The sequence below is a fragment of the Electrona antarctica genome (genome assembly GCF_951216825.1).
Source record: "Electrona antarctica genome assembly, chromosome: 1".
Taxonomy (NCBI): domain Eukaryota; kingdom Metazoa; phylum Chordata; class Actinopteri; order Myctophiformes; family Myctophidae; genus Electrona; species Electrona antarctica.
The window spans coordinates 48,372,368-48,479,867 of NC_136806.1; the positions used below are offsets into that span (position 1 = coordinate 48,372,368).

General features: G+C 42.0%; 6 protein-coding genes across 8 annotated transcripts in view; 1 reads left to right on the forward strand and 5 right to left on the reverse strand.

Moving 5' to 3' along the window:
• Nucleotides 1-20,100: 20,100 nt before the first annotated feature.
• On the reverse strand, nt 20,101-27,237 carry dok3 (docking protein 3). Its single transcript, XM_079529398.1, has 6 exons — nt 26,946-27,237; nt 25,057-25,365; nt 24,424-24,520; nt 23,093-23,280; nt 21,725-22,100; nt 20,101-21,279 (listed from the first exon to the last, which is right to left on the reverse strand). The coding sequence occupies exons 1-6, from the start codon at nt 27,000-27,002 to the stop codon at nt 20,720-20,722; spliced, it is 1,587 nt and encodes a 528-aa protein (XP_079385524.1). The 5' UTR covers nt 27,003-27,237; the 3' UTR covers nt 20,101-20,719.
• A 125-nt stretch (nt 27,238-27,362) lies between these two features.
• ddx41 (DEAD (Asp-Glu-Ala-Asp) box polypeptide 41) lies at nt 27,363-43,674 on the reverse strand. 2 transcript variants are annotated; one of them, XM_079503502.1, is made up of 17 exons: nt 43,445-43,674; nt 42,273-42,519; nt 40,643-40,717; nt 39,969-40,029; nt 39,744-39,880; nt 38,543-38,615; nt 37,759-37,912; nt 36,735-36,871; nt 35,628-35,656; nt 35,254-35,387; nt 34,799-34,930; nt 33,620-33,691; nt 31,698-31,794; nt 30,285-30,434; nt 29,903-29,974; nt 29,557-29,667; nt 27,363-27,983 (listed from the first exon to the last, which is right to left on the reverse strand). In XM_079503502.1, exons 1-17 carry the CDS (start codon nt 43,481-43,483, stop codon nt 27,847-27,849), a joined length of 1,857 nt encoding a protein of 618 aa, XP_079359628.1. In that variant the 5' UTR covers nt 43,484-43,674; the 3' UTR covers nt 27,363-27,846. The 2 variants fall into 2 exon arrangements, with proteins under 2 accessions (XP_079359628.1, XP_079359627.1); XM_079503501.1 differs by lacking the exon at nt 35,628-35,656 and having other exon boundaries at nt 35,254-35,416; nt 43,445-43,673.
• Nucleotides 43,675-44,211: 537 nt separating this feature from the next.
• Nucleotides 44,212-67,197, reverse strand: fam193b (family with sequence similarity 193 member B). Its single transcript, XM_079511729.1, has 11 exons — nt 66,710-67,197; nt 64,729-65,007; nt 62,883-63,069; nt 55,781-56,008; nt 54,578-55,010; nt 52,766-52,949; nt 49,991-50,233; nt 49,138-49,553; nt 48,062-48,738; nt 47,874-47,949; nt 44,212-46,150 (listed from the first exon to the last, which is right to left on the reverse strand). The coding sequence occupies exons 1-11, from the start codon at nt 66,941-66,943 to the stop codon at nt 46,054-46,056; spliced, it is 3,054 nt and encodes a 1,017-aa protein (XP_079367855.1). The 5' UTR covers nt 66,944-67,197; the 3' UTR covers nt 44,212-46,053.
• A 2,043-nt stretch (nt 67,198-69,240) lies between these two features.
• On the forward strand, nt 69,241-76,006 carry mxd3 (MAX dimerization protein 3). The gene is made up of 6 exons (XM_079498483.1): nt 69,241-69,421; nt 70,698-70,797; nt 70,907-70,936; nt 71,223-71,337; nt 72,411-72,576; nt 74,649-76,006. The coding sequence occupies exons 1-6, from the start codon at nt 69,355-69,357 to the stop codon at nt 74,762-74,764; spliced, it is 594 nt and encodes a 197-aa protein (XP_079354609.1). The 5' UTR covers nt 69,241-69,354; the 3' UTR covers nt 74,765-76,006.
• A 2,836-nt stretch (nt 76,007-78,842) lies between these two features.
• On the reverse strand, nt 78,843-89,354 carry prelid1a (PRELI domain containing 1a). Of its 2 annotated transcripts, XM_079502654.1 has the most exons (7): nt 89,179-89,354; nt 88,390-88,503; nt 86,070-86,193; nt 84,517-84,742; nt 82,374-82,487; nt 80,593-80,671; nt 78,843-79,394 (listed from the first exon to the last, which is right to left on the reverse strand). In XM_079502654.1, exons 3-7 carry the CDS (start codon nt 86,159-86,161, stop codon nt 79,273-79,275), a joined length of 633 nt encoding a protein of 210 aa, XP_079358780.1. In that variant the 5' UTR covers nt 86,162-86,193; nt 88,390-88,503; nt 89,179-89,354; the 3' UTR covers nt 78,843-79,272. The 2 variants fall into 2 exon arrangements, with proteins under 2 accessions (XP_079358780.1, XP_079358781.1); XM_079502655.1 differs by lacking the exon at nt 88,390-88,503.
• A 15,958-nt stretch (nt 89,355-105,312) lies between these two features.
• npy7r (neuropeptide Y receptor Y7) overlaps nt 105,313-107,500 on the reverse strand; it is a gene marked incomplete at its 3' end in the record, with an annotated part of 6,555 nt that continues 4,367 nt past the window's right edge. Inside the window, exon 2 of the mRNA XM_079500430.1 lies at nt 105,313-106,481. Within this exon, the coding sequence (XP_079356556.1) occupies nt 105,313-106,481 (1,169 nt within the window). The remainder of the gene's footprint in view (nt 106,482-107,500) is intronic.

A 107,500-nucleotide genomic window follows, 5' to 3' on the forward strand; every position in this document is an offset into this window, starting at 1 on the left:
TTTCATTGTGCATTTTTGGTCAATGAAAAACAGGAGAAATATATGGGAATGTCAATATATGGCCATATTGTGACAGTCTCATGAAAACCAGGTGTGGTTGCTGTGACGCGAGTCACACTTGCAAATGAACCAAGTTGGTACAACACATGGATCTCCATATGTGGAGCTGACTATCATCACCTGGATCTCCATATATGAAGATCACAACACTGACCTTCTCCAACCCTGGTTAGCCATACATGGTTTGACATATTAGATCTGCAAATATGGAGCCGGCCAGCAACTCTACATCTGACCTTACTGACACCAGATTAAACTCCTGCTTCTTAACTGTGCCGTATTAAGAAGCTCTGTTGCCCTTTAGCGCTTCTCAACCTCAGGGCGTCTTACTGATATTTTTATTTGTAAAAAAAAAACTCCCCTCGGCCATGGGGAGAGCAACGGACTTGAACTCATGCTTCCTTCATGCATGAGTGTCCAAATCCCTCCTTTACACCTGACAGGGGGGAGTTTCCCTGGTTGGACGTAGCGCGTGGAGGGAACACGTTATTCCAACCAGTTCCTTTCCCCTCCATCGGGTGCCCCGGCTGGCCAGGGGGAGGCCGTTTAGAGACCAGGATTACTGCATGTTTTTTGTGAGGGTACCTACCCTAGGGGACATGGGGAGAACATGAAAAACTCCACACAGAAGGGCCCTTTCGCCAACCCCGCCTCGGGTATGGGCACTGATGATGCGGAGGAGAGAGCACACACCCAGCACCCACAGCGTCCCGAGCGGGAATCGAACCCAGGACCTTCTAGCTGCGAGGCGACAGCACTACCGACTGTGCCACCGTGCCCCCTTACTGGTCTTACTGGTATTATATAAGGGGCTGCTGTGCCACCGTGCCCCCTTACTGGTCTTACTGGTATTATATAAGGGGCTGCTGTGCCACCGTGCCCCCTTACTGGTCTTACTGGTATTATATAAGAGGCTGCTGTGCCACCGTGCCCCCTTACTGGTCTTACTGGTATTATATAAGGGGCTGCTGTGCCTCGCTAGGCAAGCATGGGGGAGTATATACAGGATCAAAACAGTATGAGCAGAACATTGCAGCGACTATACTTGCCTCACAGTGACAGCAGACTTGCGCTCCTTATAAAGTTGTGTGTAACCTTTGCAGCCAGGGAACGAGGACGCACAGGATCTCTACTGATGCATACATACCCTTGCTGTCCCACTGTTCAAAGATGAGTCTAGACGCTGCTCCATTACCTCGCAGCCAGACAGTGACTCATACATTTTGACTTGCAAGTTTCTTTGCATGCGTAGACATTGTGAGGAGAATTTCCCTGCTCCTCAAAAGAGAAATGGTTGATTCATGGGTAATCTCTCAGGAACAGATACCTAGCTATGCTACTGAATCTGTCGGCAAGGGCATTCAGAATGTCACGTGCATACAGGAATGAAAACATAGGTGCCCCACCGGAAGAGTAGGGCCTAAGGCAGAGTAAATTCAGTTTGGCGCCACCCCGAGAGGCATATTCAAAAGAAAACCTTTTTTTTTTGGGTCAGGATTATACAGTTAGAGGTTAGGTTTGGGGTTGGGTCTGGGGTTATGCTTGATTTATAGTTGTGCACACAGGTATCATGCACTCTAAACAATGTCCAAGCTCACTACGTGTCACACTACAGCGCATTGTGAGCTTGTAGATCTGCTTTTGCCAATGAGTGATACCTGTGTGCATCTATGTAATTTATAAAATATAGATGTCTTTGTATGTCCACATTCGTAATCGTATACTAATTCGGTCTGTGTGCGCCTGCAGGTGTACGTGACGTGTACATGTATGAATTTAGAGTACGCTGCTGCATACAGTATAGTATATGCATGCGTATGTGTGTGCGTGTGCTTGTCGTCAGCTTATTTTCTCGTTCACGGGCGCGTGCGCATCAGTGCAGGCGTTGTCAGTCATGCTGCTGTGTTCATCCACTGTTTCTCCTCGAACCAGTGGCAGCGGGGGCGAGGAAGGGTCGATCTCAGTGCGAGGAGAGAAAAAAAATTGACGAGGAGTAAAACAGTGGGTGTTGGTGGGAAGGAAGCCTCCGCCATGCTCCCCCTTACAAAGCACCATTAGCCAAGGTCTGTGGCTGACAGATGATGGCTCCCTAATGGTGCAGAATCATGCTGTGATTTACAGTCTTCATATCTAACCAGAGAGAGATTAATTATTGCCGGCAAATTGACAGGGCCGAGGAGGTGGCGCGTCCATCCGGCTGATGGACAGCGCCATCCCTCACGCTGCTTCCTGCCAGAGGGCATCGCTCTTGACCTTGGAGCGTCCACGACAGCGGGCTCCCCTGCCCTTCGCCTGATCTTCACAGCATCAGCACTATATATATACACCATCCTCCTCCTAGTCTCGCTTCTCCTGCTCTAGTCTTACAGCACTGGTTCTCAAACATGTTCATGTCAAGAGCCCCCATGTATTTGGCCGCTTACCCCCATTTGGAAAGATATTCAGTGCCACCATGGATGGACCCTGATAAGAGAAAACTTGCCAACTTCTGTCAACGCATTTTCTAAAATAGTATTCTTTGAGACACACATACAGGTATTTCGGGGTATTGTCTGAATCCACCATTGCTTCATGGGGTGAAAACAACACGGAGTATATTGGAATTGCATTATGGAACGGACACATTTTATGGGTTTTTCTTGTCATAGAGCAACATACAGTGAAGTATCGTAGGGCAGGTGATTGCAACAACCACCGAGGCAGTGAAAATGGAAAACGGGACTGCCAAATGTTCTAAACTTTCCGCGATTCTGCCAATAATCATATTCTTTGAGACATGTCAGAGTTTTTGCGGAGTCAAACAAAGAATCACGTGCTGTTGATCCCATTCCCCTATTTACTCATTCTAGCACATGATGTACTGTATGTGTAGGCACTAGGCAGAAGAATATCTACAAGAACATCACATGATGTATGTGTAGGCACTAGGCAGAAGAATATCTACAAGAACATCACAACGTGTTGCCTCGTGAGTCGTGACACGTTGTGATTTCAATGATCGGCTACTTTTGAATAGCTGAAACGTATAGAACAGTGTTTGAGTGTTTTAAACCTGTTCCTAACCCCCTGGAATCCCCTCAAGGACCCCTGGATGTCCCCAGACCCCACTTTGAGGACCAGTGTGTCACAGCATCATCTACACTGCTCCCTCCTGCTCCCTGACTCTGCTGACATTTCTCTTCATATGAAATGTCCGTGATATATTCCTCCCACCGATGCCTGTGACCTATGACAAGGTGAACAAAGCAATCGATGGCCAATTAAAGAGACGATTCACTGTCAGGTGTCATCTACATGTTAAATCATGCCTGTGTCTTGGGCACGTTTGCTATAGATCTGTGTGTGTCTGTATTATTGAATGGAACTGAATATAATAGATGGCACAGATTAGAGTGGAGACATTGTCGTTCCAAATGTTGAAATTTGCAGAGAAAAGACGTGATGCAATCATCACAAAATGAATTGATGCCAAGTCAAAAAGTCACAAGGGAATTGGGATATGATAATGCATGCGTGCGTGCGTGCTGCAGGAGAGAGAGAGAGAGAGAGAGAGATGTTGCCCACAGCTAGGAAACACAAGTTTCAAGATTCTAGTTTGTTCTGTTCACCCTGTTTGCCCTGTGGACATCCTATACTAGCGGTGATAACTTATATGTAGTATCCTATCTATGTGAGGTTTCTTTGAAACATCTGGTGACCTCCTATTGAGAACCTACAGTATCTATTGAGTGTTCATCCTTAATCCTTTGTGTGACATTTGTGTAGGATCGAGGTAAAAAGCATGCAGAACAATAAACATGCATTCATAAAAGAAATGTTCTTGAATGCCATCTGTGTGCCATCATGAACAAATGGAGAGCCAACCGTTGTAGTGCTCGCATTGTAGGTGGTATAACAATCCATGTCAGGGCTATTGTGAAAAAAAGCTTATTCAAGGTTTCGTGTTTTATTTTCATGCGTTTGGCAGAGAAAGTTACTCAGGAGTCAGGAGTAATGACTCATTGAGCCAAAAGAAGAACATAATACGACAGGTTTTTTCTTTCTTTTTGCCTGTACCTTTAACACCTCTCATTGCAGCACATCCCCCCCCCCTACACATTCTCTCTCGTTCTCTTTCTTAGTCTCTCTCACCCTTCACCCTAACCTCCATCCATCTCCATTCACCAGCTCCCCATAGCTAAGCACCTCTCACCCCTCAACCCGTGCACTCTCCCGTGGCACCCATGCACACTTAACACCTTACAAGACAGAGGATCACCGGGAAAAGGATAAGGTACCGCTAAGAGCCGGCATGTGGCTTAATTCACTTTGTTCCTCCAGGGGCTGAGCAATATATATATCACGTCTTTGGATAAATCCTGAGATTTATGACTTCACCATCACATCACTTTTTATTTTATTTTAAGTCCAGTAGTGCGAGAAGCTTGGTCCCCCTTCCTCCTCCGTCTCGTCGGTCCTGCTGCAGGGAACTGTGGGAAAGGACCGTTTAAGCCACATAACGCACCTTTACTGATCCTTTAGCTACGCTTTGCTTTAACGCCGCTATACCCCCACCCACCCAGCCACGCATGCAGCCGCCCATTACCAAGCCCTAATCAGCGTTGGAAATCGCTTAAGGATCATAACATTGAATCAACTAGATTCCAGGTCATGTTTCCTTCCTCTCTCCCTCTCCCTCTCTCTCTCTCTCTCTCTCTCTAGTCACTTGAACCCCAATCTGAGAACCTATTGGCAAATGAAGGAAAAAATCACACTTGTGTGAAGTGAGGGTGTGAGGGGCACTCTTATCATCATCATCATCATCATACATCCCATCCGTGCTCGGCCAATCAGCTGAGCACATTCTGTGCTCACTTACACACAAACCTGTGCATATGAGCACATTTCATGCTCATACACACAAACACACAAGCTGTGCATAGGAGGGGCTAGCGCCCCTCAAAACAGGGCGCTCTTTCCGTCAACAGTCTGTCTTTTCATAATTGCAGTGCTGGAAAGTATGGCTTATTCAGAGTCTTCTGAAAAAAAGAAAGAAAAAACAACTACTCAATTAGGCTACTCATCTAAAAACAAAACAAAATAAACAGACAAACTAACAAACATATTGACGCAAGCATTATCTAAAAACAAATCAGAAGGAAAATAAAATGAAAAACAAATATGGAATAAGTGGATAAAAGCATCAGAGATTACCTACTCCCCCCCACCCCACCCCACCCCACCCCACCCCCGTCTCTCTCTCTCTCTCTCTCTCTCTCTCTCTCTGAGGTTGGTGCTTTAAAAAGGAGAGATCACGTCAATCCCAAGTGTCAGCAATTAGCAAGACAGGAGCAGAGAATTGCTCTTTTCATAATGAATGTTATTTATACATGCCCCCCTTAGGGCATACAGAGACTGGACATGCTGGTTCACCGACATCACTGCTCTGTCTGTCGCTCTGTCTGTCTGTCTGTCTGTCTCGTACGTGCGTGCAGTGCACATGTCTTTCTCTGACATCAGTATGACCCTGCACATATTCTTATTGAACGACAGACAGTAAATCTGTATTGCAGCAGGTTGTCAAACACTCGCGGCTGTCCAGTCAGACATTGCTTAGTATGTTAATAATGAGAAGTAATAGAGGTCAGCTGTGTCAGTGTCAGCAGCCCCTCCCTCCCTAATCAAACAGTCTTGTTCATGCCGAGGCCCATTATTTATTTGACATTTGAACCACGGACTTCGGATTTGATGAGATTTAGAAATATTTTGTTATCGTTGGATAAGATTTTGTCCACAATTCCATGCTGTATTTATGTGGTGCCATAAGGAGAGATAACATCATATGTAAACATTGATTGATTGAAAATAACAATTCTTCTACATTCTGTAATTTTGTAGACTTCTTATAAGTAATGGAGGTGTTTAACAATTATTTAACTCGTGAGAGTATACTAAATGGACCCGTTTCATTTTACACTCTCAAGAGTTAAAGATCTATAAAGGGTCCATTTGGTTACCAACTCTCCAACATTTACCTATGGGGACCACCTGAAACCCCCTCAATGACCACTTGAAGAGACAGGAACATAATATATAAAACGTCTGTATGCTTCTCAAAGTATTCATATGTTTCTTCTTGGGATCTTCACTGATCGTGGATAAGCATTTTAAGTCACACTGAAGGACAGGAGAAGCCGCTCACCACCACTTGTTTTGTTTTTTCAAGGTTGTACTTTATTGTTACATCGTGTGTACATACAAGTAATTTTGCTATGGATACTTCAGACAATGCAGCAGCATAGATAATACAAGAAAATGATAAAAACAAATATATATGTAAAAAGATTAAAGAAAGGAAGAGAGTGCAAAAAGAGAAAAAGGAAAGAATAACATTGATTCTAGAGCAACACAAATTTATCCTATGTGTACATATGTACATGTGCATATAATGAGCATGCAAACCACAGACAATGACGATATTCAAGGTCATGCATTTTCAAAAGGCCACTACAAGCTCATGAGAACATGTGTGAACAGCACATGCCTTCATAAAAGCTCTCTCTCTCTCCTCTCTCTGTACACAACACTCATTTCAGTCTCTAAAGGTCAAAGAGGTCACGTGGATGTACAGTCTCATAGCTTGCGTCAGACAATGGAGCGCTACTGCCCTCTGATGGCTACTAGTTTAGAAAGTAAATATCTCACACACACACACACACACACACACACACACACACACACACACACACACACACACACACACACACACACACACACACACACACACACACACACACACACACACACACACACACACACACACACACACACACACACACACACACACACACACACACACACACACACACACACACACACACACACACACACACACACGCTGTGAGTCTCCCTTGACAGGCCAGGGACCAGGTCTGAAATCTGAATACAATGTGCCACATTTTTTACACATTATGAAAGTGAATATTGTATATTTTCAGAAGATAATCATACATTGAAATCTCATAGATTGATTGTAAACGTTTTTCAAAAAATGCTGAGGTGCGAGATCACAACGTGTCCTGTCTTGATGTGTGATCTTGCAGAGCCAGTATTTTGTTTCATAATTGAAACCTATAGAATAGGCCAGGGCTTAAGTGTTTATAAAACGGTTCCTCGTTTTGTAGGGGACCCCTGAAAAGTCCCCGGGGACCCTACTTTGAGAACCAGTGCTTCACAGCCTCAGCACCGCCCACCTAACCCAAACTCGTATATCATATACCTTTCACAGCAATTAGTAGGCCTACTATTAAGGACAAGTTATTACTTAAAAAATCACACCCGTGTGAACTGAGTGGTGTATGGTCTTATATAGACTGATCAACTGTGGTCTGACGTAATGTCTGACGTAATGAAATCACACCCGTGTGAACTGGTTGACCATAGCAACCATGCTAATTTTTTGGTACGAACAGACACGTAAACTAACAAAGCTGAAATCACACCCGGGTGAACTGGGTGACCATAGCAACCATGATCATTTTTTGGTACGAACAGACACGTAAACTAACAAAGCCAGTTGTAGGAGTGGTTTACACCACTCAAAAATGACCTTACTTGCGCAAGCAGAGCGTGCAAGTACCGCATGTAGAACAGCAGTTGTATTAGACATTAGTTAGTAGCACTCGAAGTAGAGAGGATTTACAGAGGATTGAGACCAGCAGTTGTACCAAGCAGTAGACACTACCGGCACTGCACTTCAAAGTAGCTTATATAGGGACTCTATAGGGACTCAGCAGTCGTACCCAGACAGCAGAGAGCTCTAGGACTCAGAGCAGAAGTCGTACCCAGACAGCAGAGAGCTCTATGACTAAGAGCAGCAGTCGTACCCAGACAGCTGAGATCTCTATAGGGACTCAGGGCAGCAGTCGTACCCAGACAGCTGAGATCTCTATAGGGACTCAGGGCAGCAGTCGTACCCAGACAGCTGAGATCTCTATAGGGACTCAGGGCAGCAGTCGTACCCAGACAGCTGAGATCTCTATATGGACTCAGGGCAGCAGTCGTACCCAGACAGCAGAGATCTCTATAGGGACTCAGGGCAGCAGTCGTACCCAGACAGCTGAGATCTCTATAGGGACTCAGGGCAGCAGTCGTACCCAGACAGCTGAGATCTCTATAGGGACTCGGGGCAGCAGTCGTACCCAGACAGCTGAGAGCTCTATAGGGACTCAGGGCAGCAGTCGTACCCAGACAGCTGAGATCTCTATAGGGACTCAGGGCAGCAGTCATACCCAGACAGCAGAGAGCTCTATGACTAAGAGCAGCAGTCATACCCAGAAAGCAGAGAGCTCTAGGACTCAGGGCAGCAGTCGTACCCAGACAGCAGAGAGCTCTAGGTCTCAGGGCAGCAGTCGTACCCATAGTCGTACCCAGACAGACAGCAGAGCTCTAGGACTCAGAGCAGCAGTCGTACCCAGACAGCAGAGAGCTCTAGGACTCAGGGCAGCAGTCGTACCCACAGTCGTACCAGACAGACAGCAGAGAGCTCTAGGAGCAGTGACAGAGCGGTGAATGCGGTGATGCCAGTGGTGAGCGCACCTCACAAGGCCCTACTTGTGTGCAAGGCACAAGTTGGCATCTCGAGAGAGAGTGCATTTCTAGTTTTGATCTGCGATGTTTCATTCTTGCAGTGGTGGTTTTTTTTAACATTTGTTTTTGGCCTTTATTGATAGTTACAGTGAAGACAGACAGGAAAGAGGGAGAGAGAGGAGAGAGACATGCAGCAACGGTCGTCATGAACGGAACTCGAACACGCTACGTCGCTACGCACTGTCAGGCCAGAGCCTATATGTGGCATGCGCCTGGACCACTCAGCCAGCGGGCACCCCAAGTACTCAATAGTTTTACTTAAATAGAAGTATCAATAGGCCTACTGCAATAGAAATACTCTGTTTCAAGTAAAAGTAAAATTCAAAATGTACTTGAGTAAAAGAACAAACGTATTGGCATCAAAATGTAGTCCTACAAGAAGTACCAAAAGTAAAACGTACTACTCATTATGCAGAATGTCTCAATTCAAGTTTTCAAATGTATAAAGCGTTTGAAAATAGCAGATCTACAAGCTCACAATGCGTTGCTGCATCACCACGCATTGTGAGCTTGTATTGTAGTCAGATCTTCTATTTTAAAATGCCCTAAATGTATAGGGCTGAAGTAAGCAATAGGCCTATAGACTTTGTTTTGTAATAATACATCTGCAATGTTAAGTTTTCAAATAAATATAGAGTAAAAGTAGGCTATAATATTTTCCTCTGAGATGTAGTGGAGTAGGCCAACTGGAAATTGGAAAACCACTGCATTCTTGTGGCACATTTTTTATATCAGACAGACCCAGTAACCTGATGATGCTCCATCATGTGAGGGAGGTTCATCTTATCACAAGTAATAAATCCTCAAGATGGCCACCAGTGGCCAGGCAGTGAGTGCACAACACGAACCTATATCCTGTGTCTGTCTGGTGACGTGCCTCGCTGGTGGTGAAAGTTGACAGGGGTGTCATTTTTCAACGGTTGGTTCTTTTGTTGAGCCAGAGATGAGATCTGGGCTCGTCACGGCACATGGCAAGTGGGATGTAATCCCCAGTGAACTGAGCAGGCTTCATTATGTTGAGAGAGACGTCTTCACCCGCCCAACAAATAGCTGTCTGTTTGTTGACTGTTACAGCCAGGAAGGCTCTGGAGAGACGGGGGTTATCTCAGTCGATTGTCTGTCAATTTCCACGAGGGCTTTATGTGTGGGGAGTGGGACGCCTTCTCCAAATGATCCCGTGTCAGCTATTGCCAAGGTTAATTTAACGTGGTGTTGTTGTGGCGGCATCATTTGGCATTTCTGTATTCACGAATCATGCAGGACCAAGTGACACAGTATTGCATCCTTAAAACTGTTCTTTTGTCTCCATCTAGTGGTGTTCAGTGACATTTCTGCATTTGACAACTTGCTTGGTTACCCTATGATATGTAATATAAGTGGACTGTCTAAGAACTACCATGGGTTCAGGCTTTGAAATTAAGTTACACTCTCTTATTTGCATATTTAATTATTTTCAAGTAGGCCTATATCAGTTATGAGAATAACCCTCATAAAAGCTCTTAAAATGTCACAGACATACTGATAGAAATCATTCTTTACTGGTCACCATAACTCATAACTTAATGATCCACTGTTTATAGGCTGTAGAAATGTAAGCAAATACCATTTAGGCCTACAGCTTTTATTTTTTTGGGTTGACTTTAAAATAGGTCTACCAACCCATCCATTGATTGTCCTGTATATGAGATGTCTGACAAATAATACTTCAAATAATACCAAATCTCTCCAGACATTGAATAATAATGTATACGATTTATGATTCCAATGGAGGTTTTGTCCAAACCAATTTTCTTTTTATTCCCTTGTCTTTACTGGGTAGACCCGTGACTCCAAGGGGTCCATATTATAGGCCCCCTCCCTTTCCCCCTCTGCACTAAATTGCTGATCTACAAGCTCACAACACATTGTGAGCTTAAACTCACAAAAAAAGAGCAGAATTGTATAGATCTGCTAATGTTCACTCCAGAATAGGGATACTTTGGATTCATGTGGCTAAAAGATATACAGCTGGCAGTATGCAAACAACACCCAGCCATAAAACATATAGCCTACAGTACTAGAAAAAGCTACAATTGTAAATTGTAACAAAATTGTAAAAAAAATAAAAATGTGAGGTGACCTGCAATGAAGGATGACCTTTGACTTTTGTTTAGCTTGTTAGTTTGTCTGTTTTTTGCATCTTTACATGCCCGACCATTAAATAAACATTACCAGGCACCCCTCACTTCACACAATTGTTTTGTATAATGTATCTCGTTCTGGTGAGGTGAGGACCCAAAAGCAGGACAGCCAAGCAGGTGGGTGGTGTTTAATATTGTTTTAATATAGGTGAACGGAAACAGATAATACAAACATGAACTGACACCAAACAATGACTCAAGGACTGACTGCATGGGGAACAAGACTAATTATACACATGAGGACTGATTACACAATAGATACAGCTGAGAAAGACAACATAGAACCATGAAAACTAGAACCTAGAACAGAAATACAAGACCATAGTCTCTACAACAAAATACACTGTCACTGACCAATTTGACCAGTAGAAGAAAGCAAAAGCAAGCACTCGGTTGAGTATTTCCACGTCATAATGTCACAGGTGCACGGTATTCTTTTCTACAATTTTACCAGTGCAACATGGTCAAAGTGCAGGGGTCTCCAGCTAAATGAGTCAATATAACATCAGTTAACCACTTTAACTCTGTTTTATACGTGGGTTATTTAAAAAATCACACCCGTGTGAACTGAGTGGTGCAACTGAGTGGAGATTGATTCACTCTGACGTGATATCTGTGATGTCAGTGACGTCACATACTAACCATAGCAACCATGCTCGTTTTTTTGGTTTCTAACCATAGCAACCATGCTCGTTTTTTTGGTTTCTAACCATAGCAACCATGCTCGTTTTTTTGGTACGAACAAACAAACACGGGTACACGGGTACAAAGCCAGTTGTTGGAGTGGTTTGCACCACTCAACAACAAAAAAATAGCTGATCTACAAGCTCACAATGCATCATGACGTTGTAATGCGTTGTTGTGAGCTTGTAGATCTGATATTTTGGGAAAATAAAATCTTGAAAGAATATGAAAACTTTGGAATAAGTTAGATCTTTTTTTTTTTAACTCAAATATTCTATTATGGCTTCCCTGGCACAAAATCATGGGGGTTACACTTAATTGGATTAAATATTGGCTTCTGTAGCCATTCTGGATTCAGTGCAAAATGTTCTCCCACTTCTGACAGCTAGCTTCAAGGGGCCCTGGCTGAGGTTGACATCTCTGGGGGTGTTTATTCTTCTCTTGATGGCATCATGGCTCCCACCACTGCACTGCCTATCTGCCATATGGTGTGCTGCAAAGAAACTCATTTCCACACATACTCTCAGCCTGTCACGCATATAGCCATAATAACACTAATAATGACTTTATTCATTAAACACTTTTCAAAACGACGGTTTACAAATGCTGTGCTTTGCTGATAGTTGTAAACAAGCTAAAATAGCCTATACTGAAAAGCAGTGGAAGCACACAGAAAAAAAGAATAAAATATTAATGAAAACAATTTAAACTGTTAAATAACTATGCTGTAAAGTGTAAACTGTGTCTTTAGACCACCATGAGGGCATTAGGTATAACTTTCCAAGTTAAAAGCCATTACTATCTACAGCTGAGCCACCATGCACGGGCTAATTCTTATATTTGGTATTTTTTTAGTACAATTTTCTCAGCAATGTTAAGTTATAGCACAATAGAGCAAGTATGACACAGACCAGGGTATAGCACATATAGTCAGTGTTAATTTATCCATTTCTTGAGAGTGTCTATAAAAGGACACCAATTTGGTCAAATTTGCACTCTTTGCACAATTAAATTAACACTGACTGAGTATTTCACTATAGTGACCTTTTTGCTTCATAAAGGACACCCCACCCAGTGACCCCACCAGTCTCCCACAGAGCATAACAGGTCGCACACGAGTCCCCCAGACCCTCTGGGGAATTTAAAGATGACCCATGACTAGCATTGATTCCTCAGGCTCAAAGTGTGCAGGAACAAATAAAAAACCCTGGACACTGGATAGATATATGGTAATAGCTGCCTATAGCCTATATAGGCCTACTGTACTGCATGGACTAAATCATTTAAAACTACATTTTCGTTCATTTGAGTCAAGCCGAAGTACAATGGCTGACAACTGAAAAGGGCTCATTGGTTGTTTTTGCACCATTGTGAGGTAGGATATAGCTTGTTCATGCGTTTTTAAACACATTCGATCGTTTAATGCCTAAACTTTAAGAGTTAGAAAGGCTAATATTTCATGCCCCCCGAAGGGGCTATAATGCCCTTTCCACACACGAGACTCAGAGCAATGCAATAGAATAGTGGATCTCATCTCATTAGCTAGCTACGGCTCTCCATTTAAAAGTTCATCAATTAGCCTTTCCACATAGGCCCTATAACCACGACTTACTGATCCGTTATTTTAACAGGAATAACTTCCCTTGCCCAAATTAACGAGGCCACTAATTTCCCCTAATTTGAGTGTGAAACCCCAGCATTAAGCGACTCCCAGGCAGCTATAGCCCACATACAAGAATTAAGAAGCCTCCGTATAGCTTCGGGTGGGTGAGGATAATTACAGGCTGCTGGCTATAGAGTATGCAAACATCAAGGGGTTCCCTGTTCCTCCTACCGCATCAGTGTGCTGTCTATTGTGTGGAAAAAATGGAAACGGGACTATTGTTTAAAAATGAACAAGTCTTTAATTAAAACACGCACAAGGTAAGCGTTGATGAAGCAAGGAAAGCCTCGTGTAGCTCCATGTGAATGATACTTAGGCTTTTATTGAGCCCCATCGTGTCTCTCTGCAGACCATGTCTTTCTTTGTGAAATAATCAGATTGTTTAGATTAGTGAGATCACTGGGATGTATAGGCTTCATGTGTTTGAAGATCTTTTTTTAAATAATTGTTAAATAACACTATATTTCACAGTGTTTGTTCAGGGGTCTCTCCAGCACTTTTATAACATTTTAATTTTTCATCAGGAGAGAGAACTCATATAGGCCTAAAATAAACAAGTGAATAAATCAAACACAATTGGAATTGAAACAAGCTGATCTCTCTCATTGGATCATCCAGTCAGGAAATCCATCAGGTTTCCAACCTGAAAATGTATTTTCTCTATTTATTAAAGAGCTGCATGGAGAGATGGGGGGAGTGCCAAACAATATCACTTGCTTGGGCTGCAGCACCTTACAGCCCTATATAGCTCGAGGAATTAGGCTATACCCATATTTCATATTGAGAATGCAGGCTATACAGTGGCGAAACGGCCACATTTTGACATTGAACATCCAAAACGAGCCTCTTCTTCTATATATATCCATAACTTGCGACAGGACTGTCCCTTGTAGGAGGCCACCATGTGCAGCTCTGGTGGCAGGGCATTAATGATGGGGAGGACTGGGAGGGAGGGATGGATGGAGGTTGACCTTTGAAATGTTCCTCACACCTCCTTGGCCCCGCACCGCGGCACAGCCACTCCCCCGCTCACACGCCCCGCAGCAGATGGGGAGTGTGTCCCCGGCACCGGGCTGTTGCGCTGCTGCCTGGCACAGGAATGAAATATTCATGCTCCAAACTAAATGAATGGACGCCCCGCCACGAGGAGCGCGTGCCGATTTATATTCAACTAAAGACTAGGAGGCCTCATTAAACTGCTGACGGTGACGAGGGTCACGCACGGTTGGCTCTTTCCGCGCGTGTGCGTGCACGCACGCGCGCGAGAGAGAGTAGCGCTCTGCACAGTTTACACACATTGCTGCACTCCACAGTCTATACGTTTCTTAGTTTTTTAGTTATTTATATTTTGACACTTGTTTTGGCAATATAAACATATGCAGGCCTGGTTTTCTCATGCGAGAGAGAGACATGAATTAAAGCTAAACTCATACAGGGTGGTGTGTTCTAAATAGCTAGTATAGTGGCTAATGAGTGATTACTGATTATAGTTCGCGTCATCGCGTGTCACTTTATGCAGCGTGAAAGTTGAATTGTCCCAGAGAGGGACATATGGGAGACGAGGAGCTGGTGACACCACGGCCTCTGAGAGGCTGCCAAGAGAAGAGACTCAAGCTGAGACACTAAAGTTTGACTTGCTCACGGTCAAAGTAATCATTTTAACATAATAGGCCCGTAGCCTAGATTATCATCATTCAATCATTTTTTTACTGCATGGGTTTTCAATTGCAATATATTTTCAATATAGGGTAGGCCGGCCCTAATTGATATATATATATATATATATATATAGGCTAATTGAATAATTGTAATAACTGATTACCCTTATTATTTATAGGCTTACTACTATCGTTTTTGAGGGGCGCTATAGCTCCTATATATTCAGCTATTAGTGTGTAGATTTTCGTCTTACACAAACATTAAATTCCCATTGAGCAAATCAGCTATTTTCGTATACACAAAAAATAAATTTCCATTGACAATGAATGGACAATTTACGTCATATGTGTCAGTCTGAGCAAATCCACATGCACACTTGTACGATGATAAGAGCGCCCCTCACTTCACACGGGTGTTATTATTATTGAGGGCAGATGGGGCAAACTATGATGCCCAGGATTTTCAGTTTGAAGGTGCATACTTATTTGTTTTTTGGAAAATAGCAGATACAAGCTCTCACATCCTATCGCAGCATAACTGATCTGATATTTTCAAATAGCCGATGATGTTTAAAGGTTTGAAGTATAGTTAAACTGATTTTTAGGCTTTATTAATTAACTAACTTTGCCGGCGACCCCTGAGGGGTCCCCGGACCTCAGTTTGAGAACCACTGCTATAGACGTTTTCTCATGTGGAGTGGCTTGGCTTCATTGCTAAATGATTCATAGATTGCCTGCAGACAACTTATCAGTTATCCGGGTTCTCCCAGAGACAGGTGGATCCCATGCCTTGCCTCACACCTGTTGCTTTTATTATTCAGCAAATAATCCGCAAATGGTTTACTGCTTGAGAGCAAACTTGAACTTGTGTTTCCTTGCCAGGTCCAACTGCGATTAAAACCATAGTCGTTTAATTTGCTCTATATAATATAGGTCTTAGAAAATAGATGTAGCCAGAACTTTAAATTATTATATCATTTATTCAATATTAGCAGCCTATATTCCCAAGTAGCCACAGTCGTTGAAACTTTGGTCTGTGTTTTTGCTTGCATTTATTTTTTATATAAACCAACCTAAAGTCTGCTTTAGCGTATACAGAGTATAATCATCACCTGGATATAAATAGGTTACATATAATGTTCATATGTTCAGTTTGATCAAAACCTAGAGAAAACTGAACACTAATGCCTTTACCCACTGAATGTTCATTAGATTAATGTTTGACTTATGTATTAAAGTTTCGATAAACATTGATACTTTTAAAACAAAGGTGAACACCACACACATGTGTCTATGGGACGTTAGATGTGTAACAACAATATTGTGATTGAGTTACAATGAATGCACAATGGACACAAAGCTTTGTGTCCAATTGTCTCTTGATGGGATCAAAGAGAAGTCAGTGATTGGCTTCCGTGCTAACTAACAACCTGTGACGGTGCACTGAGACATGGCAGGTCCGCCCACAACACTGCATGGTGGAAAAAATACTCTGATTTTTTTTTTGCTATAAGTAAAAGTATAAAATGTAGAAAACCGAAATAGCCTCACAAGTAAAAGTCCGGTATTCAAATTGTAAAGTAGCCTATACAAACGGGCCTATAGTGTCATTTAAACTATAGGCTAGGCTGCTTAAAGGCTACCAAAAGTAAAAGCAGCATTTGAATGTGAGAATGTCACACGTTTTTCAAATGTATACAACTTTTGAAAGCAGCAGGTCTTGTGAGCTTGTACTAGCTCGGGCTGAAGAGGTTAATGTGTTTTGTAGTATAGCAATAATATAATGATAATTAGTAAAATATGTTAAATAATTGCAGGGGGGGAAACATGCAGTTAAAAGGTTAAAAAAAAAAACCTCAGAATTTTAAGTATACTTTTGAGTACTTGTACTTAGTTACTTTCCACAACTGGCCCAGAGTCCCACTATAAAGGATGGACACAGTCGCACAACAGGACAGTTGGCTAATCTTGGAGAAGGAGAAGTGCTTGAAGTGAAAAGAGGAATCAGCGAGCCTTCACTTCTCTCTGATCTCAGACTTAATTGTTTCCTTTCTTCTCTTGCTGTGGACAACTGGCTTCTAACTAACCGTGATGATGACAGCTAAAACTGAACTTTCATGCTGGCCAGATTATCCAGAGGATTTCAGGCCAAGGTTATTATAGTTTTGACATTATCATTCGTTTTTATTTTATCTTTTGATTGGACATTTGTAATAGTTTTTAAAGCGGGGTTGCTGGTTTAGTTTTTATTTTGTGTTATTCTTATAGTTTGATTAGTCAACAAGGCCAGACAGAAGGGAAAAAGCATTTTCTGTGAAGCCTATTTTTTCAGTTATTAAAGTAATATTCGTTTTCTAGTTGGTTCTAGTTATTTCGATACTTTTAGTTAACTATAATAAACTTGTTTCAGGCTTTTGGATCATCAGATCATCCCGCACCACCACGGCGACTCCAAGGCTTGGATAACCTCTCCATCGGCAGCGCGCTCCACCATCAACGCGATCCGTGCGTATTCCTCCAGGAGAGACATCACGCACGGATCCGCCGCAGACCTGCAGCAGTTTGACAAGTGCGTGACGCCTGCAGAGCGCATGCTGTCCACCATGGACATGATGGAGGAGGACGCGGGGGACCACCACCACCACCACCACGGTGCCAAGGCGCACGGCGCGCCTCCCAAGAGACACCGACGCGTCGCCGCGAACGCCCGCGAGAGACGCAGGATGCACGGCCTCAACAAAGCCTTCGACGAGCTCAGAAGCGTCATCCCGAACATGGAGAACGATAAGAAACTCTCGAAATACGACACGCTGCAAATGGCGCAGATTTACATCAACGAGCTGTCGGAGATTCTGACCGGCGTGGTGAAGCACCACCATCACCAGGAGTGTAGCAGCAGAGGCTCATCCCCTCGGTCAGGGTGCGTCTCTGTCTCCTCCTCCGCGGACAACAAGACGATGACATCCAAAATAAGTTTGAGTCAGAGCTTCTGTCCGACAGGGAGCGCAGTGGGCGCTGAAATTTCCTTCTCTGTGGTGAACTCTCCGCAGCAGCAGATCCAGAGATCGATGCTCATGGAGCGCTGCGAGTCCTCTGCCTCCCTCGGACACCTCATCATCCTGGCATCGCCCGCGGGATCCGACCTGGGATCAGTCCGTAAGAACAACACTACCTCGTTCTCGAACGGCAGCGACTCGGAGTCGTCGCATCTCAGCCTCAGCGACACGGAGGACTGTCTGAATGGAAGACAGTGACACTTGAACTATAGCCTATTTATAATTAACAGTGGTGGTGGGCGGTCAAATAGCCTACTCAACTCAACCCCAGGCCAGTAGGCTACTTGAGTCAAAGATAATTAAAACCCAGAAAAAGCACTAAGACTTGTTTACATCAGGGTCCTCCGGGTATAGGTCCTAGGCCTACTACAAGTGAAAAGTTGCTCAGCCACATTTTGCACCTGAGTTATAAGCTTATATGACTTGCTTTTAAAGTATCCAAAAGTATCCTAATTAATGACAGTGAAGTACCTCTATTGTACACCCTTCCAAAACAAATCATACAAATGTACAAATGTTCCAAAGTGTCAGTAAAAGTCATGAGTATCCAAAAATAACTCAACTAAAGTACAGATACAAGTGTGCAATGTACTGTAGCCTACTTCATTATAGGCTAACTGTCCACCACTGATAATGAATGCCTTTTCAACAACAGTGCCTGTGCTAGATGTAGACTAATCAGTAATCAGGGAAACAAACTGTAGGCATAAAGTTGACCCAGGCACTGGTTCTCAACATGGGGAACCACCAGGGGCCCAACTTGATCCTTACAGGTCTGTAACTGTGAGGACTTTGCAATGTAGATTGGGGTCCTTTTTTTGAGAGGTGATAGCCCCTCTATCGTCTGGCTTTCGGAAATGACGTTATGGCAGCCAAGTACATGGACTTTTAAAATTGTTTGTTTAGACCACTTTAAACAAATGTTTGTTTAAAGGAGTGCCACACAAGTGTGATTTTTTTTCATACATGCATGGCCTCAGCAGGGACCCCTGAAATTAAAAAGGCTTAGAACCACAACCACTGGGTATTGGACTGTCACAATATAAGTGGGACTATAGTTTTGATAGAAATGATACACAACAAAAGAAAGGAGTCATTTAAAGCCTTCATTTTCAGATGTACAGATGTCTACATCAGTGGTTCCCAAAGTGGGGTCCGGGGACTCCCAGGGGTCCTTGAGGGAGTTCCAGGGGGTCCCCAGCTAAATGATAGTTTGGAACCAACCAAAGGAGGGGGTCCTTGACAAAGTTGACATGAAAAAGTTTGGGAACCACTGGTCATCCAGACATGAACCTTCAGATCCCTCGTTGCACTTTAAACCTTTTAATTATTACATAATTAAGTCATTATTGTTAACTAGCTATGGCCCGAGGAGCGAGCGAGGAACAGTGAGTTGTGACTAAAGAAAAACAAACTATTTTGATATTTATGTATATGTTTATAATTTTATATGGACTGTTTTTGCTACAATAAAAGATACACTAGAGTGTAGACATGGTGTTAATTTCTTTGTGTGTTCAAATGAGACGCAGTATTTCAGTGGACACAGCCTTGCATGCATGTCTTGATACTTTCACACTGGCATGTACACATTTATACGCAGCAAAGTTTGGATTTGAAAACAGCATCGGAAATCGGAAAGAAAAACACATTCAAACTCCTGCTTTTCCACCTCCAAGCTTTTTAACACGTGAATTTGGTATAAATGGGGGCAGCTAATTTTCAGATTAAACTGTCATTAAACAGTTTAGATTAGAACAACAAAACCGTTATAGGTGAAGGCGCGCTCTACTCAGGGAGTCAAGTTGATAGTCTCTGTAGCTTATGGGTGCAGATTCCTGAAGATCAATGGAAAAAGGGAATATCCGCACTGCATTTTGGCACACAGGCCTTCCTCAGCGTTTCAAACTTTTGAGCGTAACACGCTCGGTTCTCTAGGTGGACTGCTGCTGATTGTGTTTTCATGAAATAAAGAAACTCAAACTTTATACAAGAGAGTGCGGATATTCCCTTTTTCGCCTCATTCAACAGTAACATCAATTTAACTTATGAATCTAACAGTTTGTATATTGATTTCCTGCTGTTTTGGATTATCACTCATACATGTCTTTTTTTAATATTAGTTTTTGGCTTTTCTGCCTTTATTGATTGTATCAAGTGAAGCTGGACAGGAAAGAGGGAGAGAAGGGGAGAGACATTCAGCAAAGGTCGTCATGAACGGGACTCAAACACACGACGCGCTGTCAGGCCAAAGCCTATATGTGGCATGCGCCTGGACCACTAGGCCAGCAGGCGCCCCGCATGTCTTCTATTAATCATCAGTTCATGATGATGTTCAAGGCTGCGTTTCAAAAGCAACATCCTCCATCTTATTTTACTATTCGGTATGGATACGGTAACTGGATATTAGTACCAAATGTATACTGCCAGCACATGTAGCTGTTTGACAAATCACAGGCATGTGACAATTTATGCTATAGAAATACAAATAACATTCAAATAAACAGCCTTCATGTTTGACAGATTTTGGTTCCTTAACATGTTTATGATTCAATTGACGGTCAGTATAGTGAAAGATCACCAGTAAGTGCTAAGATGTGTAAAAAAAATAATAATGCATTAACATCCTCAGTGTTTATTTATCTCTGAGTCTGAGAGTGACCTGTAGGTTAAATTATTTCTTACTGTGTAGTCATCATAATCATTCTTTTACATTTACACTATAACTAGTTCAAAACAATTCATTTTTTGTGAATGCGTCTTGATTAATTCCTGTGGTCCATCTCAGGTTTAATAGCGAGGCAACATTGGATGGTCACCCCCCCCAGAGGTCAGAGGGGGCTGGAGTTTTGCCAGGTCCTTAGAAATGATTTGTGACAGCTTCTGTTTAAAACTGACAGAGATCTCTCTGCAGGGGGTCACAGCAGAGGGCGCGACAGCCTCGTCTTCCTCCGTCTCCTTTGTGTGATCTTCTCCCAGCGGAGGTTGTGTCTGTTGTTGGACCGTGTGGTCCTGATCCTGGTGCTGCTGGTACCGGTTCTTTAGCAGGGCCTGGCGCTGGGGCTTGGCAGGCCCGGGACACGATGAGAGAGCCTGCTGGGGTTTGGCTTGAGACGAGACGGGAAGCTGTGAGCAGGGCTCGGGAAAAGTCACGACAGAATAGAGGAACCTCTCGGACTGGGTGGGATCCGGTTGCATGGCCTGTGGCGACCCCCTCAGGTTGTAATACTCACTGTCCTCCTCTATGCTGTCCAGGTTTAGGGAGTATATGGAATTCATGGAATCGCAGCGCTCGTCGTCGTCACCGTTGTCCGCGTCCCAGTCCTCCTGTGGGCTGCCGGTGACTGGAGCTGTCACGATCACGAGAGTTTTCTTGGTGATTAATTGACATATATGAATTACGAATAATTGTTAGCAATGATTGAATTGGATTTTTTGGCATTAAACATGAGAAATGTGACATTTCAGTTTGGCTTTTAGGCTTTGTAAATAGAAACTGTACTGGACAGACTAACAAATTAAATATACAAAGACATGACTGACGATGATCAATACCAATAATCAAAATAAATAATATACTATGGCCAGAACAGACCATTATACTTAATTTGATATATCTTCAGAAATAGCTAAATAGCCTATGTGTCACATCTTGACATGTTGTGAGCTTCTAGACAGAATATTTGTGCTATTTCTCAACATAAACTAAAACAATTCTAGCGACAATGCAAAAATAATTGTGATTATGTCAAAACATAATAGTAATAGTAATAATAATAATCGTGACCAGCCTACCGGTGGAATGAGGTGGTCTCTGCAGATTTGGGAGGGATGCTTTTCTGCGGTCCAGCGCAGAATGCGGTCCAATTTGCTCTATGGTAGAATAATGGTTTGTCACAGGCTCATCAGCCCGGGGCTTGGAGCCCGGAGGGGGGTCAGGTCGGCTGTTGTTGCTCTTGTTTGGTGGAAGGACAGTAGTGGATCTAGTATCTGGAACATTCTCATAAAACAAGCATTTATGGATGTTGTTGTTGGGGGAGCTGGCCGTCTTGTCCTTCACTAAGCAGTGCTTGGTTATAGCCTGATAGATATGCACAGCGTTGGAAGACAGGAAGGTGAACAGGCCTTCCCCTGAATCACAGCGGTGGCCTGCTTCAAAGCTGAATCCCCCCTGCAAGCAAGCACACACAATACTACATCATACAGTATACAGTGTATTGATTTTTTAACAACTCTGCTGCCATAGGCCCTCCCTCCAAAGGTTGAGAACCACTGCAGTAGACCAGGGGTTCTGCTTTGGCCATGTCTCGCTCCCCTCCCCACCCCCAATACAAATTCACCTTAATAATAGAGAAAATACATGAGAAATAAATACTGAAACCAGATAAAAATCATTAAGGGAAGTTAATGCATGCACTATGTGTACTATATGTAAACACTTAATTTCCATTTTCCACCCATTCATTTACAAATAAACCCAACATATATATATTTTTTGACCCCCCAAAATAATTTGGCAATTAATCATTTCTCTTATTTTTTAGCCTTGCGACACGTTGTAGAAACCGGTAGTATAATAGATTTTGACTTGCCCATTGTATACCTTGGACCTGGACACAAAAAGCTTGAAAACCACTACCCCAACCAACCAGTAGGAGTCCCTAGTTCAGCATCAATGAACACAATGGCCTGTCAGCTTCCCACCCACAAACACTACCAAAATGAATTGAGTTCACCGGAGTGCAGCACGCTTGGCCAAGCCGGAGAGAGGCACCCATGCTGAAAAGCATCTTGTGTACGGGTACATATAAGTAAAGCTTATTTTTGTTTGGCTGCAAATCTTGCAAACTGCTAGACTGATCAGTGCCAAATTTCTTGTGCACAAATGCCAAATTTCTGTAGGCCACATAAGTACCTGCACGCCGCTGACATAGTGTAGATATATTATCTATGCTTCAAAATCTATAAATCTTTATACACCATTAAGGCAGCCGGCGGTTCCACGTGCTGCACAAGGTTCCCTTTTTTCACTTGAGCACCTGCCCCTCAAAATGTCTGTGCACGCCACTGCCAACCCAATTGAAAATGCCACATGCGCTTTCAAGAACACTGCTTTAAATCAACATGGACACATTTTATGTGGAGGTTAAGGGCTTTGCAGACCTTTACTGGTCCAAATCTGCGCAGGAATCGGTAGGGCCAGTGGTAGAGGACGTGGCTGGTGAGCGGGTTCAGTAGCATGGCGGCTTTCTCGCCTGTGGCGAACACATACTCCCCAGATAGCTTACACCTCCTGGATGCCTCCGTGCTCTGGACCGTCACCTGGTACTGGCCTGGGGCAAGGGTCACATCTAGAGCACAGCAGAGGACAAAACGCTGCATCAGATTTACACGCAACGTTTACAGTTGGGTGCCACCGATATTGTCCCATATCATTTGACCCATTTAGGCCTGACCTCAAAATTTTAAAAAATCCTTCTAAATCCTCCAGTTTTCTGAAATATATTTTTTATATTTTCACGATTTTTCAAAAATAGCAGACCTACAAGCTCGTAGCGCACCACTCGGTGGCGCGCTATGAGCTTGTAGATCTGCTATTTTTCAATGGCTAAATTATAACATAATGTTTAAAACACCAAAAGGGGTTCCCGCCCAAAATGTGTTAACTGTCCTTTTGTGCAGATCACGCAAACCTCAGCAAAAAGAAAAGGACAATATCGATGGCCTTCAACTGTATGTATAATGATTCCGAGGCCTGAAATGAGTTGCATTGTCAACAGCTTAAGCCCGATACAATTTGTCAAATGACAGAGACGATCAAAGCTCACAAAGCTCGCTTCATGGCGTGTTTTGAGCTCGTAGATCTGCAAATGTTTTAGATTTTTTTGCAAGTGATAACAATCATGAAAATGTAATCTTGTTTTTTTAAATATAGACAAAATAGAGAGGCCAGCGTCAAAGTGGTTAAATCAGCCCCACAATAGTGAAGAAAAGAGAACTGCTAAAAGTGCATTGAATATACAGATATGATTTAAAAATGCATTGCATTAAGCTATTTTCCCACAGGAATTCAAAATGCTTGGGCTGTCTGGATTAATTTTGTGGAATTGTAATCTGTGTGCGAATATTAAAGAGAAACAAATTTTTGGATAAGCCAAAGCTTGCTGACTAATACTTTGTGGCCTTTATGTTTGAATGAATCAATGGCTCTTATAGCCACGGCCAGAAGCTGCTCACATTTTCTGCTGAAGTCACAATCGTTTGACGCTATGGCAGTTAATCCTTTTTGCCAAACATTTCCCTGCTCATTCTCCTGAAACGGGGCATTTATCTAAAGTAACTGACATTAGATTATTACATTCTTCTATGTTGTAAAATAAATTAAAAACTAAATGAAGGTAAAACAAATGAGTAGTTCATAAAACCATATTAGGACACAAATATCCTGTTGTGTACTTTCTTTGAATGTTGTTCCATCATTCAGAGCACAATACCTTCTTTCCAAGAGGAGTACAGGGCATTGTCCTCCATGGACAACCCATCTCCTCTGCCCGCCGTGCCCGGAGTCCTTTTGTCTGTTTCTCTAGGATCCTACAGCAAACACAGCACAGGGCATTGTAAACAAGACACGTCACACGCTTTATTGCAGCCTTATCGCCGGTTTATGGCATCAGAGTGGTTAGGAGCAAGCAAAATGGGGAGCTTGTGCAAGCAGAACAATTGGAGAAGTTAAAAGTAGATATGGTCCATCATAACTTCCTCATGGTGCTACCAACTTCTTGGTGTATGTTGGTTCACATACTGCCACCCACGTCCCACGTACTCGCGCACGCAGACACACATTCAAATCATGTATACTTATATAATAATCAGATTAAAATCAAGTATACATTTATTGAGGTACTCAGAGTTCTCAGGTGGCCACTCTGTCGGTTGCACACACACACACACACACACACACACACACACACACACACACACACACAGAGTAGCCTTTCAGGAGATTATTGCTCGTCCTGGTCTTCTCGTTCAAAAGCCTGACTGTCAGGGGTGTTTCACAGCATACTGACAGTGGGTTTGGGACAAAATGTCATGTACTGTGCCTTAGTCAAGCAAATGTGTAGTACCTGGAAGGCGACCTGACAGAGTGCAGAGAACCAGTCCTGGCATGTCTCTGAGGCCAGGGTGTAGGTGCGCAAGGTGGTGCTCAGGTAGAGGGCGGTGCACCCTCGCGGACACGCCTCCTCGGGGGCAGGGGTGACACTGGTGCAGTCGCAGAGACGCACCACTTTCCTCTCCGCTCGTTTCTGCTGGGCGGTCATCATCTGATGGGAGATGATGTCACTGCTGCACGTGTTGAGGTCGTACATCTCCAGGCGGCCGATGCCCATGTTGCTGGGCTGGAAGAGCACCATCCAGGTTTTCTTCCACGTTTTCTTTAGTGGACAAAGAGCAGGCACAAAGGTAAAAACATTAAGCCATTTATCTCTCATAGGTTTACATTAAACCTGCAATACCTATAACTACATGCTTAAAGTGCACATACTGTAGTAATTTATTTTGTTGGTACATATCTATATGGAAAACAGTATACAATATAAGTATACTAATACAAGTACAATATAGCACGCACATCCACTCACTTAACGCCAGGTGCCGGGCCGAGGTTAAATATAGAAAAAAGGTAAGGTCTCCGCACACTGGAATAAACTCCAAAGCTTAGACACAGCTCTAAATCAGACATATCTATGTATATATGCCCACACAATGTTCATCTGACCATTCCAGGCACAGAGGGCCAGGTCAGATTTTAGGTCTTCCTTTACCGTCTTTCATATTATCCTATTATAATTATCCTACTTATTCTGGATTTGTTCTGTACCTACGTTTCCATGTCTGTTGAGTAGGAACCGCTGGTTGACCTACCTTCAAGTGACGCTGTTGAGCTTCACTGTGCATTATAACTATAACAACACAGTACAGTGTACAGTACTACTACACAGTAGGGTACAGTACAGTAACTACCACAATAGAGGGTATTCCCATGCATAAAGTGAATTGGAAATCGAGTGGCAAAGTGAGTTTAATGTCGCTTAACATCGTCTAATGCAATCAGATAGGACTTTTCTGTTTGGATGTATGGGCTGTCAAGGCCAGAAAGTAGTGTTTTGCCACTCAGGAGGAGAACTTCTGGGTATGATGTCACGTCCATACCCTCTATACAAGTATAGTTGCACCGCTCAGTTCACACAGTCGTGATTTTATATATGACTGATCCGACTAAATATGTAGATATAGCGATCCCTGATGTCAGTAACATCATCTGATGACTTGTTGATGTACAGTACATGGGCATACTGAATGGAGATCCATTGTACATGCCAACAATGTCACTGATATTGGTGTAGGGCAGAAACGTAGCGCAAGGCTCAGGGAATCTGTAAAGCTATTTGGTTGGGTTGGCCAATCAGGGAAGGCGATAGCATATACTAACCTATCCAATATTGTATGGTTTTTGAAATCTGATCATGTACTGAAGCTAATTCTCAGGATGTTAGAATTTTTGACCAAACAATGTCAAGTAACAAAGTTGTAGTTATCCAAAGAGAATATATGTGGCTTTTAGAACAGCACTTTCATAAAGTAAAGGTGATTTAACTTTCTCTCTTTTCAATAAATCCCTAAGTAGTAGTGTCAGTATCCTATTAAAAGTCTGGATGTGGATATACTGGCCTGTCAGAGCTACAACGTTCTGTGAATAATTATTATGAATCACTACCAACATTTATAGACCTTGTCAGAGGCCTTTAAAAAGAATAAATGATATAATGTATTCCATCAATCTCATTTTTTCTTTCTTGAAGGAAAAATCTTATTAAATTCAATAAGTGTAAATCCATTAGGAATTCATACCAAAGGGCTATGCTCAGACACACAAAAAGCATGATTATTATTTTTAATATTGGACGGTAATAATCAAACCATCGTTAAAAAGTGCAGTATTTGAACAGCTCACCTTTCCAAACTTGACCCCCAGAAGGTACATCATCCCCTCCTTGAAAATTACATCCATGACGGCTGTTCGATCTCCCTTTGCGAGACGTTTCTCAGTCCACCGCAGCAGGTAGACTGTAAGAGGTTTCTCGATACACCACGCAGGGACAGTTGAATGTTCAGTAATGACGCTAGCCAGGAGATTAAATGCGTTGCTTGATCTAAAGATATCGGCCACAAAGGAAAAGCCGTTTCCTGTTCGTCATAAGACAGTCGTTTCTGAATGTCCTTCTGAAACGTACAGGGCACGATGTCAGCAACCTGACAGCTTACCACCGCAAAAGGAAGATGAAACAATTTCAGTTTTTATGACTACTTCCTCATGCGGGACACACTTCCCTTTGCGTAGCTGTGCTCGACACACTTCAGCAACACAACACCCTTTACCAAAAGGACACCGTGGGTGTCGTTTTATTTACAATCACATGTATTTTACAAAAGCAACATGTATTCAGAATAAAAGTATGGAGAAAACAACAAAATAAAATATAAAGTTCTGCAAGTTGTAATTCAGAAGAGTACAATGATCTCTGTTAAGCAATCATAAAAAAAATACACTTCCTTTGTCCGATGATACAGATGGCACTACAATTTCTTCAGAGTTTCTCGAGTATCAGACTATCGGTATGAGTATCAGTAAAACGTCATTGTAAAGAACCTCAAATGACCTCAAAGTGATAAACCCGAGTACTACTTTGTTGGAACAACGGTGTACCACCCCAAACCTAGCCTATATAAAAACTCACAACACGTCACAATGTGTTGTGACTCTGTGAGCTTGTAGATTATCAGTGAATTATCAGTGATAATTCTCATCGAGTGTCAGAGTGAATCATCCATGTTAACGAAATCCCTCAAAAGTCTTAGAAGTCCATGGAACTGTGAGCCAGATAGTCCTTGCGTCCAATGTTGGTCACCTGTTTGGTCTGCATGGCTTCCAACTTGGGACAGTCTGTGATACGATGACCCAGACCACCACAGAATGTACAGCCTCTCTCCCCTGTAAAAGCAATGACAGATGGCATGTTAAAACACTTTCCCTCCCTAACACGACTTACACGAGTTAATTGACTGTAGAACAGCTTCCCTCCCAATAACGAGTTATGTTTTCATTGTTTAATCCGCGTTTTAAATAGGTTTTAAGTCATACAGGGTTTCATCTGGGCGGGTTGCACGTGTTCTCAGAGCTTAACTTAAATCAATGTGCACAAATGGCTAGGGGGGTGTGCCTGTGACATGAATATTTATATTTTATGAACTCTAACATCTGGGTTATATTTCAACAAAAGTTCATGGGGTTATAAACATATATATAATAGTTTCTATATGTGGGAACTATCTTCAGAATGTCCCAATGACTACGCTAAGTAAAACTCCCACATAAAACCACACTTACATGTGGTAGGATGTGCACATTTGTGTCTGTTTAAAATTGGTGGTTGTGCCTTAGTGGGAGGATATACGTGTGCGCCTGTGTGTGCGCGTCTTATTGTTTCAAAACTATCAGTCCATTAAAGAAATGTTTTATTTGTGTTCTACACTTTTAGATCATGGTATTAATAAGTACATTTCCACACGTTCAATAGTGCAGCAGCTACACTCATTTGCAGGACTGCGTCTTATCTGCAGTAGTCTGACAAAGAATCCCCAGTCCCCAGCATTCTCATTTCTTTGCAACCCTGGACAAGTTATGCTGTCAGCAAAAATGGCCAATCGGCACACATTTGTCTGCATATCATTAACCATGCATGCACTTTTAAGCCCTGTCACTTTCCTGTCACCGTCACCATCTGTGTTCTGAGCATGTCACTGTCACCGTCACCATCTGTGTTCTGAGCATGTCACTGTCACCGTCACCATCTGTGTTCTGAGCATGTCACTATAGGCTAACCCCTGTCACTTTACTGTCACCGTCACCATCTGTGTTCTGAGCATGTCACTATAGGCATAAGTGTTGTGACACTTTTTCCGCCAAACGTATGTCCGGTGATGATGGGAAATCCTATGTCATAACTTTGTGATGTCAACACTTTTTGGAACAAAACACAGAAGTCATAGTGTATTTCTTTTTTTGCCCCACAATAGGCCATATACTGTACAGTATAAGCCATATATATTATTATTCATTATGGTGTTATGTGGGTGGAAATAGCAGATCTACAAGCTCAATGCGTCGTGAGCTGTATATGTGTTTGCGTAATGTGATTGAAGGGACTTTTGTTGTCACTCACTGCATCACCAGGAAAAGCTAATTCCTTGCAACACTTTTGTAGAAATAAGGCACACTGATGTTAAAGCCAGGTGTAAAAGCCAAGGGACCAACCAGTGTTTACTGAATGTGATCTAGACCAGTGTGGTCCAGGGACCCGCAGGCTTCCTTGAGAGGGTTCCAAAAGGACCCTTACAGTTCTCTAACCCGAGGAGTGTATCCGTACGGGTCCGTTTGGTACCAGTACACAGTCTCAGAGTTACGGGGGGGGTCCTTGAAATTAAGAAGTTTGAGAAGCACCGATATGGACTCAACGGCCGGGAGACATGAAAGTGAGGGAGTTTGAAGAAAGAAAGAGGCTCACCTCCAATGTCCAGCATGGTCTCGTCTCCCGTCTGCAGCACCTGGAGGACAGGGGGAACCTTCTGCTTGGCCTCGATCAGCAGCGCCTTCAGATCCATCAGCACAGACTCGTCTGGGGGTCAAACGTACAAGACGTGTTCAGAGCCCAACAACGCCAATACCAATGTGACATAGAATTTAATGATAGATCTGCAATTTTCACAACTTTTGTGCGACACTGTATGATGTAGGTAGAGCCATTAGTTCATGAAAAAAAAAAGAAGAAAAAAAGGTTGAAATATTGAGATACAAGGTTTCTGCCCGACACTAAGGATTTGTGTGTTCATTTTGTGCTTGTCATTTCTCACCGCAGCCTTTATTGATGAAGGTCGTCGCAATACCGGTCTTCCCGGAACGTCCTGTTCTTCCAATTCTATGGACTGAAAACAAACGTCCCCAAAGTGTTTTAGTTTTATCAAATTAGGGGGAAACTCAAGTTAACATACATTTTAACACATTGAGAGCCCACGCAAAACTGCCCAAAATCACTTTCACCTAGAAAATCCATAAAAAAAAAATATATATATATATATATATATTTTTTTTTTTCAAAGACATCCACAGACGTCTTGGGCTATGCACGTGCGGTAATACCCAAGACGTCCACAGACATTTGGGCACAAAATGTGTTAACATACATTTCCTGTCAACATCCAGTTCCGATCACACAGACAGACATCATTCTCTCACCGTAGTTTTCGATCTCCTCAGGCATGTCATAATTCACTACATGCTGTATGGCTGGGAAATCCAGACCCTTGGAGGCCACGTCTGTGGCGACTAGAACATCTTTATGCCCCCCTTTGAACGCTTCTATGGCTTTAGTTCTCTCCTCTTGATCTGAACACATCAATGAACATCACATTATTTCGGGTTATTTGCTGTGACAGTGTCAGATTAATGAATGCAGCTCCTTGCTTTTGAGACACAGAAATCTATGAAGCAGGACAGGGTGTGACATATGGTACATGGTTTGATGACATCTGGTGGTAATGCTTAGCAACTACAAGTAGAAATATTGGACTGTCCTAAATCTGGTGATTCTGAAGTCACCCGCATGACCCCAAATTAACATTATCAAATGGATTGTGCGTTTCCAGTTCCAGTCTCAAATTAACATTATCAAATGGATCGTGCGTTTCCAGTTTCACAGTCTCAAATTAACATTATCAAATGGATCATGCGTTTCCAGTTCCACAGTCTTAATCCCGCAATAGGGATGTCTGGGCATAGCCTTTCCCCTTGTGCCTTGAATGGTGAGAAACATTATCATCAAACTAATGGCGTCTTACTGTTGCTGGGTATAGACCATTAAATGTCTACCAACTACTCCCAGAGTTCACACTAAACATGCTCAAGCAGTGGTTACTTATTATGCCACACACAGTAATTGGAATAAACCTCCCAAGGATCTGAGCCCCGTGTCAGCTTTGAAGACTTTTAGATAAAGGCTGAAAACATTTATGTTCTCCACTGCATTAACAATTCAGCTTACACCTGTGTCGTTTTAGATGTTTTTTTTTGTTTTTAATGCCTTGTGCTAAAATGCCTTTCTGTGTTATGTAAAAGCACCTTGAATTACCTTTGGGTCTCCTTTGATTTAAATAATTAATCTTATACCCGTTATTTTTTTAAATCCACGTTATTATTTATGTCCGTATGTTTATGCTTTTAGTTTCCTTTTGTGTTTGACCACATTAACACTGTACATCCATATATTGGGAATGTCATAGGGCGAGAATTGTCAAAACCTTTAAAAAAATAGCACAAAGAAAAAGCTGATCTACAAGATCACAACACATTGTGATGCACTACGAGCATGTAGATTAGTAGCCTGGCTAATAAGCCAGACTCAAATCACACTGTCGTGTGGTATTTGAGTCTGGAGATGCTGTGTATGGATGCTTGTTAAGTCAAAGGTCTCAAGCATTGAACGTCACTGTACCAAAGCCCGCCCATATTGCAATGCATACCGTGTCCCGTACAATTGAACCTCTCCAGACCGTAATCCACCGGCAGGCAACTTTTTTTTTGCCAACGGTCTGGCTTATTAGCCAGACTAGTAGATTAGACCCTGTGGTAGAAACAGAAGCTTCTTCTTACCCTTCCCTCCGTGGATGGCCACAGCCTCAACGCCTTTGAGTAGCAGGTACTCATGGATGGCGTCCACATCTGCTTTCTTCTCAGCAAACATCAGCACCTGCCATTATGAAAGAGGAACCATCAGAGTTTCACACAGGACCTTCAACGGTGGACTTTCCATGTTTTATTTCGGTTACAGTATATGTAGGTCATTATTGCATGATCGCAATTATGTGAGGTAACCCAATTATTTTTGCATAATCGTCATCAGCGGATCGGCCATTTTCACTAGTTAAAAGTACATTTTAAATATGGCCAGTCATAGCACATTACTTATTTTGATTTAATTTATTGTTTACAAAACCTAAAAGAATAAACAATGTAATTTAGAGTTATATTCTAATGTTCATTGCCAAAACCACAATTAAATAGTAAATAATCACATAATTAATAATTTGCATGACAATTAAGATGCCATGATCGTGACAGCCCTAAGTATTGTATGTGTGACTTTCATAACATATGAGGACAGTACTGACTGGTGGTGGTGTTTTTATGTGTGACTTTCATAACATATGAGGACAGTACTGACTGGTGGTGGTGTTTTTATGTGTGACTGTCATAACATATGAGGACAGTACTGACTGGTGGTGGTGTTTTTATGTGTGACTGTCATAACATATGAGGACAGTACTGACTGGTGGTGGTGTTTTTATGTGTGACTTTCATAACATATGAGGACAGTACTGACTGGTGGTGGTGTTTTTATGTGTGACTTTCATAACATATGAGGACAGTACTGACTGGTGGTGGTGTTTTCATAACATATGAGGACAGTACTGACTGGTGGTGGTGTTTTCATAACATATGAGGACAGTACTGACTGGTGGTGGTGTTCTCATAACATATGAGGACAGTACTGACTGGTGGTGGTGTTTTCATAACATATGAGGACAGTACTGACTGGTGGTGGTGCTTTCATAACATATGAGGACAGTACTGACTGGTGGTGGTGTTTTTATGTGTGACTTTCATAACATATGAGGACAGTACTGACTGGTGGTGGTGTTTTTATGTGTGACTTTCATAACATATGAGGACAGTACTGACTGGTGGTGGTGTTTTCATAACATATGAGGACAGTACTGACTGGTGGTGGTGTTTTCATAACATATGAGGACAGTACTGACTGGTGGTGGTGTTCTCATAACATATGAGGACAGTACTGACTGGTGGTGGTGTTCTCATAACATATGAGGACAGTACTGACTGGTGGTGGTGTTTTCATAACATATGAGGACAGTACTGACTGGTGGTGGTGTTTTCATAACATATGAGGACAGTACTGACTGGTGGTGGTGCTTTCATAACATATGAGGACAGTACTGACTGGTGGTGGTGTTTTCATAACATATGAGGACAGTACTGACTGGTGGTGGTGTTTTTATGTGTGACTTTCATAACATATGAGGACAGTACTGACTGGTGGTGGTGTTTTTATGTGTGACTTTCATAACATATGAGGACAGTACTGACTGGTGGTGGTGTTTTTATGTGTGACTTTCATAACATATGAGGACAGTACTGACTGGTGGTGGTGTTTAATAACATATGAGGACAGTACTGACTGGTGGTGGTGTTTCATAACATATGAGGACAGTACTGACTGGTGGTGGTGTTTCATAACATATGAGGACAGTACTGACTGGTGGTGGTGTTTCATAACATATGAGGACAGTACTGACTGGTGGTGGTGTTTTCATAACATATGAGGACAGTACTGACTGGTGGTGGTGTTTCATAACATATGAGGACAGTACTGACTGGTGGTGGTGTTTCATAACATATGAGGACAGTACTGACTGGTGGTGGTGTTTCATAACATATGAGGACAGTACTGACTGGTGGTGGTGTTTTTCATAACATATGAGGACAGTACTGACTGGTGGTGGTGTTTTTTGGAGACACTCGAGCAGGTAGACCATCTTGGCTTCCTCTTTGACGTATTCCACTTCCTGCAAATACAAGGGATAGTTTTTAAATGTAGCCGATAAATCATTTTCCACACAAAGAAATACCCTGCTGAAAGCAATAAATGGCTTTCAGGGCCAAAATACACTTGTGATCTTGTTCTATGTCGTGAACCATTCAGACCCCATCCGATCAGATCATCTGGGACAGGTCTGCTTTATGTCCCCAGTTAGAATTAAACGTGGAGAAACAGCATTCCATTTTTATGCAGCACATTCCTGAAAACTGCACGTCTACTACAATTCGCACTTCATTTAAATCAAAGCTTAATTCCGTTTGTTGCTACCCTTTTTATCAATTATTGTCTCCACCAAGCCGAAGGCATGGGGAGAGAGTATGTTTTGCACTCCGTCCGTCCATCCGTGTGTGTGTGCGTCCGTCCGTCCATCTGTATACAGCTAATCTCCGGCACCGTTAACCCGGTCGATGACACATTTTGCACTCCCTGGATGCCAACGATGAACCTCTGCCCCAAATTTTCCAGAACGGCCTGTTATAGTGCCACCAGGATGCCGACTTTTGTGAAACACATATTTTGATATTACTCCTCCAGATTCTGTCCAAAAATCCCGCAAATCGTTATGCGGCTTTCAAAGTAAGCTATAAGCAATAAGCAGGATTGGCCCGTTTTGAACAAAAAGCCTCAAATCATGAACGCAGCGTGCAATTTACGTGAATTTTGTAAGTAAGTAAGCTATAAGCAATAAGCAGGATTGGCCCGTTTTGAACAAAAAGCCTCAAATCATGAACGCAGCGTGCAATTTACGTGAATTTTGTTTTTCACATTGGCTTATTATAGCGCCACCAGGAGACCACAACCTGACCTTCCCTGGTGGAGACCTGTGCCCAGAGGGGCATTTTTTCTAGTTGTGCACTGTAATTCAATTATCTTATCTTTTTGTTTTATTTTTAATCTATTCTTTTTTTTTTAAATCATGTTTTTTTTTTAAATGTGTCTTTAGTGTCTGAGTGCTTAATGTTTTGTGTAAAGTACTTTGAACTTGGTAGTTTAAATGTACTATATAGCTAATGTTCTTTGCAGTCTCATTTACCGCATGTCAAAACGTATTCCACTGAAAAGATGAACATACCTGGATGACATCCAAACTGGCAGCACCTGCTCTGCCAACATTGATAGTGATTGGTTTAACCAGGGCACTCTTGGCAAAGTTCTGGATCTTCTTAGGCATGGTAGCACTGAAAAGCAGCGTTTGTCTCTGACCCTAAAACAACAACAAATAGAAAGTTAAAACACCTCATGCAAGTCAATTCTCAAAGGGGACACATATTTAACGTGAATCATATTGTTCTTTTGTGATCATCTGTGAAAGTCTGACATAACATGACCCTGTGTGCTCTGTGTGCCAAGAGCTCATGCTGGAATATTACTAAAATAGTTTTGTTTGATTGAAAAAAGAAATTTCAGAGAGATAAGGTTTCTGAGATAAGGTTTCTGTCCGACGGCATCGATATTTTTATCTTTCGCGCAGGTGACCACAAAGTCTAATCTGACCTTGAAGCAGACCACCTCAAAGTCTAATCTGACCTTGAAGTAGGAGAAGATGGTCCTGATGTCCTCCTCAAAGCCCATGTCAATCATCCTGTCGGCCTCGTCCAGCGCCAGGTAGCGACAGATGTCCAGACTGATCATCTTCTTCTGCAGCAGGTCCATCAGTCTGCCTGGAGTGGCCACCATCATGTGTACGCCACTGTAGAGTGCAACAGTTAATATCAGTCTGCCTGGGGTGGCCACCATCATGTGTACGCCACTGTAGAGTGCAACAGTTAATATCAGTCTGCCTGGGGTGGCCACCATCATGTGTACGCCACTGTAGAGTGCAACAGTTAATATCAGTCTGCCTGGGGTGGCCACCATCATGTGTACGCCACTGTAGAGTGCAACAGTTAATATCAGTCTGCCTGGGGTGGCCACCATCATGTGGACGCCACTGTAGAGTGCAACAGTTAATATCAGTCTGCCTGGGGTGGCCACCATCATGTGGACGCCACTGTAGAGTGCAACAGTTAATATCAGTCTGCCTGGGGTGGCCACCATCATGTGGACGCCACTGTAGAGTGCAACAGTTAATCCAACTATTCGGAAAGGAATCGCTCGTTTTAAACCTGACGTCGAAATAAAAAAAATGTCCCATGAAAGAATATATATTCAAAGATTTGTGCCGCATTTTCACGATTTTTCAAAAATAGCTAAATAATGCTCATTTAAAACACCAAAACGGGTTCCCGTCCAGAATGGGTTAAACAATTGATTAATTTTTTTTTAACATTTACAAAATAGTGAAATTAGAGTTGGGGTTTCGTTGTGAACTTGTAGATCGGCCAATTTCACAATTTTTGCACGACTCTGTTGTGCAACCAATTATGAAATAATGCTTTTTAAGTGCTTAATCAATTAATCGAAAAGGTTAATTATAGAATAACCAATATAGTTAAGTACGTAATCACCAGTTGCAACCCTACTCTACAGTTAGACGGCAGGACACATGGACAGATCACGGCTGCAACTACACATTATGTTCTTAGCTTATTTTTTTCAATATGACTGAATCAACTAACCACATGCGTTATGTTATACTTCATCACACAACAGTTCCAGTAACATTAGAACAAACATTATCAATTGACACGAATGTGCAAGGAAACATCTGTGAAATAAACATTTGAAAACTCCATCTTAATCATGATCGTATAAGAAAGACAGAAGCCTCTGTATGGCTTGAGTGTTTTGGTTGGAGACGGTTCAGTGTGACTCCACAACACCGTCAAAAAAAGGCAAGTACCTGACTGCTAATTTTGAGCGAGAAAAAAATATTTTTTCATGCATGCAGCACGCTTCACTATAAATATTATATTTGCCACCAATGCTGCAACGTCATAACCTGACTCCGCCAGATGGGGCAGTATTGAGTTCACAGGTTGACATTGTGAAACAAAATGTGAAGCAAGCGTTTTCCATCTGGCGGAGTCAGGTTAGCAACTTCATCCAAGGGGAAACAAAGCACATACCGGTTCACCACCTCCATCTGTTCCTTGACAGACATCCCTCCGATGCAGAGGGCAGTACGGAGCTGTGGAGCTCCCTCCTCCTCCAGGAGTTTACTGTAATACTCGATGATGCCGTGGGTCTGCCTCGCCAACTCTCGCTGGACAACAGAGGGTGATGGGTGAAATCATAGACATAGAAAGGTAGACGCTCTGGGTCGTGTGTATCTTGAGAGGCAAGCTTCTGTGACGCACGGGGAAGCTTGCCAAGCTTGCGCGTGCGTCACAGAAAGGGACGTTCGGTAGGCCAATCAGAGGCAATGTAAAACATTTGTTTTCTTATGCCAATAAAGCTCCTTTGGATATAATTGATCAGTCCCGGATGCACTGATTGGCCAGTAGTAGTCACTTGAGTGGCAGTGACGCAGTGTGCCTTATGCCATACAGTGTGATACAGGTCCCTCCAATAAACTGCAGCAGCCAATGAGGCATCTAGGGTTTTATATCTATGGGTGAAATAAACATTCTTTTCTTCTAATGTTATCATGGCTGACATTCATAATGGCCCAAGCGAGCAAGCAACATGAAGGTGTTGCTTCCAAAAATATTATTTTTGGAACTCAGTGGTGGCTTGACAGGCAAGGGAAATAAATCTTGCATGGGAGATTAGACTTGCCCTCAATTCTGAAACTAACCGTCATCCTGTTATATTTACAGTTGGCTACCAGGTAAATTGGTTCAATAAATACATCAATCCCCTTTCCAATTGGTAGCTGGTGTTTTAGTTAAGACTTAAGAGCTGTTCTGCAACAAAGTGCTGTGCTTAAAGCACGTTCAGTGCTTTGTACAAAGTACAAATTGATCAATCTAATATTTAGCTTGGAGACAATCGTACAGAATGGTTTATGGATATTTCTGTTGGTATGCAAAGTTGATAAAGGAGAGCCTTGCAGACGTAATTCATTGACTTTCAGACATTAAGCATGCTTTACATACCTACAGTATATAAAGTGTGGATAAATGTAACATCAGAGTGAGTATGTCTTACTGATGGACAGATGATGAGTCCATAGGGACCTTCTTTCTTGCAGAACGGCAGCCTTTTCTCCTGCTCCAGTGAGAACATGGTGATGGGCAGAGTGAAGACCAGCGTCTTTCCTGAACCAGTGAAGGCAATGCCGATCATGTCCCGGCCCGACAGACTACATACATACACACACACACACACATCCTAGTCAATTCAGGAACTGCATGGGCGGTATGACTTGAAAGCAGTATGGCATCAATACAATGCTGCCTGATGAGGTGCATTCATTTGGCTCATTTTCAACAAAGATTTGGGATGTCCTATTGTGATATTTTAAGGCGTGGCTCTGTAGGAGGCTAGCTTTCTATGAGGTCAGTCTCTCTGTGTGTGTGTGTCTAGAACGATCAGTGACAAATTAGTCACATAACAAAATTCCACATTCGGAATGGGCTGAAACCTTGCCCAAATATGGAGTCATGCATTATAGTTAATGTCATAGATGCCTGATGTCAGAGGCTGGCCAAATGAAGTCTGAAATGCAAATCTTGCAATAAGTCATATAAGCTAATTAATTTTGAATGAATTGAAACAAAATTCAACAATATAATTTTGATGTAAAAATGGCTGTTTTGATTATGAAAACAAAACAGAGTTTGAGTCGCCCCGGGTCCTCGCCAAAGCATTACTAGTTGATGACGAGCTTCCTGCCTTCACTCAAAAAAAAAAGAAGGACGGTAGCTTATCTCTGTCTGAGGCCCAACCCAAATATTCAAAATGAGATTGCCGCAGATGTAGATATACTCACATTGTAGGAATTCCTTGAATTTGTATGGGTGTAGGGTGCACAATTCCCTTCTTTTTGAGCCCTTTCAGGACGGCTGCAAACAGAAAAATGTAATCAGTAAGAGTATAACTAATGTAGCAAGCACTATAGGCATTATAACAACCCAATTTACATGTTTTGGTCTCGGGCAGAATCAAATAATCACAATATAAAATTTCTATAAGCCAATCTACATCTACAAGCTCATAATGCGTTGCATATAAAATAAGTATGAAATAAGTCAATTAAAATCAGGAAAAGAGAACACTTATATCATATCATATGCATAATCCCAGATGATATCTCATATCAGGATAGCGATATATTGCCCAGCCCTATTTTGGCCCACTACCCAACTTGATTGTTAAACCTTAAACCATTTTGGGCGGGAACCCCTTTTGGTGTTTTAAGCATTGTTATAATTTAGCTATTGAAAAATAGCAGATCTACAAGCTCATAGCGCGCCACCGAGTGGCGCGCTACGAGCTTGTAGGTCTGCTATTTTTGAAAAATCGTGAAAATATATATTTATTTTTTTTGAAAATAATTTGGGGACCCCCTAAAATAATTTGGCGACCCCCCGAGGGGTCGCGACCCACGGGTTGAGAACCCCTGCTCTAGCACAGTGGTTCCCAAACTGTGTTGCGCGACATGAAAAGGCTAATGGTGGTGCTATGGTTTCATTTTAAATATATTAACATATCATGAAAAGGCTAATGGTGGTGATATGGTTTCATTTTAAATATATTAACATATCATGAAAAGGCTAATGGTGGTGATATGGTTTCATTTTAAATATATTAACATATCATGAAAAGGCTAATGGTGGTGCTATGGTTTCATTTTAAATATATTAACATATCATGAAAAGGCTAATGGTGGTGCTATGGTTTCATTTTAAATATATTAACATATTATGCCAATATATGGCAAGTATATGCAGAATATAGCCTATATGCCATATTCAGGTTCATATATGTGCATCGATGTGGATAAATAGGAAATATATGTCTCTATATAGCTTATACAATTTATATTTCCATGTGGGGGGGTGCGTCAGATAGTTCGGGAGGTAACAGGGGGTGCATGGCCAAAAAGGTTTGGGAACAGCACAAGCTGAATCAATACACAACCAGAGTGGGATTGTGGCGTTTCATTTGCGTGAACAGAGAGTGGTAACGACCTGGTGGGAGTTTCATCTCCCTGAAGCTCTTGATGGGTACAGGGACTCCTTCGCCGTCCACCAGGATGTGGTATTTTTTCCTGACGCGGTTGTGCCTGGCGTCGGGCATGTTCAGGATGTACCGCGGAGCCTTCCAGCTACACAGGGCAGACGGTCAGGTTAGATGACAAGTTGGTGGTGTTCTCACACTTTAATTAATAAATGTCAATTGAGCGCATAACTCACCTCGTTTGGATGGGGTCATCGTAGATGATGCCCTTGGCCATTTCCTTTACGGACATCAGAGCTGAGGGAGAAATAGTTTCCGGTAACTCATTGTGCAAGCTTTCATGTTTTAGCATGTTAAATTCATCAGTCTTCTTCTTTTCCTTTAGGTGTCGCCACAGCAAATCATCTGCCTCCATCTCACCCTGTCCTCTGTCTCCTCTTCTCTCACACCACCTAACTTCATGTCCTCTTTCACTACATCCATAAATCTTTTTTTTTGGTCTTCCGCTAGGCCTCCTGCCTGGCAGTTCCAATCTCAACATCCTTCTACCGATATACTCACTATCCCTCCTTTGTACGTGTCCAAATCATCTCAGTCTGGCCTCTCTGATGTACTTGTTCCTGATCCTATCCATCCATGCTACTCCTAGAGAGAACCTTAACATTTTAGTCTCAGCTACCTCCAGCTCTGCTTCCCTTCTTTCATTCTTGCTGAAACTTTCCTATGACATGACACCTGACACTTTTCTCCACCCATTCCAACCTGCTCAGAGTAAATAGGATTATTAATCAGCTTCATGTGATCCACAATAAAACAATAGATAAATAAAAAAATACAAACTTTGTACAGAAACCACAGTCATGCACAACAACACATGCAGTCTAGTTCATATTATCAGTCATTATTGTACCTCTGCCCTCCGCAACGCTCTCAAGGATCTTTTCTTCTTCCTTCAGCTGCTTCTCCTTGGCCGACTCCTTACGTGCTGTAAACAAACTATTATACATGAGACTGCAATTTTCCCCAAAAAAAATCTTCCAAAAAAAGTGTGGAAAGATTTAGAATATTTCTGAAACATGGTGGTTCGCAGGGAAATACATATGAACTTGGGGTCCTTGACATGAAAATGTTTGGGTCCCATAAAAAACAAATGATATTTTTGGGACTTTTTATGCCTTAATTTGATAGGACAGTAGACTGACAGGAAATGGGGAGAGAGAGAGAAGGGGGAGTGACACGCAGCAAAGGTCATCGGGACCGGGATTCGAACAAGCCACACGCTGCCGGGCTGAATTAGCAGCCTAGTTGCCCGGACGTCTACGCCAGCCATCCGGGCCCCACATTTGTTTTAATTATTATTGTTTACATTAATAATAAACATAAAAAAAAAAAAACTCAAAAAGCTATATTTATAAGAAATTAAAAATTCAATGGTTTTGTTTTCAGTAATTTCATGAAGAAATAAGGAAAAATCTAATAAATTCTGTTTTGAGCTTGTAGATCTGCTATTTTCACTAGTTTGGGTCAGGGGAAAACGTCTAATTTCTCGTTTGGGCCTTGAGCTAGGTTTGGGTAGGGTTGCCACAATTATTACATCGTCTAATCTCCTTTTTAGATAATCGCAATTATTTTGTCATAATCGTCATAATCATGTACATGTTGAAAAAATGTATACTTTTCAAAAATAGGTGTGACAAATGCACATAATGTTATTGTATTTATCTGCTTGACCTAATCATGTTCTTACGTGTGATATTTGTACATGTAGAAAACTGTGAAGGGAATTTTAAGTCGAAGGACATTTGACGAAGGACATTTGACGAAGGACATTTGACGAAGGACATTTGACTTGAGCCATCGGGAACAGGGACGTGCTGTTGCTGCCGTTGAATCACACTTGCCAGCGTGCAAGGAGACTGACAGAGACGTCACTTCTGGTGAGATCATTCCAAACGTCTTGTCCTTGTTAGATTATAATAAGGGGTACCCCGAACTTTCGCTACTCCGTTTGGAGCGGACTTTCCTCGTTCTGTGCGGATTATGAGCAACTGTAAAAGACTATAACGTGCGTGCACGGTGAGAAGAGGACCGACGCGATTGTTATTTACTACTGTGGGCGTGCGGTAGCGTGCTGCTAACACCATACGAACTGTATATAGTTTATAATTTGGTGGGACTGGGACTCATTTGGGTTGGGAGGGGGTTCGAGTTGTGATTATTGATTTCAGTTGTTTCCCAAAGTGAGCTGTGTATATTGCTTTCCATTTTGTTTGGTCAATATCCTTTTGTGGCTTCTATATGAAATACCACAGAGTTAACCCGACGGTCCCGTTGTTTTTTCCTTTAGCTAAAAATTATCCTTTTATCCCTTCGCAATAAAAGGGCAATTTATTACATTACCCTGATGAAGACCGTTATAGGTCGAAACAATGCTAAAACAATTAAATGAATTAATCACAATTATTTGTGTGCAATCGTCAACTTATTTGTGTAATCGTGACAGCCCTAGGTTTGGGAACCACTGGTATCAGACTCTATACCCTCTGCCTTCTCTTTGAGGTGCTGGTGCTGGTCCAGGAGGCTGACGTTGGAACGAGGACCCAGGCCTTCATCCTCATCCCTCTGTTCTCCTCCACTGTCCTTCTGCTCCTCCTCCACCGCTTTCCCCCGCAGACGCAACATCTTCTGATGCTGGACATGTTTTCGGATCTTGACAGGGACGTATGGAACGTAATCGTCATCCTCGGATGCTCCAGACCTCGCCCCATCCCCCGCCCGATGGGACCTCTGATGTGAATGAAGAACAAACATGATGAGTTACACAGGATGATGGGGTCACCTCTGGCCCCTGGTGAGAGTCGTCTTCTTGACGTTGACAATGTATCTTACTCAGTATTCACTATTCAGAGTGGGCACCTGGGAAGGCACTGGGCACCTCAATGTTAAATTGGCTATCTTTCCTGAATGGACGTCACTATGCAAAACAATTCAGGTCCAGGACCTGATGATGGGCTTCTGAAACAATAAGACCCGTCTGAACTGAGTGGTGCTGTACTGTGCCGTGTGTGTGTGTGTGTGTGTGAGGCTGCGCAACAGTGACAATTGGTGGTGAAAAAATGCTACTTCCGTACTCAGACGGACCCCAGCCCTTTTGATCCCAACCCTTTTTGAGTGGCTGCACCACTCAAAAAGAAAAAGTAAGTAACTAAAATATATACTAAAACATACAAAATAAAGTACAGTAAATGTAATTTACTAAAACGTAGTTACTTTGTAGATTTGGATTATTATTACAAAACATACATAAACCAATACCATTTCATAGTAGAGGTGGAAAGCCTGGTGACGCCAGGTTACAGCCTTATGTCAAATTTGACTAATATTTCAAAATATGTTTATACATTTGAGTACTTTTACTTTTGATGCCAATGCATTATTGCTTTTGTAAGTACACTTGAATTGAATTCCGGAGACCTAAATTTACAGGCAACCCAAATACAGAAAAATGTAGGGTCTAGAAAACATGGGGCCCACTTCATTTCTTCACAACTCAGCTACAATTTAGTTAATTGTACAACGTATACAATTATAATTTTAACAAGAATATAATAAGCCGTACTGGCCAAAGAGAAAATGCAATAACAACGGGTGAGGAACGTAGCTTCAATGCTAGCTAACTAACTTGGCTACAGCTTCATTCAATAAACCTTACCTTTCTGGGTCTGACTTCGTCCTCCATTATAGTTTCCATTTTCGGCGACAATGAATGAGCTGTTTGTTATATTGTTATATTTAGTCTAAATTGAGTTAAATACGCCTGTGAGTATGCACTATGCACATGTTTACTATGCACACTGAGAAGAATGCGAATGCCTGCGACAGAACGTCACGATACGGGAAGACTGCAGGGACACATTTGTTCTTCTTCTTCTAGTGGGGTTTATTGGCGGTTGGCAAACAAATCTGTGCATTACCGCCACCTACTGGTGTCTTTATTCATCCTACTGACACATTTGTTGTTGGACGCCAGTGTTGCCATGTTTTGCGAGAAAAACAAGCAACTAAGTCATCACCTCACCAGACGTGAGACATGGAAACAAGCATATTTAGCATAAGGTTAGGGTACCCCAACTTTCATCAGCTGTCACAGATTCCCTTAGGGATATTGAATTTCAATCTTTCTGAGATGTGTTTGTTACTAGACACCTTTACAAACACATTGATTGAAGAAATGTCTTGGTAAAGGAATTTATTCCCAGAATGTTTTCTGATATGACACTGACTACATTTATTTGTATGTTGGGGTCCCGGGGTGACTCTAAAATGAACATTTTGGGTCTCGGCTTAAAAGGTTCAGGAACCAATTATGCAACATTGGTCAGCCAGTTGTCGTTAAAGCCTGTTGTACAGCTATTAGAAGCCCACCATGTTTATGAATATGAAAACTAAAAGGACAATAAGGAAAGAAACACCACACTGCAATGTTCAAAAAACTGTAATGTTTTTAATCTTTCTGAATGAAAGATTTTCACAGTATCAAAAGTGAATAATAAAAAAAAACAAAAACAAGAAATAGCCAACATACACTTGGCTATTAATGGTATAGTATAAATCTACATTCCAAACATTTAAGATAATGTTCTCTAGTTGAATATAACCTGGAAAGTATCAGATGTTATATGAAAACAAAAAAGCTAAGCAGATTGTTGTTTTTTAGGAAAGAAATAACCCATCTTACTGAAAAGCCTTCTAATAAAGCCTGTTGACATTTAAACCCCAGGACCCCAATTCCCCAACAGTATCAACATCATCAGTGGTCTTTTTTTCCTGTCCAATGAAGGATAATCAAGACTCAAGTCTTCAGACACGCTGTGAAATCAAGAGGGTGCAACCAATGTCCACAGCACTGTGAAAATAATAGCAATGGATTAGAATACCACAAACACACAACCGCCCAGAAAACTCATGACAAAGGCAGACGAGGCCTCTAAAAAACTCACAGAGTATGTACAAACATTGAAATAATTAGGTGAAAACATTATGTGATAGGTCCCAACATTAAATTAAATGTTGTGCACTGGACTAGTGTACCTTTGAGCTGTGTGTGTGTGGTCATTTTTAAGTCACAATAACAGTTTAGGGGTGGGGGGGGCGATACAGTAGTCATGTAATGCAAAAACGGCCTTCTGCTGGACAGCAAAGAGCATAGAAGCGCATTTGAGAACATCGATGAGATTATAGAGAAGTTCAAGCTTGAATAGCAAGGGAAGACAGACTCTGAACTCTGAAGCTACAGATGCAGTGAGAGACTTTTGTCAAAACAGGTTGGAAGGGTAGTGTCAATTTCCCAAAAAGGTACGCATCACTTTACATATCATGCACTGGGAAATTTGAAAAACTCATCACATCTTTATGCTGTAAGCAGTGTTGAGCACAGCAGATTTAGTTTGGTCTCCCCCATCTCATTAATATTATGCGTTGGTGTATTGAGAACATTCATGTTTTAAAAGAAATAAAAAAAATAATAGTGTTTGATTTTCTTACACGATTAATTGATTACCGATTTAAAAACAAATATCTTCGCAAGCTACTCCGATTAAATCTATGTTGATCAGCCACCAAACGGGAGTTAAGAGGGAGGACAAGCATGGTGCAATTTACTATAAACTAACATCAATCCACTCCGTCAACTTCATGAGAGCGGAGCAGAATGACATAGTCCAACAAGTGGAATATGCAGGTGTTTTTCGTAAGTCAAGCTCGCAAACCGTTTTGAGCACCTCCTTCACAGGACAATCTTCAAACTGTTAAATATTCTAAACTGGATCATCATCTATATTGTCTAAATATACTGGTGTCAGGGGAAGAAAGTTAGAAAACTAAAATGCACAATGGAATGGGTGAACAATACATCAGAGCATTTTTAGAGCACCAAATTGAACCGACAGGAATTCAGAGGTTTAACAACGTTAAAATGTCTCAGATTTGTGATAAAAACATATTTATTTAATGTAAGGTAACTGTTTACATACTACATAATGAAGTACACATGGATGCAGTGGATCTAACAGATATCTTTTCTTCTCCATTTTGCACCTGTCATTTAGTGAACATTGCAACGATATCAGAGGGAGAGTTGGCCTTGTTGTGAATGATCCCTGGCTCCGTTGGCCTCAAGTCTTTCTGCATGGAAATAGGGTTGTGCACCAGGGTCCCTTGGCTTAGTGGGGAACAGAAGAACATAGGGAATGAGAGAAGGCCCCTCTATGAAGTCAGTTCATGGTGGGACGTTGTGAACTTGTAATCCGACACTCATCCAAGTTATTGAGCTGAATTTGATGGAACTTTTTTCAGGCTGAAGTTGGACCAGTTTACTGCAACCTTCTCGCGGGTTTGTTTTGCTGAGTCCAGGCAAAACCTACAGAGAAGAGAGATACGGAGACAGAAGGAAAGAAAATGGATTAGTGGTTTAAGTGAGAAAGAAGTATCAATATACTACTACTGCTAATAATAATTCGTATTATAATAATGATTAGCCGTAGTAGGATTAACCCATTTTGACCTGAGATCAGATTCTAAAAATGTCTTCCACATCCTGACAGTTTTCTGAAAAAGCTATGTTTCTATGTCAGTCGTTCTTCGATTTTTCAAAAATAGCAGACCTACAAGCTCGTAGCGCGCCACTCGGTGGCGCACTATGAGCTTGTAGATCTGCTATAATTGATAAGTAAGAGCAGTTGCTGAGTTGATGAAACAGATGCAGGCTTTCAGGGAATACGACACTTTGGAATCCATGTTAATTACTTTCAATTTAGCATCCCTATGTTGGGCAGGGGGACATGTGTATTAAAACAAAAAGGGGCAAGGACCAACACAAAGGGTAGATGTAGATCTAAAATAGGGGTAGACTTGTGGAATAGCCTGGATAATGAACTAAAGCTATGCACATCAGTTATCAAATTTAAAAATCTATTTAAAAGTAGGGTATTAAATAGATATAAAACATTATCATGAGATAATTATTAACATTATTGATTATTATCATAAGTTCTAAAAAGACTAAGTTCTAAAAAAAACCTTTCCTTTGTATTTTGTTTCTTTTCTTTGTATTAATTTTGTATTTTGTTTCTTTAAAAAAAAAAAAGGCTAGGCAAAATAAGCTTCGGCTTCAGCCTAGACCTTTTCGGTGCTACCTCTTTGTATAAAACTTAAATGCAAATGATGAAACTTAACACAAATGTAAAGCACCGAAATAAACTATTCATTCATTCATGTGATTAGACAATATGGAAATGAGCTTGTAAGCGTGTAGATCTAGCTGTTTTCACCACATGACACTGTCACACAACAAAATACTCATTGCTGCCTGATGAAGAGTTCTTACTCCAAATGTGTTGCTGAGTAGTCTAAGATTTTAAGCCAATCGATTTAAAGCCATGCATCACTTCTTGCCGCCTATGTGCTGACGGCATTCTGTAACTTTAGTTACCTTTTAAAGTAAGTAAGTAATTAATAGGCATGGGCATTTGGACTTTTTTTGGTAAAGGTTTAACCTTTTGACTGCGGGCAGTTCAAATAGGGCCTAAATATGTATTGTAACATTGAGTCTAGATCTCAATTAGGTATTGTAAAATAGTGTATGGGAAACAATAGAGGGTATGCACATGCATAACGTGCGTGGCAAAGTGAGTTTAACGTTGTTTAATGTTTAATGTAAGCAGATCAGACTTTCCTGTTTGGATGTAAAGTCAAAGTCGTACGATTTGTCACACACGTTACCGCAGTGAAATGTGTTCTCCGCATTTGACCCATCTCTTGGAGCGGTGAGCTGCAGCCGTGCCACGCTCAGGAATCATTTTATTAGTTAATCTGACCCCCAATCCAACCCTTTGATGCTGAGTGCCAAGCAGGGAGGCATTGGGTCCCATTTTTACAGTCTTTGGTATGACCCAGCCGGTGATCGAACCCTCCCAGTTTCAGGGCGGACACTCTAACCACAAGGCCACTGTCTGGTCGTATGGGTTGTCAAGGCCAGAAAGTATTTTTTTGCCACTGAGTAGGCGGTCCCGCATAACTTCCGGGTATGATGTCACACGCATACCCTCTATTCCAGATTATATTTAAGTGATTTAATTTATTACCTTTTAAAGTATTCCACCTCACGATCAATCTCGTCCATTTCTTTTGGGTCCCCTTCTTTAGGGAGAAAGACATCATCTAGGAAATAATGTTAATGAGACAATGTGAATATACATACTACAGTATAGGTATATGATATAAATAGAACAAGCATAGTGCGGCGCAAATAAACAGAATGAGTCTCACTTACCAATAGCAGTCGATTTCTCTCCCTTGTTCTTGTTCTTCTTGTTCTTTCCCTTGGATTGCTGTTGGATGTTGGCTGGAGCGTTGGGGTTGGCCTTGCCATCTGAATCCGGCTCAGATCGACCCCCCCGTGTCTCCGTGTCGCCCTTCCCCCTTTGTGCGTTGGAGAGCCCGCCGTTGGTCCCGTTGGCCGCTTGTTTGGATGACCTGCCCTCGTCCGATTTCTTGGGCCCGGTTCTCTGGATGTCCGTGGAGTGTTGTTGAGCTGCTTGCTTGTGTCCAGTCTTTGAACCGTTCGAGGCCGTTTCAGTTACCCGAGACTCGTGCGTCTTCTGAACGTCCCTCCCCGGGGCTGCTTTGGCGGGTTTGGTGGGATTCTGCTCAGGCGGCGGCGGCTGCTCCTGTCTTTGTTGCTGTTTTTTACTCTTCTTTGACTTAGCAGCGTTGGCAGGGGCAGGGGAGTTTTTGGGGTCAGGGGGGGTGTCCTCCTTCGGTCTCGCCGGTGCTTGGGCCGGGGCCGGCGGCGGGATACCTTCAGGTCCAGTTGAAGTGCATCTTTCTGGGGAACGAACCCGGATGAGCTTGGAGAGGCTGGGGGTGGTATGCAGCCTCTGGACCTCCTTAGAGCCTGCAGTGACGCCCCCTACTGTGGTGGTGGTGGTGGTGGTCGTGGTGGTAGTGCTGGAAGAGGAGATAAGAGGTGCAGGGTTCATTTAGTTTGCTACAATTAACGAAATAATGAAAACGAAAACTGGAATGGCATTTTGGTGAACTGAGGCTTTACCCCCCAAATTTAAGAAAAAAGAAATAACTGAAACTGTATTGTAAAGCTAACAAAAATCAGGAAAAAAGTCAACATTTCATAAATAAGCTTAGTATTTTGGGAGGATATGAAATCTTATATTCCAACATTTTGAGCTGTGCCAGTTTCTGAGCCGTTTAGCCCATATTACAATATAAAACTGAACTAAAACAAAGCTCACGAAAATTAAAAAAGAATAACTAGCTAAAACGTGTTTGAACAATTAAACAATTAAAAAAAGAAGAAACAAAAGAAAACATTAACGAAACTACAACAACCTTGAGGGGGAGACTCTCCCATGGGCACTCTCCCATCCATTAACCAGGTCCAGGTGGCTCTTGAAGGTGGAGAGCGGGGCCAGGTCGAGGTCTATCTGCTGCAGGTCGGAAGAACCGTTGAGGTGGGACAGAAGGTGGTTGCCCTCCAAGGTGGCCGCCTTCTTGGGGAAGTCGTTGACGTCCAGGTTGAGGTCGTACATGCTGAAGGAGGCCCGAATGGAGTCTTTGATGGTGTTCTTAATCTCTTCCAGCCGACTGGTGAGGAAGCTGTTGACCCGCTCCAGCTCCAGCTGAGGCCAGTCCAGCAGGCGGCTGGCTTCGGAGCCGTCCGGGATGGTCTCGTCGTCGACCGGCTCAGATGGGGATGGGGAGTGAGGGTCGCTGCCTGTAGCCTCTGGACACTGCTGGGCCTTTTCCTGGAAAGAACACCACGCAAATAATGACTATTAAATCATTGCTGCTGGGTGGAAACCTTGTCATGTCCAAAAGCTGTATTGTTGAAAAAACAACCTGTGTTCTAATGGAGTCACAAGCAGTTTTTGGTTAATATTTGGTTGAATATTTATAAAACCCACAACACAATTAACCACTTTCACTTAATTATATATTTTTTTCAAAAATATCACAAATAGCAGATCTACAAGCACACATTGTGTTGCATCACAAGCCCATAGTTTGGCCATTTGATACTTTCTTGTCACTGTAATGACGTAGTAGGCCAGGGCATTCATTTACGATAAAACAAAAAGGTTATGTGTATGGCGATAAGGATTCTGCCAGATACCAACACAAACCATATTATATCAGACGATCCAGAAAGACAAATCAAATTGAGTGGAAAAATCGCACATACCTTCTTTTTCTGTTTATGTCGGGCCCTTTTGGCGGCCTTGGCGCTGTTGACAGGTTTGGGTTCGGAGCTGTTGATGAAGTCCAGCAACTCGTCCACGTCACGGTTGTCGATGGCGCTGCTGCTGGCCACCGCCATGAGGTCGGGGTCTTGCCGCTGCGGCAGCTCCTCTTTACGTCTGGTCAGACGGGTGCGCAGCTTCTCTCGGATCTCGGCGTAGTTGCGGCTCGTCGGCGCCGCCGGGGGCTGAGGGGAAAGGAGAGAAAAACCTCATCCATTAGTAGGGTTGTCACGATTACAAATTTAAGTTGATGATTAGTTGTCATGATTAGTTAAACCTATGAATAAAGAATACATTTCCGTTTGCCTGGTAATCAAAAAATTGCACAGGGCAGATATGACAAACAACTGAAATATACAAAGAAATTACTGACATTCATTATTTTTATAGGTAAAAAGAAACCAGGAAAAGGATATCGCAAATAGATGCTTGTGGCACGTTGTAAGCTTGTAGATCTGCTATTTCAGCTTTTCTTTTTTTATGTATGAAACATTTTCAACATTATGACGATTATGACAAAATAATTGCGATTAGACGATTATGTAATAAATGTGACAGGCCTATCCATTCGTTAACCAGTGTTTTGGCATGTTTTAGCCCACTGACCACAAAGGGGTGCATACTTAGTTTAGACTAGTCATTGGTTAGACATGGGTTAAGGTTAGGTTTAGGTGTGCTGCCCCGTAGGAGGTTAGGTTTATGGTGAGGGTTAGCTCCTTTCGGAACCCTACGTTAAAGTTTCTGACATTTTGATGACTTTAGGTAGGGTTCCTTCTCGTCGACTTCAAGCGACGTGGTACGCAATCTGACTTACCCTCTCCGACGCGTGTGCTGCGCTGTGGGTATGACGCTGACATATTCCAAAAGAAGCATATAAGAGCTATAGGAGACAACGAACCCTCTGACCCCTCCGCGAACGGCTCAGAAGCCGTTAAGTATTTTTAATCTTTGTTAGACCGTTTTGGCAGCTCTGAAATTCTCTCTTGACTTCCTTATTGACATCCCATTGTCCCGCCTCCAGCGCCGGAACTGGCTATCTGCGCGTTCCTGCCTCTGTCGCAGGTAGCCAGCCACGGTGCTGGAGGCGGTACAATAGGATGTCAATAAGGAAGTCAAGGAAGGAAGGAAGAGAGCTGCCAACACGGTCTAACAAATATTAAAAATACTTAACGGCTTCTGAGCCGTTCGCGGAGGGGTCAGAGGGTTCGTTGTCTCCTATAGCTCTTATATGCTTCTTTTGGAATATGTCAGCGTCATACCCACAGCGCAGCACACGCGTCGGAGAGGGTAAGTCAGATTGCGTACCACGTCGCTTGAAGTCGACGAGAAGGAACCCTACCTAAAGTCATCAAAATGTCAGAAACATTAACGTAGGGTTCCGAAAGGAGCTAGGTGAGGGTTTGAGATAGGTTGTAGGTGTAGGACTAATGACTAGTCTAAACCAAAAACTGTTTAAACTAAGTACTGCACCCGTACAAGTTTACAGCTGACCAAAGCATAACAGAGTTCAAGAATAAAGATTGTATTTGTCAATACTTGTGCAGGTACAAGAAGCAAAATGACATTTTGCCAGGTAAAAGCAAAAACAGTAAAGTGCCCTCTATACTATACTTGTAAGGGGACACAGCCGAGTGTACAGTACAATACCACTGAGGTTTTTCAATTATTGATCTCTTATCTCCTCCTGGCTGCTACGTTGAGAAAGAACATTAGCAGTGGCTGCTGAGGCTAAAATAAGTTACATATTGCGGTTATCTGTAGCAAACTGCCTCTTCCACCCCCTCTGCTGGCTGTGGTGTAGTATTACTCTGCTCTTGTGCCAAACATGGCCCTTTCTCAAAGGGCTGCTTTAATTTGGGTGGCTGGCTGTTTTCAGCAGCAGGATCATCATCTTTTTTTTTCCTTTGCCTTCTCTTTATCACAAGTGCTTGAGCTGGAGGTCCTTGAACATTTAAATGGCCCTCCTGGCGTACTCTCCATAAGACCTTTGTTTGTTCTGTTCTGTTCTTTCGTCTTGCTTGCGTTTGGTTTAGTGTTAAGGATAGGAGACCACCAGTGTGGGTTATCTTCCTCTATTCACGCTGGTATTGTCCTTGGCTACTACCAAAGGGATTTCTGTCAATTATTTGGATGCGAGCCCAATGGTGGTTTAATTTAATTCGTTTTTTTCGACACTCAGTAGCTAGAGTGGCCCGTCGGGGTTAATCCCCAGCTCGTCCAGGCTGCATGTTTAAAAGTCCCTGTGCAAAACACTTTTAATCATCCAACTGCTCCCCTGTGGGTTCACCCAGCACCACACGTCTGGGTCACATGCAGGAAACATTATTTCCCCTTGGGGATCAGTAAATATATATATTTTCTTCCCTTAATCTTGTGGGGTATACAGCGCATCAGAGTGGAAGCCCATCTTTCCAAAAAGAGTTAGCATTTTGTACTAAGATATAGTACAGATATGTGAAAAGAATTAGAAGGATGAAGGATCATAAAGAGCAATTGGCCCATCATCCACAAGCTAATCCAGTTATCTCTTTGCAAATTCTATATGATTCAATCATATTTTGTTTGTGTGGCACAAGTCACAAGAGACCTAGAACAATATCCCCCTCTGTCCTTTAAAGTTGATGATGATGATAATGTATATTTATTGTATCCCATTCAATCTGGCATCACTACTTTGGTCATGCCACTATAGGCAAAATCTTTCTACTGTGAATTACCGCGTTGTGTCCAAAGAACTCGCAGTAGCAGCAGTCGCAGTATTTCCCGTCTTTCTGGTTGGTGGACGACGAGGCGCACGAGCTCCTCTCCGAACTGCTGTCCTCGTCCTCGCCCTCCTCCAGCTCCGATGGGGCGTGGCACAACGTCCCGTTTGACGGTTTGTGGCCCTTACATGCCTGGTCCCTGCAAATACCACACATTCACATTAAAAGGAGGTGTGTGTGTGTGTGTGTGTGTGTGTGTGTGTGTGTGTGTGTGTGTATATATATATACACACACCTCAGATTTGAACGCGGGTCACCCACGCAGGTGTTCTTAACCCATTTTGGGCGGGAACCCCCTTTGGTGTTTTAAGCATTATGTTATACTTTAGCTATTGAAAAACAGCAGATCTACAAGCTCATAGCGCGGCACCGAGTGCCGTGCTACAAGCTTGTAGGTCTGCTATTTTTGAAAAATCGTGAAAATGTGGCACAAATCTTTGAATATATATTCTTTCACAGCGAACATTTTTAACTCAAGTCTTTGCTTCTGGGGGGTCCCTGGAACAACATATTTTCAGATGGGGGTTGGCGGCCAATTACATGTGATTTTTGGGGTCCTTGACATGAAATATTGAGCACCACTGATACAGAAACAGGTATTTCAGAAAACTGTCAGGATTTAGAAGACATTTTTTAAATTTCGATGTCAGGCCTAAATGGGTTAAATTATGTTTTACCACTGAGGTAATAGAGCTTGAAAGTCAAAATTCACATCAAAACAAAAACAGAATCGTGTCAAAGGTTGTGTCAGGAAATACCTCAGATTTGAATCCGGGTCACCCACGCAGGTGTTTTATATTATGTTTCAGCCTGTGGCACTGTTGGTGTTGTGGAAGCCCAGGTTTACTTTGATAGCAGCTTTAAGCTCATTTGTATTGTTGAGTCTTATGTCTCACACCTTCCTCTTGACAATACAACCTAGATTCTCTGTGGGGTTCAGGTCATGACTATTGGCTGGTCAGTTAAGCAGTAAGCACAGTAATACAATGGTCAGTACACCAATTACTAGTAGTTTCGGCACTGTGGGCAGGTGCCAAGTCCTGCTGGAAAAGAAAATCAGCATCTCAAATTCTCAATAAAGCCTGTCAACATACGGAAGCACAAAGTGCTCTAAAATATCCTGATAGATGGCTGTGTTGACTCTGAACTTGATACAACACAGCGGACCAACACCAGCAGATGACATGGCACCCCAAATGATCGCCGACAGCCATCTATTGTGCTTCCGTATGTTAACAGGCCTTTTTTCCAGCAGGACAATGCGGCCACAGGCCACTACTAGTAATTGGTGTACTGACCATAGTAGTACTGTGCTTAACTGACTGGCCAACTGGCCTGACCTGAATCCCACAGATAATCTAGGTTGTATTGTCAAGAGGAAGGTGTGAGACATAAGACTCAACAATACAAATGAGGCTGCTATCAAATCAAACCTGGGCTTCCATAACACCTCAACAGTGCCACAGGCTGATCACCTCCATGCCACCCCCAGACCAAGTATTGACTGCATACATTAACATTTGTATGATATTCAAACTTTTTTTAGAAGGATCTGTACATACATCATTGCTGACAATAAAATGCTTGGACTTTTGAACGTTGTAATGTATTCAACAACAATGTAAAATTAAAAGCCAAAGTCAATGAAGAATTACGAGAATTAAGACACAGATCTAATAAATCTAATGTAAGAGTCTCTGCACAGTTCATTTTGCAGTTTCACATACAGTAGTCCAAAACATTCAATTTGCACCACAAACATCTTACCTGCAGGCTCCAGCTGGTAGATGGCCTACATTGGAAGAAGCTACCGTCCCCCCATTGTGTCCATTACAGGGGTGATTACAGCCCATGAGAGAGGCGCCTAGTTTGCTGTGCTGCGTGTTGACAGCCGGAATGTGGGAGTTCTTGCACGGGCTGGGCTTGTGGAGCGACGTGGGGCTGTCCGGACCAGAGGACGACGATGAAGCCAGTTTGGTTGCGGGGCCGTGGAGGTTTGGTGCCAGCGGGGGGAAAGGAGCGTGGGTCGCCACCACGCCAGGGCTTGTGGGCGAGGGAACGTGGCCATGCTGCTGCCCCCCCAAGCTCTGCTTGGGGGGTAAGAGCGAGGAGGAATGCTGGGACGACAGACCGGTGGGACTGTTGGGGGGTACGGATAGGTCCGAGTGTTGGTGATGGTCACTGGGGTGGAAGGCTTCACCTGGGGAAAAAGGGAGAGAACAGCATGAATTAGGGCTGACCGATATGACTTCAAAGTTCAAATCAATATCTATTGTGAAGAACAGGGATGGTGGGGGATTCTGCGTATGTTTTTGTTATATAATGTCACAGGTGACAGTGAGTCCATAATAAATGATGGCTCAATAATTGAGCTATTTAACAGTCGAAACCAATCATGTTTCATCTTAATAAAGCACTAGTGCAGAGTTATTGTAGGCTGTCAAACTGCAACGGATAGTCAAACTAATCAATGTAATTGATTTAAAAAGTCAAACTAATCAATTTAATCCATTATTTTAAAAAAACTGATTAGGGGGAGGGTGATTTCTTGCAATTTCTTTGAAAAATGGTAAAAAATAGCAGATAACGTTCACTATTTTCACGCAATTGTATTGATTTTTTGATTATATAAAATAAAACAAATGATCAATTATTTGATTAATTGAAAAGGCAATCGACAGAATAATCTTTAGGAAGCTAATGGATGGGCCGGACAGCTAGCGTAGCAGTCTGGGCACCTAGGCTTCTAATGTCGCAGGTTCCACTCCCGATCCCAACCACCTTTTGCTGCATGTCACCCCCCCCCCCCCCCCCCCCCCCCCATCTCTCTCTCCTCATTTCATGTCAGACTACTGTATCTATCAATAAAGCCAGAAAGATCCCTCAAAAATAATTAAAAATAATAATAATTAAGAAGAAGCAGCTAATCCCATAATCCCATAATAGTTGCAGCTCTGCTCCCCTCCTCACCTGGTGGGGTGGGTCGACGGCACATGGTCTTGAAGTGCTTGGGGGTGGTCTTACAAAGGTCCGCTGAGGTAGACAGGGGGTTCCCAGCGGACGAGGAGCCACTGGTAGTGTTCTGGGACGAGGGGTGACTGTAGGGACACACTTTAGTCCCAGAAGTCTTAGCAGATTTCCCAGGCGCCTCATGGGAGCCTCTTTTTTCGTGACAGGCCGATGATCCCCCCGTTAGACCTAGAGAATAATAAAAACAGTTAGGCCTGCCACAATTTTAACATGATCGTCTAATCACAATGAATTTGAGATAATCGCAATTATTTCGTCATAATCGTTTCCAAGTGGAAAAAGGTTCATACATTAAAAAAGGCTGAAATAGCGGATCTACTATGCATTGTATGCTTGTAGATCAGCTATTTCCGTATAAAATTATAATGAATGTCAGTCATTTCTTTGTATATTTGAGTTATTTGTCATATTTGCCCTGTGCATTTCTGTTTAAGGTTAACAGAAATTTATTCTTTATGTATTTAATTAAATTTATTTAATTTAATTTCTTAATGAAGGAATAAGTACCACATTTTAAAAGCCTAAATTGTGAGTGGAAGTGGAACATGTTTCTTTCATCGTCTGTCAGCATGTCACACTATGTGCGACATGCACATAGTGTCCCCGGGGGTTCCCCGGAACATCCAGACCCCCAGGAACGCACCCAGGGGGCCAGGCCGATTCCAGCGAGCCTCCCCATGTCCGAAACGGTTCAGAAATGTTACCGTGTGGGGGTCCCTCTACTGTACCCTCTACTCACTGTACTGTACTCACTGTACTGTACTGGCACACCCGAAATCATCATATTTACAGTTAATATGTGCGTGTGTGTGTTAGGTTGTGCACAGGTGGTGAAAAACAACCATGCTATTTTCGTGCTCAGACCCAGGCACCCACACACATAGCTCCGTAAGATAAGACACTTTACCATTGCTCTGGCAAGTCCTGCACAGAAACTAATAGCAGAGTCAGACCTATAGAAGTGTCACGTCCGCAACCAGTTGTGAGCTTGTAGAGTGGCTATTTTCGAGGTGTATATTAAATGTCACGTTATAATGTAGGCTAATAAAGGTTCACGTGCGCACATGGTCGGCATGTATAGGCACAGTGAATGCAGTCAAGGGTGTGCCCTTTATTACCTAAACAGGAGAGAGATGTGCCATATATGCTCACGGCGCTCTTTGCGACTGGACATGACCCACTGTATACTTTCTTCTCACCAACCACGCTATTTGATGCGATTGCATTCACACCCCTCTCTCTCCCTCCATGACCATGAAACGGAGAGCAAAATACGGCACGAGAATAGTTTCACATGGCTATGCACACACCACGCATAGACTTGTTGTTGGTGTACTGCGCAATGGCATTTGGCCTGGGTCCTTATTGGTAGGTTAATATCAGAGAAGAAATGTTTATCTGTAGCGGTCCGCAATTAAACTATTGTTCAAGCTTCGCACTTGGCACCAATACAAATGAAATCACCAGTCCGCACTGGACTAGTAGGCTGATATATTATTTATTATTGGATGCAGCAGAGCCTTTGCTCACTGGTGATGTGGTGCAGTTGATGCAACATATGATACGTTTTAAAGTTGTTAACAGTGATATAAAAACATGAACAATCGGATAGATATCCGTGTAGTTTCCATGCAGACGCAAGCTGCATTTCTCACCTAATTATAGTAAAATGTATATGCTAATGAGCGGTGACATCATCATTTCTCGTGTATAATCTGAAATGTTTCCTGAAACGAAACTGTAATGTTAGTGAAAAACAGAGACGTTTGTTCAACTAGGGCTGCATGATTATGATATGGTATTAATATAATCTGATAATTAAAAATATTATAATAAATAATGATAATATAATTATTGGTTATGGTGATTTTTGGTGGAAAGATATCTTTTTTTTAAGAATTTTGTTCCTCTTTGTTCCTCATATCAAAAATTCATTACATAATTGTGAAATATAAAAAATATTATAATTGTGCCACCTATTGTGTCATCATAATAATAACAACTAAACACTGCCTCACCATGTGTATTTGTTTTTTTCTATTCTGGGAACAATTAATAGTTTTATTGTCAAGGGTTCATAATGTAAAGTCAGAGACTTAACCTTTGAGCGATCTAAAGCCAATATTTTAAAATCAATTATATGACTCACACTATGAATGAGAGAATGAGCTGCTTCTGTATATGGTCGCTGTCGGACCTCATATCTACAAGCCTATCTAGCCAGAACTCTAAAGACCACTTTCAAAGTCAAAGTGGTCTGTGAATAAACTACATAGTTTCTAATGGAACACAGGTTCCTTTTTGCATTTCCTGAAAAGCAACAGTCTTGGACATACAAGGTTTCCACCTGGACAGTGACGATATTACATTACAGTAGTCTAACCTGCTGACGATCAAGGCGTGTAAATGTTTTTCTAAGTCTTGTTTGGACATGAATCCTCTAATTCATGCTATATTTGACGAGGATAACAGGCTGACTTTGTTGTTGACTTTGTGGCCATTCAAATTTAGATCTGTATCTCTAACAGCATAACAAGATTTCAGGCTTTGATTAGGCAGTCAACTTTCATTCTGTCCATCTTTCTTCCTTTCTTGGCATTTATCCTAGTTACAATTCCAATGGCACACTTTGCAAGCACCAATATTTCAGTCTAGTCACACAGTAATGAAAGACACCACCAATAAGATATTGTGACAATATATATTAATGGGCATCTTCTAAGTTCATGATCACACATGTGATTCAGGCTACTACTTGGCCTCACTCCCTGAACCCACCTCACCCCTGCCCACTTTGACAGGCTGGAATGGCTTAGGGTTGAAGAGTACAGCATCTTTCAATGGGTCTGGTCCACAAGATTCGATACACCACCAAGATACCCAATGTACCTGTCTAACGAAGTCCACACCCACAACACCAGAGGGAGTTCAACAAACCATGTGCAACCCAGATTTGGCACAAACAAGGGACTAAATTCATTTCGCTCCTATGCCACCAAAATGTGAAATCGCCCAACCAATGGTCATTAAGACATGCGAATCCCTTGACTCCTTCAAAACCGCTCTCAAAGGGCACCTACGGACGGCTGCAATTCGAAACTGGCCCCCGTAAAATCTGAACCCCCCACTCACCCCTTTCCCCCCTCACTCTATATGCTTTTTATCTCCTTTATGATGATTTCCTGTTTTTTGGCTATATAGAAGTGCATATTTGTATGTCTCTAAATGTTATGATGAATTGAACAAGGTGGACCCTCTTGTAAAAAAGTGTAGTGCTTTATTGGTTCGTCAACTCACAGTTAACAGTTTTTGTATTGAGTTGTGCTTGAAATGTACTGCAATTCTGCAAACTGTTAATAAATACAATCAATCAATGTATGTTGGACACATGCTGGTGTGCCAATAAAACACTAAATACAATCTTAATATGGTGAATTTATTCCAATCACTTCACAATATGAGTCTCACACACACACACACACACACACACACACACACACACACACACACACACACACACACACACACACACACACACACACACACACACACACACACACACACACACACACACACACACACACACACACACACACACACACACACACACACACACACACACACACACACACACACACACACACACACACACACACACACACACACACACACACGAGAGACGACAACTCTACCTCCCAAACCAGTGCCACTATTACTTGCCATCAAGGAATTATAGGAATATCCGAGTTAATTCGTTTTGGGAACCCAACTTTTCAATCTGGGTGAAGTGAAATTAAATAAAAAGAGTGATGCGTGTGCGCGCATCTTTCCCTGTCTGCCGACACAGCCACTTATTCTGCTTACAATCTTCAGTTGTTCTTTCTAGGTGGGTCAAGCGACAAACGAAAGCAATTAACCTGGAACACTCACTAAGCTCTGCAAAAGATAAATTGCAACTGGTGTAAATTGCAACATATTCAAAACAAGCTTCCTATTTCAATGAAAATTGCGCTCATTGTGCTTTGCCAGGAAACCCATTGGAAACAGCGCTCCCATCTACGTACGGTAATTATAAAACATCCTCCAGCCAACTCTAGGCTGCCAAGCAAAAATGTTAGCTAATTAGCGCCAGTTGTCTCTCCTTTGCCAATACAATCTCTGTCATGACTCCAGCTCTCACACCGACAGGCTTTCCTATATCAAATAGATGTAAATGTATGTTGTTGTTTTCTTTCTCCTGACATCACAATATGTGTAAAGTAAAGTTCAAGGTACTTGTGTCTTGTTCTTAGACAACTGATTTGAAGTTGTTCCAACAAGGACTTTTTCTTAATTAAGTCTTGTGAAAGGGTTTCAACTACCTTGCTGTTCCTAAGCACTCATCTCTCGGACAATATCAATATCTTTGGCAATGTTACTTACCAGCTTCTCTAGCAAGCCAAAGAAATGCCAGACTTACAACCAGTCAAATATATGATATTGTCCTTACACTATTAGTACTTTTTCTCAAAAATAGCCCATCTACAGGCTCACAGCGTGTCACTATTTTATTTCAAAAGAAGTTTAGAAATTTCCAGCCATAATGGCAGGCCCGAAATAGGGATACCAGGGTGGTTCAAAGCAATTACATGGCAATAATAATTCTGAGATGCATAAGAAAATATTATAAATTAAGTAGATGGCCTAATTTCTAAAGAAAGTTCAGTGGGTAATAGATCAAATCTATTAAGTTTTATGAAAAGTTGTGGAAGTAAGTTATATTTAAATTAGATCACAGGCGATATGTACCCTGTATAATGAATATCACTTAAAATGCCACTGATAATGTAATTTAATCATGTTTATTTTAATGAAGATTCATTGAAGAGGTGAGGCATACGATTTGCTACTCAGGATGTGGACCAAAAACTATTTGTGTGGCCAACTGTGTAGGGCCTTCCAGTAACAACTTTACATTTTATTAATAAAAACGGAAGTATCCATTTATAAATTGCAAACTTTGGCTGGCTGTTCTGCAAGTTTGAGCCCCATTTCAGAGAGCAATGTTGGCAGACAGGTTTCAGCAAAGCAGGATATTGGCCTTACCATGTGCTTTACTTTTTAACACCCAGAATGACTGCCTGCAGGCACCCCGAGTCTCTACAAGCCTGGCATGATAAGAGAGCGCACCGCCACCCTACTACTAGCCTCGATACCCAGGCTTTCATTTCGTCTGCACGAAAAATGAAAGCCTGGATTTACGCATGGGCTGCACTGGCCTAAACGTGGGAGTCAACCCTTCCGCGTAGGCGTCGGTTCAAATGATGTGACGTCAGGGCTCTGAGCGGTGTGCACCCCTCAAAATAACACCGTGAGGAAATCATTACCAGTGGAACTTCAAACGAGGCTATGCAAGGAAAATGAGGAGAATGGCTGAAGAACCCACCACACCGTCTAAGAAAAAAACCAACGTGTGCCGACTCTGTGGAAATAACTTTGACAGTCCGTTAGAATGGTATACTCCAGCAACCAGTGGTTTCTGCTTCTGGTCGACACAATAACAGTGCTGCACTGGGGGGGGAAGGAGAGACCGGGGCTGACGGACAGATCGGTGAACCAATCAGGGTGTGCGTAAATCTGAGCCGCGGCCCTCCCATCTAGGCCAGAAAGGTCTAGCGTTAGCTCAGGCTACCCTACTACAGACATGTGTAGTATTCCAAAATGCACGAAACCAGATATATGCAACATTATACAATAATTTACAACTTGCCACTTTCAACCAGTGTATCCCTATTTTGGGCATGTCATTGTAGATGAACATTTCCGAATGTTCAAAATAGCAGATATAGACACTCAACGCATTGCCACACAACACGTTGAGAGCTTATAGATCGTCTATCTTCGCTGTGTGACACCGTCGCACAATGAAGTAAAAGTAAAAAGGGGCTTAAGTAGTTAACGTCACGATTGTCATGAATTCCGAGTTTTAGTGAGCTTAATTATGATCTGAATTATGACACTGCTGTTTGTGACTAGATTATAATGTTTAGCAGAACATAAATAAGGTCTCAAGTGTCACTATTCATTTTAGGCGCATATGTACCCAGAAATCTGTAAGGTGCAACTGAAATGTTTAATTGGATGCAACGGTACAAGTATTACACACACCTAAATTATACCTCATATGTCCAAAACTGTTACTTTTCAGGATTCACAATTTTTAAAAAAATCGACAAGCTTGTAGGTCTGCTACTTTGGGTAATTTTAAGTGATGCTGTGTAGTATGATCAATTAGGGCATTCATTTATGGGGAAAAAACACAAAACATTACAATATGGAGATAAGACGTTTCTGCCCGACAGCAACGATATGCTGTTGCATATGAAAGGTAACCAATTAAAAGGTTAAGGCCGGACCATTCACACCAGGCACTACAACGATCCCTATAGATATTTCATTTTAACCGATTCAAACCAGGAAAGCATCTGTGTGTCATTTTAGATTTAATACGTTGGCTATTAAAAAATATACAAGCTCACATGTACAAGCTGCGAGCTTGTACATCAATTTTTCAAAAAAAAAAGTGTGAAAACTACCGATTTAGAAAGCATTTGTAGAATCGACCTCAGGTCTTAATGGGTTAAAAAGCGTTCCAACTGGAACAGATGGCAGTGTCCACACCACAACTGTAACCACAACTATAGTCATGGATGAAAACGTTCAGCACGATTTTATGAACGATAGAAACGTTGAGAGCAATTCAAAATCTATTAGAAGGACATCCAACCATCGGAAACATGTTTTTTATGATTTTTATGTTATGGAAGTACTTTTGGAAAATGTTGGAATTGTTTTTAATTGAAGTTTTTTCTTTTTCTTGTTTAAACTTTTTGTTTTGTCTTTTTTTAATGTTGTAGGAAACGAAACAAAAGGGTGATATTTGCTCCATAAAATGTGTCTGCTAACAATGGTCTGGAGCCCTGGAAATCAAGAAATAAACGAGGCAAACATATGAGCAAACGGTGGTGCCACTGCCATGGAACAGCGTGGCGAGTTGACGGACCTTGTTGCGAGTGTGTGGCAGCCGTGTGGTTACAGTGCACGCCTCCGTTGGTGTGGGCAGAGTTCCAGAGGCCTGACAATTTGTGGGCTGACAGGAAGGAGCTGGGATCCCAGTCTACGGAGCTCTGCTCTGGGTAACCGTTCCCACAGCTCTGGGACTTACAGGACGACGAGTGGGACAGCGGTACCTGAGGAAGGAACACAGAAGGAAACATTCGTTTAACTCAGTGGTTCTCAAAGTGGCGTCCAGGCCAGGGCCCTCACGGTTCCTTGGGTTCCTTGTACCGTTTACAAATGGATTGACCTTGACCTTTTGTATACTGAAATGTAAAGGTTTGAGAACAATAATAATTTGTTTAACCGTTACTGATATCTAGGATGGTCTACATTGACATGCCCAAGGACATTTTAACATTGACTTTGACATGACGTTATTAAAGATTTATGTAGTGTTTTAGAAAAAGAAACAGATCACAGATATATGTAGTGTATTAAGTCTAATACAGAACAAGAAACAGAACAGATCGGACACTAGGGCTGAGCAATTAACTGAAAAAAATATATCAACAAATATCAAATGCAGATCTACGAACTCAAAGCATCACATGTTGACGTGTTCTAAATCATCTTTCATTCATCGTAATCGGGGAAAAGGTTTGAAATTATTGTGATATGGATTTGAAGTCATATCACCCAGAGTTGGAAAACTGATCTAGAAGAATACTAGAAAAACACTTCGCCATCCGTGGTCCAGTAAACTTGTCTACACGACTAGAATTATTGTATGTTTATGTTTATATGTCAAGAAAACACTTGTGAATGCAGTTGTGTTTTGCATTACATAGAAATGTCATCCCGATCAAGAAAGCCAAATTCATGTCTGTTAGGCATGCTATGTCAGAGACACTTAAAGACAAAACAATACGTAGGATGTCATATTTTAAAGTAAATAATCTAACCTGAGAGAGAGAGAGATAGAGAGTCAGTGAGACGATCCAACAAAACAGCTCAGATCTATTTTCCTACAGTGGTTGTTCTTGACAAGAACAGGGCACCACCCTCAGCTGTGAATGATGATTACACTTCAGTCTATGAGATTTATTTATCATTTACCACCAAATGACAACAGCAAGTTGCATGTTGCCTAGTTTACAAAGGAGAGCTCGCAATGCGTGGGTAAATTCTTTTTTTCTTTTCAAGATTCAAGATTTTAAAATAGTTTGTTTTTCATTCCTCAACATTGCTCCAGCAATAACAAAGAAATCATGATTTAAGAAGCAACAATAGTAGAAGTGAAAGAAAATCAGCCAAGTATATACATTAGCATGGGTATTACTCCTAAACTTGTTATGCGTCTATAACTGTCTATTTAAATGTGTATACCGTATGTACATTTATGAGTGCATATTATGTTTGTGTGTGCAGGCTTAATATGCAAAGTGTCATGTGACAGTGTGCATGCATGCTGTGGTTATGCGTTTAAACTGAAGTTCTGTGTTTTGCAATTTGGCTCGGGATGTGCGTAAAATGTATCACAAATGTATTTGTCTCTCGAAGCAGAAACAACTTTCAAACGTTTTCCCCTAAACAGTCAAAGTAATGGGCATGCAACCGATGCGTCGAAAAAATGTTAGATAGGAGTGAATCGGATGCCCTGCCTCCCCACGCTAGCAGAAATGGAAATAAAAAAATGTATAAGCCTATTATAAGATAACGGAACTGACAAACAGATGACAGCTTCCGCTCTCTGCTTTCAGGATTAGACTATTTGTAGCCATCCAGCTTGAGAGACAACAAACGTATGAAGAGTCAAGCAATATGATCATCGGTCCCATCGTTGCATTTACCGCCGTGGGCTGCTCCTGCGTACTCCGCCTCTCCTCCTCCTCCACACTCTTACGACAGCTCTGACAGATCCACAACGGCACCTCTCCCAGCAGTGACTGGGACAGCGAGGGCACCGCGTCGGCCAGCTTACGCCCCGGTACCTCCCGCAACAACGCCTGGGACAGCGCCGGCACGGCATCGGCTAGCTTAGTCCCGTGACCCGCGGGGAGGCCGTTCGGAGAGCCTTGGCCCCAGTCCTTGAACTCACGATGGCACAGGAGACAGCAGGTGTGCATAGGCTAAAAGAAGATGAAAGAGGTACAGAGATCAATCGATGCTCCTATGATCATCACTCTCGTGCCTCATTATCAAAGCCTGATTTATACTCAGTTGAGCGGCAGTGTCGCGCACCGGAAACAGTTGCGCCGCATTATGAGCTTGTAGATCGACTATTTTTGTGGCACAACACCGTGCACAACAAAGTATATCAAGCCCGTGAAAGAGAGATACAAAGTGAATCTGAGTTACAAGGAGGTGAGCAATGAACCCGGGCTGCACTTGCTACTTATTATGCTCCAAACAATTATGATAAATGTGTACTGTGACACTATGATTTATGACACATAATGTGGTATAAAATGTAATGTGGTAATGGGGCACCACTAACTTGCCAACAGTAAAGGTATCAATCACATAAAGCAGCATGTTAGCTAGCTACACAGTCTGCAAGCAATGAGCATGCCATTGCCAAGATCTTGCTTTTAGTGCTTGGTTTGCCTGAGCCAATCTAACATTTTTTACACCACAGTGACCGTTACATAAACAAGAAATAGAGCATGGTCGGTAAATAAAATGAAAAGTTTCAAGTTGAAAAGAACAAGCTGGTTAACATTAACCACTGTTGTGATAAGACAATGACATCTCTTAGCTGGAGCTATAGTACAAGTGTAAAGCAATAAGTACAAGTGTAAGCAATAACAACTTATAAGACTGGACATTTGCCAATGTTAGCCTAAGCCAACAAACAAGCAGAGATCTGGCTGAAGGACGCGTTCGAAATGTTAGTAAAGAGAAACAACTTGTCCGAGACACACACGGGGACAATGTCACCTGGAGAATGCCTGCATTGATAACGACAGTCTGACTGCTGTGCTGTGGGTGGATGCTTTTAAAAATTAAAATACAAAATAAAGTAACAATAAAGGGGTTTTGTTGTTATCACAATGATCATGTTGTAATTATTTCTAGGCTATTTTGTATTTATTTACTGATCAAGTGTAGCAAATAATGACGTGAACCATCTCCAGATAAATAATACATTATTAAATACACGGGAATGCAAAATAACTCGAGATGTCAGCGAGAGTAATGAAAGTTAACAGTCCTTCGTTGCAGGATGAAGTACATAAATAAACACAAAGCTTTAATGGAGGATGCTGGGATTAGCAGAGGAGTGCTAGCCCAGTGGGCTAGCATTGCTGCTGCTGGGCTGCAAGCAGCAGCAGCAGCAATGCTAGCAGCTATTTTTTGCAGCGATTTGCTGCTGCTGTCTGATGAAAGACGCAAAGGATGAGACGAGAGACATCCCAGAAGTGTGCGGAAGTGCGTGTACACAACCATTCGTATTATTTATGATGGACTTCGCGCGACCCTTTCCGACATGTCATTCTACCGAGGAGGAAAAAATAGACTTTTTTTTAACAAGTTTAATTGAAAATGCGTATTTTTCTCCAGCCTTAATTCGTACGAAAGTGTCACGTGCCGAAAAATAGCCGATTTACAAGCTCACAGGACGCGAAGCGTTGTGGGCGTCGTGAGCTTGTGGGTCGGCTATTTTCGGGCGCGCGACCGGCGGAGCATAAATCAAGGACTAGCGCTACTTCCACTGAGTTCCTCCCGTTCCACTGTGTCGTGGTGACACCACGGACATATCCTTGGCGATTCCCATCCCAGCCAAGCTACTAGGCTAACATGCTAACGGTTGCTGCTAATGCTGCTAACCTGGTTGTTCGCCCGGGTGGCCGCTGTGATGGCCGGTCTCTCCAGCAGCCCCAGCGCAGCGTCCCCAGCCCCGCCGCCCGTGCCCGTCCCCGGCCCCGCCGCCGCATCGCCGCCGGGCCCGGGGGGAGACACGGGGTTGTTGTTCGGCTGCTGTCCGGCTGCCATCAGCTCCTTCTGGACCTGGAGCCCTCCGGATCCTCCTCCTGCTTGCTGCTTGCCTTTCTTCCTCGCCATTATTACACCACGCGCGCGTGTAGCGTCCTTGTCGCCCAGTTTGCACCAGTTTTTTTGGATGGTGGTTTGTACTGGGAGCACACAGTTTTGGTGGGGGTTTGTTTTCTGGGACAGTTAATGTTTTCTCCTCTGTCTGTCTTCTCTCTCTCTCCCCAGTCAAGACAACAGTCAATATGGCGGAGTACTGGCACACTCTGGAGTTCAAAGGTTAAAGATACTCTACTGCTGGCTGGCTGGCAGAGCCAGAGGAGACTTCCAATGGAGATCATCCCAGATGTCTTTAATACTGAAACATAATACATCCATAATCAGATATTTAATAGATCCATTCTGAAACATGACATGAAGCCTATAATACTCAAACATATTCTGAAGACATATGCCTACATTCATGACTGGTGTGTGTGTGTGTGTGTGTGTGTGTGTGTGTGTGTGTGTACACACCTGTCGTCGTCCCCCCCCCCCCCCACACACACACACAGAATATATAACGTGTGTGTGTGTGTGTTTATATCTGTCAGTACAGTTACACACAAACATTTTCATGTCAAGGACCCACAAATCCATATGCATTTGGCCACAAATCCATATGCATTTGGCCACAAATCCATATGCATTTGGCCACAGACCCTCATTTGAAAATATTTTGTGTAGGGACCCCTATATAAGATTTGTGTTAAAATGTTTTTCAAAATTGTTAGTTTGTAGATAATCTATGTGTGGCGCTCGGGTGGCGCAGTGATAAAGTCCCTGCCCACCACCCCGGATGTTGTATGTTCGAATGCAACGTGGTGAATCCGGCTTTGTCGGGCATCTATGCTGGGCAGGGAGGTGATATTGGTCATTGGCATTGCCCATAATCCTATGGGTAAATGGTGCATTTATATAGAGCCTTTATCCAAGCTTAGTCCCCAAGCTTTACATAGATTGTGCATTACATTCACACACATTCATATACAAATGGCGGAGGAAACCATGCAAGGCACCAACCTTCACATCGGGAGCAAAGGGGTTCAGTGTCTTGCTCAAGGACACTTTGACACTCTGAGGGAGCCCGGGATCAAACTGGGAACCTTGCAGTTCCCAATCGGCAACTCTACCCCTGAGCCGCAGCACCTGGCAGCGGGGAATGTAGGACGAAGGCTCTACGACGTCCTCTTGGTGGGGGCTCCTCACTGGTAGGTGGTGAGTGAGTAGGATACAGCACTGCAGCAGTGACAAGTGACAACACAGAAATGTGTGTGGGGAGAAATCAATTGGCATGAATTGGGGCGTACGGTACTCTTTAAAAAAAATTATCAAATAAATGTACAGGGTTAATGTTGTTAAACTGATTTTGATGCTATATTAAGAAATGTAGCTGGGCAGGGACCCCCTGAACCCCCTCAAGGACTGTTAGAGAGAGAGAGAAAGACAGACAGTACAGATTAATACAAACAATAAACATATGTCTACTGTAGCCTACATAGCTACATACATAGGCCTACCGAGGCTACCGTAATATGTGTAGCCTCGGTAGGCTGTGCTGTACTTGTACTGTACATTGACAATAAATTGAATCTCATCTCATAATTTTGGTGGTGGGAGACTGACTAAAATATAAAAATGAAAATGTATGGGGAAAAAAGCACAGTTGGGGGAGGGGGCATTTTAAGTCTTGGGCAGAAGTTTATAAAGTGTGTTTGTGTGTGATGCATGTGGTTGTGATGTGATATTTATTGTGTGATATAATGTCTTGATTCTTGGAGGAGTTTAAAAACAAGTATGTAGAAAGTGGCGCGCTGATGGAGCCTTTGAAAAACAAAAAACAAGTCGAGGGAGTGGCACGGCTTACTGATGACGTTTTAGACGTCATCACCCCAAGTTCATATCCCATAGATCAGAAGGACGGTCGATATACGCCTCTCCTGCCATAGTGGGGGTGTGTGTGTATGTGTGTTCTTTTTGAGTGGTGCAACCACTCCAAGGAACAGCAATGTCCGTGTTAACCTATGTGTTCGTTCATGTGTTCGGGGGGAATTGCACCACTCAGTTCACACGGGTGTGATTTTTTAATAATTTTGAGTAGGCTATATAGGCTATTACAAAGAACCTTACAGAGAAAAGGACAAACTTCTGTTACAATTACAACTGTTGTAAGAAGCTATTACAATATAATTACGGTTTTTGACAAGGTTGTGGCAGTATTATTTATGCATAAAATAGCCCTATAATAATATGCACAACATTGTTTGCGGTTGAGTTCGTATCCAATCACAGTCCTGCCATCCCTCCGGGCTATGGGAAGTAAAGCCTACCTTTGGGTTGAATTGCAGTCGTAGACATTAGTCCTAGTAGGTCTCCTTCCACTGGTTCTATTAGTTTATCTCCTGCTTCTCTTTATTATTTTTAAACACATTTTTAAAATAAAAATGGAAGCAATCTGCAACATCCAGGTTCTCCTTCAGGCCGCGGAGTTTCTGGAGAGACGAGAACGAGGTAATTTATTGATTCACGCGTCAACAACAACACCAGTGTCATTCGAAGGGGGAATTGTGTTTATGTCAATTCGGTCAGTATTATCAAACGCATGTTTGCAAGTGTGCAAAAGTCTGCAGACGTAGATGTATAGAAGGTATGAAGATGTAAGCCTATTTATACACTGTGTTGTTCAGGTTTTGTGAAGCAGCTTGTGTAAGAAGTAGGATTTGAACCACTGACCTACATTTTGGTTCTGTCATTGTACTCAAAGGCGCCAATTCCACTCCCGGTTTGAAAGATCCGCAACCGAATGAATGAAACTGCAGACTTGTCAAATCCAAAAGAGGCTTAACATAACTCCGAGGGTATAACAATTGTAACCAAATGACCAAATGGTCCCGTATGCGTCCTTTTGGTTGCATTTGTTACACTCTTGGAGCTTAGAAATGTATGCATTCAAGAGCACAAGCAGGATGTGATCTTTACTACTGCGTAATAACGCACAGTTTGTCAAGTCTAGTACCTCCTGTTTGTAAAGTTTGTTTTACTTTGTAAAGTTTCAGTTTTACAAACACTTTGTATGATGGCTGGCACCCAAAACTTAAAAATAAAACATTTTTTAGAGCTTGTGGCACCGCCCCTATAGTCTACTTACTATGTGCTTTATTGTTGTTATTAAACTGGAGGATGCTTGTTAATGCTCAAACTTTTAATGCCATTTATATATCATATTGATTGTAGTCTTTTACTGTTTTTGAAGCATTGCAGCATAATGATGTCATTTCTGAACATTGCTGTTGTTGCTGCATGCCTGTTCAATTTGTCACTTTATTATACAGGCTTTTATCAAAAACTAAATATTGTCATTTTTTTTGTGGAAGCACAACATCCTCACATTATTCATACTGACATACTGTATTTGGTTAAAAACATATATATGACATTTGATTTGATATCAAGTGGGGAGATAGTGTGTAACATACAGTACATGGTCAGAATAGTCATAGGCCTATAGGGTTAATATGATCCTTGTGATAACGTCTTGTAAATATAATTTACCCCACACTTTGAGAAACACTGATATATAAACATTGTTAGCTAACATTTGTTCTGATCTGTGCTGAAACATATTAGTTCATTAATGTTATCTAACATCACATATAGCAATGACTGTAGAGCAGATATTTACTAGCGTTAACTGATTAACCATGAGCTTGTAGATTGTCTATTTTGGTGAACCAAGGGGTCCTTGACATGTATATAAGTTTGAGAATGTTGGCCTATCCATCCACAGAAGCAGAACACGGCTACGCCTCCGTGCCTCCTCTGAGTCCTGACGACACTGACAAGAGGAACAAACATAGGAGCAGGAAGTTATCTTCTGGGGGCAATAGGTGATTGAAATGACATACTGTAAAAGAAAAGTATTTAAGTAGATAATAAGCAATAATATAATGTTTGCTGCTTGCTTAATCTAAATTCAACTGTGTGTCTGAATTACAGGTCAGTTCACAACGAGCTGGAGAAAAACAGGTAAAGAATTTAAATCATTTTGTCCAACATTTACCTATAACTTGCTTTGTGTGGATATTATAACAATACATCTTGCACTATTGTAATAATACCATTGTAATAAAGCTGTTTCTCCTGCAGCACTTAACTTTTAAATGCCCTATTTGTACATAGTTGCATTGATCAAATAATTTACTTTTGGTTAGGTGTCTGTGTCTGTCCTGCACTGAGAGGGAGGCCAGCAGACACAATATCAGCAACATAACATTGTATTAACACAGTTGTTTTGTCGCTATGTACTGTGTAGACGAGCTCAGCTGAGACACTGCCTGGAGCAGCTAAAGCAAGAGGTTCCTCTGTCGTCTGACTCCATGAGGAACACCACCCTCAACTTGCTGAGGCGTGCACAGCTGCACATAAAGGTAAGCACCTGGGAAAACATGCACAGCTGCACATAAAGGTAAGCACCTGGGAAAACATGCACAGCTGCACATAAAGGTAAGCACCTGGGAAAACGTGCACAGCTGCACATAAAGGTATTTCTATGTATTTTATGTATTACCATGTATTGTTCCTGCTTACTGTAAATCGCTCTGGATTAAGAGTGTCTGCTAAATGCCTAAATTGTAAATTGTAAGCACCTGGGCAAACATGCACAGCTGCACATAAAGGTAAACATCTGGGAAAATGTGCACAGCTGCACACAAAGGTAAAACACCTGCTCACACGTGCACAGGCACAGCTGCACATAAAAGGACTTCAACACCAATGATTCGCAACGCAATGAATTGCAACTTAGCTGGACAGTCCACATCCAGAGAACATGTTGTAATGGCAGACAAATGTGAGCAACGTCTTTGTGATCATGCTGTAAATGCATCGCAACGTTTTGTTTGTGATTGCAAAGTTTTGTTTTGTTTGTGACTCCAATCACTTGGAGCGAGTTGAGGTACAAATCTGTGGTGTGGATTCTGTTTATCCACAGTTGTTTCGAGTAGTGCAACCCTTACATTGGTTGCGAGGAAAATATTTTGTGTAGTAGTGAACTGTGTAGTAGTGAATTATGTTAAAAAGTCTAATCTGGCAACTCACTTCGTCCTTCAAACAAAAGTATTGATCTGCTAATTTTGAAGTAAATACAGAAATCTTTGGGGGAAATAAGTGATCACTGATGTACACTCCAAATGTACAGATTGATGGATTGATTGACGTCTTTGTTTACAAAATGCATATTTATGAACATATCTTTGTCAAAAGGATAAAACACAATAAAGCTCCAGAGATTATTTCCGTTGTGGTCCCAAGAAACAATTGGCAGGCTTCAGGTTTCAAGTACATTAAAGTATTATCAGCATTGGTGCACTGCACACCATTGTGCCTCCATGAGAAATCGATAGAAAAAAGTATTTTTTGGGGTGAACTATCCCGCTAAGGCTCAAATGTCCTCCTGTCTATCTCACCCATCATCTGTCTCTCTCTCCCTCTCTTTTTCCAGAAGTTGCAGGAGCAAGATGAGCGCGCGGAGAAGCTGAAGCTGCGTCTGCGCTGGGAGCAGCGGGAGCTGTGTGTTCGTCTGGAGCAGCTCCAGAGAGCCTCGGAGAGGATGAGGAACGACAGCCTGGGCTCCACCATGTCCTCCGAGAGGTCCGACTCCGACAGAGGTACAAGCATCACGTGCAAAACGGGGTCACTCACGGCTCTGTCACAAGATTTTTACGCAACCAGTTTAGATTACGCCTTTGTGTAGTTTTAAATAGCTGACACTCCATCCCCTTGACAAAAACAAGTTGGACGTATCTGACAAGTCTTTTAACAAAGATGCACCCTTCTTTCATCTTTGGGCATGTACTACTATGCCTGTCACTTCGATATCGTTGAATTTTCTACAATTAGGGGAAATTTTGCCTAGATTTCCAGGGAATATGTCAGTAGCGTTCCAGACTGACAAAGCAAAAGTCAGTTCAGTCCACTTGAAATTAAGGAATTCCAAGAATTTGTGACATTATTATTAAAAGAGGTAGGGAAATTTGTGCTCTAAACTCAAATCTTAGCATGAAAGTCCATAAACAACAAAAAGGCTTGCACACTCAAAGATGAGGCTCTGGACAGGGCCCCTGCCCAGTGTCCATATATGGAGCTGGCCTGTTCTGACATCATTCTGACATCTGGGTGGGGCTGCGGGGCATTCATTTCCAACTTGCATTGTTCCAAGTAGGCCAGTGCCCAACGGGCACCGCTGTAGAGGCTCCAATGGGCTAAAGAAGTGGTTCTCAAGGTGGGGTCCAGGGAGAGTTTACAAATGGTACCAAACAGACCCATTCCATTTATACTCTCTCAGAGTTGACGCCCATAACTCGCCATAACTTGCCTAAAAGCAAGGTGTGCTTCATTGTGACATTTGCATGTTGATCTGTCAGGCACGTCCAATTTACGTAAACTCGATTGAGTATTCTGGTGGACCTTTTTACAATTGGACCTCTCTGACTTTCTCCCACCCATATAACTAGTAGGCCTATAGCTGAAAAACTGATGCAACTTCTATAACTCAAAAGCAAGTCTCCAGCAAGACTGACATCATCAATATGATGTCATCAACATGACATCACCGATCCACAGGGAATCCACTGCGGTATTAGACTACGTCTTGTGTAAAATAAATATCACCTAACCATTTAAACGCTGCTGGATGACGGGCTCATGACAGTCAAGTCCAAAGAATTTAACACCAGGAAAATCCATTCATTCCAGTGAAGTGGAGTAGCCTACACCTGAGCAAATCACTCAGTACTGCCACCCGTGGTCAAAGGTGTGAGCCAAGCAGCAACCAGTGACAAAAGTTTAGCGTTACATCTCTGACTAGAAGTGAAGGCATATAATAAAATGTCCTGCAATTATATTAAGTAAGACCTACTTAACCACACCAAATCAATGGAAAAACGTAACTAAATATAATGAATTAAACTAACACATTTTAAAAGGATCCCTGGCTATTAAGACAAATATGCCTTAAAACATTATACTTGCCCTCTATAACTAAAATTACAAAATAAAAACGCCATCAATATTTTATTTCTTTCATAAACAGAGAATCTTTCACTCAATAGGGACTGCTCCCGTCGCAGGTTGATGATGTCATATGTCCATGTGTGGTCTAGCCCTGTGGAATGTATGGAATGCATATTCTAATAAAAACTACTTAATACTTCCTACGGTTAATATGAGCATCAAAGCAATATTTTTAATATTTGTATTAGCACATGCATTCCATAGGGGTGCACATGGACATATGACATCATCAACTTGCGACAGGAGCAGTCCCTATTGAGTGAAAGATAATCTATTTATGAAAGAAATAAAATATTGATGGCGTTTTAAGTTAAAGATCATTTTAAAACATTATTGTCTACCATTCTTCTGTTACTGGATTGACAAACATTCCCATTATTAATTTAATTAGCTGCAGCCGTGTTTACCTTGCTCCATCCTACTCCTCTTGTTCAACAACCCCAGCTGCTGACAGGCGCCACTCCAGCTCGTACCAGTCACTAGTTCTATTGCAATGTGTTCATGAGCTTGTAGATCGGCTATCTTTGAAAATGCATTGATCATTCTTTAAATGTACTTGTATGTATTTATTTGTATTTCACTTGTTTGCCTCGTCATGACATGCCCAAAATACAGTTGAAAGTGGTAAATCATCATCATCATGATCATCATTGTGTTTCCATTACAGAGGACGTGGAGGTTGACGTGGAGAGCATAGTGTTTGACTGCGTTGTCACCGATGGACTGAGTGTCCCGACAGGCGTAGATCACTGCTACTCCAGCCTGGACAGAGGCTGGTTATGACTCAGCTGACACGGAGGGACGCAAGGAGAAAACATTCCAAAAAGAAACTAAAAACAAAAGCAAAAACTAAAAAAATACATAAAATGGAGGACAAGAAAGAACGAAGACATTTTTTACTGTACAGCTGAACTCTACTGTACTCTCTTTGACAGAAGGTGACGACAATTCAAAGAAAAAAAACACATACAGTCTGAATACAAGCTAAATGGTAATGTTTGGTTCAAATGAGCCATGTCCATTGTTTTGCACTGAACAGCAGTTAAAATCACTGGGCTGAGATGGAAGAAACATTACAGTGTATTTGAAACATACCAGCATCCAGTGAGGCCGTTATTTTTCCAAAGTTATGAGGTATATTTGTTACGGCTTACTACAAGCAATCAAATAATCCCATTTCTGATTGTTTCATCATCTACCTGTCGAGGGCTGTTTTATTTTCCTTTTTAACTTATTTTTTATTCAGTATTTCTATATTGGATTATGCCTTAAAATGGGTTTGGTCTACTATATACATCCTTTTCTTCAGCACTAAGAAGCTTCTGCTTTTCAGGAAAAAGTCATGATGTAAAGCATGCACTTATACAGTAACCCATTTTTATGTTTTGCATTCATGTTACAATGTTAATTGTAATGTATTTTTATGTTTTTTTCTTTCTTTTTTTCACTGTTGCACAAACATCCACACATTGCACTTGTTTCGTCTCAGAAGGGTTGTGGGTATATGTCTCTTAACAGCGAACAGAAATTGGTTAAATTTGCACATTTAACATCTGGCAATTAATTATACCACATTATGTACGCACAGGTATTAACGCTTATACTTGTGTTAAGGGCAAATGACAAAAGAAATGCAGTTCCACACAATACATAGGACTAAGAAGGTGCAACATGAATTGCTAATATGAACTTGAATGTTTGCCTCCATCTGAAAAGTTCTACTTTGCAATTGTGCACTTCTCATTACATTGTAATTATGCATGCAGTAGCTTCATCATCTTGCATAGAACGTCTTCTTGTAATCATGCAACTTGTGTTGCATTGCAAGTATTTTGTATCCTTTTAATTACTGTGCATTTAATACTCTGAAGTGCATTTTTGCCTTCAGGATTGTATATGCAAAATGCCTTATTACTTTGTAAAAGTGTACTGTATGTATGCATTAATCTGGCTCTTCGAGTAATATTATGTAGCATTTTTGTATTAGTGTATACTTTTTTATAAATAAATATTTTATATATTTAATGCCATGTCTTGTTTGACTAGACTGCAGTGCAACAGGACACACTTCATGAAATTGGTAAATCCTTTTCCATACTAGCTTATTTAATCTCTACACTTGTTTAAGTGTAGAGATTGAAAAAATCACACCCATGTGAACTGAGTGGTGCAATTCCGTGTGGGGGTCACCGGAACATCCAGACCCCCAGGAATGCGCCCAGGGGGCCGGGCTTGTTCCGGCGAACTGCCCTGGGTCCGAAACGATTGAGAACTGACAGTTACCGTGTGGGGGAATTAGCAGACAACACACTCTCACAAGCAAGAGTGGTATTCTCTCTCCCCCCTCCCTCTCTCTCCGTCTCTCGCACGCACACTCTACATTGTAATTAGCAGGCAACAGTGCAACACTGTTTCTAGCTCAACAGCACCACTTTGGCACCTGTTGGTACCCTAAACATAGGGACATACATAGGGAGGGACAGACAATATTGACTGGGTTTCCCGAACGCATTCAGTGTAAGACTTGTAGTGCCGCACATGCTCAGATGTCCTCTAGGCCGCACACAGAAGCCTGTGAACATAGACATTTTGTGCATAGATGTGCCACACAATGGTAGGCCTCAGGCCTGAGGCCTGGCATGGTAGGCCACAGGTCTACCATTCTGAAATTAAATGTAATAATATTGGGATTGCTGGACAGCTGACAGGCTCTCTTTAGTCTTAAAAAAAATCACACCCGTGTGAACTGAGTGGTGTAAGGTTTTATATAGCATGATCAGCTGTGGTCTGATGTAATGTCTGACGTAATGAAATCACACCCGGATGTGATTTCACAACTGGCTGTTTTTGTGCAGAAAAAATGAGCATGGTTGCTACGGTCATCCAGTTCACCCGGGTGTGATTTAATTACGTCAGAAATTATTTTGAACATAGCAACCATGCTCATTTTTTTCTGCACACAAAAGCCAGTTGTAGGAGTGGTTTACACCACTCAAAAAAGAAATATATATATATTATTATTAATATTTTTGAGTGGTGTAAACCACTCCTACGACTGGCTTTGTTAGTTTACGTGTCTGTCTGTCTGTCTGTCCGTCTGTTCGTACCAAAAAAATGAGCATGGTTGCTACGGTCACCCAGTTCACCCGGGTGTGATTTCATTACGTCAGACATTACGTCAGATCAGAGCTGATCAGGCTATATAATACCTTACACCACTCAGTTCACACAGGTGTGATTTTTTTTAAAGCGTAAAGAGAGCCTACTGTCAGCTGTCCAAATATTATTAAATTAAATTTCAGAATGGTAGACCTGAGGCCTACCATTGCATGGCACATCTATGCACGGAATGTCTATGTTCACAGGCTTCTGTGTGCAGCCTAGAGGGCATCTGAGCATGTGCGGCAATACAAGTCCTACACTAAATGCGTTCGGGAAACCCAGCCATTTGCAGTTTCTTGGGAGTGGCTGCACCACAAAAAAATATATAAGAACGTTCCACATTATGTTACAAAGATAATTTGTATTTATTGACAAGCTGGCACCACCACAGGAGGAAGAGCACATCCTCCTGATGTGGGATTTTTATATTTGTGATCAACTGAAATGGCTGTATAAAACAAGATAACAATTGAGCCTTTTTTTAATAACCCATTGAACGAAAGTACATTTCAACCCTGGGCGCAGATGCTGATATCCACTGCAAACATGTCTCTACCAATTATAAACTGCAAAGTAACAGCCCAACACGCTCCAGTCCAGTTCCTAACTTCCTTTCCAGTTACTTTTCAAGAGATGACTGCAAACAATGTGGACCCATCGTTGCACAATCAACTTCAATTTGAAGCAATGAAACATTTTGATTAGTAAAGACAAGAAAATTACAGTATGACAATTAACAGTAAACTGAGAGATACAATGATTATATGTGAAATTAAACATAATAGTGCTGTACCCATTGACAGAGTACTCTCATCTGTACTACTGACAGTGGCACAAATGTCAAGAGTAGCTTAGCCAATCTGCAAAGCAGACTGAGAACCACGCACAGACAGAGCTTCTTGAACTATATCGATCGACTTACAATCAAAACAAAATGTTAACACAATTTGGATAAATCAAACAGTATAAATCAAAGGTATTCTGTGAAAATCTGGTTATGAAAAGTTCTTAAGAATAGATCAAGTACAAAGGTATAAAGTAAACGAAAGAAAATACTTTTAAGTGCTGTAATGGAAAGAGAGTAAATAGCACATGTACTGTATGGGGACAGAGGTGAATAAAGGAAAGTTAAAGATAAGTATAAAGATATTGAAGTTCTATTATTTTATGGTACGCCATAGTCGGTGTTCAATCACCGTTTCAAAGACTCACTTCCTTCTTCTTTTTTAACCACAGAAATGCTTGCGTACCATATTAATACATGCCAGGTTTGTCTTGTTTGCAGAGATTTTAACATTACTGCATTGCAAAAACCAATGCAAAGAATTTGACCACTTTCATAATGGGACGGTGATACGATTAATTTTCAAAGCAGTGGCTGTAGGTTTCTTAGCGGACATTCTCGCCTTTCTAGTTCTAGCAACTATGTTTCATTTCAACGTCACCAGACATATACAGTACATCGGCAGAGATCACCGACTGGTCTGGTAACACGAGACTCGGGTCGTTCTCATTTCTATGAAATAAGCCGTTTACCAGTTTAAGGTTCAGGTGTCACAATCAGAAAAACGCAAGGACAGGAAGCTGGCTGTTTGAATCCAGCTCAGGCCTTCGATGGTCCACCTACCATAAGAGCAACTCTCACAACCAAGTAGACCAGTGGTTCTCAAACGTTCTAATTTTAAGGATCCCCATGATCTCATACTATATTTTTCTGATCTACACTGCAAAATCCTCAGTTGGGAACCCCTTTTTGGGTTTTTACCTTTCAAGACAGGAACCCATTTTTGGGTTGTTGTTGCCATGTACAGTATATAGAAACCTTTTTTTTTTTATAATGTTTTGAATAAATATTTGAAGTTTTTCAGATAACCAGATTTATAATCGGCCTCAGTTCTAAAGGGGTTAACTCTTGACAGTGTAGAATTGTAACCACATAGACCATTTCTCCACTGTCATAGTTACAGACCCGTTAAGGTCCATTTGGATCCCTGGTCGTCCCCGAATGCGACGTCGAGAACCACTGACCTACAACATGACCACAGATCTAGGATTAGTTCATCTCTCCCTGTCTCAATAGAAGGTGCAGAAGAATCTGTTCCAGGGCCTGTGGTTTGGTTATAAATATGTCATACATATTGTTTCTTGTGGGCCTGTGAGGCGAGGTCTTTGGCTTTCTCTTTAGCTGCCAGTGCCGTCTCTCTCGCTCTCTCCGTGGCCGTTTCTGCCAAGGTCCTGGAGGGAGTCTCACCTGCACGAGAGGCAACAAACATTACTGACCCTCTACAATGTCGATTTATTGATCACTTTCATTTAGGGATGCACGATTAATCGGTAGCATAATCGGAATTGGCCATATCGGTCATAAAAATGCTGTATCGGAATAGTCTCAAAATAATACAGATTATTTAATCGGTTTTCACCAGCAAAAAAGAAATTAAATGAAAAATTAATCTGCATTTAATTTGTGTACTCATCTCATTCAGTTGTGAAAACAGACACTTGGAAAAGTATTATGCTATTTATTGATTGAATACTATATTAACAGGCTTTGGGCCAAGCCCCTATAGGGCCTAGGCTTGTTTCCATTGTGGTCCTCTATCGGAATCGGTCAGAATCGGTATCAGCAGATATGACCCTGCAAATAATCGGAGATCGGATATCGGTCATAATTTCATAATCGTTCACCCCTACTTTAAAACTGTTTCAGGGCCTTAAATTGATTGATCAAACGATATGCCCTGCTTATTACGCGTTTCCCGCCATTTGTTTTATGTGTCTAAATCGCCGAATTTTAATAATAAAAAAGAAAGTCAGTCGCTCCGCGGAGCAGGGGGAGAGAGCTTCATGTTATGATGACGAAACCGGAAATCGAAACTTATGCTGGGCTGCTAGGGCTTCTGGGAAATGGAGTCCAATGCAAGTGGACGGGGTTTTTGTCTGACTACAACAGCCTCCCAGCCCCCTCCATTCTGCTTGGCAAGATGGCGGGTGGTGCGATCGTTCAAAAACAAACTGAGAAACGGATCTGGACCGGATTTTCACGGATCAAACGCCCAAATACTTCAGCGTATGATCTAAAGGTAATAAAACAATCCAGGCAGCGTAGGATATTTGATTATAATGCGGGAAACGCGGAATAAGCAGTAGAACTGTTAATTATTACTTTGGGAACATGGTTTTAAACAGTGATATATACAAATAACATTATTATTACTCATATTAAGTGATTCACAAGAGTTAAGTTTGCACTTAAATTAAGTTCAATCTCGATTTATCTAATCTTTATAACTCATTGCGTTGATTTGCTCTTCAAGAAATAACTGAATGTTCAGATATGGTAAAAAGCATAGTTTATTTCTGTAAGAATGTTGAGTGTAGCTGCTGAGTATCACAAAGTTAGAATGTGATAAGTAACAATGACGGCCCCCAAAAATGCCTAAACATACCTTGCATCTTGGCGAGGACAAATTCAAAGCCTTTCATGGTTTTTGTAACGCTGGTCTTGAATCTTGCCAGACCAAATTCCTGAAAAGGAAGCAAACGAGCTCCATCAAACAAGGAAGTTGTCATAATTCATATCACTACTCTTTTGTTGACAGTTTAATTAAAGCTGCAATCTGTGCATTTTGTGTCCTCGCCTGACAGAGAGGGATCATTTCAACTGTATCACAAGGGATTCGAACCTGGGTCTCACGTGAGAGACCAAATATGTAGTGCTCAATAAAGAGTGGATTTTGGCCTAGGGAGTCAAATGGAAAATATGAAATAGTATTATGTAATGTTCCATTTGCTTTAAGCAGTGCCGTTTCTGTTACCAACACCCAGATTCATCAAATGCTTTTATTAAGCTGTATATCAAATAACTAATGAATAAGACTCCAATGTACTGTACTTCTCATGAGTCATGAGATTTGAACCAGGGATCTTCTGCACAGGGGAACAGGTGGCACTAGCGTATAGGGTACTAGCCCACTAGCGTATAGGGTACTAGCCCAAAATAAATCTATGTCCCTTTGAGGGAACAAAGAAAGAAACATAGGTCTCACGTTGGAGAAGTAACCTTTCACCTCTGGGTGGCTTTTCAACCTACTTGACACTAACATATCGCAAATTATTGAGATTATGAGTCGTCAAGTCTGCATGGTCGTCATAACTAGGTCAAGTGCTACAGGCTAAGGTGGAGTAGAAAATGCAGTACAACTCACAGAGACAGGGCCTTGTGTAACTTTCTGTGTGTCACTATTAACAGCAAACACAGGCCGTCCCTCCCGTCCCTATGAATCCCTGGCCACTAATCCATGTGACCTACAGTAGGACTCTTTTCCCTCCTGGCCCCAAGCTCCCCAAGCTGTGGAATGACCTATACAAGCTCACATGTCACATTGCGATGCATCGAGTTATTTTCAGAATTAGCGCTAGTTGCTTTGTAGTAATTTTTGTAGCACCATTTAATCTACTGCATTGCGGTGCATCGAGTTATTTTCAGAATTTGCGCTAGTTGCTTTGTAGTAATTTTTGTAGCACCATTTCATCTACCCTGTTAATAATTGACTAGTGTGCATGCCACTTTACACCCATCTTGCACTTTGTAAATCGCTCTGGATCAGAGAGACTAGGCCTGTCACTGTGTCCGGTGTTACCGGTGGGCGGGCACACCACCGAGTACTTGCACACCGATAGCACTGTTTTATTATGATTTCACTTTAGTTTGTTGTAGTGTAGAGAAAAGGACTTACGGTACGGTGAGCTTACTTCCAATGTTTTAGTGCTTTATTTACTCACAATAACCTGTAGCAACACGCTCTCAATTAATCTTGTAATTCCTGTTAGCGTCTTGGATTGATCAGCGCTGATGAAGGCTATTTGAGTAGCTGAAACACGGCCGTTGTTGGTCTCGGTGAGGAAAATAAAATAGTGAAAAGAACATTATGGAGTTCTGCTGACTTGTTTATCTTGACTGTGCCTGCCTTCTGCGCCTTAATGTGCTTTGGAAATTAGAAGAGCAAGTGCTGATGTTGTTTCTGTATCATTGCCATTTACCAGGCAGGTCTATTAGGACACCTAGTGGCTAAATTCGGTACTACCGGTAATACCAGCGTGGGTAAGCGTGGTGCCAAACGGTGGGGAAGTTCTAGCACTGTGACATGCCTAACAGAGACCATGTGCTGCTAAATGCCTGGATTGTTACATTATTAGGGAGTCCAGTGTGGACCTTTGCTTTACTAACCTGAATACCTCTGGAAAGACCATAGACATTGGAGGAGATCCATGCCTCTCTTTGAATTTCGGTCCAGCTGCCATTCTCAGGGTTAATGTGGTATTCACAGCGCTCCTTCACAGACTGGGGGGCACAGGGTGAAAGCAAACAGAACACTGCATGAAAGTCACTCTGGACAGGAAGGAACACAACCACTTTCCACCTAGTGTACATATTTCGGGTATGTCACTATAGGCACAACTTTCTACAGAAAATACATGAATTAAAAAGAAAAAAACAGAAAATTGAGAAAATATCAGCTCTACAAGCTCACAACTGCTGTTGTGCAGATCTTGCCACACTAATTGTGAATGTAAAATGTACTGCTGGGCCGTTATCGGCATTAACGCGAGACTCTGCCAGGAGGCGGGCCGTGTGTGTGTGTGCGTGTGCGTGCGACTGTGCGTGCGCGTGTGTGAGAGGAGGCGGAGCACTGTCTGCACGGAGTCCACTCTGTGAGGCTTCGTACAGACATATCAGACGAACATGCTCTGTGCTGTCCGTGTTTTATGGCCGCCTCAATGCTTTTCCAATGGAAGTCACGTGGTTTGACCAAACAGTGTGTGATGGGGGGAGGGGGGCAATCAAACACAAGTGTTTGGTCAAACCACGTGACTTCCATTGGAAAAGCATTGGGGCAGCCATGAAACACAGGCAGAGCACAGCACAGTTGTTCTTTATGTGCGTACGAAGCCCGAGAGGGACGGCAAAACAGCAAGTCAGCAACACGTTAAAGTTCCACAACTTTTCTTACTAGAAAAGAAAGGCAGCGATGGAGGCATAAGTCCATATCCATAAGTTCTGGGACATAAAATTGCGCCAAATAATATTATCCATGATGGCAGCAGCCTGCTCCGTCAGAAAATAAGTCTTAAAAAAAGCAACTATAGTGCTGATTGTCAAACATTATTGTCCAATGTTGTTTTAGAGCAGTGGTTCTCAAACATTTTCATGTCAAGGACCACCAATATTTTAAAGAAACTTTACAGATAAACAAGTCCAAAGTAGCTTATAATGACAAGTAAGACGCGCGAACGCGGGAAGCGAACGCAGCTCGTAAATTGCAAAAAAAACAATTAGAATAAATTACGTAATTTTTTAAGTTCTCTTTTTTGTGTTTAAGTTTTTCCTTTTAAAGTTTTTTTTTTAAGTTAAGTTTTTTTTTAAGTTAAGTGTTTTTAAGTTACGTTTTTTTTAAGTTACGTTTTTTTGAAGTTACGTTTTTTTGAAGTTACGTTTTTTTGAAGTTACGTTTTTTTGAAGTTAAGTTTTGTGTGTGTGCGTGCGTGCGTGTGTGCGTGTGTGTGCGTGCATGTGTGTTTTTGTGTGTGATACAGCTGCGCCCTCTGGTGGTGGGCGGGTGGTGTTACAGCGTGACACACACACAGACACACAGACATGATCTGCTGGGTCTCATAGTAAATGCTCACTGCGTTCGCAACTAGACTTGGCAACACTGAACAGTTCTACATGCTCACAATATGAAATATAAGGTATTATTAATAGGCTAGTTGTATTGTGTGGCTCCTGGTCTAATGGGCCACCTGGCCTGAGGTAGCGCACACATATTTTGAATGCCTTCGGCAGAGTTCAAATGAGCCATTTAAAAAAAACAAATCTATGCCCACCACTAGTAAAATGTTTATTTAATATGTTTCAATGTTCAATGCCAAAAACACATCATTGATCGCTATTAATAGGCCCGTCACAATTATTACATAATCATCTAATCGCAATTATTTTTGCATAACCGTCAATCGTTTCCACGTTGAAAATGTCCATACATAAATTAATTTAAAAAAAAGCAGAAATAGCAGATCTAAAAGCTTACAACATGTCACTTCTATTTTGTAAATTTTTTGGAAACTATTCAAAATTATTAACTGTGATTTAATCTGCCCATGCAATTTGTGAATCCGAAGCCTAAAAGGCAAACAGAAATATAAATTGTAACATTTCAATGTTCAATGCAAAAAAAAACACAATTAAATCGTAAATCGCAATTATTTGTGTGACAATTAATCGTCAACTTAAATTTGTAATCGCGACAGCCCTAACTATTATTCGTCAGCTAAACTTTCATCATGGTGACAGACGGCCCTAGGAGTGGTACCATGAGTCGTGCGTGGGTGACGTTCCAGGACAGCGTGGTCATGGTCTTGGTCTGAGGGTCCACGACGGAGTCCTCGATGACATACGCCTTGCTGGCCATGTGCTTGGGGAGGTAGCGCTCCATCCAGCGAGGCGCGCGGCTCGTTTTGGTCAACAGACGTCTGGAAATCAGACAGTTGCTGGGAGTAATCTCCCGGAAGATGATGTCCTCCGTCAAAACATGATTACTGGGAAGGAGAAGAGGGAACGCATATGAATAAATCATCAGAGCTATGAGTTTGTATGACATTTATCTAAGACTCCTTTTACACGGCGACCATCTCCAGATAAAACGGCAAAGTCCTGTTGCATTCTCATTTTTTATTGACCCTTTACACGAGAATGCACACTTTATGAAAACGCTATAATATCGCTAGGTGGCGGTAACGGGCTGCCAAATAGACCAGTCACCCACGTTAAGTACACACTTCAACCCCCACTTTTCAATGACTTACATAGCTTGCTGCGTTAGGCGTTAGACTACGAGACCATCGTCCGCATTGGCCGTGAGTTCACGTTTTTTGTGGTCACTTTATTTTCTCACATATTAAAAACGCTACCAGATTAAAGTTAGGAATAAATAATACTGAGGTAAATGTGATGTTAATTAATAGGTTAATAGGGGAGGGTGATTCCTTTTTGTTTAATCACCTGGGGAGTGGGGAGGCGACTGGATTTTTATTTTCATTCACAGGGAGGGTGATGGTGGTGACAGACAGCCCAGAGCATGCAGGCAGAGCGCGCCACGGGATGGTTATATATTTTATAATACATTAGGCTACAAACGCTGCTGCCGCGGCTGCCACCTCGCGGCTGCCACATCACAATTAAGGCATTTTATTTACATCATGGTTTTACATTCACCATCGCTGATGAGCAACGCTTTGTAGGCGAGGAGGGAGGCTTGTTCAGGAACTCCATTATATCATAATTATATGGCTCTGCATCAATGTAATAATATATGCGCTGTGAGCCAACGTGAGCCATGATGTCATAAGTTTTGCGGATTCACCGTTCTCAAAGATTTCCACTCTGGGAGGTGGTTTCACTTTGTTGCGTTTTCACCTCCTGAAAACACCATTCTCGTCTAAACGGACCCCAGCAAACGATACTTTATTTTGCCGTTTCTTATGAACACCATTCTCGTGTAAAAGCCACCTAAGACACTAGCCCCATATGATCCCCCCTATTTACAGTGTGCAAGTTCAACAAAATCACTACATCAAAATACTATATTAAAGTTTCATGTCCAGGAGTCCCGCGTGGGAGAGAAACTTCTACCACTTTGCCAATAGGGAGTCTTCACTAGGGGAAATATAACATTTATGAGGTAACATGTAACGACACTAGGGTCTAAATAAAATGTCTCAATAGAAGAGTACTAGTTATATTGTATTAACATGCTGTACCATACAGATATACTACTTATATTGTATTAAAAGGCATTCCGGATTGCAACTTTAAGCAAAGACCAGAGTCCAGTTCCATTGTGTGTGTGTGTGTGTTTGTTCTGACCTGTGAGGGTTGGGATATCGTTGCCAGAATGCAACACATACTTGGTCCCAGGAACTCTTTAGGAAACCTGCACAGCAGTAATACTTCACCATTGTTCCGTCTTGACAATGATCCCGGCGAAGCCCTGCCAAACAAAATGATAAATTACAAATAAATACTCAACTATGTCTGTCCAACCATTATTCTATGCACAACATAATGGTCTCTACTAGGTCAGCGGATGGTTCTCAACGTGGGAACCAAATGGATTTGTGTACACTCTCAATAAGCCTATCTCACAGAATTTCCCCGCCCCCCTAAATACGCCCCCTTTCGGGGTTAGTGGTGATAGCGTGACGTCACTCCATAGACGCTACATGTTAACAGAGGTTATTTAAGAAGTCTACAACTTTTGTTTTCTCAAGGTAAGGTTTGTTCTATCTGCTCGACCTGATTTACCATCTTGTTTGCTTCATAATAATATTGGTCTGTCACATTTTTACATTAGAAAATGTACTTAGATTCTCCAGAGAAAAAAAACGTGTAAATGCCCATGTTAAAGTCACCACTATTTACCGGAAGTGGGCGTGAAAAACGGGCTGTGAGATAGGCCTATTAAGGAGGTTTATTTGTCAGTCACTCCCTCTACTCATACAGGTACAAGCAGCGAAATGCAAGTGAGGTATGGTCATCAATAATGTCCGAAATCAAAAATAACTAAAACAAAAAGAAAATAAATAAAATAGTAATACCACTCAAAATCAAAGAAAGGGGACAGGTTTTGTCAGAGACCTGCTGCAGCAGTATTAGTGTCCAATTGGAACTTAACCGAGATGTCATTGTCAACCCATAAGCAGTAGCTTAAGCCAAGGGCAAAAGTCTGTACTATCGAGATGATCCTGGGTGGTGTTATTTGTTAACTCATTCACTGCATCGCATGGGCTCAGTCATAGTACGTTCCTGCCAAGCCCTTCAGCAAATATAAAAGAGGCTATTCTGGATGAATAACCCCAAAAAGTCAACGAGCACCATTGGAAAAAAATTACAACAAAGGCAGTGAATGAGAATGAGAGAGCATGATGATAATGTAGTTGCTTGAGTGTGTGCCCATAAGTCAAGAATCTTGTGGACCAGACCCATTGCAAGATGCTGTACTCTGTCGTCGACCCTAAGCCATTCCAGCCTGTCAAAGTGGGCAGGGGTGAGGTGGGTTCGGGGGGTGAGGCCAAGTAGGAGCCTGACCAGTTTGTTTTGGGAGGTCTGGAGCCTTGTTTTGAGGGCCTTTGAGGTGCTGTGGTACCAAGAGGTGCATGCAATCCATGCATAGTCAAAGAAGGGCTCCTGTTAGGGTCTTCAAGGTGTTTTTGTTGATTTTTATGTTGACCAGTGAGGAGATCCTGTAAAAGAATCTTGTTCTTTGATTGACTTTTTTGATTACGTTGGTGGCCATTTTATCACCGGAAAGATTAGCCTCCAGGATGGAACCTAGGTAGGTAATTTCATCTTTTCGTGTGATAATATTGTCACCCACTCTAACCAAGAAGCCATCTGCCTTGCTGAGATTACTATTTGATCCGAAGAGAATGGATTCAGTTTTTCCCAGGTGTAAGGATAGTTTATCAGCGAGCCAGGTGCAGATTCTACCGAGTTCAGAGCTGAGGGTCTTTTCAACCTGCAGTTTGTTCCTGTCCGAGACCAGCAGCTGAGTCATCTGCGAAAAGGAACAAGTTGCAGTCACAAGCTGATGTCATGTCGTTTACATATATTAGGAACAGTAAAGGCCCTAGTATGCTTCCTTGTGGAACGCCACAGCTCACTGGGAGGGGGGGGACAGTGTTCCGTTCACCTCCACCATCTGTGTTCTCTCCCCTCCAGGTAGGATTATATGGAGCCAGCTCCATATATGGGGTTCTAGTTAGTCAGTCGTACCCAAATATGGTGTCTGTCGTGTTTTTTGATTGATTGAATACTTGTTAAAAAAAAAATGTAATTAGCAACATGATACAGTCAGACAACGCTAAAAGGATAACATAAGTTCTGGGGATTTGTTTCCATTGTTTGAACCTACTGACCGCGTTAACCACCAGGAGTCAGGACTCACTCAAACCTATACTAGGGGGTAACTATGGCAGTGACCTAACAAACATAACTATATCGGTGCCTCATAGACAAGTCATCAAAATCACATCAAATCTAGTCCATGGTCTATGCATACCAATATTGGTGTCTGAGTAAAACACTGAGCGTGTCGCGATGAATGAATTACATCATTTGACCCAGTTCCACGCAATGACGCTGAAAGAGTCCATTTCGCGAGGTTATTTTTAATAGACCCACTCACCTGGACGGCCGAACGCAGCTCATGAACACGGGGCTATGTTCATTTTCGTGCTCCACTTCCCTGCTGTTTCATGCACAATGACACCGAATGACAGCTGTCAATCAAATAAAAGATCTGGAAAAAGAAAAGAAAATCCACTGCGATAAAAATGAATATGGCCTATATGAGCATTTAGGCCTAGATTTAAATAAGTCTCAATTGATCAATACAGCCAAAACACTTTGAATACAGTCCTTACTGACTGTATTCAATTCATAAAACATGAAAAACAACAAAATTCAATGTCATCACAAAATATAAAAACACATGTACAGAGTGGAAGAAGAAAAGGAAAAGTGATCATTCCTCTATTTGGCCTACTGAAAGGTGGAATTGCAGGCCTATATTACAAGCATTTAGCACTAAAATACATATACTCTAGTCTAGACTGAAGAACTGTAGTGAATCATGGCGGAACTGTAGTGAATCATGGCGTGTGGTCACTGGTCACGTCCGCAGTCACACTCCACTCACACTCACTTCTTTTCGCAGATGAGTAAGCCTGGGACCGAGGCTACACTCCTTGTACAGTAACAGTACAGTATGGATCATGACATGAGGTCAGTGATCACATGATCAGGATTCAGGATGGTCAGTGGCTCTGTTCAGGAACGTTACTGCACTTTCCTCGCTAGCCTTAGCATTTAGCCTAGCGTGTCGCGATGAATGAATTACATCATTTGACCCAGTTCCACGCAATGACGCTGAAAGAGTCCATTTCGCGAGGTTATTTTTAATAGACCCACTCACCTGGACGGCCGAACGCAGCTCATGAACACGGGGCTATGTTCATTTTCGTGCTCCACTTCCCTGCTGTTTCATGCAGCCAGTACTAGTCAAACAACTACTACTTGTCAGTAGAAAGCAAGCAACAGAAAGTAGGGGGAAGGTCAAAGTCAACGACATATCCGGTGTTGTTGCGCCGAAATTGGTGACCCGTTGAATTCTGTCTCCCTCTTCTTCTTTTCTTCTTCTTCTTCTTCTTCTTCTTGTGATTTCCGGCAGACTAGATGCCTTCCGGCACATTGCTGCCTCCCACTGGTCGGGAGTATACCTCCTTTCTGTCCATTCTAACTCTATGGTAGCAGTCGTGTTGCTGCCATGAAATTAAGCACTGCTTTTACAGTCTTTGCCTGGTTCTCTGTTGGGTTGAGGAGACTCTTGAGCGTCACATTGTTTGTGTGGTCACTTGCCACTGATGCATACAGCAGCTCTCTTTCTTCAGAGTACCGGGTGCACTCCATAAGCACGTGCTCCACTGTTTGATCTTTTTTGCATGTGCTGCACAGTCCATCTGGGTGCTTCCCCATTTTTGACAGGTCCCATGCCAGTCCACAGTGTCCCAACCTGAGTCTTGTCATTGTCATGGTCTGCCTTCTCTCTGCCCCAAGGTAGCATGCCCCTTTTTTGACACTGTTCTGGATCTTGAAGTAATGTCTTCCTTTCTTTCCCCTTTCCCACTGTTCCTGCCAGCCTGCTGTTATTTCCCTTTTGATTATAGATCTGCACTCGTATGCTCCTATTGCTACATTTATGTCTACTTCCCTACATAGTGACTTTTTCGCTGCCCTATCTGCCATCTCATTCCCTTCCACCCCCACATGGGCTGGTACCCAGAGGAAACCTACTTCCCCTCCTACTTTCTCAATCTTGTAAAGGTGGACCAACAGCTCCACCATCAGGTCTGACCGAGCTCCCAGCTTTCCTTCCCCCATGTTCATAAGAACAGAGGCAGAGTCCGAGCATATGACCACCTGTCTAGGCTTCACCTCCTCCACCCACTTCAATGCCCAGATTATTGCCATCAGCTCTGTTGTACCCTCTTCTTCTTTTGGGTTCAACTGCAGCTTTTGTTGCATTTGTGTTGCTTTACTCCCACCTTCTGGAGTTAGTTAACACCTACACTCCTACAGAGACTGTCCAGTGTCCAGACTCCAGCTTGTCAGGTACTGAGATTTTGCAGTTTATTTTCAATCTAGGAGAGTCTAAGCCAGGGGTGTCCAAACTTTTTTCAAAGGGGCAACTATATAATGTACCTTCGGATTATCATCAACAATATTTAATATCAATGGTCTTTTGTCATGTGTGTGCAAGGTAAGGTAACATTTGGTACAAATTATACTCTGGGAAATGCCCAGGTTAAAAAACTTTAATGTAAAAATGAAGCTGAGGGCCAAATAAAATTCGCCCCAGGGCCGCATTTGGCCCGCAGGCCGCACTTTGGACACATCTGGTCTAAGCGAACTCTCCCCTTGGTCCTTCCTCGTCTCCCCAAATGAGTGAAACTGGCTGCGCAACCCTGACCGCCAGGGGCGCAGTTGCAATCGAGGAAAGATCCAAGATGGATGAAAGCTTCTGAGACAGAGTGGATTAAAACACTTTTTTATTGAAAACTACGGACCTACGGTTTTCAACGCTATGCGCAAGGAAACCGGACAAGTGGGGCAGCTATATTTACAGCTATCTTTAAACTATCTTTACACCTGGGAAAAACTGAATCCATTCTCTTTGGATCTAATAGTAATCTCAGCAAGGCAAATGGCTTCTTGGTTAAAGTGGGTGACAATGTTATCACACGTAAATATGAAATTACCTACCTAGGTTCCATCCTGGAGGCTAATCTTTCCGGTGATAAAATGGCCACCAACGTAATCAAAAAAGTCAACCAAAGAACAAGATTCCTTTACAGGATCTCCTCACTGGTCAACAAAAACACCTTGAAGACCTTAACAGGAGCCCTCGTACAAGGTTTCTTTGACTATGCATGCACCTCCTGGTACCACAGCACCTCAAAGGCCCTTAAAACTAGGCTCCAGACTTCCCAAAACAAACTGGTCAGGCTCCTACTTGGCCTCACCCCCCGAACCCACCTCACCCCTGCCCACTTTGACAGACTGGGATGGCTTAGGGTCAACGACAGAGTACAGCATCTTGCAATGGGTCTGGTCCACAAGATTCGATACTCCACCAAGATACCCATGTACCTGTCTAGTCCACACCCACAACACCAGAGGGAGTGCAACGAACCATGTACAACCCAGATTCGGCACAAACAAGGGACTAAATTATTTTCGCTCCTATGCCACCAAAATGTGGAACGCCCTGCCAACAGTCATTAAGACATGCGAATCCCTTGACTCCTTCAAAACCGCTCTCAAAGGGCACCTACGGACGGCTGCAATTCGAAACTGGCCCCCGTAAAAATCTGAATCCCCCCCACCGCTCCCCCCTTTTTTCCCCTCACTGTATATGTTTATTTTCCCTTTTTACCTCTATGATGAATTCCTGTTCTGTTCTTTGACTATATAGAAGTGTCTATTTGTACGTCTCTAAATGTTTTGATGAATTGAACATGGTGGACCCTCTTGTAAACAAGTGTAATGCTTAATTGGGTCGTCCACTCACAGTCTTTGTATTGAGTTTGTGCTTGAAATGTACTGTAATTCTGCAAACTGTTAATAAATATTTCAATCAATCAAAAAAAAGCAGGGTAAGCACCTTAGATTTTGCATTTGTACGTTCAGAGCCATTCAAGGGCAGGGGCTTTTGGACGAAGGACCAACAGCCGAGTTCGCATAGACTTTCGTAAATGGCAGAATCGATAAAGAGTCTTAGGCTAACAGACCCATATGTGTCTGAGCAAATCGGCTATTTTTGTCCAACACAAATTAAATTCCCATTGACAATGAATGGACAATTTTATGTCATAGTGTTTGAGCAATTTATTGATATTAAAAAGATAGTGTAGGGGAGAACGGGGTAAGATGAACCACTTTTTGCTTAAGAAGCAAGGCAAAAGTAAAATCTAATGATCTACCCATATTTCAGGATGTCTTCTATCAATTGAAATGATGAGTCATAGATGAGCATCTATGACAAAGGGCCATGAAAATATGACATGTGGCTCAATTTGCCCCAGGTAAGGGGTAAGTTGATCCAAGTCGAGGGGCAAGTCGAACCACATGATATTTTAATGTTAAAAGCTTAAACTTGAACAGATAATGTATTCACTTATCAATAATAATATAATAACAGTTTTCCCTTTTGCAAATAGTCTTATTTATTTGTTTATTTATTATTTAAACAATATTAAGACAATTAAATAAAGTTTGTTATTCAGAACCTTATATTTGCAATATTGTTAATACAATATTGCAAACTTCTCTTAAATGAGTATGTACATGCAAATTAAAGGTCATTCAGTATAATTTGAGTAGCAAAGACTTAATAAAAAAATATGAATAGTGATTCCCATTGACTCAATTTACCCCCGGACATTGGCTCATTTTACCCCAGCCTCCATTTTAGAAAACAATTACTAGAATAAGCTACTTCAGACAATTTAATTGCTAAATGATTCACATGGTTCTATCCATTGGCAAATCATCAACGTGTATGATATTACATTTTAGACCTAGGTACATTTTACATGATGTGTCGAAATTTTACTTTGACCGACAAAAAACAGTTTTTTGTGTAAAAGAATGTTTTCTAACTTCCCCCATGTGCTTCCCAACTTCACAGCCGGGTGTAAATTAGGGATGCTTACTAGATTTAAGGTCACATGGCAACACAGTTATTTTCTATTTTTCTAGATAAAGGGGGTGGTTCAACTTAAACGCTGGCTCATCTTACCCCGTTCTCCCTTTGTAATGTGTACTTTTGAATACTAGGCTACCATATTTTTCAAAGCATGTACTTTTTTAAATGAAGAACTCCAGTACAGTAACTTTACTGAACAACCATCACTTGAGGTGAGAGAGAATGTGACCTTGGTAGCCTACTTGGTTTGAATGCTTTGTTATGGGCATCGGGCTCCCCGTGAGTTCATGTCCATTGCTACCTCCTGTTTTACTTCCCCTGCTGTTCCTCTTCTCTTGTTTGTACTGCATATACAAGTAGTTGTCTTGCTCTTATTTCCTTATCCCAGATCTGCTCACGACGCTCTGTGTTCACTTCCTTCCACGGAATGACCTGACCTTCTGCTTTTGAAAGTTGAATTGTCTGTGTACGTTTTCTTTTCTGAAACAGCTTGTTTGGCTCCCATTCTCTCATTACCGATAATGTCCATGGAATGCAGGAACCCAAATGGAGGGTGACCAGTCCACAGAGTGACTTGTTTTATTACCCTTGAATGTATTTCCATTATTTCAAATTGTAGCTCTTGGCGATTATTCAATGTAGATTTGTTTTAGAGTGTATTGAGCAGATGCTGAGTCACTAAAAACCACAGACAGATTCAGAGATGTCTGGCCAATTGTGACCGGTGGCCGAAATGAGTCACATAGAACTTTAACAATTTACTTGTTCAACTCTTGAGAAAACACATATATACACTCAGGCGCACTGTTTAAGAGTGCAAGGTGCATACTACTGTGCAACTCAATAAACCCTTTAAGACTGCTGACTACGCCACTTGATTTAATAGGGAGATCAAGAACTCCGTTCAATATATTCATTAAATAGATAAGCATTGCAATTCAGAGTACCAGGAAGAAGGACTGAGGCGGAAACGGTTTTTGTAGGGGGTTACAATAACAAAATTAATGTTTATTTATCTAAGACAATGGGCACTCTATATGGCCGTATAAAACACAATTTTAATAGAAATTCTAAAACCTAAAAGTATGAAACACTAACTAAACCTAAAATAAACACTAAAATCAGCCCGGTGTACCAGGGGTAGGCGTCTACTTCTTGCACTGTAACTGCGGGGGGACGGCACGGGGGGCCCCCATGAGGATTATGAAAACTATTCGTCCCTGCTTACAGGCAACCCAGGCATAACCTGGGTCTGTCTGTGTCTGGCGTGCAGTACCCTCTGGTCCCCGTCCCTCTCCGTCTGGTTACCACTATATAGGCTCGTCTCTATCCGGCTTTCTCCCTCACTGGATCTCCCCTTCCAGCGATGTCGATCACACTCACAGGAAGACTTGCCGTTTCTTCGATATCTATACTTTGTTTCACTCACTCGTTTCTCTACACGGTCACGCTCGAGTTGTCACTGACCCGACTCGATAGCTTGGCATGGGAACCGTGGATCAAGTCCCCTCTGCACACAATACATTTACATATGGAAACAACACAATGCATTGCTGCGCCAAGATTATTACTGTTTTGATCATATAAATCCAAGCATAAGGAAATAAAGAAAATGAAAAAAAGAATCATAGAGAACCCTTCTCCTTGACCCTGTCACACAATGACAAAGCAAAGCAAAGCAAAGCAAAGCAAAGCAAAGCAAAACAAAGCAAAGCTGTCAAGGTCAATCCCCTTCGATCTATAAACACCCACTGTTTTGCCCACAACAGAGCACACATCTTGTGTCTTTACTCTCTTTTCTACAATGTGAACATGTGTTCAATGTGAACACATGTGTTCACATTGTAATTTGCACATATTGTACTTGCAGGTACTTACTTACTTACTTACTTACTTACTTACTTACGCCTATTACCCCTTATGGGGTTTAGGCCGTCGACAAGAGTTCTCCAAGCATCTTGATCCTGAGCCAACACTTCCAGCTGTCTAAGTGTGGCCCATAGTTTTTGCATCTGCCTCCAAGTCTCTGCGCCAGGTGTTCCGTGGCCGACCTCTCTTTCTTTTCCCTTGGGGGTTCCACTTGAGGGACTGCCTTGTGGTGTTTGAGGCTGGTTTACGGACCTTGCAGGTACAGTATATGAATAATACCTCACGGTTGCAAACTTATTCTCCTTCATATTCAGTACACTTTCCTCTCTCCATTGCTATTTAATGCAGCGATAACATATGAATCCCCTATCCATTTCTGCCATACTGTACCTCTTTTAGCTCCACCTCTTTATTTAACCTGTATTATATTTGATCCAGTATCTTGTTGCCATATATTATTGCTAGCACAGTCTTCAGATCAGCCAGATCAGCCAACGCAGGGAAGCTGGAGGTACCTTCACTAAAAACACCGGGACAACGCTCCACACGTCCCAAACTCTTCTCCCTTCTGGCTCCAAAACTATGGAATGCACTTCCCATTGCAATCAGAACTGCAGAATCACTGAGTCACTCCCAATCTTCCGCCGTAGTCTGAAAACCCACCTCTTCAGACTCCATCTTAGCCCATAGCACTTGCCATTGCCCCGACGGCCTTACAGGCGTACGCAAATGTAACTTATGTTACTTATGTAACTTAGATAGCATTTTATGTAGACATAGCACTATAGTATATGCTTAGTTCAACATATAGATATTACACTGTTAGGTTCTTAGCATACATATGATTCATGATGACTATTTTTATGTATTTGATGTATTACCAATGTCTTTTGTTCCTGCTTACTGTAAATCGCTCTCGATTAAGAGCATCTGCTAAATGCCTAATTATAATTTACAATTATAATTGTAAATTGTAATTGTAAATTGTAACAAAAATGACACCAATATTTATCTGTGTGTGCTTCTAGTGAGCGTCAAATAATCTTTGAAGTTTGGCTTTCTACACCCATTAAGAAGTTTACTGATTGCATTTATATCCATTTCTATGACTATGAAATGCAACTGTGCAGTACCAGTGCTGTCTGTTATTGGGTCTTTTGATCCATACGTACACACTTGCATAACATTGTACATTATTCTGTGTATTAGTTACATTACAATGTAATATAGAGAATATTTACTATACACACTTTCTTTCTTTACCTTAACTTGCAGTAACTGTAAATATAGGCCTGTCACAACAATTTACAATTTAGGCATTTAGCAGACGCTCTTAATCCAGAGCGATTTACAATTAGGCAAGAACAAAAAAGCATGGCAATACATCACAAGTATTACATATTCACAATTGTTGCAATGATTTTAGATAATGAATTAAATCTCCCTTTAAAAAACCTCTGGTGTCATCTATGCAAGCTTTTTTGTGCAGACTGTGCACCTCTCTCCTCAGCTCTTCATAACCTCCAACAGGCAACACTGTAATTCCCTCCAGTTAGCCTTACTTTCCATATTCATGTTCCCCACCAAGTAACCGAATGCTCACCTTAAAACACACTCACCCTCACGTCGACCACTCGGTGGGACGGTTCTTGTATTCTTGTATAAATGTATTTAGCTTACCAAAACATAACACTGTACACATACTCCCCCCTTGCACATTCACATGCACTCCTGGCAGTTAAAACATCTGATTGGTATTAACTCCCATTATTATATTTTAAATTCAATTCAATTCAATTCAATTCAATTCAATTCAATTCAATTCAATTCAATTCAATTCAATTCAATTCAATTCAATTCAATTCAATTCAATTCAATTCAATTCAATTCAATTCAATTCAATTGGCTTTATTGCCATGAGAGAATTGACATTGCCAAAGCAAAAAGTGGAACAATACAATCAAAACCAAATGTATGTACAATTGAAAGTCAGAATCTCCAATAAATCAATTTCTATGTACCAAGATCACTTGATGCAGATAGTGCAGGAATACACACAATGTCTTTAGGGTGGTTATGTTCCATTTGATATCCTTCTCACTGCAGCTAGAAAGCTAGAAAGAGCTGAGATGAAGCCGCTGAGTGAGGAAGTGAAGCTGCTTTTTAGATGGAAGATGATTGGACACATACTACGACAGGACCACAACAACGACTGCAACATAGCATTGACATGGGCACCAGAAGAGAAACAAAGAAAAGGAAGACCAAAGACCACCTGTAGGTGCATCGTTGAGAAATAAAGACGAGAAGCAAAATGGGAAATCATGGTCTGAAGTGAGGATTGCAAGGCACGAAGTGGATAGGTATCACTGCAGCTCATGAATCTTACTGCTGTTTTTGCACATTGTTGTATTTTGCCCAGCAGATATGGGAGTTTCTTTCTGTCATTATTAGTAATGTTTTCAAAATCTCTGTGGGTAATTGTAATCCATGAAGTAGGCCTATGTGTCTCTGATGTCTTGGTACAGTGGACAGATGATTAGGAAATGTAGCTCAGTTTCCACTTAATTTTGTGTGCACTGTGCAGTGGGTGCATAGTCTGTCTTCTCTAGGGAGACAGGTCTGCCTATGACAGCCTTTCTCGCAATATACTGTGCTCACTGAGTCTGTACCTAGTTAAGATTTGTCTTTGTTTTTAATGGGTAGGTCACTGTGCTCAGGTATTCTGCCACAGTGTATTCTCTGTTTAGGGCCAGATAGCATTCTAGTTTACTCTGCTTTTATGTTGATTCTTTCCAATGTGTCAGATAGCTTTCCTTTTGCTGTTTTATAATTTGCTTAGTCCAATGGGTTGGTGGCTCTGTTTGTGTTTGTGCACAGAGTTCCAGGGCCAGCTGGCTGAGGGGGCATCTCCCTAGAGTTTCGCTGTGTCTGAGTGCCTTGTTATGGAGTGCATCTGGATCACTTTCTTTTAGATGGTTGTAGAATTTAAGTGCTCTCTTTTTTATTTTGATTATGAGTGGTCTAATTCTGCCATTTTTCGTGTTTTCAGAGATTTGGATAAACACCAAATCGATCGATTTGGTGTTTATCCCATTTTTCGAGGTCATGGTTTGCTAATGGTTCCCAGATCTCACAACTATAGAAGGAAATTGGTTCTATCACAGATTCTAGAAGGCCCTTCTGGCCTTGTCTCTCAGGTCCTTTACAGCTTGGTTGAAGTTCTGTGGTGGCAAAATATAACAACATTGTGGGCGGCTGTGGCTCAGGAGGTAGAGCAGGTCGTCCAATGATCCATGGGTCGGTGGTTCGAAATTCGAATCCCGGCTCCTCCTGTCTACATGTCGAAGTGTCCTTGGGCAAGACACTGAACCCCAAATTGCTCCCGATGTGCTGGTTGGTACCTTGCATGGCTTCTGCCGCAATCGGTGTATGAATGTGTGTGTGAATGGGTGAATGTAATGCACAATCTATGTAAAGTGCCTTGGATAAAGGCGTTATATAAATGCACCATTTACCATTTATTGTGCTAGTGATTCATTTAACATCTTAGTAGATGAGACTGCAAGGGAGCTAATCATCACCTGTTGTTGTTGTTCTTCTTCTTTCGTGTAACATCAACATCAGATGGCCAACTCAGTGTCATGTAGCCATACCCTCGTCTCCCGTCCTAAGTAAAAATGGCCAGATTCTGAGGGTGGGCTGTATAGCCCAATCTATTTACAAATATCTTAAACTAGGCAAGTCACTAATGTGACTTCCACCTAAACTAGGCCCATGTCCATGTAAGGAGTGAGCCCAGTGAGTAGTGAACATCTGTTTTTACCATTGTGGACATTGCCTGCCAATATAAATGTGTGTGGGACACTGATGTGAGGAGGCTGGGAGGCAGATATGCTGCTACTCTGTTGTTATGGGACCTAAAATAAAGAATCTTGACGATTGAGTCCTGCATCTTCCTAACTTACTTACAGTAACATCAAAACATCCATAACAGTTCCCTGTGCATGCTGCTGATGTTTAGGCAGAGGTAGGTATAGTTTTTTTTGTTTATTCTAATGGGATTGTATTTACGAAGAATTGATGGTTTTAGCGGATGGATCTGTTAACAGTTTTGAAATATCATGCTTTTAGCCTTAGTTAGGTTCACTGTCAGGGCCCACGTCTGGGAGAATTTGTGTATGAGATCAAGTTGCTGCTGTAGTCCTTCCTTGGTTGGAGACAGCAGCAGCAGCAGGTCATCTGCGAAAAGTAAGCATTTGATTTCTGTGTTTGCCAATATTTCACAAACCCAACATCTGGGGTGCATGCCCCCCAGATGTTTGTACCCCTAATAGCACGCTTGTAAAAAATAATCTCTCAAAATGGGAACAGCATGTTCCAAAGTGGAGTTCATTTGATCAGCTTGGGTTGATGTTACCATTACCATTATGTTTACCAGTGATAGAATATTACGTTCTCACGTGGTTTCCATGGCAATTGTGAACTGATCAGTACTGAGGTGTTTGTTTGGTGAAAGGTCAAAGTTCAGAGAATTGTGTATATGTTGAATTGTGTAGGTGATCTTACTGTGACGTTTCTCCAATTTGGCATAATGTGTTGTTCACTGACCTATTGCGCAATTCATTTGGTGAAAGGCAAGTTCAGAGAAATCATAAATGTGATGAGTTCTGTATGTAATTGTGAAGTTAGATTTGCTGTAGCCATTTTCTTGCATGCAACACTCACCTGAGGGCATTTCCTGGAACGTACATTTATATTGCTGAATAAAGCACCTTACACCACTTGATTGGAACAATCTCCCTCTATCTCTTAAATCCATCTCATTATTCAATAGCTTAAGGACTTCCTTATATTGTATTTGTGTGTATATGTTTTGTATACCTACCGGTATTTGTAGCTGTGTACTGTATGTTTTGTGTATTGTACTGTATGTTTTTTTATTTTGTTTGTCTTATGGGTCCCTCTTGAAAATGAGATGCTGCATCTCAAGGGGCTGTCCCTTAAATACAAATCTGAAATCTGAAACCTTCCTTTAAATTCTGTTTTCGGATCAGCTAGTGGGGTCAAATAGTGCTGTCATCATCATTCATCATCATATCTTTGCCATTCTTTGGGGCTGTTTGGAGCCAATTTCATGCATGCAACACTCACCTGGTCTGACACAATGGGGCTGGGGGGCGTGGGGCATTTCCTGGCACATACTGTACTGTACTATATACTATATTGCCTAAAAAAAGCCCTTTTTTTTCTTTTTTTGTTTATTTGTCTCGGTCATGGTTTATCCCAGCATTATTACATACAGAAAACAGGATTGACATGATACAACTGACCGAAAAGGAAAGGGCTGAAGCCGAAGCTTATTATGCCCACCTTTTTGAGATTTAAGTAATCTCTTAGAATCAAATTTCTACATTGCTGCATTTCTAATCAAAATAAACAAAATCGTGTGGAAAGAAAAAGATTTTGATCAATCGGCAGAAAAAGCACTACTTCTACCACTAATAATAGTGATAATAATAATTGTAACAATGATGATGATTATTCTGCCCTCGTCAAAAAGTTCCCCCTTTTTTAACTAGGCAGACAACTGGAGTTCTTTTACTGTTTCTCACAAGCGATGGATTTATTCCTCTCCACTCACTCACAGTAGCAGGATACACATAGTAAAACAAAAAAAAAGGAAAAGAACATTGATTGTTAATGTATTCTATACTGCACACATTAAACCAAGCTGTTCACATGACATGAGAGAAACGGTCAGGGGATCTTAGTATAATCTGATCGACAGGAGGAATATTGACTTTAAAGAAACACGTTTTTAGTTTGTTTCTGAACAAATATCAAATATTGGTTCGTTTTCCTAATTTTCTAGCCCACAAAAGAAATCAGGACAATGCTTAAATTTTCGGACCACGTCCTTGGTATTTTGGCATAATCTGATTGACAGTTGGAACAGTGCGTGCGTGTGTGTACGGTTGTAATGCACGTAACTCGAGAACCGTTTGCCCCACCGACTTCTAATTCGACACACGTGTTCCACACCCCCGCAGTGCCCGGTATCGAGTCGGTCGGACTCACGGTTCTCCAGAATCACCACAAAAGGCTCTGCTCAGGCTCTGCCAGTGGGGCTAATCAGCCTAAATCCCCTCACCTGTGCAATTTCCAGCCTCTGCCTCAGCCAATTGATTGCCATGGCAACCCCACACCTGACAATTGATTACTTAACCAGTCCACTTTTCACAGTCAGTCAGTTTGCCCTCTTCAGACACAGGCAGACAAGCAGATACAACAGAGATCTCCATGTGGGACACAGACAGACAGTTAAAACGGGTGCTATGACAAGTTGACAACAGGTATTATTAGGTTCCAAAGTTGCATCGTTCTCAAGTAGGCCTTTTTTAATGTTGATTTGGCCTGTTTTTTATTTTTTTTAATATTTAGACTAATGGCTTCACCTCCCTTGTGCTCCCTCTCTGCATAGTGATTGGCATGGGGGGGGGGGGGGGTGCATAGTTGGTTGGCAACTTGGCACAGTCACCACAGCACACACCCAATATTTATTACCCACTATTTATTTATATTACAATCCATTTTCCTGGCTTAAATTCTAATCCCAACCATTACACCCCCAATATATGCATTACTCAATATTGTATATATCATATGTAGGTACATCACCACTCATTTCTGTAGTTTTATAAATTCTAATCCCAACCATTGAAAACAAATGACAAATCACTAAATAGTTTTCAACTTGACAGTTCGGCCACAAGGGGGACCGTGGCACTGGCCAAATACCATAAACTCAGTATTAAACTATTTTTAAACAAGACTTTGTGAGGAACATTCATTCCTGTAGACCAGAAACACCCCTATTTGGAAAACACCCCTATTTTAAATGCATTAGACCAGTGGTTCTCAAACCTTTACCTGTCTATAATAGTTTGCTTAAACTGCAAGAGAACATGATAGCTAGTATGATGGTGAATGATAATCCACCTTTTGAATAATAGCATTTAACCAAATTAGTGAAAAAGTGCAATTAGTGCCTCTTGAGCAGATTATAAATTGGGCCATAACATCCAGTCCATTTGTAATGTCAATACCGAGAAATGTGCAAATACAAATCCTTTAACAGTTGTGCTAGTTGAGTTTTTGAATGCTATGTATTAACATTAAAGCATTCTCCATATTCAGACCGCAGCCATCTTGCCAGCAAGGTGATACCTAGGTGACACTTCCCATAGACAGCCCATTCATCCAAACAGAAAAGTCCCCTCTAATTATATTAAACAACGTCAAAATCACAAACATTGCAGCTGTAGGGAAAGCTTGAATTATCCTCTTTCAATCTGTAAAGTGTTTGCTTCATAAAAATCCCCCGTAGACATTTTATGAGCTACTTCCTGTCAATAAATTCCTTGCAGATGATTTTTTTCTAAGTGCTGGAGTTTGGAAGTGCTCGTTGACTATCACTCAACGGCCCATGCGTACCACCTGTTTTGAATGTGCACATAATGCAGGAGGCAGCAGGAGGTTGCTTTACTGATAACGAGTGCTTCCATACTCTGATACTAATCATCAAAATAATCATCTGCAAGGAATTTCTTGACAGGAAGTAGCTCATAAAATGTCCACGTAAATTTTTATTAAACAAACTTTACAGATTGAAAGAGGATAATTCAAGCTTTCCCTACAGCTGCAATGTTGGTTATTTTGACATTGTTTAATATAATTACTTTTCTGTTTGGATGAATGGGCTCTCTATGGGAAGTGTCACCTAGGTATCACCTTGCTGGCAAGATGGCTGCGGTCTGAATATGGAGAATTGAAACCTTTTTTAAGTAGACCTACCTCTCCTTTTTGGACACTAGAGGACAGCAGATGACCATGTAAACTGTATTTTGAAGCAGCCTTGTGTTTTTTTTATCACATATGAGGTATCATAGGCTAAACTTGAATTGTAACATACCATAAATGTTACTGTACTTACAGTACAGTACAGTAGTAGTCATTATATTTGATCACATGTTTTATTTTGTTTACAAGGCTATATCTAGCCCTACCATATCAGTTCTTAATCTGCCATTTTTAATCATTTTTACCACATTGAGTGTGTGTGTGTGTGTGTGTGTGTGTGTGTGTGTGTGTGTGTGTGTGTGTGTGTGTGTGTGTGTGTGTGTGTGTGTGTGTGTGTGTGTGTGTGTGTGTGTGTGTGTGTGTGTGTGTGTGTGTGTGTGTGTGTGTGTGTGTGTGTGTGTGCGCGTGTGCGTGTGTGTTCCCCTTGTTTGAAGATTATAGGCTGATTCAGGACATTTCTGTTTTTCCATTTCAAAGTGATGGTCTTCCTTTTTAGTTTACTGTATTTAATTATGGCTTAATTACTGTTCTGTCATATAGGCAATTGCATTATTCAAACCACAGAGAAGAATGAGCACAGAGTTGTATGACTTGAATGAATGACATGAATGCTTCTTACATTGTTTTCAAAGAAACTCACTCCCACCTGTATTCTGTGATTATGACATCAAGAGCTCTTTGCTCTCATTTCAGCCATTGGTGGAATTAAACCTTTCCTTGTCTCCAGTCCACAATATTATTGATGACCAAGGCGTGTGCACAACCAATGCGTTCTTGTTCTTGTGAGCTTGTATTTTCTCTATATTTGTAACAGGGCTTGAGTGCTCAAAATAAAAATGTACCTTTTCCCTTCCTGGAAATGTATACAGTGGAGCCAAAAGTAAAATCTTTGAAAATGTAGTGGAATCATCATAAGTAGAACTATATCCAAAAATGCAAATACTCAAGTAAAGTACTGATACTCAAAATGTGTATCTGTACTGTTCTCAAGCAAATCGTCTCTGTCGGGTGGAAACTCCTATGTCCACAACTGTTACTAACTATTCAGGATTCAAATTCAAAAGTGTTAAAAGTAAAGTAGCATATCTACAAGCTCAAGTCTCGATCTTGTAGACTTGCAACTTTTGATGCTTTTGTGTGATGCTGTAGTATGATCAAGTATGGGCATTCATTTACGAAAAAACACAAAAGGTTAAAATATGGAGATAGGAGATTTCTGTACTGTCCACCACTGGAGAGTGGAGACAGGTAGTTGGAGAAGACCTGAGGCCGATCAATGTAAACAAGTCTTCACATTCACAATCAACTGCACTCTTCAGCACACCAGAACACCATTACATCCTCACAATTGCAAAACATTGTCAAATATTAAAACAGTGGTTCTCGACCGTGTATGGATCAGGGCACACTTAAAAATCCCATCTGACCACTTAACGCCACTTTAAGTGGTCAGACAGGTGAGCAGTGGGCCTTTTTAGAGCATGTTACGATCAACCAATCAATTGTGTTACGGCTTGGATCAATGAAACCAACGTAGTGTGTAGCTACTGTAAATTCCCATTCCCATCAATTACAATTTAGCAGACTTAATCCATAGTGAATTACAGTAGGCAAGGACAACAACACAAGCTAATACATCAAATGCATAGCTAAACCAAGAACCTATCAAGAAAATGAATAATCTGTACATTAAAACTATACACCCAGGATGCCAGGTCAACCTGACATCCTGACATTGTCTACGTAACATGCTATCTAAATCACATTTTAGCCTTTGCATAAGCCTGCAGGGTCGTCAAGGCAAGGGCAAGTGCTACGGGCTAAGGTGGAGTCTGAAGAGGTGAGTCTTCGGATTGCGGCGGAAGATTGGGAGTGAGTCTGCTGTTCAAATTGCAATCAAAATGAAAACTCTCTTTTCAAAGGTTTTACAGAGAAAAATTCCATGACATTTTATATCTAATACATTTCCTTTTTGAGGGGCGCTAGCCCCTCCTGTGTCCATCTTTGAGGGTTTACAAACATTGTGCTAACACAAACATTGAATGCCATTGACAATGAATGGCCAGCTTTGAGTGTTTGTGTAAACACAAAAGTTGCGTAAACACAAACATTGAAGACAAAAGTGAGGATGCAAATTGTGATTGGCCAGAATGAGATGATACATGATGATGTATGATTTAATATTAATGTTATATTATCATTAAAATCTTAGTGTTTTGCAAATGAGTTAGGGGCCCTCTTGCAATATCCTCAAGGCCCAACAAGTGGGCCCCAGCCCACAGGTTGAGAACCACTGATCTAAAATACCAAACAAGAGTGGCTACATTAACAGAAAACGCATTGGGCTACACAGTGTTTTAATGGGTTACTTAAAACCGTGATGAACATCTTCTGAACAAGAAATGAAAGGTCTCACATAAAGCATTTCACATGCAAAGCTTTGAGCCTCCTCCGTGGGCATAAAATGGGAGCAGTCAGATCAAATAATTCAAGATATAAGGCTGCTTTTTAACCACAAGAGCCACAAGCCAGAGGTCTGTTTAATATGTTGAAGAATTGTGCAGGTTTTTTTCTTCCTTTATTTTTTTTATTTTTTCTTAGAGTGTCATCTCATACGGCGGTGGGGGGGTGCCCACCATTGCGACCGTTTAGCGTTAGCCCCCTGAGCGAGCGTGTCCTGAAGGACCCCTCGGGGTGTAGAATGTCTGGCCTGTCCTGGCAGCGAAACACCATGAGGAAGCCCTTCCTGTAGTTCTTGTTCATCCAGCCGTACAGCAGCGGGTTGACGAACGTGGAACACATGGCCACTATGTGGAAAACGGTATAAATCAGCTTGTACTCTTTCAGCCGGAGCACCAGGTCCAGGTCGCTGGCCAGCTGAAAGACGTGAAAGGGCAGCCAGCACGTGGCGAACACCACCACCACCAGGGCCAACATCTTGGTGGTCTTCTTGCGGCGGGCGACGCTGTCGCTGCGGCTGGACGGGCTGATGTGGTTCTTCAGCTTGACCCAGATGCAGATGTAGGCGTAGCTGATGATGGCCAGTGGGAGGATGTACTGCAGCAGCAGCATGGAGAAGCTGTAGATGACGCCGTCCCGGCCGGTGCCGTGCGGCCACTTCTCGGAGCAGACGGCGATGCGCAGGTCGATGGAGGGGATCTCCTCGTAGCGGTACTCCCTGAAGATGGCCAGCGGCGCCGCCAGCACGGCAGACATCGTCCAGGTGAGCGCCATGATGAGGAAGCTGCAGCGCCAGGTGAGCCGCTGGCCCAGGTGGAAGACGATGCAGCGGTAGCGCTCCAGGGCGATGACCGTCAGGGTCAGGATGGACACGTGCACGCTCAGCGCCTGGGCGAAGGGCACCATGTGGCACAGCACGGCGCCGAACTGCCACTCGTCCAGCAGCGTGTAGACCAGCGTGAAGGGCAAGCACAGCGTGTCCACCAGGAGGTCGGCCAGCGCCAGGTTGGCTATGAAGAAGTTGGTCACCGTCCGCATGGTTCTGAAGCGGATGATCATATAGATGACCATAGCGTTGCCCAGAAAGCCCAGCAGGATGATGAGGGAGTAGGCTAGGATGAGGGTGATCTGCACGCCCAGGTGCTTGGTGATGTCGGTGTGGAAGCCGGGTCTGAGGACATCAATGCTGCTGTTGCCCAGAATCCCGCGGTACCAGTGGGAGGAATCCGTTTCACCGGCCTCCCCCCCGTCTGTATTATTGGGTGCGTCTGTGGGGCTCATTTTATCTGTAGATATGGGGATCCGGGCAATACAAACACCTGAGGAGAGAAACCAGACGAGAGGGAACACAGTTTAACAAAATGACTGACCTGACCCGGAGGCCACTGTAAGCAACAAGATAGGAAGAAAATAACAATGACAAAATCACATGGGCTCTGGCTCGAGCCTGAATTCTACTGTCACGCACTGAAAATAACAGATCTACAAGCACACAAGCAACGCGTCCGGACTTGTTGTGAGCTTGTAGATCGGCTGTTTTTGATGCCGTGCAAGGAAGAATATCCCTCGTCCCCTCTCCCATTTTATCTCACATTCCATTGTACCATGCTCACCATCACTCAGTGAAATTTATATAATTTATGATGAACAATGTGCATTCCTATCTCAGTCTGTTTAAATAGACGCAAAGTTATCGCTGAGGTATTTAACAGAGACATGGCATTTATTTCCAAGGTGGTTTGGGCTTTGTCTCTTGCAGCTGTGCAGTTTGACAGTGCCACGTGGTCCATATCCATGTTTTAATTAAATGTGCCAAAAATTTGCTAAATGGTTTCGTCGATCTATTCATGCGAGCAAAACCAGCCACAGTTGTAAATGCCACACTTTTATTACAGGGATCTGATTGTTTTCGCTGGAAAAAAGAAAGGAATAAAAAAGATAAGAGCAATTCACAGATGTGTGGAACAATTATTAAAGCACTCATCCATGATTGGGTTGAGGAAGTGGATTTGCTGCAATGCTGGGAAAGCGAGAGATAAAATAAATGAGAATCTAAAGTATATCGCAGCTCTCTTGGTTCCACCAGTGTTCACAGACACTTAACTCTGTGTATACAGAAAGAATGCTATCAGCACACTAGCACGTTGCATTTTGAAATACCATCATGAGAATGAAGGCTGAAAAGAAGCACGCAGGTGGCACATGTACCAGAGGTCTTATTGTTCCTGTGGCTCACAAAGGGAATTATTATGTTGTCATCCTCGTTGACGTTTTCTTTTCTTACATTTTCCACAACTTGAAACCTACAGTTAGCATCCCTATTCTGGGGGAGAACACT

What these genes read in the sequence shown, in the direction of transcription:
- prelid1a (XM_079502655.1), bottom strand. Translation starts at nt 86,161, where the DNA reads ATGGTGAAGTATTACTGCTGTGCAGGTTTCCTAAAGAGTTCCTGGGAC. An exon ending in TCACCCACGCACGACTCATG is followed by an intron (nt 82,488 to 84,516) that starts GTACCACTCCTA and finishes TGTGCCCCCCAG; the next exon opens with TCTGTGAAGGAGCGCTGTGA. An exon ending in GTCTTTCCAGAGGTATTCAG is followed by an intron (nt 80,672 to 82,373) that starts GTTAGTAAAGCA and finishes CTTCCTTTTCAG; the next exon opens with GAATTTGGTCTGGCAAGATT.
- dok3 (XM_079529398.1), bottom strand. Translation starts at nt 27,002, where the DNA reads ATGGATGTAATTTTCAAGGAGGGGATGATGTACCTTCTGGGGGTCAAG. An exon ending in TCTGTCAGGTCGCCTTCCAG is followed by an intron (nt 24,521 to 25,056) that starts GTACTACACATT and finishes TGTTTGCTGTAG; the next exon opens with GATCCTAGAGAAACAGACAA. An exon ending in GAGACCACCTCATTCCACCG is followed by an intron (nt 21,280 to 21,724) that starts GTAGGCTGGTCA and finishes TGATCGTGACAG; the next exon opens with CTCCAGTCACCGGCAGCCCA.
- fam193b (XM_079511729.1), bottom strand. Translation starts at nt 66,943, where the DNA reads ATGGCGAGGAAGAAAGGCAAGCAGCAAGCAGGAGGAGGATCCGGAGGG. An exon ending in CCGTCGACCCACCCCACCAG is followed by an intron (nt 55,011 to 55,780) that starts GTGAGGAGGGGA and finishes CTTTTTCCCCAG; the next exon opens with GTGAAGCCTTCCACCCCAGT. An exon ending in AGAGAAATCGACTGCTATTG is followed by an intron (nt 47,950 to 48,061) that starts GTAAGTGAGACT and finishes ATTATTTCCTAG; the next exon opens with ATGATGTCTTTCTCCCTAAA.
- ddx41 (XM_079503502.1), bottom strand. Translation starts at nt 43,483, where the DNA reads ATGGAAACTATAATGGAGGACGAAGTCAGACCCAGAAAG. An exon ending in CCTCAAAGAGAAGGCAGAGG is followed by an intron (nt 40,718 to 42,272) that starts GTATAGAGTCTG and finishes GTTTGTTTACAG; the next exon opens with CACGTAAGGAGTCGGCCAAG. An exon ending in TCCAAAAAACACCACCACCA is followed by an intron (nt 31,795 to 33,619) that starts GTCAGTACTGTC and finishes TCATAATGGCAG; the next exon opens with GTGCTGATGTTTGCTGAGAA.
- mxd3 (XM_079498483.1), top strand. Translation starts at nt 69,355, where the DNA reads ATGGAAGCAATCTGCAACATCCAGGTTCTCCTTCAGGCCGCGGAGTTT. An exon ending in TCTGGAGAGACGAGAACGAG is followed by an intron (nt 69,422 to 70,697) that starts GTAATTTATTGA and finishes ATCCATCCACAG; the next exon opens with AAGCAGAACACGGCTACGCC. An exon ending in GTGCACAGCTGCACATAAAG is followed by an intron (nt 71,338 to 72,410) that starts GTAAGCACCTGG and finishes CTCTTTTTCCAG; the next exon opens with AAGTTGCAGGAGCAAGATGA.